Genomic DNA, 144,179 nt, shown 5'->3' with positions numbered 1-144,179 from the left:
AAAGGTACGACAATTTCTGCTGGGTCTATTCCTGCTAATTGACGAAGTCTCAATTTTCCTTTCCAAATCAAGTCAGAGATTTTTTCCACATAAGTTTTTAATTTTTTGTTTGGTTTATTTGGTAAAAATATCCACTCTAATATAATATCTTCCCTCTGCATTAATATTCCTGTAGGAGAATGCCTAGAAGGTAAAATAACCAAAATGCAATCCAGCTTTGGATCAATACGATCGATGTGCCCTTCATGTACTTTCTTTTCTACCAAGGCCAATTCTTTCTCAGCTTCAGGTGATAACTCTCTTGGACTATTTAGGTCCTTGTCACCTTCTAAGGTTTTGAACAAATTATGCAGTTCATCATTTTTTACCCCAACAATAGTTCGTAGATGAGAAATATTTCCAAATAATCTTTGAAAGTCATTAAGAGTCTGTAGTCTATCTCTCCTAATTTGCACCTTTTGGGGTCTAATTTTTTGTAGCTCTATTTTATATCCTAAATAATTAATAGAATCTCCTCTTTGTATCTTTTCAGGAGCAATTTGTAATCCCCAGCAAGGCAAAATTTTCTTTACGTCTTCAAACATTCTTTCTAAAGTATCTACATTTGAGTCAGCTAGTAAAATATCATCCATATAATGATAAATTATAGATTTAGGAAATTTTTTACGTATCACTTCCAATGGCTGTTGTACAAAATATTGGCACAGAGTTGGGCTATTCAACATTCCCTGTGGGAGGACCCTCCATTGAAATCTTTTAACCGGTTGAGAATTATTATAAGTAGGCACTGTGAAAGCAAATCTTTCTCTGTCTTTTTCTTGTAACGGTATTGCAAAGAAACAGTCTTTTAAATCAATAACTATGAGAGGCCATCCTTTTGGTAACAGAGTAGGCAGAGGAATTCCAGATTGTAGAGAGCCCATTGGCTGAATTACTTTGTTAATTGCTCTAAGGTCTGTTACCATTCTCCATTTACCAGATTTCTTTTTAATAACAAATACAGAATTCCAAGGGCTGGTTGATTCCTCAATATGCTGAGCATTTAACTGTTCTTCTACCAGCTCTTCTAAAGCCTGGAGTTTCTCTGTTGTTAAAGGCCATTGCTGGACCCATACAGGCTTGTCTGTTAACCATTTTAAAGGTAGAGCTGTTGGTGTCTTTTGAAGATCATCAGTTGTTGTGCCCTGTTCTTGTATAATATGGATGGCTGGTGACCACTCAGAATAATGCCTTCTAATATTTCTCTCAGAAACATGTGCTAATTTATGATTTGTTTCTGAGATTGGAGGGATGTTAATCTGAGTATTCCATTGTTGTAACGTCTCGACCCCACAGGTTCATAGCTATGTTAGCTACATATGGTTTCAATTTTCCTCTCTGTCCTTCTGGACCTATACATTCAAGCCATCTTGCACTCTGTTTCACCTGAGATAATGTCCCAATTCCTAACAGTTGAACGTTTACCTCCTGAAGAGGCCAAGTTGGATGCCAAAATTCTGGTGCAATTATGGTAATGTCCGCACCTGTGTCTACCAGACCAGACAACAAAACACCATTTATTTTTATCGATAATTTTGGTCTTTGTTCATTAATAAAAGTTTGTCAAAAAATTTTCTTTATATTTGCTCCTGAATTTTCTATTCTCTCTGTTTCATCATCCTGACCAGCATGACTTATTCCAATAGGCATTTGGTTATTTAATTGCTCTGGGTAGGGGTTTCCTCTACGACTGCAGGAAAGGTTTGAACTGGATTTGCTATTGGGGCCTGCATGAGGCCCCTCTGGGAGTTTCCCGAAGACTGAGGCAAAGGATTACCCTGTCTGTCCCTTGTTGATCTACATTCGTTGGTCCAGTGTTTTCCCTTACCACACCTTCTGCATACTCCAGAAGGAAGGGGCTTTCTGTTGCCATTGTTCCTTGAAGAAACATTGTTTCTAGGAATGACCTGTTTACAGTCCCTTTTCAAATGTCCTTGCTTTCCACATCCAAAACATCTAACATTCCTCAAACCTTTTGAAATTGCTTCTCCTACCCACGTATCATCATGCTCATGAGCTTCAACATTAACCGTGTCTGTAATCTAATCTTCCAAAGGTGCAGATCTTGCCTTTAACGGCCTGATTATTGTTTTGCATGCTGCATTCGCATTCTCAAAGGCCAAAGATTCAATTATTATCTTACTAGCTTCTGAATCCGGGACCATTCTCTTTACTGTTGAAGCCAGTCTTTGTAAAAAATCTGTGAAAGATTCTCTTGGGCCTTGTACAACCTTTGTAAATGACTCAGTTTTTTTCCTGGTTCCTCAACTCTGTCCCATGCATTCAAGGCTGCTGTTCGACATAAAATTAGGGTTTGGACATCATATAAACATTGTGTTTGTGCTGAAGCATATTGACCTTCTCCAATAAGCTGATCCTGGCAGACTTGTATTCCTTTATCCCTCCACTGCTTTTCTATGTTTTTAGCTTCGTCCTTGAACCAAGTTAGCCACTGAAGCCTTTGACTGGGTTCAAGAACAGCTTGTGCCAGCTCCCGCCAGTCCTGTGGTACAATCCTATTATATGTTGACCAAGAGTTTAACATTTGCTTTACATATGGGGAATGCATACCATAAGATACTATTGCCTCCTTAAACCTTCGTAAATCTATCATTTCAATTGGAGCCCAAATATTTTGTGTAGTCATTTGATCAGGCGACTGCTGTACAGTTACTGGACAAACTAAGGGTGACTGTGTGAAAACAGGCTTTCTTTCTGTAACCCTGTGATCCAATCTTGAAGCAGCTTCACTGTTAGTTTCTTCTGTCTGAGTTTTTACAGGTTTAATAGGTTTTTCTAAAGCTGTCATCCTGGCACTTAAATTGACTATCTTTTTAAATAGTAAAATGAGGATAAACATAGTAATAAAATGCATAATTCGATCAACAGTAATTTTCTCATATAGCTGTTCCATTGTCAGACTGTCTAAAATTGCAAACAAATTTTCTTCCAATGTACACAGAAAACCCATTTTTTTTTAATGTGGAAAAAAAATTTTTTTTAAATAGTTTCCTTTAAAATATCTGATATGTTAAGTGACTTACCAAGTCCTTGTAGAACAGTACCAATCCGAGGGAATTTCAAACAGCCACCTAGTGTCCGAGGTGTGAGTCCAGAGAGAGAGAGAGAGAGAGAGAGAGAGAGAGAGAGAGAGAGAAAGCATAGCCACAAGTTCTGCCTAAGAGCTTGAATCCAGCCACGTGTTCCCGCTTGAGCCTAGTCAAGCCTTGGCTCTGGCTACCTTAAGCTCCAACCACGTGCGTTGGTTTTACAGGCAGGGGCCCTGTTCGGCAGGGCAGGCCTGAGTTGTTTGTAGCACTGGCTTTAAGCAAGTAGCTCAAGGTTAGTCCGGCCTGAGGCCAAGCCGACCTGGGCCCGGGCTAGGGAGCCGGCCGCCCTGGCGGGAACCCGGACCTGCCGCCAAGCCAAGTTAAGCGGTTTTAATGGATTCTTGTCACGTTGGGCGCCAAACGTAGATGTAACCAACCGTCTTATTAAATAAGAAACACAGAGCCGATTCAGAGAAGAAAGCCAAGAGGTCAGAACTAAGAGCCTTACCCTTCCTGCTTCAGCTATCCTGCTTCAGCCAAGAGAGCTCTCCGAGTTTGGAGAGTTTGGAAAATTAAAATATGTTCACAACATCATAGATACATATTCAGGATTTCAATGGGCAACTGCTTTGAGTTCTGGAAAAGCTGATTCTATAATCACACAGTTGTTAGAAGTTATGGCCATCATGGGGATACCTTTACAAATTAAGACTGGTAATGCTTCATCATTTGTGTCTAGCAAAATGAAACAGTTTTTTTTTAAATATTACAACATAAAGCATATTACAGTTATACCATACAATCCTATAGGGCAAGCAGTTATAGAAAGATCTAATCAAACTCTAAAGGATATGATTAATAAACAGAAAGGATTAATAAAGACACCCAAAGATAAATTGCATAATGCTTTATAAACTTTAAATTTTCTAAATGGTAATGAGAAAGGAATGACAGGTGTAGAGGGACATTGGCTAATAGAAAAAAGAACTACAGAATTAAATCATCCTATATATTTTAAAGATGTGTTGACCTCAGAATGGAATCCAGGATATGTGTTACATTGGGGAAGAGGTTTTGCTTTTATTTCCACAGGAGAAAAAAATGCTATGGATCCTATCAAAATTGATAAAGATTAGGTTTGAACAAGAATGACCTCTTGATTAGAAAAGATGATAGTTCATTAACCAGCATAACTATTCAATCTAAACTAATTTATAATACTAACAAATGCTTTTCATTTGATCAGATATAACTTGCCAAAAGGGAAACTCCCCAAAGTTACGGTTGGGGCAGGGTTTAGCTTTTGTCTTTCCAGGAGAATGAAGTTAATCAACTAAGGAATCTGAAGACCACTGGACAAATGAGACATCTGAAGAAAAAGGACAAATCATCCAGAAAAATGTCCCAAGAAAGAGAGTAAATTGGCCTATCGATATATCACATTTCCAATAGGATAAAACTTTATAAATCTTCCCAAATATTAGTTTCTGCTGTTCTTTACAGACACATAATGCAAATAGTCTTTTTATAGTCCCAGTTCAAATAAAAATTAAAGCTGGATTTGGAATTGGAGCATGGTTCTCTCTTCTAAACTCAAGCATGCTTGTTAAAAGGAAAATCTAAAATCTCTGTCTTATGTTAGAAGAACCACCTGATATGAGACAGAAGAGAAACCAAAATTGAGGGACTATTCTGTTGCCACTAGTCTCATAATCCTTTGGTTTTATTTTGACTCTTTAAAATTTTTCTCAAGATATAAATATAGTATATCAAAATTTATGAGATTTATATATATTAAACTCTTTGAAATGATATTAATGGTCATATAGAGTACTAATTCTAGAAAAGGTATTCATCTAGCTTCCTGTACATGAATTTGGGTTTGAGTCTCTATCAATTAACTAGGAATTAAGTTTTTGTACTCTGGATGTATATAACATGGTCCTTTAACCTCTTAGAAATCTGCTTCATATAACATTTTAAATGTTTAAGTTTTCTGTAATGCCTAATAGTGACCTTTGAACTCTCCAAAAGGAGGATGGGGCCCCACAATGACAATTCCACCTGGACTATGGTAATGCCACTAAGCTGACAAACACCATCTAAAGATCCACTTTGGACTACAAACTGCTCAGAAGAATTTCAAGTTGGATGGCTGAGATGGTCCAACCTCACAGACTACTCTAGCCAGGACTTGAGACAAGCTCTTCACTTTACCATTACACAGAGACTGGACAACAAATGATACAGCTAGCTCTCCCAGGACTTGAAAATTTTCCCTATTTTTTTCAGGGTCCCCTAAAGATGCCCTCACCCCCAGACATCAGGAAGTAATTTTAAGAAAATGACACCTACATCCCAAGAGGTGGGGTTGGTGGTTTTTGGACACTCAGTGGGTTATAGATATTTGTTATTGGTTAGGGGGGTTGGTTACAAGTTGTTACTGGTAATGGTCAGGAAAAAAGCTGAACAAGGAGATTAGATTCAAGAATGCTTTTCTAAAAAGAAAAAGGGGGAATATAGAAATAGTCTAAAAGGGTAGATTATTTAATGTACTTTTAAACAAAAAAAGTAACTACTAGTTTTCAATATTTTACATTGGCTTAGATTTTTGTATATTGACATAAATTTGAGGTTATTTTTGTTATGATGTATATAGATTATAGAAATGATAGCATGTAAAGGTAGATTATTGAATCTACTTTTAAAACAAAAAAGCAGCTACTAGTTTAAAGTATGTTACACTGATATGGATTTTTGTATATTGATACAAATTTAAGATTATTTTGGTTAGAACATAATTTACATACGTTTCTACTCTTATTCAGTGTATCTATACAGCTCATCTAACAATGGAATGTAAATTTCTAGTTCTTGAAAGATATAATAGCAAATTTTTCATGATAATAAAGAAATGCAGGTTAGTAGTTAGTCATCTTTTATAATCAAACTTGTAGTCATGTTAGGTATGTTAGATAGGTCAAACAGAAATATATTTTAGATAGGCAAGTGATCTTCAAACACTTCAGACATCTATAGAATATGACATTTAAGTTGTTTTAATAACATTCTTTTTTATGGCAATGAGACGTCTGCTGCTGGCAGCACTGATCTACTTCAGAGAAGATAATGGGCATTAAAGAAACTCCATATGGAGCTTACTTCCTTTGTGGCAAAAGTTAGCCACTGGGCAAGAAACTTCCATTGTCTTGAATGCTGACAGTATGCTGTCCAATTTGGATGAGCAGGACAGAAAAGAAAATGATTGCTGAACTTGGCCAAGACAAGGCAGGACAGTCCTTCAAAACTCCTGCTTCACAGATAAATCTGTCAGATATTCTAGGCCTGTAGGCTGAAGGATGAATGCTCTAACATTGCAGAGGAACCTTGGGTTCCAAATCCTCAGAGAGATTTACCCACCGTGCCTACAGAGGACCTGTATTGTAGTTGGGCATATCACAATGAACTAATTTAGCTCTTTTAATTCATTTATTGAGGATGAGTGGCTGAGCCAGGCTGGTTAAGGGTAGCTAGGACTTGGGCTCAGGTCCTAACTCCTGTAACAGGAGAAGAGTCCCATCAGCCTTCTGCCTTCAAGTCTACTGCCTTTCAACTATGAGCAATAGTGTTTTTCTTTATTATTAAGTCTGTTACAACTCATCAAAGGACCTAAGCAGATTTCTGTCCCTATTCTACAGATGGTTAATCCCAGGGTCACAGATATGTGGTTTTTTTTTAATATAGTTAAGTGTACTCACACCCCCATTCTAATGATTTACTAAATTAAGTTGAAAAGAAGCCACTTAAACCAAGCATGGTGGCACAAGACTATAATCATGGTACTTAGAAAGTGGAAGCAGGAGTTTCAGGATTTTAAAGTCATCCAAGTTGAGAGTGATCAATGGGGTATGGTGGGAGACCCACAAAACCAAGGGGGATGAGGATTGTCCCAGGACAATGTTCATGGTCTTCCCTGAAGCTCCAGAACTTGAGGAGGTATGGCACCAGCAAGTGTTAGCTCTGGGGGTGTGGGATGGGTTCTGTCCCCTCAGCAGTGGCATCCTCTTTCCTGCAGCCTGAGAGGCCAGTTTAGGACCTCTGGGAAGTGGGAGTCCCATTCCTCTTGTATTCCAAGCTCACAGCATTTGTGTCAACTAAAGGGTATCTCTTTATATGTGCATTGGCCTGGGCAAGGACAGAAATACCTAGAACAGCCCATTGGCTTGGGTGGTTCATCTGCCTCATCCCCACCCACATCCTAGAGGCTGAATCACAGAGCCAAGGGAGGATGTTACAGGTGTAAGTGAACTGAGGAGCCCAAGCTCACATGGTGATGAGCAGACCCTGCTTACCTAGGACAGAGACTGAGGCTTCATGCAAAGTTTCCTTTGTGTGGCTGAAGGGCTGGCAGAGTAAAGGCATCATTGGCTCAGGATTCTATGGTCCAGACATCTGATACCTGCTTCCTGCATGCTAGGCCCACATAAGTCTTCCTTCCATCCCTTCTAGTCTCCTTCAGCTGTATTTATTTCCCCTTGATTTCATCCTGTCCAGTGAATTCCTCAAATTCAGTAAGCTGTCAGGTTAAAATAGAACCAGCACTCAGTGTAACTACTATGGAGGAGTAGAGCCTACCTGGTTTGCATCTGTGTCTAGAACCCAGACTGGTGAGTAAGTTGCTGGGATTGTCTCATCTCAGCCTCTTTACTACCAGGATTTAATCATCATGGGCCACCATGCCTGGCCAGAGGATCATTGTCATTGACAAAATTAAGTCTTCCTTCAGCTGGTAAGTGAGCAAATAACAGTGAGAGATTATGATATTTGCCAATTATAACTCAGAACTCACAGCAGCTCATTTCACCTGGCCAGAAATAGATGATAAAATAGGTATTTATAAAATTCCATTCTAGATGCATAATAATGGAAAAACATGATAAATTGGAGGTTTATATTTCCTGAGAATCTGAACTCCATTTGTTTCATAATTTAGCCCCTTAATTTCCTTGAAGATGTATTTTTCATTGACTAGCATTGGGTAGGAGAGTCACCTTACAAAGATGCAAGCTTCTTTGTTTGCAATACACAGTCTAGAACTCACACCTGTGCTACAGGTGATGTAGTAGGCTTAGCTTCCTAAGTGGCTGCAGTTACAGGCATGAGCCACTGTTTCTGATTGCAAATTTATTTTTCCATTGGCAATACCTTTTTGTAGTTACCATTTAGAATGGTGCAGATGTTTGCATATGCTAAATTTTAATTTTATATTCTGTTATAGGTTCAATTTAGTCATGACAAGTACATGATTATAAAAACCCCTGAGGTATATATAGTTATTGTACTTACTGTATATAGTTTTTCTTATATTAGTTATAACTTTTTTCCTTTTTTCTTTTTATTAGAATAGAAGGGGTAAATATGGTGATATTTTATTTGTGCTGAAATGTGATTTTATTTGTATGTTAATAAATAAAGTTGCCTGGGGATCAGAGCTAAAAGCAAGTCATTTAGCAGAAGTCTGGCAGTGGTGGCACACACCCTTAATCCAATCACATGGCAGGCAGAGTCTCTGTGTGGTCAAGGACACAGCCAAGCAGTGACCTGAACCTTTAATCCCAGTACCAACCATAAAGACCTGGAGGTCTGTATAGACAGGCAGTGACGAGGAAATCATGTGGTTGGGTTTAGAGCCAATGAGAAGGTAAAACATAAAGGTAATAAAAAGGTCACACAGGAGGTCTCTCTCTCAGGGGAAGGATGGCAGCAAGTGATAAGCTAAAGGCTATTCACTAGTGCTCTGATATCTTGGGCTTTTAACACTGTATTTGGCTCTGTGTTTCTTATTTAATAACAGCATTTAGAATTTTGTCTACAGTGCAGATGTTTTCATAGGCTAAGTTTTAATTTTATGTTTTGGTACAGGTTCAATTTAGTCATGACAAGTACATGATTATAAAAGTTCCTGAGGCATTTTTAAATTTTAAAACAATATCTCCTTTTTGTGAGTAGTACATGAATAACAGAATTGTTACCAATGAGATTTTAGAAATGTTTCTTGAGCAGTAAACATTTCATGCATATTTGCTAGCTAGCTATTGTCCAACTAGCTATTGACCAAAAAATGGCTAGTAATAAAATTATTGTTAATTTATCAAGAAAGAAAATACCCTCTGGTGGGTAGAATTTGGTTAGTGGGAAAGGAAGCACAAAAACTCTTGACCTCCTAAGTTCTCATTGAGGTCCTCTTCCTTTTTGTTCATTTGTCTGTAATGTACATACATGTTTTTATGTATGTCTACATGTGTGAGGGGCATATCATTTTTTACCCATATGTGTGGAGGCAAGAGAATGAGTTTTGATCTTTGTCTTAGATGCTTTCCTGTTGACAGGAGGAAACTAGAAAGTGAAAACAAAAGCATTGTTCAGTGCATGATATTCTAGTGCATGATGGGGCAAACGTGGACAACAAATATGGAGCAAGGGAGTCCTTAGAGAAAAAGTCTTGGAGATTTCAGGTGGGGACCGGGGGTGAGGCATTAAGACTGTCATAGCTACCTGCTGACAACAACTTTTATAGCACCTGGTGTTCTGTTCTTTTGGTTCTGGTAGGGCTTGTGCTTTCCCAAGACAGGTTCTAGGCTGATACAAATTAACATGAGTCTTCCAAGCCTAACCATGTAAAAGTGCCAGATTCCTTTAATGCCTTGCTAGTGTTTGAGGCATATAGCTAAGAAATTTCTTAAATCCCCTCTGGAAGCCAATAAATATGTACACTACGTGTCAATAACACATCAAAACTAACACACACCATGGAAGTCTGAAGTCACCTCTTTAGTATAAATGGGGTAATCCCCAAAGGGCTCAGTGACAGCAAGAAATTTATGGATACTTCCATTTTGTTTTATGCCATAATAACAATGAATTCACATGGGATTTATATTTTATGAAACTATTAGCAAAGAAGATGACCAAGGAACATAGCTGCTTTCATTGGGATGTCACCAGCCAAGGTGGGAGCAAACCACATTGTTCCTTAATGTTCAAGGTTAGCTCAATCCCATGTGAAGGTGAGCCCATTTCCCATCAGGCACAAGTCCCTGTAGGATACACACATCACAGAGATTAAATGTGCACTGTGTGACTATTTTCTTTGAAAAGGCACTTTAGTTAATATAGTGTGGCTATAGGAGGAGATGATGCCTATGGCCTAGACAAGTAGGCCCTAAATAGAAAAGGAATATAGGAAAGAATTCCATGGGCTCAATCAGAGACAGTTCAATCCATATATCTTACATAGGAATTATAACTGTGGAAGCCAAGCATTGTCATCCAAGGTAGTCCCCCAAACACCAGTTTCTGTTATTGGGAAATGATTGATATAGTTAATACATTGATTTTTAATTGTTAAATATTCTTATATCTTATTTTCTATGTGTCCTAATTAGTTTCAGCTATCAATGTTACATAGCCTAGTATGATCTGAGAAGTACCAGTTTAGGGCTGGCCAAGATCAGAATCATCTGTGGCTATACCTGAATGATTACCTTGATTGTGGATTGAGTGGGAAGGCCTAATCACCAAGGTGGGCAGTATCCCTAAGCAAGTGGCCTAGACTGGATAAGAGAGCTAGCTGAGCATGAGACAGTGACCAGTTAAGAGAAGGTACCAGCAAACAATGTTCCACCATGGTTTTTTACACTCATCTGCTAGCCCGAGTTTTTTTTTTCTTGAGTTCCCTCAGTGATTGAATGTGCCCTAGCAGTGTCAGCCAAATAAGCCTATACATAACCTCATTTGCTTTTGGTAAAAGAATTTAATCACAGCAACAGAAAAGAAATTCAGAACAAAACTTTGTAGCCTTAAAATGAGATTGTTGCTATAAGACTCTGCAAATGTATTTTTGGAGGAATGCAAAAGATAGCAGGACTCTGGATATCAAAAGCTATTGCAAGATCTACGCAGTTCTTAAAGGGCCATTCCAGGAAAAACTGGAAGATGAGACTGCTGTGGGATGGTCTGTATGTCAAGTGTGTTGCTGATTGGTCAGTAAATAAATCACTGATTGGCCATTGGCTAGGCAGGAAGTATAGGCGGGACAAAGAGAAGAATTCTGGGAAGTGGAAGGCTGAGAGAGAGAGAGACACTGCCAGCCGCCATGATGACAAACAGCATAAGAAGATGCCAGTAAGCCACGAGCCATGTGGCAAGGTATAGATGAATGGAAATGGATTAATTTAAGCTGTAAGAACAGTTAACAAGAAGCCTGCCATGGCCATACAGTTTGTAACCAATATAAGTCTCTGTGTTTACTTGGTTGGGTCTGAATGGCTGTGGGACTGGCGGGTGACAGAGATTTGTCCTGAGGTGGGCCAGGCAGGAAAACTCTAGCTACAAATGGCGTCCAACGTGGTGGCAAGAGTTTCCACCTAAAAATTGAGAAAAAAGATTCTAAAACGGAGCTAAAAACAGCTTCCTAATTGTCTCTCTCAAATGAGCAGCAGCTGCCGGTTTGAGCTACTGGTGGGTTCCTGCAGTATGGCGGGAATGAGGCCTCTGCAAGTGGCACATTAAGCTGCTTGGTGGATTTAGCCTTTGCTAGTACAAAACAAAAAAAGAGGTTTCTGGGCTATATGCTGCTTGGATAAAAGCATAGACCCAGGATAGCTCCCAGAGCTGGTGGTAAACGTAGCCATGTGGGAAGCTGAGGTGGGCGGAGCCAGCAGCCACAGCTGCTGCAGTTTAAGGCAATAGATTCACAATAAGACAGATTCAGATGTAATAGTTTACAATGTGTGTAAAATATACGTAGGCTTGAAAGAGACAAAAAAGGAATATATACAGTTATATAAAGAAATAAATAGTTTTTAAAAATAAAGTCTTTAAAGAGACAGTAAAGGTAGTATAAAAAATAAGCCACGTAAAAATGGATATTACACAGAGAATCTGGATTGTGTTGTCTTTGGGATTTTTAACTGCAGAAAAACATTTGATTGTAAAAGCTGTTGAGTTATGCCAAAATGTATATTTTAAAGGTATCTTGACTTCAAAATTTGGATGTAAGGATATGTTGCTTTGGAAAAGAGTCTCTGCTTTTGTTTCCACAGAAAGCCAGAGGCTATGGATTTGTTCCAGATTAAGATACATCAGGTTTGACCAGCCAAGACCACCTGAAAGGTCTCCGATGACACCACGGCCCAGATGATCCAACATCCAGAACCGTTTCAAGGCAACTGGCTCAGATGATACACCCTCATGGACTACTCCATAATCCTAAAATATTCTTTGTGTCCCCATAAGATATAGCGCCCCCCTCCAGCAGGAAGTAGTAAGAGAAACTACGCCCAAATTCCCAAATATACCAAGCTGACTTTGGAGATATATAAAGGTTAAAACCTTCCTTTTTAAGAAAAGAAAAGGGTAAGTGCTGTGGGATGGTCTGTATGTCAAGTGTGTTGCTGATTGGTCAGTAAATAAATCACTGATTGGCCATTGGCTAGGCAGGAAGTATAGGCGGGACAAAGAGAAGAATTCTGGGAAGTGGAAGGCTGAGAGAGAGAGACACTGCCAGTCGCCATGATGACAAACAGCATAAGAAGATGCCGGTAAGCCACGAGCCATGTGGCAAGGTATAGATGAATGGAAATGGATTAATTTAAGCTGTAAGAACAGTTAACAAGAAGCCTGCCATGGCCATACAGTTTGTAACCAATATAAGTCTCTGTGTTTACTTGGTTGGGTCTGAATGGCTGTGGGACTGGCGGGTGACAGAGATTTGTCCTGAGGTGGGCCAGGCAGGAAAACTCTAGCTACATGAGACTAATTTGAGTAATTTAGATATTGGAGGCCAAGGTCATGAGGATTTAGTAGGAAATAAACTCTATACAAAAAAACAAAAAACAAAACCAAAACCAACCAACCAACCAACCAAACAAACAAACAAACAAAACCTAGGCTATGGGTCATGTGGTAGTTTGAATGAGAATGGTCCCCTTTTGGTTATATATCTGAATGTTTATTCCCCAATTAATGGAACTAATTGGGAAACATTACGGGATATGCTTTGTTGGAGATGTGTCATTGGAAAAGGGCTCTCCCTTTCTTTCTGCTAAATGTGTAAACTCAGCTCCATGCTTGCCTACTGCCATCTTTCCTGCCATGATGATAGTGGACTAATCCTCTGAGAAGTGTAAGCAGCCCCCAATTAAAAGCCTTCTATAATAGAAGTTGATTTGGCAGTTTTCCCTTCACAGCAGTAAAACAGTAATTTAGACAGGTCATCTGCGTAATATTTTGACAAAGAAATCTGTCTTTATTCTGCCTCTGTCTTGAGATACTTAGGCAGAATTAAAAAGTAATGACTTCTTTGACAAAACATTGAGTCAGTGATACAGTTAGTACTTATGATTGATGCAGGTCTATAGTGAAAAAGAGCAACAAGCAGGGAAAAAAGTAATGAAACATGTTTGGAGAGAAAAAAACAAGTCATTTTGAAACGAAAGAGAAAGGTAGGGTTACCCCTCTTGTTTCTGAGCCCATTGAGTAGTATATGGCATTGCAAGAGAAATGCCTCCTCACAGATATTCAGAGACACAAACAGAACAACAGTATTGAGTGCACATCAAAGAAACAGTATCAACACTTACTAACTTCAAAACAAGGAGAGACAGGCTGGGCCTGATGGCTCATGCCTCTAATCCAGAACTTAGGTAGCTTTAATTGGCAGCCACATACTAAAACAGAGGCCATAATTGTGAAGGAATTTTAATTTTTGAAGTAATTTTAATTAAAGAAAAGACATCTGACCTTAATTGTAAGCATCGGAAAGGTGCCCCAGGACTAAGACCACACTCAGCTAAGACTTCAAGTTAGGGAAATAAAAGGCAAGCTGAATCCCAACCACAGAAAGCAACTTCATACAGAACCTGCTGCTACTCTGTTCCAAGTGGGGCAGAGTCCATTTTTAGCCAGATCCCCATATGGTGATATCATCTGAATGCTACTTTTTCTGGAAATAAGAGGCAAAATTTAATGGTCATAGTTTCCTCCTCTGTGGTTTCAATTGACCACTGTTGCTGGCATCTAGATTTGGGAGAGTTAAACCCATTGAGTAAACACAGAGGTTTTTTATTGCATGAAGCAGTGAGGATGAAACTTTGTTTACATTCTTAGAGCGAAACATATTAAGAGACTCAAGTTATAATACATCTGCTGTGTGATGTTCTGTATGGCAAATGTGTTGCTGATTAGTCAATAAATAAAACACTGATTGGCCATTGGCTAGGCAGGAAGTATAGGTGGGACAAGGAGGAGAATAAAGCTGGGAAGTGGAAGGCTGAGTGAGAGAGAGACACTGCCAGCCGCCATGATGAGAAACAGCATGTGAAGATGCCGGTAAGTCACGAGCCATGTGGCAAGGTATAGATTAATGGAAATGGATTAATTTAAGCTGTAAGAACAGTTAGCAAGAAGCTTGCCATGGCCATACAGTTTGTAACCAATATAAGTCTCTGTGTTTACTTGGTCGGGTCTGAGAGGCTGTGGGACTGGCAGGTGAGAGAGATTTGCCCTGACTGTGGGCCAGCCAGGAAAACTCCAGCTACATACATCTGCCACAGAGAGCTGCTTTTAAGGAATAGAAGTTGTCTAAGGGTGAGGTATATGGTAAGTTTCAAGGATAGAACAATCTAAACCTTTTCTAACTGAAACTCCAGGTGTCTGAAACAGAGCTGCAGGATTTGATGTTGACCCTGCTGGATTTCAGTTTTGCTCTGATCCAGTCTGTACTCACTGTGTCTCCCGTCATCTCCTTTGGAAAGAGAATGTATATTCTGTGCCATTGTATGTTGAAAAGACATACTGCGTTTGTTCATCATAGGAGACATCATAGTCAAGAGAGTGACATGCTAACCTAACTAGTGATAATATTCATACTAACCTTATCAAAAGTGTCTTTTCAAAGAAAAGGGTGTAAGAGTGCACATTTAACCTCTGAGAGATCTGGATCCCATGGGGACAATGCCTGATAATGGATGGGATGACCTTACCAGGGAGCTGGGTTAACCTTGAGCAGAAGGCCACCATGTCATTTGCTGCCATCTTGACTTATGACCTTATCATGAAGGAAGCAGCATGGAGGAAGATCTTGGCTACCATCTGTTATTAGTTGTTTTTGCTCTTTTGGCTCTTGTGGGGGCCTGCCACCCAGATCCAAAAAAAATCACACACAGAGGCTTATTATTTCTTCTGAATGTCCAGCTTTAGTTTGGCTTGTTTCTAGCCAGCTTTTCTTAACTTTAAATTGCCCCATCTATCTTTTCCCTCTGGGCTTTGACATTTCTCTATTTCTGTATACCTTTCTTTCCTTCTTATTCCATGTCTGGTTGTGTGTCTGGGTGGCTGGCCCCTAGCATTCCCAGATTTCTCCTTCTACTTACTCTCTCTGCCTGCCAGCCCCACCTATCCTTTCTCCTGCCTTGCTGTTGGCCATTCAGCTCTTTATTAGACCATCAGGTGTTTTAGACAGACAAAGTGACACAGCTTCACAGAGTTAAACAAATGTTACATAAAATAATGCAACACATCTTTGTATCATTAAACAAATGTTCCACAGCATAAACAAAAGTAACATATAAAATAATACTGCATATTTCTCCCTTTTGTCTAAATAAAAATAGAAAATTCTAACTTTAGCATAGTAAAACTATACACAACAAAACAGCTATCAAGTAAGAACTACATTTACAAAAATTCTATCCATTTGTAGTTAGCATATTCAGAGAAAATAATTCATTACCTATCCTATCTTAGTTAATCCAAAGTTTTATACCTAATTTACTTTCTATCATAACTAAGAAAAACTGCGACTATAACTTTAAAGTTTTCAACTCCATCAAAGACCCAGAAGTGTATGGTATTATTTAACAACAGAGACATTTGGCTGCCTGTATAGTCACCCAAAGTTCCTCTGCAATGTTGGGGCATCCACCTTCAGCTTACAGGTCTAGATTATCTGGCAGACTCTTCTGTAAAGCAGGAATTTTGAAGGACTATCCTGCCTTGTTTTGGCAAAGTTCAACAGTCTTTTTCCTGTGTGTCCTGTATGTCCAGTCTGCACAGCACATTGTCAGCAGTCAAAGGCAAGAGCAGTTTCTTTGTCCAGTAGCTAATGTTGCCACAATAAAAGCAAACTCCATAAGGAGTTTCTTTCATGCCCATCATCTCTGAAGTAAATTGGTGCTGCCAGGAGATGTGTCTCATTGTCATGAAAAATCTTAGTTTAACAAAAAAATTTAAATGCCATATTCTGTAGGTCTTTGAAGTGTTTGAAAACCATTTATCTAGCTGAAATATATCTTTATATGATCTTGAAAACATACCTAACATATCTGCAAATCTGATTGTTATACATGACTAAATACTGACCTGTGTTTCTTGATTATCCTAAATAGTTCAAAATAATAGGTTTCAAAAACTAAAATTTTACCTTACATTTTAAATGAACTGCATAGGTAAAATATCTTAAACAAGAGTAGAAACATATATACAATATGTTGTAACAAAAATAACCTTAAATTTGTATCAATATACAAAAATCAATTCCAGTGCAAAATATCTGAGATTAATAGTTGTCTTTTTATGCTACATTCCTATATTCCCCTAAATATGACAAATATCCATGACCCACCAATTAACCAAAAACACACCCCTCTTGGGAATGTGGGTATCCTGTTCTCCAAATTGCTTCCTGTTGTCTTTGGATGAAGGCATCCCGAAGGATCTCTGAGAAAATTTGAGATAATGGCCAAGTCCTGGGAAGGCCAGTGGTATCAGTTGCCTGATCAAATGACTACACAAAATATTTGGGCTCCAATTGAAATGATAGATTTACGAAGGTTTAAGGAGGCAATAGTATCTTATGGCATGCATTCCCCATATATAAAGCAAATGTTAAACTCTTGGTCAACATATAATAGGATTGTACCACAGGACTGGCGGGAGCTGGCACAAGCTGTTCTTGAACCCAGTCAAAGGCTTCAGTGGCTAACTTGGTTCAAGGATGAAGCTAAAAACATAGAAAAACAGTGGAGGGATAAAGGAATACAAGTCTGCCAGGATCAGCTTATTGGAGAAGGTCAATATGCTTCAGCACAAACACAATGTTTATATGATGTCCAAACCCTAATTTTATGTCGAACAGTAGCCTTGAATGCATGGGACAGAGTTGAGGAACCAGGAAAAAAAACTGAGTCATTTACAAAGGTTGTACAAGGCCCAAAAGAATCTTTCACAGATTTTTTACAAAGACTGGCTTCAGCAGTAAAGAGAATGGTCCCGGATTCAGAAGCTAGTAAGATAATAATTGAATCTTTGGCCTTTGAGAATGCGAATGCAGCATGCAAAACAATAATCAGTCCGTTAAAGGCAAGATCTGCACCTTTGGAAGATTGGATTACAGACACGGTTAATGTTGAAGCTCATGAGAATGATGATACATGGGTAGGAGAAGCAATTTCAAAAGGTTTGAGGAATGTTAGATGTTTTGGATGTGGAAAGCAAGGACATTTGAAAAGGGATTGTAAACAGGTCATTCCTAGAAACAATGTTTCTTCAAGGAACAATGGCAACAGAATGCCCCTTCCTTCTGGAGTATGCAGAAGGTGTGGTAAGGGAAAACACTGGACCAACGAATGTAGATCAACAAGGGACAGACAGGGTAATCCTTTGCCTCAGTCTTCGAGAAACTCCCAGAGGGGCCTCATGCAGGCCCCAATAGCAAATCCAGTTCAAACTTTTCCTGCAGTTGTAGAGGAAACCCCTACCCAGAGCAAGTAAATAACCAAATGCCTATTGGAATAAGTCATGCTGGTCAGGATGATGAAACAGAGAGAATAGAAAATTCAGGAGCAAATATAAAGAAAATTTTTGGGCAAACTTCTATTAATGAACAAAGACCAAAATTATCGATAAAAATAAATGGTGTTTTGTTGTCTGGTCTGGTAGACACAGGTGCGGACGTTACCATAATTGCACCAGAATTTTGGCATCCAACTTGGCCTCTTCAGGAGGTAAACGTTCAACTATTAGGAATTGGGACATTATCTCAGGTGAAACAGAGTGCAAGATGGCTTGAATGTATAGGTCCAGAAGGACAGAGAGGAAAATTGAAACCATATGTAGCTAACATAGCTATGAACCTCTGGGGTCGCGACTTGTTACAACAATGGAATACTCAGATTAACATCCCTCCAATCTCAGAAACAAATCATAAACTAGCATATGTTTCTGAGAGAAATAGTAGAAGGCGTTATTCTGAGTGGTCACCAGCCATCCATATTATACAAGAACAGAGCACAACAACTGATGATCTTCCGAAGACATCAACAGCTCTACCTTTAAAATGGTTAACAGACAAGCCTGTATGGGTCCAGCAATGGCCTTTAACAACAGAGAAACTCCAGGCTTTAGAAGAGCTGGTAGAAGAACAGTTAAATGCTCAGCATATTGAGGAATCAACCAGCCCTTGGAATTCTCCTGTATTTGTTATTAAAAAGAAATCTGGTAAATGGAGAATGGTAACAGACCTTAGAGCAATTAACAAAGTAATTCGAAGAATTAGGAGAGATAGACTACAGACTCTTAATGACTTTCAAAGATTATTTGGAGATATTTCTCCTAATTTGCACCTTTTGGGGTCTAATTTTTTGTAGCTCTATTTTATATCCTAAATACTTAATAGAATCTCCTCTTTGTATCTTTTCAGGAGCAATTTGTAATCCCCAGCAAGGCAAAATTTTCTTTACCTCTTTAAACATTCTTTCTAAAGTATCTGCATTTGAGTCAGCTAGTAAAATATCATCCGTATAATGATAAATTATAGATTTAGGAAATTTTTTACGTATCACTTCCAATGGCTGTTGTACAAAATATTGGCATAGAGTTGGGCTATTCAACATTCCCTGTGGGAGGACCCTCCACTGAAATCTTTTAACTGGTTGAGAATTATTATAAGTAGGCACTGTGAAAGCAAATCTTTCTCTGTCTTTTTCTTGTAACGGTATTGAAAAGAAACAGTCTTTTAAATCAATAACTATGAGAGGCCATCCTTTTGGTAACAGAGTAGGCAAAGGAATTCCAGATTGTAGAGAGCCCATTGGCTGAATTACTTTGTTAATTGCTCTAAGGTCTGTTACCATTCTTTTTTTTTTTTTCATACAGTTTGTAACCAATATAAGTCTCTGTGTTTACTTGGTTGGGTCTGAGTGGCTGTGGGACTGGCGGGTGAGAGAGATTTGCCCTGACCTTGGGCCAGGGAGGAAAACTCTAGCTACAAATGGCGTCCAACGTGGTGGCAAGAGTTTCCACCTAAAAACTGAGAAAAAAGATTCTAAAATGGAGCTAAAAACAGCTCCTAGTTGTCTCTCTCAAGTTAGTGGCAGCCTGCGTGTTTGAGCTACTATGGCGGGTTCCTGGCGTGCATGCTCGACCTGCAGTATGGTGGGAATGAGGCCTCTGCAAGTGGCACATTAAGCTGTGTGGTGGATTTAGCCTTTGCTAGTACAAAAAAAAAAAGAGGTTTCTGGGCTACACGCTGCTTTGATAGAAGCATAGACCCACTATTTCTGAGAGTTGATGGCTCCCAGAGCGGGCGGAAAACGTACCACCACCATGTTGGGAAGCTGAAGTGGGCGGAGCCAGCAGCCATAGCGCTAGTGCCGTTTCAGGCTTAGAAGGCTGCAGTTTAAAACAATAGGCTCAAGCTAATATAAAAAATAAGCCACGTAAAGATGGCTACCACACAGAGAATCTGGATTATATTCTCTTTGATATTCGTAACTGAAGAAAAACATTTGATTACAAAAGCTGTTGAGTTATGCCAAAATGTATATTTTAAAGGTACCTTGACTTCAAAGCTTGGATGTAAAGATATGTTGCTTTGGAAAGGAGGCTCTGCTTTTGTTTCCACAAAAAGCCAGAGGCTATGGATTTGTTCCAGATTAAGATACATCAGGTTTGACCAGCCAAGACCCCCTGAAAGGTCTCCGATGACACCATGGCCCAGATGATCCAACATCCAGAACCATTTCAAGGCAACTGGCTCAGACGATACACCCTCCAGGACTACTCCATAATCCTAAAATATTCTTTGTGTCCCTATAAGATACAGTGCCCCCCTCCAGCAGGAAGTAGTAAGAGAAGCTACGCCCAAATTCCCAAATATACCAAGCTGACTTTGGAGATATATAAAGGTTAAAACCTTCCTTTTTAAGAAAAGAAAAGGGGAAGTGCTGTGGGACGGTCTGTATGTCAAATGTGTTGCTGATTGGTCAATAAATAAATCACTGATTGGCCATTGGCTAGGCAGGAAGTATAGGCGGGACTAACAGAGAGGAGAATTGAGAGAACAGGAAGCTGGGTGAGGGAGACACTGCCAGCCGCCACCATGACAAGCCGCATGTGAAGATCCCGGTAAGCCACGAGCCATGTGGCAAGGTATAGATTAATAGAAATGGATTAATTTAAGGTATAAGAAGAGTAAGAAGCCTGCCATGGCCATACAGTTTGTAACCAATATAAGTCTCTGTGTTTACTTGGTTGGGTCTGAGTGGCTGTGGGACTGGCGGGTGAGAAAGATTTGCCCTAACCTTGGGCCAGGGAGGAAAACTCTAGCTACAGAAACACACCCAGTTGCCAATTTCATTTCTTTGAGTACCCTTTGGGACACTTCCTACAAGTACTGGAGTTTGGTTATACAAGGAACAAGTAGGATATTTTCTTATAATTTCCTTGGCTTGTTGCCAAGTGATAGAAAAATCTTTTTCAGACTTTTGCTGTTGACATGGTGTATTCCATGAAATTCTGAGGCCTCCGGCACATTTCCTACAAAGAACCAATCAAGTTCATCATCACCTTGTGCTAGAGGGACTGGCAGACCTGTATGGGATCTGATATGTATTATATATATGGGATGATTCCTATTCCTGACTAGTTCCTATAATCATATAAATAATTAAGTTAATTGTGATTCATCAGGAATAAGTTCAGCAGTTTCAATGTATAAAACAAGTCTTTCTGCATATTGAGAGTTAGTAACTATATTAAGAAGTTCTGTAAAATTCATTAATACCATCAGAATAGCATATAATTCTGACTTTTGGACAGAATCATAAGGGCTTTGAGTCACTTTACTAAAATTTACTGATTTATAACTGATTTACAACCTGCTTTTCCTGATTTGTTTGCATCAATATAGAATTCAGGGGCTCTAGAAATTGGTGTTCCCTGTATAATGTGAGGAAGAATCTAGTTAGTTCTGCCGACAAAGAGGAAATTTTAGCATTAATAAAAGATACTATAATTTCTGCTGGATCCATTCCTGTCAATTGATAATGTCTTAATTTTCCTCTTTGAATCAACTCAGAAACCTTTTCCATTTGTTTTTAATTACTTACTTTGTGTGGTAAAAATATCCATACTATGATATTATCTTCCCTCTGCTTTAAAATCCCTGTAGGGCAATGCATATAGGGTAAAATAACCAGGATGGAATCAAGCTCCAGATCCAAAGGATCCACATGTGCATCCTGTAATTTCTTTTCCACCAAAGCCAATTCTCTCTCAGCTTCAGCTGATAATTTTCTTGGACTGTTTAAGTACTTGTCATCTTGTAAGGTTTCAAACAAATTACTCAGTTCTTGAGTTGTTCTCCAATAGTGAGCTTTAGATAGGTGATGTCTCCCAACAATTTTTGAAAGTCATTAAGAGTTCTAAATTGATCTCTCCTGATTTGTATCTTTCGGGGTTGGATTTTTTGTAAACTTATTTTATATCTTAAATAATTAATAGAATCTCCTCTTTGTATTTTTTCAGGAGCAATTTATAATCCCCAACAAGGCAAAATTTTCTTTACTTCTTCAAACATTTTCTCTAAAGTATCTGCATTTGACTTAGCTAGTAAGATGTCATCCATATAATAGTAAACTATAGATTGAAGAAACTGTACATGAATCATTTCCAATGACTATTGTACAAAATATTGGCACAAGGTGAAGTTGTTTAACATCCCCTCTGGTAGAACCTTCCATTGATATCCATTAACAGACTGAGAATTATTTTAAGTAGGCACCATAAAGGCAAATTTTTCTCTATCCTTTTCTTGTAAATTAATAGTGAAGAAACAATGTTTTAAATCAATAACTTCAATAGACCATCCTTTAGGTAATAGAGAAGGCAGGGGAATTCCAGGCTGTAAGGAGCCAATGGGCTGAATCACCTTATTAACAGCTCTTAGATCTGTTACCATTCTCCATTTTTCAGATTTCTTTTTAATAATACTTGACAATTCCAAGGACTGTTTGATTCCTCAATATGTTGAGCATTTAGCTGCTCCTGTACCAGCTGTTCTAAGGCCTATAATTTCTCTGATGTCAAAGGCCATTGTTATACCTAGGCAGGTTTATCAATCAACTAAAGGTAGGGCTGTTGATACCTTTGAAAGACCAACAGCTGTTGTGGTCAGTGACTATTATTTATAATACCTTTTAATATTTTTCCCAGAAACATACATTAATTTATGGTTTATTTTTTAGATTGAAGAAATGCTAATCTAGGTATTCCATTGCTGTAACAAATCATGTCCCCATAAATTCATTGCTATATTAGCCATATATGGTTTTAATTTTTTTCTCTGTACTTCTGGACCTATACAATTGACCCACTCACACTTTGTTTTACCCAAGATAAAGTTATAATCTCTAAAAGCTGAACATTTACCTCCTGAAGAGGCCAATTTGGATGCCAAGATTCTGTGGCAATTATTGTTACATCTGCCCCTGTGTCTACATACCTTCATTTATTCATATATTTAGCTTTGGTCCTTGATCATTTATAGAAGTCTTCCAAAATATTTGCTTTATGGTTTCTCCTGAAATTTTTGTTTTATCTTCTAAAGCTGTTTTATCATCAAGAGCAGTATGGTTTTTTACATCTTTTAATTGCTCTGGGGAGGAGCTTCCTCCACTATGACCAGGAATGAGTGAACCAAATTTGACATGTGGGCCTGTAAGAGGTCCCCCAAGGCATTTCCTGACTGCAAAGGGTTATCCTGTCTGTCCTTTGTTGATCTGCATTCATTGGTTCAATGTCGGCCTTTGCTGCACCTTCTGCATACTCCAGAATGGAGGGGCCTTCTGTTTGGATTATTCTTAGAGAAAACATTGTTTCTAGGAATGCCCTGTCTGCAGTCTCTTTTTAGATGACCTTGTTTGCCACAATTAAAACACCTGATATTTTTATTTTTCTTCAAGCCTCTGGAAATCACCTCTCCCATCCAAGCATTATCATAGTTTATAAGATTCAACATTGACTATATCTCAAATCCACTCCTCTATGGGTACTGATTTTGCCTTTAAAGGCATAATTACCCCCTTTTCATTGTGAATTAGCATTTTCAAAAGCCAAAGATTCAATTAGTATTTGTCTAGTTTCCTGATTTGGTATCATTCTATTTGCAGCTGAAGTCAATCTTTGTAAAAAAAATCAGGTTTCTTTTGGGCCCTGCATAACTTTAGTACATGACTCAGTTCTTTTTCTGAATTCTTTAATTATGTCTCAAGCATTCAAAGCTGCTGCATGGCATGGAGCCAGGGCATGGTCATTATATAGACTGCCTTTTTACATTAGCATAATTGCCCTCTCCATGAAGTTGGTCTTGGAAGATTTCAATACCTCTAGCCCTACTTCATGTTCAATGGTCCTAGCCTCATCCACCAGGTCCTCCACTGCAATTGAGGATGAGGCTCCAATACTGCTGTAACCAAGTCTTTCCAGTCTTTTGGGATATTTCTGTTATTAGTGGACCATGAATTTAATGTCTGCTTCACAAAAAGAGAATTCATACCACATGAGACTATTGCTTCCTTAAATCTCCTCAAATGTAATCTAGTCAGCTCTTACACAGCCTTGCAGATATCTGTCATTTGGCAGTTGTTTTTGTAAGCTGACTGGATAAATTAAGGTTGGTTGTTAACCTTGGGCTGTTCCTCTCTAATTTAATAATGTAATGGTGAAGTTGGATCTCCTTCAAATTCCTCTCTCTGGGCCTGAATATCTCTATGGTTTATTTTAATAAGTTTTTCTAAGGCCTATATCTTGGTCCTCACTATTAACCAACTTTTAAAGAGATAAACCAAGAATTATCAAACCAGTAAGAATTATCAAACTAATTATCATTATGTCAATCTCAGTTGATTATCCCTTCATTTAATTGTTACATTTTAAAACTATCCATTGCGTAATCATACAGAGACCTAACTCCCTCCATTGTAATAGTGTTTCTCATTTTTTAATGTGGGGGAAAAAACCTTTTTTAAAACTAATTTCCACCTTTAAGAATTCCCAATTCTCTCACTAATTCTGCTGAAGACAATGAAGATGATGGTGAAGTGTGAGGCTGATTGCTGCTGCATAGAACAGTAGAAGCCTAACCAGGTGTCAAGGCAGATACCTAGTGTGGCAGCAGCCTGAGGAGGTGGTCCAGGGAAAGCCCACAACTCACCAGGAGAGGAAGCTGGCTATCTGAAAAATGCACCCAGAAAATGGCAGAGAAGAAGCACATGCAGTGGAAGCTGCCTGAAAGCAGAGCTGGTCAGTAGCAAAAGGCTAACTTCAGCAGATGTAGCTGTAAGTTTCTCCAGTTCTGCTCGGCCCTGCGGTCAGGATGAATCTCTCCCACCAGCATCCCACAGCCACTTGGTTCCAAGTAAAAACACAGAGGCTTATATTATTTACAAACTGTATGGCCTATGGCTCAAGCTTCTGGCTAGCTAGTGCTTTCATCTTAAATTAACCCATTTATATTAATCGATGTTTTGCCATGTGGCCTGTGGCCATGCTGTCACCAGTCTGCTGACATCTTGTTGCTCCTTGGGTAGTGGGCTCATGTCTCTGCCTCTACCTTTCTTCTTCCTGGATTTTCTGCCTGGCTATAATCACTTGCCATAGGCCAGAGAAGCTTCTTTATTAACAAATCATAGCAACACATAGTCACAGCATACAGAAAGACATCCCACAGCACTTCTCCTTTCTGTCTAATCAAAAAAGATTTTAATTTTAACATAGTAAAATTACATATAACAAAATAGTTATTAAGCAAGAATTACAGTTACAATATCTAGTGTATTTGCATTTGGCAAAATTAAAGAAAATATCATATATCCTATTTTTGTAAGTTTAAAGTTTCATATCGAATTTACCTTTTATCATGACTAAGGAAAACTATAACTATCTAGTCTTCAACTCCATCAAAGACCCCAGAAAGATATAATATTACTTAAGCAAACAGAGAGTGCATTATAAGCAACTTCCAATATTCTAGAAATGCAGAGACATCTGGCTGCCTGGACAGTCATCCAAAGTTCCTCTATAATGTTGGGGCATCCATCTTCAGCCCATAGGCCTAGAGTTTTTCAGTCACTTCTCTGTGTGCCCTGCAGAATGTCTGACAGTCTCCTCTGTGAAGCAGGAAACTGAAGGACCATCTCACCTTGTTTTGTCAAAATTTAGTGCTCACTTTCCCATGGGTCCAGCATGTTCAGTCTACATAACATATTGTCAAGGAGTCCAGGCAAGAGCAGTTTCTTTGCCCAGCAGGCCATTTTATGCCAAGAAGAAGATAAACTCCATATGGAAAATCTTTGATGTCCATCTTCCTCTTTGAAGTAAATTGGTGGAACAGACATGTCTCACTTTCTAGAACAGTCTGTTTTTAAAACATTTTAAATGCCATATTCTGTAAGTCTTTGAAGTATTTGAAGATTACCTAATTGAAATATATTTATGTATACCTAAAAAACTTAACATGACAATAAGTTTGATTGTTCTAGATGACTATTAATCTGTATTTCTTAATTATATATTACAATTTTAAAGGAGTTGCATAAACATAATACCTTAAGCAAAAGTAAAAATATACATACAGTATAACAAAATTAACTTTAAATTTGTATCAATAAACCAAAACCCATAGCAATGTAAAACATTTCAAACAAGTTGTTGCTCTTTAAAGGTAGATTCAATAATCTACCCTTTTATCCTATCATATCTATATTCCCTTTTCTTCTTTAGAAAGAGATTGCATTTATAATCAGTGTTAGGATCCTGCTCTCACTCATTTTGGTGCCATGACTCAGATAGGAAATTCTGCATACTCAGCTGAGTGCTGTTGGAAACCTAGCTGAGGACCTGTGACTGTCCAGCAACTGCCAGATCTGCTTTTTTCATTTTCCCAGCCGCTGGACCCTCACACCACACCCACCACCCCCTCATCCTCCACCGCACATGTGATTGGTGAGTCCTGCTTCCCACAACTGCAGTTTGAGCTATATTACTTGTGCCAGACTCCCGGGGGGGGGGGGGTCCTTGAGCTGTGCTGGCAACAACACATTCTCTCCCTTGATGAAGGGGTCAATGCTGTCAGACACTTGGTGGGTCCATGTGCTGCATATGCTCCCAGCCCTTACCTTACCTTGACGAATGGGACAGGGGTAACTTGTGCTGATTCATAGATCCTTCTCCTACCTCAGGGATGCCTGGGTTTGGAGTCTGATTCCAGTTTGTTATTTTAATTTTTTATTTTTCTCTCTTGGCTGCAGCCATGGGACATAGGGGTGAATATCAGTAACTTTGGCTGCATAACGGCTTCATGGGAACTTCCACCAGTAAACAGGCAAATAAAAAGTTACCTTATCCCCAAGCTTTTTATTGAAGCTCTGAATCCTTCTCCCTCCCCCTACAGCCCTCTGCCACGTACAACCACTTCTGTCTATCTGAATTCTGCCTTCCGCTCTCCAGCAGTGGGTGGGCCACTTCTGCTGACTCTCACCCTAACTCACCTTAACTCCTCTCACTCATTCTCAAGCTGCAGTGAGAAGCACAGGCAGGTGGGTCTAGAAGCAGGCTAAGATCCGTGCAGCCAAATAAGTTTATGATCAGGACCCACATGGGAATCACAGTAACAAGAATGGCTCTTTAGCCAGAGATAAGTTTATAGACTGCCTCCTGGCAGGTCTTCCAAAAATTGTCCTCAAGTCAGCAGCCCCCAGACCTCTCCAACATAGGACTAAAACTTAAGCATCTGGAGAGCAAGAGTCCTGACCCCACAGGTGGAAGTGTCATCTGTGCCTTTAAGGTGCACCGGGGAGAGACAAGAAAAGCCCAAGAACAAAATTACCAAGTGCTGGCACAAGCTGCCTCCCGAAAGCTGTTGGGTCCCTGTTTTAAGTGCAGGGGGAGGGGAGGCCACACAGGCTAATGAGCGCCCTGCCAGGCCATCAGTTGAGCTTTATTCAAAGTGCTGCCTAGAAAGATAACCAGTCAGCTGACTGCCCCCAGGCACCAAGATAGCATGGGAACATCAAGCCAAGACCTATAGCAGACCTAGGCTTGGCCACAGGCTCATAGGGAACCCAGGACACAGCATGGAAGTGATGTGTTTTTTTCCTTCTGGATACTAGAGCCACTGACCTAGTCCTGAGAGTTTTGGGGTCTCACCTCTCCTCATTTCCCTATTGTTGGGGTAGGGAGGACAGCCTTACTCACCTCAACAGACTTAATTGTACTTTCTGGGTTACTTAATGGGAAAAGATTTTCCAGCTAAGATAGAAACTTTCATTTCATTGCTCCTTCCATGTGCCTCACTTCAGACCTGTCAGAAGTGCTTCTCCTCCTCATACACACAGACAGGGCCCTGATCTCTGCCTTGTCCATAATTAAAAAAAAAAATAAGTTCTCATGTACCACAAGCTTTTCTCTTCCCAGTTCCCTCTTCTAATTAACTCAGCTAATGGTACAGGACCACCACAGAACTGGAGTCCAGAGACCATCAATTAAGAAACAGTAACAGCTAAAAGGTATTTACACCCCCAGACCCAAAAGTGGCTGGGCTCTGCAAAAACAGACTTTAATATAACCATCTATTACTGTTAAATGCTCTCAACAATTGATCACCTGTGTCTCCTGGATGCTAAACTAGTAAAAAAACAAAAAACAAAAAACACCAAACAGGTGCCTTAAATAATCTGTCTCTGATAAAGCTTAAAAACATGTTCCAATCTCTCTATCTCTCCCATTAACACTAACCAATATAAGCAGAGAACTAAACGCTACCATGGTCACTAATTTTCTCATGGCTGCTTCTTAACATGTTCAAAATTTCTCCCAAGCTCCAGAAACCAGCTTAAATCCATCTGGACAGGTCAGATCTACTTCAGCTGAATCCTGTCAGACACAAAAGTAGCCAGGGTGCCAAGCCAAGAGGGATGGACGGCTTCAGGGCAGCAGGACAGCCTTACCCACCATCCCAGGATGCCTGTCTACCTTGGAAGACCCCCTTCCCTACCTCCCCTAAGAGCCAACTGACACCCACCAAGTTAGCTGGAAATAGTTTCTCCGCAAAAAACAATGCACCTATTCCTATTCACTCGCTTTTTTATAATAAGCAAAAAGTCTGGAATGTTAGGACCCTGCTCTCACCCCTCCAGGTCTGGCACCTTATGTCATCAGCAGGCACTGGCAAGGCATGGTCATGCAATCTGTGCCTTGAAAAGCCAGACGAGGACCCCCCCACGCTCTCTCTCTCTCTGTGTTCTCTCTCTGTTCCCTGCTCTGCTCTGCTCCCTCCCCTGCCAGGCCTGGCTCCCCTCTTATCCCCTCTTTCTTTCTAATAAAGCTCTTTTTAACTCTGGGAGTCGTGGCCATGGCCCGTGACTTTTCCACTGGTAACCAGTGCCACCCACCAGCACCGTTTTCTATCAAATAATCCCCTTTAAATAAAAATAAACATATATGAACAATATCTTGAAAATTTGGGCATAGCTTCTCATACTACTTCCTGCTGATTGGGGGTGCTGGCAATCTTATGGGGATCCTGAGAAAATTAAGAATTATAGTTAAATCTTGGCTGTAGTAGTCGGTGAGGCTATATTGACCTTTCAGGGGGTCGTGGTTGATCAAAGCATATTAGCCTCGAAGCAATCCACAGGTTCTCATCTTCTGTGGAAACAAAAGCAGAAACTCTTTTCCAAGGCAACATATCCTTAGACACAAATTTTGAAGTCAAGATACCTTTAAAATATATATATTATATATATATAATATATATATATATATATTTATAGGTTTAACTTAGTAGCCTTTACAATTAAATGTCTCTCTCCAGTTAAAAATCCCAAAAGCAATATAACAATATGCAGTATTCAGATTCTTTCTGTAATATCTACCCTTACATGGCTTAACTTTTGTATTATTCGTATTGTCTCTTTAATATTTTTAAAAACTATTTCTTTATATAACTCTATATTCATTTTCTCTCTCTTCCAAGTCTACATATATTTTTATGCACACTGTAAACCATTTAAAGTTTTATTCCATCTGAATCTGCCTTTATTGTAAACCTATAATCCTTTTCTGGCCAGGAGAGATTTTCAACTGTTAAGCTGTGTGGTTAGGACAAAAGCCACAGCCTTGACAGCTGACTCCAGCCCTCTCAGCATCCCAACATGGCAGTGGTATGTTTACCACCAGCTCTGGGAGCCCTGCTCATTGCCAACTCTGGGAAGCAGTGGGTCTATGCCTCCATCAAGGAACATGTAGCCCAGAAACTTTTTTGTCTGAACTAACAAAAGCTAAATTCACCATGCAGTGCACTGTGTGGCTTGAAGACACCTCTGTGTACCACAGCAGAAATCCACCATGCTGTAGGTCAAGCCTACATACTATGAACCCACAATACTCTAGCTCAAGCCCATATACCTTGGTGTCTCTGTATCACAGCTTGCCTGAGGGACAAAACTAGGAAGGTGTTTTTAGCTGTTTTAGGATCCTTTTTTAAAAGCTTTCTTGGGTTTTGGATGGAAATTCTTGCTACATCTGGGTGCCAAATGTAGCTGTAAGTTTCTCTGGTCCTACCTGGCCCTACGACATCTGGGTGCCAAATGTAGCTGTAAGTTCCTCTGGTCCTGCCTGGCCCTGCAGTCAGGAGGAATCTCTCCCACCAGCATCCCACAGCTGCTTGGTGCCAAGTAAAAACACAGAGGCTTATATTACAAACTGTATGGTCTATGGCTCAAGCTTCTGGCTAGCTAACTCTTTCATCTTAAATTAACCCATTCCTATTAATCTATGTTTTGCCACATGGCCTGTGGCCATGCTGGCACCAGTCTGCTGACATTGCTCCTTGGACAGCAAGCTGCCTTCTCTGCCTTTGCCTTTCCTCTTCCTGTTTCTCTCTCTTGGATTTCCTGCTTGGCTATAACCTGACTCACCATAGGCCAGAGAAGCTTCTTTATTAACCAATCATAGCAACACATAGTCACAGCATACAGAATGACATCCCACAGCAGTGGGATTTGGAGCCCAAGTGCCTGTGGAGTTTGCTGCAGAGAGGCTGCAACAGAAAAATCCCAAACTTGCTTAGAGGGCTTGGGGGGGAACCTAGCCTGTGAGGCAGTGGCTGTGGTGGGAACCCCCATTTGTAGCTGTGGTGTGTGCCATTGGCTACAAAGCTATGGGCAAGTGGCTTTTTCATGACTTCATGCCCCAAAAGTTGTACACCAGATGAAGTGTGACCCTAATTCATTTTATCAATAACAACCAGGAGTCAAATATTGGGGTAATAACTTGAAAGATCAGAGAAGCAAAGGAGCAGCCACTAGTGATTTCTTATCTATTCATATCCTCAGACAAAATGAGGGCTGAGATCCTGTCTCCATCTACCTTATACTCCCATCTCCACCTTCTGATTGCTGGGATCAAAGGCATGGGCCTCCAATTACTGGGATTAAAAGTGTGACACACCACAGACTGGCCTCTAGGGTTAACTGTGGCTAGCTCTGCCCTCTGATCTCCAGGAAAGCTTTATTTGTCAAAACACAAAAAATATCATACAACAGTGCCCTGCTGGAGGAAATATGTAACTGGGGGTATGCTTTCATAATTCACATCTGTACACTTTTTCCAGTTCCCATTCTCTGGTTTATGCTGCAGGTTGAGGATGTGAGATCTTAGCCTCCTGATATATATGCCATGTCTGATACCTGTTGCCATGCCATTTTCATGGTGATCCTGTATTCCTCTGGAACCAAGAATCAAATTAAACTCTTTCATAAGCTGAAGTAGACATGTTTTTATCACACCAACAGAAAAGGCACAAATACACATCCGCAAAGTTTTATTCCTCAATTAGTTATTTCATGTATTGAAGAGATGTATGAAATCTAAAAGGGTTACTTTATTATTTAAATTGTAGGGATTTATCCACGAGTTTGCAGGTACAAACAAAATAAAGAGGCACTGTAGTGCTTAAACAGATTGTTAACATTGTCAGATGTTTTTTTCTCCAGAATACTCTTGTATAATGAAAATGTGTTGGCTAAAGATATTACCAAATCCTTTATAGCCAAATTCCCTTTGTTATGAGTTTTTTCACGTCCTCAAAGACTACTGTGACATGCACAGGCTTTAAAACAATAATTGCATTTAACAGAATGCTTTAGAGTAAAACTTTTCTACTCTTATATACAGACTACCATGAAGTGCAAAACCCTACCACACTGACTTCATTTATAGGGTTTCTCTGCAGTTTGTTTTTTTCTCATGATTTCAAAAATTGCAGTGATGTCCAAAGGCTTTAACACATTGATTACATTAACAGGGTTCCCTCCAGTATAATTTCTTTTATGTATTTGGAAATTACTGTTACATGCAAAGGCTTTCTGACATTGATTACATTCATAAGGTTTCTCTCCAGTATGTGTTTTTTTATGCCTTAGAAGATGACTATGATGTGCAAAGGCTTTACCACATTGATTACATTCATAGGGTTTCTCTCCAGTATGGGTTCTTTTATGAATTTGGAGATGACACTTTTGTGAAAAGGCTTTCCCACATTGAGTACATTCATAGGGTTTCTCTCCGGTATGTGTTCTTTTATGCATTAGGTGATGATTGTAACGTCCAAAGGCTTTACCACACTGATTACATTCATAGGGTTTCTCTCCAGTATGTGATCTTTTATGTACTCGGAGACTACTGTCACATGCAAAGGCTTTCCCGCACTGATTACACTCATAGGGTTTCTCTCCAGTATGTGTTCTTTTATGCGTTAGAAGATGATTGTGACATGCAAAGGCTTTCCCACACTGATTACATTCATAGGGTTTCTCTCCAGTATGGGTTCTTTTATGAGTTTGGAGATGACACTTTTGTGAAAAGGCTTTCCCACATTCATTACATTCATAGGGTTTCTCTCCAGTATGTGTGCTTTTATGTTTTTGGAGACTACCACTAAATGCAAAGGTTTTACCACATTGATTACATTCAAAGGGTTTTTCTCCAGTATGGGTTCTTTTATGGGTTAGAAGATTACTCTGTCGTGAAAAGGCTTTACCACATTGATTACATTCGTAGGGCTTCTCTCCAGTATGTATTCTTTTATGTATTTGGAGATACCAGTGTTGTGAAAAGGCTTTACCACATTGATTACATTCACAGGGTTTCTGTCCAGTATGTATTCTTTTATGGGTTAGAAGATTACTCTGTCGTGAAAAGGTTTTACCACATTGATTACATTCATATCCTTTCTCTCCAGTGCACGTTCTTTTATGCATTAGAAGATGACTATGATGTGCAAAGGTTTTACCACATAGATTACACTCATAGGGTTTCTCTCTAGTGTGTGTTCTTTTACATGTTTGGAGACTACTGTCCAGTGAGAAGGCTTTACCACATGCGTAGGGTTCCTCTCCAGTATGGATTCTTTCATGCCTTTGAAGATTATTAAGATATGCATAGGCTTTAACACTTTGAATATATTCAGAAGGTTTCTCTCCAGTATGACTTCTTTCATGCCTGCAATGATAATTGGCACATATAAAAGCCATACCACATTCATTACATTTTTTGAATATATCTTTATGAATTAATTTTACAATTTGGTCTAATTGTAAAGAGGAATCACATCTTAATGTTTTATCACTTTGTTTCCCTTCATTAAGGGTTGTTTTGCATCTTTGAATATAGATGTGATAGTAAGATCCTTTATTACATGGTTCACATTTATAGCATGTTTTTCCTATATGAGATTTTTCACATATATGAAGAGAACTGGAAAAACTCAGAACTTTACCACACATATTGCATTCACAAATTTTCCTATAGTGTGAGTCATACTACATTTGCAAACTGAACCAGGATAAACAGAAGTATTTACACATTCCTAGTATTCATAGGGCTTTTCTGTAATGTGAGTTTGTTGATGTGCTTCTAATGAAGCTGGAAAAGCAATTACTTGTAAACTTGAATCACATTTAACAAGTCTATTCAAAGTGGGGACTACTACATATCTTCTAATTATTCTGAGAGGGAGAGGTGTATGTGGCTTCTTTCAATACCCCTGTGTTCCTATGGCTTGTATTCAGAGTGACATATGATATACTTTTAAAGGGAGAATAACAAATAAAAGGTTTCCACCTTGCATTCACACAGTTTGACTTCCTGGTCCTCATAGACGTATGGTATAGGGATTAAGGTTTATCCACAACAACCCCCCATTGGCTCTTAACTCCATCCCTCCTCTCACTGAATTTAGCAAAATCACAAAAAGTATATGAGTAACACAAGCTTTACTATGGACTATTTGCTTATTAGAAGGTTTTGGACATATACTATCACCTATTCAATGTGCATACCTTTTGTATATGAGTGGTATGAAACTAAAAGGATTGGCAGGTAGTTCTACAGCACAGTTCTCATGAGGTTATGAATCAAATGGTAATATCTATTAAGGCATTGTTTCCTTGTCTTCTTTCTTAAAGTAAATCATTACAAACACAATTCACCTACTTCACATTGAGGTATATAGTTTTGTGAGAATTTAATAATCATCAATGCACTTTAAGCTGTGTATATTTACATGGTTGCTTTCTTTCAAACTTCCAGACACATTAAAAAAAATTTAGAGGCATATCTGTATTAGCTTGCACATGAAAATTACCTTCCATGTCTTCTAGAACTTTTACAATGTTCTTCAATATTATGATCTTCCCATTTGTACCCTAAAATATAGTAACAGAAAATGTATATTATTGAAAATTGTGCAAAATTTAAGTTATTATCTTTAGTAAACCTTAGAACCATGCCTGATTTACTCACATCATCCTTCCTCGGTTTCAATCGTAATTACAGAAGAGCATTAATTACCAAGAAACAGTCACTCCCTTATTTTAAAATGTGAAGGAAAATTTATTCTCACCTATAGCAGTAAGGTTCCTGTAGGTCTCCAGCATCACATCTTTGTAGAGACTCTTCTGGGAAGGATCCAGCAAAGCCCACTCTTCACGATTGAAGTCAACATGCACATCGTCATAAGTCACTGCATTCTATAACATCCCATACATGTGTATAAAAGAAAGTGATACTGATAACATTGTAAATGTATACTTCTTTGAAAATATAGTCAAATAATTCTCATGGTTCCCATGACACAGAAGTTCTAATGTAATCATTAAGTTACTTTAGAAGGAAACTGAATAGAAGGGTCACCTCTGTCATTTCTGCACCCTTTGAATGTGATATTGCCTTGTGAGAGAAATGTGTATTAACAGACAGAGAGACAAGCAAACAGATCAACAGTACTGAGTATACAACAAAGAAATTCTATGAACAATCACTGACCACAAAAAAAAAAATGATGGGCAAGCTGGGTGTATTGGTTAATGCCTTTAATCCTAGGACTCAGAAAGGAGAGGCAGGTATGTCTACCTCTGAGTTGAATGTAACCCTCATTTATGCAATCAATTCCACACAGCCAGAAGTACATATTAAGAATCTGTCTCCCCTGCAAAAATCAATCAAACAAACAAACAAAAAAAACAATAGAAAGAACTCAAAGGTTTTTTTTTTTGTTTTTTGGTTTTTTGTTTGCTTGTTTTTTTACTGAAGTTCCTCCAAAGAGTTATGCATTCACTCCAGTTCTATATTCATCTTCTAGAAACCTGAAATGCCTGTCTAAACTGTGACATTAATAAGATCTTCCTAAAAGGTACTGCATATTTAAATAGGTAAAAATGGACAGCTGAAAACATGAGCAATATAAATGCTGATCATAAATAATCAACATAGGGCAGGAAGAGATGGCTCAGCAGTAAAGAGCTCTTGCTGGTTTTGCATATTTGTGGTCTCAATTGCCAATACTTATATGGGGGATCACAACTATCCATTATTCCAAGCTCAGGAGTTCTGAGACCATCGTTTGACTGCTGTGAGGATCAGGCACCCATGGGGGTACATATCCATGTATACAGACAAAAGACTCATATTCATTTTAAAAAATTTCAAAACAAATACAATAGACAGGAAGAATGTCACACACCTGCAATCCAATGACTCAGAAGGCTCAGGCAGTATTAGTGTCATGAATATATGCCATCCTAGGAAAGATAATGATACCCTCTGCAAAATTTCAAAACTCACAATGTTGGTGAAGCTCAGTACAACAGCACATACTTCACATGTACAAAAAACTACATTTTAGGCCCATCACCCAATAATATAAAAACAAAACAAAACCCTGGAATGTTTGGCTCACCTTTAATTTCAGTACTTGGTAGCTAAAGTCAGGAGTCTGAGTTTGAGGGCACCCTGGTCTGCAGAGCTACTTTCAAGAGAGCTAAGACTACACAGACAAACCATGTTTTTCAAACACAACAACAACAAAAAAACCCAGCAGGCTAGCAAAATGGTTTAGCATTGAATAACAATTGCTTCTACTGTATCTTATGTGATTTAGGGATAGAGTCTATAATGGTGGTGAAGTCATGACAGCACAAGAAGAAAACTAGCCAATCAGTTTCAACCACAACACGGCAAACACAAAGAACGGGAAATGGGTTGAGGGTAAAGACACTCATCTCCCATCCCCAATGAGTAATTTCATCCAGAAAGGTTCCTCCTACTAAAGGTTGCACAATCACCCCAAAGAGACCCACCAAAGAGATACATGTTCAAATATATCATCTATTTGGGAGATTTTTCATTCAATAAAATAGATCCTGACCCAAATCACTACAGGCTTATGGTCATCTATGAAGAAAATGCATTCAGTCACTTTAATGATCCTCAGAGTCTACAACAGCCCCTATGTTGTTCAAGTGTCCAAAGTCTCATCTGACACTCAAGAAAAGCTCTTGACTGTGACATCTTGTAAAATTAGAAAGCAAGTCAAATCTTTCTAGTACACAATGGTACAAAATACCCATTCCTATTCCAAAAGAGAGGAATAGGTACATAATAAGGGATGATTGGGCTAAGGCAAAACTAAAATCTAGCAGGGCAACAATCAAGTCCTGTAGCTCTGTCTCAGACACATGGGGATTCAGTTTTAAAAGGCTTAGATGGCCCTATCTCTGCAACTTCTCACACATCTCTCTCTTTGGTTACTTCCACTCTATATAAGCAGCTCTTCCTGGCAGATGTCTCATAGCTTGGCTATTTCAACATTTTATGGTCTCAAAATACAGCCCAGGCTTTATCTTAATAGCACCATGCAACGAATTTTCACAATCTCCTCACTAGGGCTCTGACTCTGCCAAACACAGATGCCTACAACAGTGCTGAACTGAAACCACAGACTAAGAATCCATGACCTGAAATTTGGCATCTTTTTTTTGTTTCCAGAACTAGTGCAACATTGATGATTCCTCCAAATTTGGCTTCTAAGTTGTGATGGACCCTGCCATGCTTGGTCCCGAGTTGCAGCAGGTTTTGTATGAAGTTGCTTCCTGGGACTAGGAAACACTTTGCATAATCCTTCCATTAACTGGGGGCATAGAAGGATGGAATCTTACCCTTAAGGCACCTTGCTAGGCTTCCAACATAGAGCAAGGTCATATCTTTAATGGTGATAATCTCCCTGAAAATTCCTGCCTGTTTCAGCACTTGGCTGCCATCTGAAACTACCTAGTGCTGCTTTTCCCTACAACTCAAAGATTTTCATTTATTTCTGCCCCACTTGTTGCTTTTTTTCACTATAGGTCTCAATGAGTCATCGGTAATAGCCATCTAAGAGATTTCAATACTCCATATAAGAAATCACCCCATTATTTTTTTTCTTCTTGTTTTTCAAGACAGGCTTTTTCTGTGTAACAGTTCTGGCTGTCCTGGAACTCACTTTGTAGATCAGGCTGGCCTCAAACTCACAAAGATCCACCTGCCTCTGCCTCCTGAGTGCTGGGATTAAAGTCAGCATCACCACACCCAGCTCAGCCCATTATTTTTTAATTCTGCCTTACACAATTTTTCAGGCCATGGGCATAACAAAAGTTTTGGACCAAAATATCACACAAATGACCTCTAGCTTAACTTATCATGGAGTCTATTTCCCACTGAAATTCTATGACGTGGACCTCCACTCTCTGTCATTACTCTCAACACTCCCATCTTCCAGGTCCTACAAGAACAGCTGATTAAGCTCTATGTACAGCTTTCTATGGCTTTCACTATCCAATGTCCTGATATCCTCCACATTCCTCTGAAAGATAACATTCCCAGGTTCTGCCCAGGAACAAAACCATTTTTTATGTACTATTTTTGTTTCAACTTGCTTCTCTGATGCTAGGATTAAATTCTCTAACCAAAAGCATCTCAGGTAATGAATGGGTTTATTTGGCTGATTCTGTCAGATCACAATCTATCATTGTGGGAGCTTAGGATAGAAACTCAAGCTAGCAACTGAAGGCAAAAAGCATGGGGAAACTTTGTTTCCTAGATTTCTCTCTTACTTGGCCATTGTATCATGCTGTGGTAGCTCTCTTATCCAGCCCAGGCCTACTTTCTTAGGGATATTGCCACCCTCAGTGGAAGGGATTTCACACATCAATCATCAGTCAATGCAATCTCTCAAAGACATAGCAACCAGCCATTCTGATGGGGGTATATCCTCAATTGATGTTCCATCAGATGATGGCAGGCTATGACATGTTGACAGCTGGAGCTAACTAGAACACAGAGACATTAATAAACAAGAATGTTTTAAAAGACAAAAACCAATGTACTAGCCACAGAAATAACTTAAATAGCAAAAATGCAAATACTGATGATAGTAACAACTGGAAAACAAATATATGCCAAGAAATGAGGAGAGGTAAGCCTCTAAGATCAAGAAGAGAACATTAAATCTGTTTCTCCACAGAAAGTCCCCAAACCAACAAAAACTCAAGGAACTGATAACAGTAATTTTTCAGAATACAAAAATAGCTAAAGGCCCATCATTTCCCAGAGAAACATCAATATAGTTAGATTACAACTAATAAAATCACACAACATAGATGGCACCATTGACCAAAGGAGCCACAAAGACAGACCTACAAATTTAACATGATCCCTTAAACTAGAACTACAAGATTCTAGCCAAATTCAAAAAAAAAAAAAAAAAATCACTGACCACAACTCACCCTGTGCACTACAGTTCTCCCCTTTGCAATAACAGAAAATGGGTTGGGTGAGGAGGGATGTTCTACCAAAATTGGATAGATTTGCTTGAAGCTTTCTGATGTTTCTACATTGTAGAAAATATCCCATTCTTTTTTGATAAAGAAAAGGATGTCTGTTAGGATAACTTAGAAACCATTTTGTTTCCTATGATTGAAGATTGGATGTAACTCTGTATCAGAGTGAGGAAATAAAAATGTTTTCAAACCAAACACAAGGTAACAGATTTTTAAATGAACATTGTATGATTTGTATTATGCACCTAAAGCAACCTGTTTTACTCTAATTGCTTTGTAAGTCACAAGCACTTTTGAAAACAAGTTTATCCCCATTTTATGTGTATGTTTGTATGTGTGTGAGAAAATGTTTTCCATGTGTGACATACCCAAGAAGAGGGTGTCAGATCCCCTGGATCTGGAGTAGTAGGTGTTTACGAGCCTCCCCACTTGGGTGTTGGTATATGAACTCAGGTCAACCTGAATAATACTAGCTGAGTGACATGCCCAGCCCACATTGTACTTTTATCCAAAAAAAAAAACCTATTAAGTCTTTCACAGATTAACAACAACAAAAATCTAAATAAGTAAGTAAATAAATGATCCCTGGGAATCTGATGAATCAGTATTAAGATGTTGGGTAGGTGACCAGATAGGTTGCCCATGGACCTTCCCCATTCTCTGCTACCCGTGAGAGCCCACAAAGGTTTCCTAGTGAGATCTGGGCTTGCTTTACACAGCAGGGCTGCATTAGGGGATGGCTTGACCACATGCATGGTTACCAGGTGTTTGGGATGGTCTGTACTTGGCTATGCTGGGAGGAGGTCTTTTGCTCCACCCCTTGGCATTCCTTTAAAAGCCCTTTAGAAGGGACAGAAGGGGCTGGTGGATTTTGACCCAGGCCCTCCCGAGACTATCCTGTGTTTCTGTCTTTCCTCTCATTGTCTAGGTATCTCTTTCTATCTAAATATTTCTCACTTCTCCCTGCTCAAGAGTACCCTGGTCATAAAAATAGTGGCTGGACACCCACAGTTACTCAAGACCCAATACTCAGGGTTGCCCCTAGGGCTGTAACAGAACACCAGCTGCAGCTTCCTCTCCCTGTTCAAGTCTCCTGTGGATTCTACAGACCATCCCCACCTGTCCTTCCCTTCTTGCCTCATCTCTGTATCCCAGCCCTCAACTCAGGCAAACAACCCCTGCTCTTACCACAACTTACCACATCTGCAAGAAGACCAGGTAGGCTCTCCACAGATCTACTACATTATTTATTACCCCAAACCCAATTTGTACAGTTGCCTCTAGAACTGGAATAGAGTACCAGAGGCAGCTTACCCTCCCCTCCACACCTCCTGTGGATCCCTAGGATAATCTTGCCTGGCCTCCCATTCCCCTGGCCTCCCATTCCCCTAGCCTCCAATGCCCTTGAACAATCAGCTAAGAAGGCTAGCAAAAAAGGCAACATTCAGCAAACACACACTCTGAAACTCCAGATAGCAAACAGAAACCCAGGAACAAAACTCCCATCCAACAAAAATGAAGCCAGAAATCAGCACCTAGACCTATAATTGCCCAAACCCAGATGCCTAGACACCAGCATATGTCTGGATTATACAGGGAAAAGCCTCTTGGAGAAGGGCAGTTCAACCCCTGGGCTGGAAAGTTCAGGGTAGGGGGTCTTGGTATGCCAGCCATACCCTGTAACAGGTAGGGACTGAGGGATGCTGGGAGAACCTGGCAGCCAGAACTGCTTTGATATGTTAAATAGGCACCTCAACTGTTTGTCCCGGGTTTGAAACTTAACACTTACCTTTTAAATTATTTTGGTTCAGGGGCTTTGGATTTTGTTGTCCAAAGCAGCTGAACTAGTAGGTAGCTATTCTTTCCTGATAAACCTCTTTTAAAATTAGATGAATCTTCTTGCTAATATCAGAGCTCTCCAAGAGTTATTTTGAATTATTCTGCTTTTATAAATATTTTAAAATTTTATATAACTTCAAACATCACCAGTTAATGTAGTTTGTGTGCAGCCAGTGGGTTATAGGAGCAGTGGCAAGTAATCCCACAATGGCTATTTTTTTTTGTTAGGAAGCAGCATCTTTCATTTATTCAATATTGTGAAACTAATGGTTTAAAATATGTGCAAATTTGACATGAATATAAATTATCATTGATGGATATGCACTCTTACGGACTGCAGTCATTGACACTAACTCCCTTGTGTAATGCATGGCACATACTAAAACTCATGACATTTGAATTTTTCAGCTGAAATAAAACTGTTTTCCATTTAAATATACTATTCCAATGTAAAATAAAGAAGAATCAACAATCTAGATTATGATAGACATGGTAATTTTTGAAAATCAAAATAGAGTACCTGATCTACTATGGATCAGCCAATCCACACTTCACATTAAGTGAGAGAATGAGAGGTGAGAGTAGGTAGATTATTTACACAGAGTCCTGGGAAAGGCAGAGACTTATTAACTATGATTGACTGGCCTTAGCTTAGGCTCGTACTACTAGCTCTTTTAACATAATTTTACCTGTTTCTATTTATCTACATTTTGCCCTAGGGCTTTTTACCTTTCTTTTATACTGTATGTCCTACTTTCCTGCTTCCTCTATGTCCGTCTGTCTGGCCCATGGAGTATTCTTGGAATCTCTTTTCTTTCTTCCCTTGAGCCTAAAGTCCTCCTCCTACTTACTCTCCCTGTGCAGAAGTCTGCCTATACCTCCCTTGCTATTGGCCATTCAGCTGTTTATTAGACCAATTAGGTGCCTTAGGCAGGCAAGGTAAAACAGCAACACATCTCTACATAGTTAAACAAATATTCCACAACACCATTTTGCTATAGATGGTAGGATATTTCTTTTTATTTTTGAGTGATATTCATTGTGGGTGTGAATGTAACAATTCAACCATTGTTGGTTATCTAGTTCAATTCCTTATCTTAGCAAAAAAGCATAGGTGTTAAGATATCTCTTTGAAAAACAGAATTTCCTTTGGATATACATCTAGAAACAGTACAGCCAGATCCTAGCACAGATCTATTTATAGTATTCTGGGGATGCTCTCTATTATTTTCCATAATGGCTGTAATAATTTATGCTCTCATTTTTTGTTTCTTTGTAAACAAATGTTAAGTTATCCAGGGTGCTAATATTTTTCACTTCAAGCTATTAATATTTGTTCTGTGTTACAATTTAAATGTTAAATAGTATGCAGTGATGACTCTGAAAATTGTAAGATGAATGTATTAGATAATGTCACCCTGCCTCCTCTGATAATGAATAGTAACTTTTAATAACCTCAAGTGTTAGACCCTTAAAATAAAAAAGTGAATCTGTGTGGCAGAAAGAAAACATTAAAGATAGAAACATAATAAACTACAAGAGCAAAAACCTGTAATCATTTTCCCTCAAAAAGACTTTACAAAGTTAAATATAAAACAGTATTTGATAGAACAAAATGCAATATTAGCCCTATAAGGCTAGGCAAGATTCTGAAATATATTGGTTTTATTTACTGTTTGCCTGCAAAACAAAGTCCTAAGGCTAAATGGTCCTCAATGCCTTTGCTTGTATTCCTGAATAGTAGAGATTATATGCAAGAGATGTAAAGAGATAGCCCCCTTGTCAAGGAAATCTCTTGGTTCCCTCAAATTTATGAATGCAAATTGTGAAATACTTTACCACAAAGTCTTCAGAGCCAGAAAAAATTAAAACAAAACCCAAGATAATGTGATTCACACTTAAAAGGATGATAGACTGTAGCTTACAGGTGAGGTGAGGTGATTTAACAAGCTGTGGAGTTTTAAATATCACTGCTACTGAGTGCTCTGGCAACAAAAATAACACCAAAGGGACACAAAATGACCTAATAGGGAGGAGTTTCTTATTTAAGCAATACCAAGGAGAACCAGGCTCATTTCAACAAAATCCATGAATACAAGAGTTCCTATGGTTCACTTTCTATTTTTGGTTCTGAATTACTCTGAGATGGAAACCAGCCTAAGAGCTCAGCCTATCTTTCACACAGTGAAAAGACCAAAGCACTACTGAGATATGATGTGATGAACATTTTCTCTGTATTGACCACATACGAAACCATTGGAGACATTCACTATAAAGGCATTCACTGGAAAGGTTTCAGTATGGGCAGTAAATTAGAACTCTAAACATTATATTGTAGTTACTTAAAATATTTAGGAATTAGGAGACATAACCCTAAAATAGGCAAAAGGCTGCCCAAGGAATTTGCAATTTTTTTTTTTTGTTTTTCGAGACAGGGTTTCTCTGTGTAGTTTTGGTGCCTGTCCTGGATCTCGCTCTGTAGACCAGGCTGGTCTCGAACTCACAAAGATCCACCTGGCTCTGCCTCCCAAATGCTGGGATTAAAGGCATGCGCTGATAAACAATTAGCTTTTGACAGCTATGAGTGCTCTGAAAAAACCTGCAGGAGAAATCTTTGTAGAGTCTCCTGGGCTTGCTGCTATTTTAGGTGTGTGGCCAGAGGATTCTCAGCAGGGGTGACATTTGAGCTAAGAAAACGACAGGAAGAAGTAAACAAACAAAACACCAAGCTGCTGAACAGTTTTGCAAGGATCTTTCATAATGGAACGGTTAACAATGCTCAATGAAACTTGGCAACTTCTAGGAGCCTCATGAAGGCCTCAGGGTCCAGCAAAGGACAGGCATGTTGATGTCGCCCCAGAATTAGGTAAGGAGTTTAGGGGTTACTCCAAGTTCAGTTGGTATTCACAGGACGTTGTAAATCAGGAGTGGGGAGTAGGGAGTATTGACGTCTTAAAAATATTGTACTTCGGTTTTATTTCTTAGAACGTAAATCGAATTTCCTTATGGGTTGAACAACGTCACTGCCTCCTCTCTTTTGCCCAGGATATTTGTGCAAGCCCAGGTTTGTTTGCACCAGACGCCAGGGGTTGACAGCCTGGGAGGAGTGTGTGACAGTTGGCTAGCGCTGTGAGGCTCAGGCCAAGCCAAGTCGCCTCAGGGGCCCAGGCTATGCGCTGGGGGAGGGGCGGGGCGGCGGAGCAGAGGAGCTGTGACTGCTGCTGCTGGGAGGAATAGAGGCCTCACCTTGGGGTGCTGGGGTCCGGCAGTCGGAGAGGGAAGAGCAAACATCCTTGAGAGCCTTCTCGGGGGCTCTTAGGTCGCACAAGTCTCTAGGGGTCTCCTAGGCTGGTGGGGGCTGCCCCGATTTGTCACCGGAAACAATGGGGATTCGGGGCCCGAGGCAATGGCGCAAGTCCTGGGGGAAGGGGAAATTTAGCTTCCTCTAGTTTAGCCCTGCGGGGCCAAGCCGCGAGCCGTGGTGGTGTGAGCAAGGGACTAGCAAGTTAGGACCGGACTAGGCTGGCAGGCCTCTGCCAACAATCTCTTCGCGGACAGTCCGTTCTCCTGTATCCCGGCCGGGTTTTGTGATCTGCTCTCATCTCTAGGCCAGGCCCTAAGCGAAGAGCAAAGAACTGGCCGGGGGCCCTCCCTCCCTCGGATCGGGGGTTTTGTAGCAGCAGCAGCAGCAGCAGCAGCAAGGCGCTCAGCTTCTGGAAGGAAGTCTTGTCGACAAGCGCCGCAGGGATCGCTCCAGGGGTGAGGAAGAGCTCTGTCCTGGGGTCTAGCTCACCATAGAGACCGACGATCCCTGGCCCTGCCCTGCTTTCAGATCGCGAATTTAGCGACAGCCCCTTCGCTACCCACCGGCCGCGTTTCCGGGCTCAGTGCTGGGGTTGCGGCACCCGGAACACAGACGAACGCAGTAGGTGCACTAGTTGTTGGAACCGGGGTACAGCTCTGCGGCTTTGAGAGCTCAGCCGCCCCAAATGTGCCGCTGGGGGCGGGGCTTGCAGAGGCCCCGCCCCAGCCCTACACGGCCCTCCCCTGCCTCTTGGCAGAGTAGGCCAGGGGTTGAGCTGCGCTCTGAGTCCACGCCTCAGTGGGTCTCTTTGCAGCAGTTGCGAAAACCCGGAACGAAGGTGTTGTTGCCTCTCGGCAGAGCGGCGCCGCCCCTCGCCGCCCCTCCCCGCCAGTCCTCGGAGGCCTCGCTGGGCATGCTCAGTCGGCAGGGCCGCTTCAGCTCTCGTAGTAGGAAGCTTGGGGCGCTTGGCTGGTGAGGACCCACGGCGGGGCGAAGATGGAGCCCTTTACCAATGGTGAGTGGCTAGCCTGAGACTCGGATTCCTGGGCTTTCAGGGTCCAGAGGGTCAATTGTGGCACGGAGATCGGGCTGCCGGGTGTCCCCGCCCCAGGGGTTTCCCAGGAGAGCTGGGGGCGGCAGAGGGGCCAGGGCCGGCTTAGGGCGGGCGTGAAGGTCAGCCCGCTCCCGGGGGCTAGCACCGAGCCGCCAGGTGAGGCAGTGGCAAAGTTTGGGATGTTTGTGCGGAGGAGGGGGCGGCGGCAAAGTTGGCAACCGCGTTTGTCCCCAGAGAGGCGGCCACTGCCCGGAGAAGCGGCGCCCGGGAGGAAGCCAACTCGCGATGGGAGCCTGGAGCTGTCCGCCCGTCCTTCAGCTAGCTGCTCTCACTCCTTTCCGTAATAGGGCGGGGTAGGGCCGCGGGCCTGGCAGCGAGATTTAGTGCACCGCAGGGAAGGAAACTTACCGGAGGCTGGCTGGTACTGCTCCGTGCGGCCAAGGTGCCGCCCCGTATGGCCACCTTTCTCTCTGCTGCTGCTGAAGCACTCCGTCGGACGACCAAGCTTTTTACCAGCTGGGGATATTGGTCTCCTAGTCGGAGATCCATTGAATATTAGTGTTTATATCATTAGGTGACAGAGGGTGAAAGTCAAAGCAGCCTGTGTCCAGAAAACAGCCACAGACTTTCACTCCACAGCTTTGTCTGGTCCAGAAGTGCTGGAGTCACAATATAGGGGTGAGATGCCCCACCATTTTATAATGTTAAATATGTGAATTCACTATTAGGATGTAAAGTAGGAAAACTTAATAAACAATAGGACATACTGAAATTAGAGGATCCACTTTGCAGTTGTCATGTATTTCCAATGTGGTTGGTTACTTCGGGTAGGTGGAAAATCAAATTAATAGGAGAGAAGTGTATGACTATTTGGGTGGGTTTCTTACCACTTAAGGGACTGGGGGAACGTTGCCCACTCTGTCCACTCTCCTGCCCGACTTTGTTGTGTACTTCGTTCCTGGGGCTGTGACCTACACATGTTCTCCGTTTCCCTAATTCAGAATGTTTTATTTTACTGCCATCTGTCTGTCTGCAATGTTTACTTAGGTTTAGTAATGGCAGCTTTAACTCTGAATTTTCTTTCTCATTTGTGTTCTATTTGTAATTACCAAGGCTCCAAGAATAGTATGGTAAACTTACCGAGAGAATTAAGCAAGATTTGAACTGAAAGACACCATAAAGACCATCTAGTACTTGAATGCTTAAAACAGGTTTTAGGTCCTTGCAAATTGATATTCTAAGGCTTTTTCTTTCTTCTAGGCAGGATTCTCAGATCCCCCTTGTTTGTAGGATTTTAAATATGAAATTTCACCCAAATGAAAACAATGTCTACACAAGAATGAGTCAGGTTTAAAGCTGGTTGATTTACTGAACCTTCCCCTACAGAATTAAAGTACATTCTCACACCTTAAAGTTAAAATCTTTTCTCCTCCCATAGGATATCAGCCTTTAGAAGTATTTGCAAATTGTCTCATTTGGGACAGTGGAAAAATCCTAGAGAACAAAATAAAGAGGCAAAGGTTCAACTTTCATATAGGAAGTTGGATTCTAATTCTTTTCTGTCTACCAGATTTTCACAGTTGATGCTGGAGACTAGTTGGCAATGTGCCATTTGAGTTCATATGGTCTTACTTGTTCTCCTTTCATGAGGAAGATAGGAACTACAACATATAAAGTCAATAACACCTTGGATACTGCTAATTTAAGGTGCTTTGAAGGTTTTAAGGTGAACTAGGTGTTTCAAAACTTTTGAAGGTTTTTGCTGTAGAATTTTCTAGTGTCTTCAAATATAATATTATATAATGGAAACTGTATTTTTGTATTTAGTTACATAGCGTGCACATGTAATTCTATAGGTAGTCTCTTACAGACTATTTTATCATCTTAGAACGTGTGATTGAAGGATTGATTTATCAAGCTTAATACTGGCTTTTGTTATACATTGATTCTCTTTTAGTTAATCTTTCTCATTTACATGTTCTTGTATGTCTCTGAATAAAGAGATATGTACTGGAATGCAATAAAGAACAATTTCAGTAACTCTGGATACAGGGTTTGTTTTTTTTTTAAATACTACCAATAGTTCAACGACCTATAAGTTTGCAAGATAAATGAATTTAGTCTTGTCATTTCAGCCTTTAGTACTCATTGATTTCTGTGGTGTTTTCTGTAGTTTCCCTATTTTCTGTGAAATGTGCTGTTGGTGTGGCTCATCTTCTTGAGCCTGGCTCTCTGCCCACAGTAATGTAATGGGTTCATGTGTTAAATATCTTATGTTCATCTGTCCAGTTAATAACTCCTAGAACCCATTTAAAATTCATGTTTCTAGAAAAGGCATATAAGGATGTACTTCAGTGCCAGGAATTCCTATTTGACTCAGGAAATATTTTTGGCCTTGACCTTGAGAGGAACTGTTACCACATTTAAGACCAGTCTGGCTTTGGTTCTCTGGAGACTTATGGGTAGAGGAATGTGTTGACTAGTATTTAGGGTTGGTTTGACAGTAGCTGCCTTGTCCTGCCTTGTCCTATTCAGAATCCTTTAGGAGTGACCTGGCTCTTTACCAGCACCGCAGAAAGTTGATGGAAACGATCTAGGTTTTCTGAGATGGATACTAGATTAAGACAGCTAATTATTTGATGTCCATATGCCTCTGTCCTCATTTGTTTGGGATATTTCATAATAACAAATTTGTGTTAAGACATGCTAAAAGTCGGGGCTTAATTGCAAAATCTGGTTGAGAGGTCCAGGGTCAGGTCTGGAAATCTCTGACTGCATTTTGAAGCTACTAGAAGTATTCAGTTAAAGAGAGCTTGGGGAGGTTTATCAGGTAAACAAATACAGACTTTACAAACATAGGGATGGATTAATTTTCTGTTATTATTTAGTATATGTTTTGCTAACAGATTCTTGTTTGTGGTGTGATTACAAGTAAATCTAGTGGTTGGAAAATCATTGATATATTGAAGTGCCATAACAAAAAGCCTAGTAGAGGTTGTCATTTTTGTATGAATTATATCACCTCCACACGAATCATTTTATTACTGTACACTGGTGCGTAATCAAACAAGGGAGACCTCCTGTCTTTCAGAATTATGTCTTTTTATTTTTAGGTTGGTATCCAATTGAAAGTGTTTTTCAGTTTTTAAAATGTAAAGTCTTGACAACAGATTATCAATGTATGAGTTGTAAAGCAGTATAAAATTGTGATGCCATCTTTTTATCTTGTAAATAACAATTGTTTTATAGATATGTGCATCTTTCTAAAAACAAGTTTATAGTATCATCTTAAAAATGAGAGCTTACCATGTACCATTTATGTGTACATTTACATATATGCCCATACATTTCTTTTGTTCTGTGGTGAATTTAAAGAAATCTCTAATTAAAGTTTTTTGTAATGGGATATGAATTAAATTGTGTGTGTGTTTTCCCTTTCTGCCTTATCTCTTAAATTACAGTTGGGGAAATCTGATATAAAAATTGAGGGTTAGCCAGGAGTAATGTCCCATGCCTTTAATCCCAGCACTCAGGGAGACAAAGGCAGAGGGACCTCTATGAGTTCTGGGCCAGCCTGGTTGACGTAGTAAGCTCCAGGCAGCCAGGGCTATGAAGTGAGACCTTGCCTCAAAAAAAACAACACAACAACAACAAAAAATCAAGGGCTATCTAGCATCATAAATAGTAGGTAGAAAGGGTAGCTAGAAAGTAGTCCAGTTTAAACTAGGAAGCAGTGTTAGAAAAATGCTTTGCTATTATGTATTCATTTTCAAAAGTGTCTTAAGACAGAACCAAGTACAGCATATTTTAGAAATTGTTACAGCAATGACTGTCATTTGTCTGTATGTGATCTTTGAGAACTCAGTCTGAAAGAGATAGAACCAAAAAGAAAAGGGGTTATCATATGGAAAATCCAGTGGTGATTTCATGCTCAGTAATTTGGTCATACAGCCTCTTTTAAATTCTTACTTTAGAGGTAGATTTTCTGCTATGTTTCACAAACATATCATCAGATGATGCTAGCCCAAATAAGAAATGGATTGAAATAATTTAATTTTGTTTTCATGCTAGTATAAAAATGTATAAATATAGAAAAGGGAAAGCATGCAGCTTGGCCTAAGATAATATTCTGATTGTGACAGAGATGTTGTTTTCTAACCTGTTCATATAATGTTGGTTACTAACAAGATTACATTTCACTAATGTCACATATCATCTCTATTAGAAAACAGCATTTCTTATCTTCTCCAAAACTTAACCAAAATTACCCTGGACTTTGGGATAAAGCCAGATTAGGACTGTGGTTCCTGGCAGTTAAGCTGTGTGTGATGCAGCTGTGTTCAGTCAGTTACTTGGTGTCTGGAAAACTGTATGGGGTTGGAGTTGAGCTCCTGATGCTAAGCTTTTGGTAAGGACCTGATGACCCTCCTGCCCCCCACCCCATAGATATCCTTTTTGTTAATGGAAAACCAGGAAATTCTGGAGCCCTTCTAATGTCATAACGTTTTATATCTAGTGATCTTTACAGAGAATGTTACTTGTTGCTCTAGTGTGGAGCACTGAAAGTAATAACAGGAAGAACAGAGCTGTTGTGTCCATGGAAGGGTCATCCTCAAGGAATGAAAGTGCTGGCAGGAAACAGAAAACATTTGCTAGGAATTTAGCTGTACTACCTTCTTTTCTTCTAGTTAGAAAAATTCAGTCACTTTAAGGTAGGACTATTTACTGTCCAGAATATTCTGGATTTGAAGAAAATAAAATATAGACAAGACTGTAGTCATCCTTTTCTACCATGATAGCAATCTTTTTCTGTTCTTACTGCGTGGTTTGTTTCACTTTGCTGTTGGTGCTTATGATTGAACAAAAAGCTGATTGATTTTAATTCCAGCCTTAGCATCTAAACTAGGAACCAAGCTGTTTGCCAAATAAAATTGAGGCTTGCAAGGAAGTTTCCAAAAACAATGGAGTGTTAAGTTTAATTATAGGAGACCCTTTGAAGTTCTTTTCTTTCTCATATGTGCTGCTTAATGAAAGGCCTCCTGGGCATTCCACATATTTCCAGAATGTAGTCACTGAAACAAAATTTGACTCAGTTATCTGTACTTCTGCAGATTGAGAAGTCTAAACTTTTCTTTAACTAGAGGATTCTACTGGAGGAGGCCAACTGATGAGGAATGAGGGGAGTTAGAGAAGCTTTCCAGTATTTCTATGGGGAAAGCTGCTTCAATCGAGGGATTGGAAAATGCAGAAGTCACCAGGAGAATGGAGAATGCAATGAGAAGTCACCTCCTTGGGTTGATGTATTCCCTTTTCTTATAGCAAATGATGGCTCTGTGAAAGTGTTTTCCCAGGCAACTGCTTCAAGTGTCATAAAGGAAATTCCCAGTTGCAGAGGAGGCTCTGGTCATTGGTCTTGTGCTCGTGTGTGTGTGTGTGTGTGTGTGTGTGTGTGTGTGTGTGTGTGTGTGTTACTGTCCTCTATCAGTCTCTGCCTTAATTCCCTTGAGATGGTCTCTCCTTAAACCTGGAGTTCACTGTGTTTTATGACTAGGCTGGCAGCCAACAAATATTGGAGATCCTCTTATCTTCCTCCTGCAGAGTTAGAGGCACACGAGGCCATGTCCAGCTTTTTCAGAGGGAGGAATGATTCTGATGAGTCAAACTCAGGTCCTCATGCTTGTACAGCAAGTGTTTTTACTCATTTATTCATCTCTCCAGCTGGGGGCATGGCGTTTTTTACAGCAGAAACTTACTTTGGAAGATTTTAAAACAACTGTCAGAACATTCATCACCCAAAAAGCATTACATCATCCTAGGAATGAGAAAACTTGCATGGAGATTAGTAGTACACACTGGGGAGAGCTGAGTGCATGAAGGACTATTCTAAGTCAGTATTGATACAGTGATATGAACATAGTATAATGCTTATCCCGTTTTGGTTACCAAAAAAGGTTCTATGGTTTGGTTAGGGAAAGTTGCCGTGGCCCTTGAGACTTGATGAGAAGAACTGCTCTATCTAGATTTACCAAGATCTTGTATAGGAGCTTTGGCTGGCCTATCTATATACTTAGTAGCAGTAATTTTTCTGCTCTTTGAACTGGATGCTCTGTCAGTCTTTGGGGTCACTGATAGTGTCTCATCAGTATCTAGAGTGGGTAGCTAGATTAGGAAAACAGTTTAGGCTAAGCGTAGAGGATTGGGTGCTGCTCAGTGGGGATGAGAAGTGTATTATTCTCTTACACAGCACCTTTACTTATACAGTGATTACTGAGAGGTTTGGTAAATTTTTCAGTTGGTGGTAACATGCAAAAAATCATTGAATCTAAATAAGAGAGTCATGAAGTACAATAAGGACAGATTTACTATGATGCTATTAACTTTGAACCTGTCTAGTTGTTCATTGCAGATGAGCACACATTTATGTTTCAATTAATTGCTGGTTTTAGAAATACTAAAATACTAGATATTAAAAATACTAAAGTTGAAGAACTCATACATCTGTTTAGTTTACATAATCGAATGGCAGTGATTGATTAGTTTAAAAAATGTGGTTACAATCTTAGCTTTTTAATTACAGTTATTTTAATGGGTTAAATAAAAAAAACTAGCCTACAGATAGTTGTAAATTGGTGAGAAAAATTACTGCTTTAGTGATTTAAGATTATTATATACTTGTATTTTATTAGTCTGATGAATCAGATGGAAAGTATTTCAGAGACTTATCACAAAAAAGTATTTCAAAAGATTATCTGCAAAATAATTACTTGGTAAAATCTGAGATTGGGCCTGGCAAATTTATTCACCAACTGAAATATTTTCTGATATGAGCTTTTTGTTTATATTGAAATGTTATTCATTTCCCTTATAGATCCCATTATTGGTATTTGTAAGTGCATTCTCCTGTTCCTCATCCTGAAATCTACTTCCCTGGGCTTTGATCTCAGAAAACAGAGTGCTGTTATGTAGGATGGCATGTTTCAGAATACATGAAATCCATTATGAAATGACATTATATCCAGTCCTTTATTCCTTCTTCAGAGGTTAAAATTTCTAATTTTATAATTATAAAATTATATAAACTTAACTATATAAACTTAAAGTATAATTATAAATATCTTTAAAAGTTTATAGTATAAGTTAAGAAAACTTGGTGATGAGCTACAAAATCTTGGAAAATTACTATCATGAAATCAATCTCCCCCCACCCTTCCATAAGAGCAACTCTTAAGGCCATTTGGTTCATGAGCATGGTCACAGCTTCAAAAGGAGACAGTACAAGATAATGAGAAAAACAAAAATTAAAAACATTAAAATTTTGATTAATATTAGATAAAATCAACTTAAGCCTAGTAAATTAGTTTTCAAGAAAACCAGACCATTTTTATCATTTAACTTTGTATCCAATAATTGCATCAAACTTAAGGTTGATCCTTTGTTTTAAAACTACCAGGAACTGCCCAGGAAATATCCTTTCTAATATAAATTTTTAAAACAATACTTTTTATTTTTTCTTTGAGAATTTTATACATGTCTACAATGTATTTTGATCACATCCACTCCTTCACTCCAAATTCTTCCAACCCGCCTCCTCTTTCTTCATCTTCCACCCCACTCCCCACCCCATAACTCACTGACTCTAGTTAGTACTGCCTATCTAAGTATGGGCATGACCCCTCACTGGAATATAGACAACCTTCCCACTCCTCCAAAGAAAAATGGCCCCATCTCTCCCAGTAGCTATCAGCTAGCAATAGTTCCTAAACGGGATGTGGGGCCTTGTGAGCTCCCAATCCCTCCTCCATGCTAGAGTTTTGACTGGCTTGATCTTGTACGTGTTACTGCAACTGTGAGAAGCTCTGCCATGTCCTGAAGATGTCACTTCACAGCATCATTCCCAGGCTCTTCCATTCTTTCTGCCTCTTCTTCTGTGGATGAGAGGTGGAAGGTTGATAAAGATGTCCCATTTAGGACTGATCATAGAACTAAATTTTGATACAAATTCTTGGATGCTGTTTAAATTTCCTGAATTAACAAATATTCTTAGCACTGTATGTTAATTATGCAAAATAATGGGATTCATTAAGACAGTTCATACATGTATATAAGATACCTTGATGTGTTTACCCTTTTTATTACACACAATTACCCTTTTCTCCATTTCTGCTGGTCTTACTTAATAGAAAAATATTTTACAATTTTTTTTGTTTTTTTGCTTGTATCTATTTTCTACATATTATAAAAAGATACCTTCACAAATTAAAACATAAACTTCTATCTTTACCATATCTTAACTTACTCCAAGCTTTGTTTTTTAATACGGAGTCTAGGTAGAATTGTGACCTGGCTCTTGTCCTTGGAGAGCTTACATTCTTGCAAGAGTAACTTTTTAAAAGGTTATGAGCTCAAGCTAACGATTCTCCTTGAGCACTGTCAGGTTGAGAATTATGGGTCCCTTCTCACAACTCTTCTCTCAAGCTCATTTAGTTTTATATTTTTCTTTATTCTTCTTGAAACTCTATGAATCCATCGTAATTTGTAAGACTATATTGCACAAGATAGTGTTATGGTGAGCAATTCAGATGGCTTCATTCAAATTCTGGCTTCTCTCTGTCTGTGCCAGTAACTTTTAACTTAAAGATGTTACAGGATGTTGTTTAGCGCCAGGCAGATCTCTGTGAGTTCGAGGCCAGCCTGGGCTACCAAGTGAGTCCCAGGAAAGGCGCAAAGCTACACAGAGAAACCCTGTCTCGAAAAAACCAAAAAAAAAAAAAACAAAAAAACAAAAAAAAAAACCAAAAAACAAAAAACAAAAACCTTAAGTTTTATACAGATTTTTACAACTTTTTCTGTTATGAGCAGTGGTTGAAGAAACATAGTGGTTTGATTGTGTTCTAGTTGTCTTAGTTACTGTTCTTTTGCTGCAAAGAGACACCATGACCAAGCAACTCTTATAAAAGAAAGTATTTAATTGGAGGCCTGTTTACAGTTTTAGAGGATCAGTCCCTGATCATCATGATAAGAAGCAGACAGGCATAGTGCTAGAACAGTGTCTGCCAGCTTTATATCCTCATCCATAGACAGCAGACAGAAAGAAAGGGACTGGGCATGCCTTGGGCTCTTGAAACCTTAAACCCACCCCCAGTGACATACCTGCTCCAAGGACACACCTCCTAATCGTTTCCCAGTAGTTCCACTTCCAGGTGACTTAAGCACTCAAGTATCTGAGCTTATTGGGAGTCATTCTCATTCAAATCACTGCACCAGCCATAGTGAGATTTTTGAAAAATTTGGAATGAATTTTATTTTTCTTGTTTAATGCTTTACTGATTTGTAATACTTTTTGGGAATTGTGGCCTAAAAGTAGAGCAACCCTTCATCCCCACTTCAAGTTCTGGTGTAGGTAGGTTTTTTGGTTCCCTCAAGTGAATGTAATGTGAAATACCTCATTATTCAGTAGAAGTGGAACCTACTTTAATCTTAGATTAGATTTTAAATATAGTTTATATTATAGGTAGAGTTGAAATAGACCAAAAGAGTGGTCTTTATAAGATGATACAAAGTCAGTGTACTTTATTAGCTATCGTTAAGGCCTGTGTTTTTCAGGCATCAGTGTAGCTAGAGTTTTCCTGCCTGGCCCACAGTCAGGACAAATCTCTCTCACCTGCCAGTCCCACAGCCTCAGACCCGACCAAGTAAACACAGATACTTATATTGGTTACAAACTATGGCCATGGCAGGCTTCTTGCTAACTGTTCTTACAGCTTAAATTAATCCATTTCCATTAATCTATACCTTGCCACATGGCTCATGGCTTACCGGCATCTTCACATGCTGTTTCTCATCGTGGAGGCTGGCAGTGTCTCTCTGACTCAGCCTTCCACTTCTCAGCTTTATTCTCCTCCTTGTCCAGCCTATACTTCCTGCCTAGCCAATGGCCAATAAGTATTTTATTTATTGACTAATTAGCAACACATTTGCCATACAGAACATCCCACAGCACATCAGAGATACAAGTGTTTGTAATATCAGGCTCAGAGCAGCTCTCTTGCTGTGTTTCCTCACAAGAGACTCAGTAAACTAGTTTTACTGATTAATTTGTGTTTATGTTTGTGACTGACATCTTAGTATTTTTGCTGAATGACTGTAACTTTCAGCAGTTTTGGCTGAGAGTAAAATTATGAATTTTGCAGTTTACCTCCCTACCTCTACCCTACCATGGATTTGGATCTGTTTTTCTGTTTTCTTTTTGTTTTTCTTACTAGAGATAATATTTTGAACTTAAGAAACTCAAATGCTAGTGATTTTGACTAAGGAACTAAGAAGGGTGTTATTCTCCTGTAAGTATTGGGTGGCTGTGCAGGTAAATTACAGGGGAATAGAGTATAGAAACTAAGGGAAAGAGATTAGACTTTCTCACAGGAAAAAGCATAAGTGGTATGTTATAAAAGCAGAGATGCTACATGATTAGGATTTTGTTTGTTAAATGCTTATAAATATTTGTTTGACTCAGTATAAAAAGTGTATATGTTTATTCATATAGGAACTGTTAATTACATACAGCATATAAATAAAAACATAATTTTTAGTTAAGCATGAAACATATATCTGTAATCCTAGCACTTCAGTGGCTGAGGCAGAAGAATCTCCAGTTTGAAGGCAACATGCTGAGACCTTGTCTCAAACAGACAGACCCACAATTCTATGTATATTGTTACTCTGATTGTCATCTAACAGTGTTCCTTAGTCATGATAAAAGATAAGTTAGATATGAAACCTTAGACTCACAAATATAGGATAGATAGGATATCTCATTTAATTTTGCCAAATACAAACAGACTAGATATTACAAATAGACTAGATATTGTAACTGTAATTCTTGCTTGATAATTGTTCTATTATATGTAATTTTACTATATTAAAGTTAAAACTTTCCCTTTTGAAAAAAAAGAAAAGGGGAAGTGCTGGGGATGCTGTGAATGTGTTGTTCTGATTGATTGATAAATCAAATGCTGATTGGCCAGTAGCCAGGCAGGAAATATAGTGTAGGCAGGATAAGGAGAGAGAAGAATTTTGGGAGGTGGAAGGCTGAGTCAGGAGAAGCTGCCAGCCGCCGCCGCCATGAGAAGCAAGATGTAAGGTACCAGTAAGCCACAAGCCATGTGGCAACTTATAGATTAATAGGAATGGGTTAATGTAAGATATAAGAACTAGATAGCAAGAAGCCTGAGCCATTAGGCCAAACAGTTTAAATAATATAAGCATCTGTGTGTTTATTTGGGTCTGAGCGGCTGTAGGCCCAGATGGGACTGGAGGTAACTCCAGCTACATGGCCTTGCTATCAACGGCTACAATATAGCTTCACCTTTTTTAATCAAAGATTGTGTGAGACCTGCTTATGCCTTCTTATCAGCTCTCTGGGTTATTAGAAAATTCAGTTTTAAAAGCTAAATATAATTGGTTGGGTGTAACAAATCTTTCTCTGTCCTGCCAGCCATCTCCTAAGTAATGATGCAGAGACTTCTTGGAGGGCATTTTTATCTTGGTGTTAATCTAATGATAAAAATCAGGTGATACTTTGAGAACACAGCCAAAACAATACCTTAGTCACTACATAGCACCACAAAAATAATTCCTATAAATTGTTGAAATGTACATTGTGATATATGATAGTGTGAAGACTGATTTCACCACTGAATTCTCCCTGAAGTTTCCATACATTTTTGCCTCTATTATTCTGTGTTTATGGAGTGCTTATATTAGAATGGAGTAGAGGCAGTATATTCTTTTTCTCCTATGATGAAATGACACACAGTGAATGACTTAAACAACAGATTAATTTCCTTGTAGTTCTGAGGTTTATCCAAGATCAAGGTACCAGCATAGTTAGATTTTAATGAGAGTTTTCTGTTTTGCTTGCAGACATCCATTTTCTTTCTGTGTCCTCAAGTGGCCTTTCTTTTGCAGATGTGGAGCAAGCAAGCAAGCTTTGGTGTTTTTTCTTCTTAAGTACACCATTTCTGTCAGATTCAGAACCTGCTCTCATAGCCTTATTAAACCTAATTAGTAGAACGCACTGGTGCACACCTGTGATACCAGCATTTGGCATGAGGATCACTGTGCAAGCATGAGGTCAGCCTGGTCTAAGCACAAGTCTCAAGCTAGCCAGGGTTAAATAAGACCCTGTTTAAAAAAAAGAATTTAGGGGGATATAATTCAACATACACAGAGTAAGAATACGATTTTGATTCATTGTTATTCTTGTTTCTGTTTATGTCTACGGAGTTTCAACATGCTGCTCCTTCCCCAGCACTCTCAGACTCCCAACTCTTTAGAACATAGATTATCATTTTACTTCTTAGCCCTTTTCTATTTTTTTGCTTATCTTAGTGAGGTTTCAGTAAATTAAAGATCTCCATACCTAAATTTGTTTTTCTTTTCTACATGTCCTAACATGGAATCAGGAATGGAGAGTGATCTAAAGTTCTTTGTCTCATACCTCTCTTAACACAGAATGTTCTAGGCCTTTAAGAGAACCAAAATCCGTATCATATTCTCCCTCTCTCCCTCTCTCCCTCCCTCCTACTCCATTCCTCACTCTCCCTCTATTTTTCCCCCCCTGGGTTCCCTGCACCATAAATAACTAGGATTGATCTGTGTTTCCAAGTTTTGCCCTGAGCTTACCCAGGTCAGCTGGGACTAGCCTGTGGGGTTAGATATTCCCTAGTACAGATAGCTAATTTGTCAATACCTTGTCAAAATTATAATTCCCATTTGGCTGGCTATGGCAAGAGGAGGATATTCCTGTGAGTTTTGTGGTAATTTCATCTAATACCTGACTGGTGTTTTGTTATTGTAAAATGTATAAACAGAAAAAAGTTTCAATCACAGAAAGGCAGAAATCTTTTATAATATCCTTCTCTTAGAGCAAATTTAATAAAATTTTACAACATAAAACTTGCATAAGTCGAAACTACTAATTTCTTTCTTTATATCAGCAATACTTAACTGTGCCACTACCACATAACTGTCACTCAAAAACTTATGAGGCAGTTAAGGTTCATTTAATCTCGTTAAATAAGACAATATGCAAAGAATATTTACTTCCTATGGTGGCTTCCTGTTTATGGAGCATAAAATGTGGGCAAATAATATGTGGCCACACATGGTGTTCAGTTCTTCCACTTCTATGATTTTCATGAGTCTTTGCTGTGAGTCTGAAAGTTTTCTGTCACCCAGTTGTATTTTGGTATTTTCTTTTTATAACTAAAAATATAAATTTGTAAGAAACAAACTAGACCTTAGTTTGTATAGACTATAGTTTATATTCTTGACTTTTTTTTTTAAGAAGTGTGAGCATTCCTTATCCTTGACCATAAAGGCAAGTATAAACTGATAAATCCTGGTTAGAAACAGCCACAGGCTCAGAATTAAAAATAACTTTTAGATTATGCCATAGAATTATTGTTAGCATTCAGGCATTCCCACTGGCCTGCCCTCGGGGACCAAGCAACAGCAGGACAGTCATCATCAACCACTAAGATTCCACACTGGTGCACTCTCCCTATATGCATGTGCTCTGTCCCCATAGAAGAAGCAAGAGTCTTCTCTCCTCACTCTCTTTTTTCCTTCCACTTTTGCTCAGAGGCAGCCTCTACCCCCACCCCATAAACCCTCACTTTGTGGCTCCCCTTGGCTCCAACCCTCTAAAGTACCTTCAGCCCTCAATCATTTTTAGATGTTTGGCCATTTTTAGCTTCTTTTGGAAATGGCTGTTTAATGTTTTGACATTTCTTTAAATTAGATTACTTTGTTGTCTTTCTGAGTGATAAGAATTTTTTCAGATATTCTGCATATATGAGATAATAATAAATATGTGTATATGTAATTATATGGACTTATACAAATATATGCAATAATAGTTTTCTGTGAGTGTGGTATATATGTGTATGTGTTCATGTGGGTGTATGTGTTTATGTGCACATAGAAATAACAGCATTAGATGCTGGGACTCTTAGTCACCCTTCACACATTTTTTTGTTTCATTGAGATTCTTGAACTTGTAAATGTATGCTTTTGGTTATAATTGTGGTCTTGGGCTGTTGTTTCTTCAGATAATTTTTACTGTAATACTTTTCTCTTGTTATTCTGGAACTCCAAACTACATGTATTTTAGTCCATTTGGTATTATCCTGAGGTGTTAATATTTGTTTATTTCCTAGCTTTTTACTTCATGATGAGCTGTCTCTCTGGACCATGGCAAGCTAAAGCAAACTGTCTAATTGTTTCTGCCAGGTATTTGCCACACTTGTATGAAGAGTGAGTAATAGAGGCAGCAATGGTAACTTTAATTTTTATCTGTTCTGAACATAGATAACTCACAGATTTCCCTTCAGTTTTTGTTGCTTCATAAAAAATAAATAAATAAAAGCTGGGGCTCTGATTCTCTTCCCTTTGACATCACTTCATTTTTTTTTTAGACTGTTACTTAACATTCTGTTGTTGTGATAAATACCATGAGCAAGACACTTCACAGAAGGAAGGGTTTTAGGCTTGCAGTTCTAGAGGAAGAAGGGTCTCTTATGGCTGGGAGGTGGCAGGCAGCAAGCAGCAGACATTGAGGTTGGAACAGAAGCTGAGGGATCACATTTGAACTGCATGCAGCAGAGAGAGAGAGAGAGGTGGGGTGGGGAGGAGAGAGAGAGAGAGAGAGAGAGAGAGAGAGAGAGAGAGAGAGAGAGAGAGAGAGAGAGAGAGAGAGAGAGAGAAAGGAGAATATGCAACCTCACACTTAGAATGCTTGGAATGTGAGGCTTTTAAACATCAAAGCCAGACCCCAGAGATCTTCCAGTGAGGCTGCAGCTCTCAAGCCTACTCAAGCCTACCCAAACAGTGCCACCAACTGGGAACCAAGTATTCAAACATCTGAGCCTAGGGCAAGGGGGCATTCTCATTTAAACCACACTGTTCAGGGATTTTGTTTTTTTCTCTTAATTTTAGAATTTTCTTTCAATTTAAAATTTTAACTTAAATTTTTTTCTCCTTAAACTTTTATTCTCACTTATCGCATCATGTTCTATTTCAGATCAAAATTATAGCAACAGCTTAAAGCTGAAAGTTCCATCAGGTCTTGATTGTCTTTTACAAAAAAAATTAACATTTTCTCAATACTTTGTATGTAAAGTAGTTTTGGATTGTGACTTGTAGGTTGCTAATATTATGCAGTGTAGATTCAGTATCTGGTTTAGTCCTCTGGAGAGCTTCACTATTTTTATTTCAGCAGGCAGTCAACCTGCTCTGATTCAGCTCTTGAGACCTGTTTAATTTTTCATGGACAGCAGTTCCAATCAATTCGGTTCTCCTAGCTTTTGCATGGCAGGAATAATAATGGTCCCTAAACACTTCCATGTTCTGATCCTGGAGCCTGGTGGTAAATTAGGGTAATAATTAAAGGGAGTTAAAGTTGTTAAAATTATGTCAAGTATGGTGATATACACCTACAATTCCAGCATTCAGGAGGTAAGCCAGAACTATATAGTGAAACACTGTTTCCAAAAAACCCCACAAAACATAAAAATTTTTGTCAGCTCTTAAAAGAGATTACCCAGGACCTCCACTTGAGCCCATTGAAGCCATAAAGATTAGCTAAAGTGTTAATATCAGTATGATACAGTATAAGAAAGATTCAATTGGCCTTTGCTGGATACAGTTTCTAGAATATGGAAAAGATAAGGAAATGAGTTCTTTCCAAGACCCTTTAAAAGAATCTTAGCACCGTTAACAACTTGATTTTGCCTCAATGAGTCCCATTTTGGACTTCTAGAACTTTGTGATAATTTGTGTTGTTCCAATAAGCTTTTCAGGTTTGTGGCAATTGCTGTAGTAGTGTATGGTTTGAATGTAATATTCTCCATAGGCTCATATATTTGAACACTTGGTCCCCAGTTGGTGGTGATGTTTTGGGGAATTATTGAACCTTCTGGACATGGTGGTAGATGGTGGGTGTTGGCTACTAGTGGTGAGACTTTGAGGTTATAGCCTGGCCCTTGTTCCAGTTCTGCTTTCCGTATCCTTTCTGCCATGATGTGAACATTGTGCCCCAACTCCTATTGTCACTAGCGGAGCACTCTTGAGTCACAATGCCTTTCTGCTCATGATTATCCCTCTGGACAATGTGCCAAAGTAAATGCTCTTTTGTTTCTGTCAAGTATTCTGTCAGAGTGGTAAGAAAAACAACTACTGCAAACTGTAATAGACACTAATGCACACTGCTACATTGCAGTTTTGATCCTTTCTATACATACATAGTTCTCTGGTTATTCTGTATTTTTTGTAGATTCATAGACAAATGTCTCGCTGATTCTTTCCCCTGGCATTCTGTCAACACTGTAGCCTGCAGGGACTACTTTTCCTGGTTTCTCTATACAGAAATATCACACTCAATGAAATTTTAACTAATTGGCACCAGCATACTACTTTGTGACTGTTCCTGTCCTAAGGGCAGAATGGTCAAAGGAAAGAGAACAGTATTAAAATAGACACTAATCCTCATGCTGATTGCTTTGCCAAGTTTTGTCTTTATTAACTACTGTAAGGTGAAGTGAACTGTGAACAGCAATGATGTAATCTGAGGGCAAAGCTTGTCTAGTTTAGTAGTTTTCCCAGTCTCTTAGAGTTGTCTCACACCTAATTTGAGAATAGTTTTAGGATCTTCCCTTTATTGAACTTTTCCAAAGATTTCAGCCAACTTGTCAGAATGGATTTCTTCATGTTTCGTAAGCTAGTTGAATTACCTAATAACTATACCAAGCACATATGACTGGAAATGTCACTTCTGACTTTGGGTATGCTCCCACCTACTGCCCTGGATACAAGCGGGGAGCTGACCAGCTGCAAATGTGGATATGCTGTGTATAGCAGTTTACTAATTTTCTATTGCCACCATAACAAATGATCACAGATTAGAGAATAAAATACAAACTTACTCTCCTAGAATTCTGTATGTAAGATCCACCACATGTCTTACCCAGGTATTGCCAGTGCAGTAATGTTCTCTGGGGCTTTGGGGAGGAGCCATGGACCTTCAGTCTCCCAGCTTCTGAAGGCCACTTACATTTCTTTGCTCCTGCTCCCCTTTTCATCTTCAAAGCTGCAAAAGGCAAGCCATGCCCTTTTTATATTACTTGACTATAATCTCTTCCTCGCACCTCTACTTTTAAGGACTGATTTGATTCTTTTGAGCACAGAATTGTTTCTGCAGGATTGAGTCTGTTTTTCTTCATGATTATTATATAGTTAATTTTACTGTCTCTATGTTTTGTTGAAGTATTCTATGTATAGAATTGAGGAAGAGATACGATTATTGAGATTATTGTGACTTGGTTTATGTGATACCAGTATTTGATCCTTGGTCACTTCACCCAAATTAGCCACATAGTAATGATACTTACCTAATTTAATAGTTTGTTGAAATCTTCATTTTAACTTTTGTAATGTATAGAGTTTGGTTTTTTGTTTTTGTTTTGTTGTTGTTACTGTATTGTTTTGTTTTATTTTTGGTTTTGGTATCATAGTAGAAACAAACCCAGGAATTGTGCCTGAACCTGGAAAGATTAAAAAATTCCTGGTGACAGGAATTTCCTCTGTATTTAAAATCATAAGTCTTATAGATGACTCTAACGTAATAAGTAGTAATAAATGTGTATTTCAATGTATTTTAATACAACATACTTATTTTAAATAGTATTATAACTGTGAGATTGCATAGACTATCACTTACATAGTTTAAGTATAAGAAATGCTTGTTACCTGATACCTTAAATCATAACCAAATTATAAATCCCCTGAAAAATACAACTACACTAATTTAGTGCTATGAAAAAAAAAAAATCTGAACTAAAACTTAAAAAAAAAAAAACCAAAAAACTATGCTAGGCATGTGGCTCATACCAGTGTTTTTAGTACTAGTAATCTTTGCCAAGGTCAAAGCCAAGAGCATTACTGATAGGTTGGGGCTAGCCATGAGTACATAGTGAATTCAAGGCCAGCCTGAGCCAAGAGTGAAATCCTGCCTAAAGAATACTTAAACAGCAAAATCAGTGCAGAATGATTTGCTATAAGCTTTAAGTTGTTAATTGGAATGAGGCATATGAAAAAAAGAAAAAGAAATGGAAAATAGTAATATATATTTAAAAGATTTTATAAAGACATTTAAGAATTTTGCCGAGTTTTATCATTTAGAAAACATTAGCTTATAGTATCTCACCCAGATACTTATTTTACTGTTTCAGAAATCAACAAGTAGTACAGGAGAAAACGAAATAACGGGTAGTTTTTTCTCAAAAACATCAACTATGATAGGATGAGTGTTCTCTAGAGATATGACCCCCCCCCCCCCATCATGTCTAGTTTGTTTGTCTGAGATTGGTATTGAACTTTGTTGCTTAGTTTTTACTTGTAAGTTTGAAGTCGAAAGATTTCCTGTGTCCTGCCCAGCCTCTGGTCGGGACAGATCTCTCTCACCCATAGTCCTACAGCCACTTATAGAATAATCACTCAGGGGCTTAATATTAATTACAAACTGTATGGTCTATGGCTAAGAATTCTTGCTAGCTAGCTCTTTCATCTTAAATTAATCCATAGCTATTAATCTATATATCTCTATGTGTTCTGTGGCTTTACCTGTATCCCATTACATGTTGCTCCTTGGGCGGTGGACTGGTGCCTCTTCTGTTTCTGACCCTCTTCTCTCTGTATCTCTCCTTGGATTTCCCACCTGGCTGTAAGCTTTCTTACCATAGGCCAAAACAGCTTTATATATTATCCAATGGGAGCCATACATAGTCACAGCATAAAGATATCCCACAACACTCTTACTTTGATTATCTTTGATTAGATTTTAAGAATTTATTTTAGTATAAAAGTATGAAAATTCATTAAAATATGAGTTCCCATTACTTTTTAAAAAAGGAATAAGAATATCTCAAGCAGAAGTAACTTATAATATCAGAATGGACTTGCTTCCGTTTAGTCTAAGATACCTTATTATTTGAAAATAATTATTTAGAAAAAAAATATTTGTGAAACAAAAACAAATGACTGCTCTGAGGTTGCTTAACCATTTCCTGTGACTCTGAGAAAGTGGTTGCTTTCAAAATCACTATGCTTAGCCTGCATGGACTGAATTGTTTCATTTCCATCTTCCTGTAGGGAATTTAAATTTTACAGACTGAGCAGGTTGTATTTATATATTTAGGAGTATGTGTATTTGTTTATCTATATAAACATAAAGAAAAAGAGGCTGTGAATTTGAAAGAGAGTAGGGGATGGTACATGTGAAAGTTTTGAGGGAAGAATAGAAAGGAGAGAATAAAGTAATTATAATCTCAAAAATAAAGATGATTATTTATAAAAATATATTTTATTCCTGTCATTTTTAGTAAATAGCCTTCAACAAATATAATTGTTTTATGCATGAGATTTCTTAGGATTCTCTTTATAGGCTTATTTAAGAGCCCAGCGTTTGTTTTCATACAACAGCACTTAGTTTTCTAACAGCAAACTTGAAGTTTCAGTACAGGAGACAGTAGATTTTTGTTTGTTTATTTGTTTGTTGTTGTTGTGACAGAATCTGAACTCTGTATGTAGACCAGGCTAGCCTCAAGCTCAGACATCCACCTGCCTCTGCCTTCCAAGTGCTGGGGTTAGAGGTATATACCAACATGCCCAGTTCTAACTTCTTTTTTTGTTTGTTTTTTTGTTTGTTTTTTTGTTTGTTTTTTTTTGTTTTTGTTTTTGTTTTTTGTTTTTTTTTTTGGTTTTTTTAGACAGGGTTTCTCTGTGTAGCTTTGTGCCTTTCCTGGAACTCACTTGGTAGCCCAGGCTGGCCTTGAACTCACAGAGATCCGCCTGGCTCTTCCTCCCGAGTGCTGGGATTAAAGGCGTGCGCCACCACCGCCCCCAGTTCTAACTTCTTAATTTTATTGAGAGATGCAGAAAATCTATCTTATTGCCTCAGCTTGGTAAGACAGTGAATTTAGGAAGTGGCAGAATGTCTGGTTCCAGAGAAGTTCTTAGCTATCCTCTGTTATTTCTGTTGCTCAGTCCAGTGTTATTATATGAGATAGCCTTTGGTAAGTGTTGTTGCTCATCATCATTGTTTGTAGGGTGGTAAGGCAGTCTTGTTGATAATGAAGTCATATACATCAAACCCCTTAGGCTTAGGATGATAAGCCTACATCTATATACAGGAGTTTTTGTATGAAGAATGCAAATTGTTCTAACAACAAATGCTCTGTTCTTTCCTGTTTCTGAGTTGAATCTGAAGTAACAGTGAGGCCCTGCATGCTTTTCCATCTCAGATGTGCCATGGAACTGTAAACTGATATGTACAGTGTGCTTTAAATTTTGTCTTTGGGGATAAATTGTTCTGTAAGAATAATTCAGGGGCATGTAGCTCAGTGGTAGAGCTTGAGTCCTCAGAAAATAAGATCACTGAATTATTGATGGTTATACTATATAATGAATAAGGAGATCATATGTTATTACATACAATTTCTAAAATTTATGACTTAAAACAACAACCGTTTTATTTGCTAATGATTCTTTAGCTCAGTAGTTTGGATTGGGTTTAGGTGAGTGTTTCTTCCGCTCTTCCTGTCTGAAGTCACTCTTAAGCAGTCATTGGCTTTGACTTGAGACTAGATGCTTCTAAGATAGCTTCACTTGTGTGTCTGGCTGTGGATGCTGGCTATTGGCTGGATGTCTTTTAATGTGTTCCCCCACCCACAAGGAAGCTAGCTTGGATTCCCTCTCATAGAGCTGTAAAAGTAGTAATGAATAGCAAAGTTTACACAGCCTCCCAAGGCCTAGCATTAAAAATTCTGCCAAAATCTTTCTGCTTCATTTCATTTATTAAACCAAGTTACAAGGACTGTAAAAATTTAAGTAGTAAAGATAAAATCCCACTTCCTAAAAAGAGATCAACAAAAGAGAAATAGCAAATACTATCTTGGTATCCAGGTTTCCTGATTTCTCTCTAAGCCAACAATACTGTTTTTTTTTTTTTTTTATTAACTCACTAACTTTCTGTCTTAGCATATTTAAAACATTGTTTTTACATGTATGAAAGTTTATTCCATTTACATATAAAAGAAAAATTGGGTAATAAAAATGTCCAACATACCCAAGCTCTATCTCTCAGGAATAACCACAGTTAATAATAATAACAATAATATTTTATTTACATTGTATCCCATTGGATTCATACTTATTTAAAATTCTGTAACCTGCTTTTTTTTCTTTAAGCTGTATTTTGAATACCTTTCCTTATTTAAGGTAAACATATATTATCTGTCTGTATAATACTGTATTAAATATGAGCATACTCACCTGCTGCTGTTCAACAGTTAGCCGTGTTCTATGATTTGCCCACCAAAGGTTCACAGATTCTTGGGAATTGTTTCTCAGTGTGTTGTTGGGAGGTGATGGAACTTTTAAGAGGTGGAACTTGGAAGGCTTTTAGGTGATTGAGGGCACTGTCCTTAGAAGGGAATAATGTACTTTTCCTGGAATCCTGGGTTAGCACTGCAGAGAGGGTTGTTACAGAACAGTGAGCCTGACACCCCCTTGCTCTGGCCGTCTTCCGGTCTTCCTCTGTGTTCCTGCCATTGTAGTGCCATCCAGCATGAGGTGATATATTCAAGGGAGCCTAATCAGAGCTACATGCTCTCTGGATTCACCAAGATCCAAAACTGTGAGCCAAGTAATCTTTTTTCTTTCTTTATAAGTACCCAGCTCCAGATATTTATAGTAAGAATAAATAGGATGAGTACAGTCTTTTGCCCTCCCCTCTCCTCCTTCCCTTTCCCTTTTCCTCCCTTTCTCCCTCTTTTCCCTCCCTCCCTCCCTCCCTCCCTCCCTCCCTCGCTCCCTTCCTTTTTTGCTTTGTGAGTATACTGCTATAAACATTCACTTAAAACTTTTATTACATTTATTTATTGTATGTGTATTGGGTAGGGGTTACATATGGAGGTCAGAGAACAACTTGTACGCATTGATTTGATTCCATCCTTCCACCCTGTGGGACACAAGGTTTAAACTTTGGTCATCAGGCTTGGTTGCAAGTACCTTTACTACTGAGTTATCTCACTGGCCCTAAACATTTCTTTCTTTTTTTAAGTTTACTTACTACCATTTTGTTTATGTGAAATTATGAGCATTATGTATGATATGTATGTGTGAATGCAGCCATACATGTATCACAGCATAAGTGTGAGTTCAGAGGACAGCTTTGAGGAGTCACTTATCTCTTTTCACCTTGTTGAAGCACTGAGGCAGGGACTCTTGCTATTTCCGTTGGACTGTGCAATCCAGACTATCTTACCCACCAGCCTGTGGTAGATTCTCCTGTCTCTGCCTTCCATTTGCCATGGATGTGCCATTGTACCCATTGAATCCCATGGGTTCTGGGAATCAAATAGGTCCTCAGGTTTTTTCAGCAAACATTGTTACACAGTAACCATCTTGCAGGCTTCTCTCTCTCTCTCTCTCTCTCTCTCTCTCTCTCTCTCTCTCTCTCTCTCTGTGTGTGTGTGTGTGTGTGTGTGTGTGTGTGTGTGTGTGTAAAAACATTCTCCAACATGTCCCTGTGTAATTGATATTATTCTCTTGTGGACTTACTTGGTGAAAAAACATTTTAGAACTTGATATGTATTGATGAGACATGAATTTAAGAATCCTGGTATAAGCTTATCACTAGCTATAACTTTGCCAAGCTGGGTTTGTTGTGTTGAGATCATGTTAAAGAGAAATTTCTAAAAGCTAGTGAAAAATATAAGCCATAAATAAAATCTTCTTTTAACATTTTATTTACAGATTAAAATATACAGACATAGTTGCTATGTTGGCTAATTGACTAAAATTTTATCTAGTGTGTGGATCTGCTGATGGAAGTTCTTCATCTTGTTTATTCAGGTGGAAACTTTCTTCCTTTTTCTACAGGAAATTACTTTTTCATTTTTTTTTTCTCTTTTGTGTGTTTCTCTTAAGGATTGCAGTATGCTGCTAAGGACTGTTGTATGCTGCAGATATTTCTTGCCTTTACCTTTGATCCCTTATGTTCTCTTTGCAGAGCTTCCAGGCACTACTAATACTTTGTGTCCTGCAGTTCTCTAGCAGATTTCTTTTAATCTCAAATGCTTTCCTACATAGATGCTTAAAACATGTTTCATAGGGGCTGGAGAGATGGCTCAGAGGTTAAGAGCACTGACTGCTCTTCCAGAGGTCCTTAGTTCCAGCAACCACATGGTGGCTCACGACCATCCGTAATGATATCTGGTGCCCTCTTCTGGCCTGCAGACATAACACTGTATACATAATAAATAAATAAATCTTTAAAAAACAAAACAAAACAAAACATGTTTCATAGCTGCAAAATTAAACCAGCTAGGAATTCATCTTTGTGCTTCTCTCTAGTACAGAAGTATTAATTTCTGCTCAAAGTATACAAAACTACAGAAAATAGAAGTTGTGAATAGGCTCTTCATGTAATACAGTAAATAATTTGCAAATGGTAGAAATTTGACTCGGTATATCAATTTGGTAAATTATACTTGGTGTCTGTAATGCTGCCCTTTAGGTTATTTTAAACAGAAAAGTTTGAGAATTAAGTAAAGTTAAATTGCCTTCTTACAAATTGTAGTTGTAAGACTAGCTGCAAGTTACCTTTTTTTGTTATATAAAGGCAAATGAGCATAGCTTTAGGTACACTCAATCCCTAGGGGTGTTAGGAACAATTATAGCATCTTTCATGTCAAGGCAGCTGTTTGGCCTAGGTCAGATGAGTTAAAGCGTGAAATATGGATATTGAAATCCCCAGAAACAAATATATAAATCCATAGTCACTGAGGTCTTACATGAACACTGTTGTAGATCTTAAAAGAAATCAGTGTTTTGGTGTTTGTGGGTCCCAAGGAAAAAGTGAGATTTCTGGACTCTTTCTTGTTTTAATGAATTTATCTACTAATGGGATGCAAATGACATCTTAGCAATGATCTCAAGAGTTGGTGTCCAGTAGAGATGAAATGTGGCTACTGCTCATAATCCCTGAAGTATTCGTAGGCCTTCTTTAAGACTTGGCCCCATTGTAGGTGTTAGAAGGAGCTTATTAACTTCATAACTCATATGTGAACTCTATCATTCCCTGAATATCAGTAAACCTAAATTCAGTTTTTGAAGAGTTAATGCATAGACCAGGGTAATCTTCATTAATTTTGACTTAATTTTAATGTGTTGGATGCTACTTTTATTTCAGATGTTTATTGCAGGCTTCTCCCCTTTTAGGCACATTTACCAAGGTGAAATGACATGAATCTCTCCCTCAAAGATTTATATGTGAGTGAAGCAAAATGTTTTAAGTACAGTTTACTTAATTGAACAATTCCCTGTTCTACAGAGTAAACTAGCCCTTGGAATTTTATTAATCTTGCTTCTTTCAATTTTTAATAATAAGAAAGTAGTCATAAGTATTAAAGTGCACTCATTATTCTAAAAGTAATTACAGTGCAGATTTTGGAATCAGTATTCCATCCTAAACTCTAAAGGCCATATAGTCCAGTTCCCTGTACAATTTCCAGTCTCCAGGCTTGACAGGTGGTTAGTGGTGTGCAATGTGGAGAGGGAGGTGATTCATGATTCTGGAATAACTCTTTTTTTTTCTTTTTTTTTTTTTCTTTTTTTTTTTTTTTTTCCTAGAATAACTCTTGACTCTCCTTGTATCCTCCGAAGAACATTGGCAGGGCTACTGATATAATTAGCATCACACAGTCTAATTATAAACAAAACTCTATGTACAGTGGTTACCAGGAAGTAAGCCTGTGCTGGATAATCTTTCAAGTTGGCAGGATTAGTTTAGAATAACAATGTGAAGTTTACTAAAATTCAAGTTGCTTTTTCTTGATTGACCAGAAGGTTTACTGTAGAGAGAAAGTGGATTATGTGACAGTAATATCTGTGGAAATCATGGTTATTAATTTTCAGGGCCTGTAACAGTTCTTTGCCATAGTATTTCTATCCTTTTCTTCCTAAGAATTATGTATAGTCATTTAAGGAGTATTCTTAAAATAGTTGTATTAATTTTGAAAAACATTGAGTATTCTAAAAATAGTTTATTAATTTTGAAAAAAAACTATAGAGATATGAAAATTGCATTGGACTGATACAATTTTGAAGAAAGGGAATGGTGTATGTCATAGGGAGACTAAGAGGTAGAATAGGGAGCAGAGAAGTGCTGTGATAGTCATGCACCCTTCCCGTGTTTGTAGCACCTATGGTCTCACATTCTGTCAAACAGACCAGCCCTGTGCATGGTGTGTGCTTTGTGGAGTTCTAAAAGCTCAACTGAGACAAGGACTGATTTAGTCAGCTTATATATAAGCTTGGTCAATGGGTCTCTAAGATTCAGAGCAACGGTGCTATTACACATAGCCGTAACCTAAATTTCTGTGTAGGATGGTCATATTTTTGCAGAAAGGAGCCTCAGAGTTGTGGTTATCTGAAATGAAGTAAAACTCTTAAAGCAGATGCTTACACAAATGAGCCTCTTTGCCCTTTTCATATTCAGAACTACACAGTTAAAATTTTTAATGAATATATAAAAGACATTTCTTTTAAAGAAATAAAAGGTACAAAAATTAAAATATAGAGATGGATGAGGGCTTTTTCCTGGGCAGTGGGGAGTAGGAGGTGTTTTTTTGTTTTTTTGTTTTTTTGTTTTTTAGCTTGGGCATAGTAACAGTATCACTAGCTGGTTCTGTTTGCCAGAATGCTTTGAAAGGACAGATGTTGTCTCTAGCCCAGGACTTACTTCTGATTTGCCTTTAGTCAACTGGATGAGACTTTGGAGGAGTGAACACTTGGTCTTGGAGCTGCACCAGTGTTTGAGATGTGTGGACTTTAGGCCAGTTCTGAGGAGTGTTAGCAGCAGAGTGCTGTGGGATGTATGGCAAATGTGTTGCTAATTAATCAATAAAACACTGATTGGCCGTTGGCTAGGCAGGAAGTATAGGCGGGGCAAGGAGGAGAGTAAAGCTGGGAAGTGGAAGGCTGAGTCAGAGAGACACTGCCAGCCTCCACGATGAGAAACAGCTTGTGAAGATGCCGGTAAGCCACGAGCCATGTGGCAAGGCATAGATTAATGGAAATGGATTATTTTAGGCTGTAAGAACAGTTAGCAAGAAGCCTGCCACGGCCATACAGTTTGAAAGCAACATAAGTCTCTGTGTTTACTTGGTCGGGTCTGAGAGGCTGGGGGACTGGCAGGTGAAAGAGATATATCCTGACTGTGGGCCAGGCAGGAAAACTTAAGCTACAAATGGCGTCCAACGTGGTGGCAAGAGTTTCCACCTAAAACCTGAAAAAAGATTCTAAAACGGAGCTAAAAACAGCTTCCTAATTGTTTCTCTCAAATGAGCGGCAGCTGCTGGTTTGAGCTATTGGCGGGTTCCTAGTGTGTGTGCTTGATCTGCAGTATGGTGGGAATGAGGCCTCTGCAAGTGGCACATTAAGCTGCATGGTGGATTTAGCCTTTGCTGGTACAAAGCAAAGAGGTTTCTGGGCTACACGCTGCTTGGATAAAAGCATAGACCCACGATAGCTCCCAGAGCCGGTGGTAAAGTACCACGGCCAGGTTGGGAAGCTGAGGTGGGCGGAGCCAGCAGCCACAGCTGCTGCAGTTTAAGGCAATAGATTCACAATAAGACAGATTCAGATGTAATAGTTTACAATGTGTGTAAAAGATACATAGGCTTGAAAGAGATAAAAAAGGTGATATATAGAATTATAGAAACAAATACATAGTTTTAAAAAATAAAGTCTTTAAAGAGACAATAAAGGTAGTATAAAAAATAAGCCACGTAAAAATGGATATTACACAGAGAATCTGGATTGTGTTGTCTTTGGGATTTTTAACTGCAGAAAAACATTTGATTGTAAAAGCTGTTGAGTTATGCCAAAATGTATATTTTAAAGATACCTTGACTTCAAAATTTGGATATAAGGATATGTTGCTTTGGAAAAGAGTCTCTTTTGTTCCCACAGAAAGCCAGAGGCTATGGATTTGTTCAAGATTAAGATACATCAGGTTTGACCAGCCAAGACCCTCTGAAGGTCTCCAATGACACCATGGCCCAGATGATCCAACATCCAGAATGGTTTGAAGGCATCTGGCTCAGACGATACAGCCTCATGGACTATTCCATAATTCTAAAATTTTCTTTGTTTCCCCATAAGATACAGCGCCCCCTTCCAGCAGGAAGTAGTAAGAGAAGCTACGCCCAAATTCCCAAATTATATGTAATTTTACTTTGTTAAGGTTAAAACCTTCCTTTTTGAAAAAAAAAAAAAAGGGGGTAAGCGCTGTGGGATGTATGGCTGCTAGCCTTCCCTGCAGCGGCTTGCTTTGCTTTGACCTGTTGTTTTTGTTTTGTATTGCGCTGGTTTCTGCTCTTTATTTCTTCTTCTACTTTCGGGATACTTGATTTTTTAGTCTTTCTAACTCCTTAGAATGAAAAGTTCTGTTATTAGTTTTGAACATTTTTCTAACACAGGCATTTAAAGCAAAATAAAACAAAAAACCCTAGAAATTGTATGTTATTATTTGCTTTAAATGCTTTCTAAATTCCTTGTGGTTTCTTTAACCAGTGGATTGTATGAGGATTTTATTTCCCCAAATACTTAGAAATTGTCTAATAATTTACTGTTTGAATTTTTGATTGTTTCCATTGTGTCCTCATCCCACTTCCTTTACTCACTGCCCATCCTGTAGCTTTTATTTACATGGTTTACAAATAACAAATATCTACAATGTTATTTCTTACTCTAAGCATATTCTTTTAAGAAGATTCTAGATAAAGAGCATATTTTTATTTTAACACTCATATTATTTCTGATGTTATTTCCCTCTTTCTATATATCTAATATGTCTGATGTCTATATGTCTTCCTATATATCTAATATTTTTGTTCATTCTAAGAAGTCTGCTCTATAATTTTTTGTAGTATGTAATTGCTTGAGATGAATTCTGTCATCTAATATTTTTGTTCATTCTAAGAAGTCTGCTCTATAATTTTTTGTAGTATGTAATTGCTTGAGATGAATTCTGTCATCTATGTTGAAAGTACTATCCTTGTTTCTGAATGATACTGTTTTTGGGGGTAGGATGCAAAGTTGATGTCATAGTTTTACTCTTGGCCTCTTAAAAATGCTGTATTATTTGCTGGCCCAACTATTGCAAGACATTAGTGTTGTTTTTTCTTAAAGATAATATGTTATTTTGAGGCTTCTTTAAAGAGTTTTTGCTTCTTTTTGTTTAGGCAGTTTGGTCAGGGTGTATCTAGTACATTTTTTAAAATTTATTCTTCTTGTGGATACTCTAACATTTTTTTTTTTTAAATTAAACTTAGGAAATTTTAACTATTATTCAAATAATTCTTTCTGTCTCATTTTCACATGAGTCTTCTGGGGCTCTTGTTAACTTATGTTACAATATTTGATATTAACCCATAAAATACCTGATGGAGTATTCATTTTTCTTTAATATTTTATCCCTTTGTTCCTTAAATTGGTAATTTTTAATGGCCTGTCAAGTTCATATGGTATTCTTACCCATTGAGCCATCTCCTCAGCCTCTGGTCCCTTATATTTAGTTTCAGTTTTTTTGGTGAAATTCCTATCTGTTCTCATAGTCCTCTGCTTTACTTTTTAAAGCCAGTTTCCTTTATTCTTTGGAACATATTTACTGCAGCTGTTCTAAAGTTAAGTGCAGCAGCTAACTTTTATTTTCTTATGGGTCACATTTTCTTGTGTCATTAAATGACTAGTGATTTTCTATTACATTTTGGACAGTACTGAAGACATGTTGTAGAGGTTTTGTGTTTGTTTTGTTCATATTTTTCCATGGGGTGTTATTTTAAAGGCAACTTAGTTACTGGCTGATCACTTGCTTATAGGCTTATAGGCTTTTATCTCAGGGCGATTCTCGGGTCTTGCTAACTTAGCAAGACTCAAATTCTTTTTCTCCTGTGGGTTTCCTTAGGGCTTGGTCTTAGACTTTTTTAGTATAGGTATACAGTAGACCTTACTTGAGGGTGTGATTTCTACACCTTAGTGTTTCAAGTTGATGCCAAATGAGTTCTCTTTGCTGTGACTGGGTTGTACGCTGGCATTTCTCTATATTGCTTGACCTCTGGTGCTTCTGTTTCCTTTCGGGGATATTGTCCCCCTCTTTTATGAGGGTATGTGCTGTATTTGACAAAGGGCTCTCAGGAAGTCCCGTACAAGACTATGTGGTCCCTGGTACTTAGCTCTCTTTCTCCCTTGCCTCACTCTCTGTCTGCCAGTCCTGTTCCACTTGGACTCCAGCTTGTCATTCTACTATTGGAAAATTGTCCCAAGGCAGAGAACCAGAGTTATTCAGGGCTCATTACTGTGTGGAACAAAGGTCACAATCTTGTGATTTAGATAGATAAAGCATTCACTAAGAAAGGAAAATGAAGAAGTAGAGTTGATTAGATATACTGCAGTACAACTACAGTGGAAAATAGCAAAGAGAAGCTGTCTAGAGGCATTTTTAGGGGGCTGCTTTTTATAAAAGTGGGGTTTTTGGTGGGCAGCCAAGCAGTGTTTCAATGTCACCATGCTCTGAAACACTTTTAGTAGGGGATTGTTGTGGTTATCAACAGTCTGGCCTGGAGGCAATAATGGTCTTGCTCTGAGTCAGAAATGGATCAACATAATTGCCCATTCTCAATTTACATCACTACACATCTCTTTTTTTCCTTAGAGGTCACATACTTGATTTGTCTGTTGTCCAGTATGTGAAAAACACTTGTATCATTTGTGTAGATGAATAATAGATTACAAGAGGAAGAACAGTTTAGTGTCAACAACAGTTTTGTCTGATTGGGACAGCAATTTTAATGTGTTGAAATGAACTTTAACTATAGTGGTAGCTTATAAGAAAAAAGCATGTCTTCTTTCCCTTCCTCCCTCCTCCCTTCTTTTTTTCTCCCTTCCTTCCATAGGGTCTTGCTGTGTTTACTATGCTGACTTTCTACTCCTGGGGTGATCTTCCTTTCTCAGCCTTAGAAGTAGCAGGACCAAGAGGTGTATGCCAGTACACTCAGCTGGGAAAAGTAAATCTTAATTCCTTCAGGGCTGAATCATTTCTCCACGATTGTCTTGCTCCATATCTCCAGCCATATACCCACTTGTTCACAAAAGAAACACACTGAGTTAAAGGAACTTTAATGAAGTTTACAGCTGGAGATAGTCTAGAATATATTTTATAAATGCTTTTCCATGTTTACAGCATTTGGCTGTATATCAGTAGGTCATGGTGGGGGTTTCTCAGAAGCAGAGCAATGCTTATTAAGTATTACAGCCTCATTTGAATATAGCAAGCCTTGTTTCTGCCCAAGAAAATTTGTTTAGATTAGGCTTGAGGGGGGGATTTTGGCTTGTTAGTTTAAAAATACATACTATTTCATTTTCTCAGAAAATGTGATGACTGTGTAAAGGGATTGTATCTGTGTAAAGTTTGCTTCTCTTAATCCAAGTCTCTTGCTATGTTGTCATGGTTTGCATTTTGTCCTGTTCTCCAAATTGCACCTCAGTTAATCACTCTCTTGCTAGCAGCCCCTGTATACTTCCCCTGGCCTCTTACCACATCCTCCCTGCTTATGAAGCTCTGGAGTCATGATTTGTTTCTTTTATGATTTAATTTTTGTTTACTTTTCTGTTTTAATTGTGATAAAATACACATTCTTTCTCTCTAAGCCGGGACTGGTAAGCACTGGGCTGTGTAAATGTCTCCACAGTGCCCTGCTCAGAGGTAGCGCTCCTTGATCCTCTTTTATCACTCTCCCCAAGTGTCTTTGCCTTCTCCGTTCTCGCCTGTTGTGCTGGGCATATGGACTTATTTATCCTGTCACAGAGTTCACAGAGGCTGTCTGTGGATCTCTGTTTGGGGATGTGACTCTTCTCAGTCTTTACCTTCAGTTCTCAGGCCCAGAGGAAAAGTGGCTTAGTCATGATCATCCTCCTTGGAGTTCTTGTGACCTCTCGCAGTCACTCTGAGATAATGTCCTTGTGTTTTCCCTCAGCTCTACCTGCACACCCACATTTTATCTTTCTTTATTTTTCTTTTCCCATAGCAATGCATGCTTAAGTTGCTTCCACCTTAAACGTAGACTAACAAAAACAAAAGGATTTAACTTTCTACTGAAACTATATGTGTGTGTGTGTACACATATACACACATATACATACATACATACACATATACACACACATACATATAACACTGATCCTGCGTTTTTCCTTACAAACAGCCATGTACCTTGAAAGAACAGCGTGCAGACCTTTCCTTCAGTTGCACCTTGCTTCCTTGGGAGACTGGAATAGCACTTGCATTCCCATCTTTCCACTGAAAGCACAGCTTAAAAGTCCCTGGTTTTTTAGTTGCCAGATATAGGGAGTGGGAGGAGATTTCCAGTCCTGTTTTTACTTGACCTTTCTAATACGTTAACTGTCAGTCCCTTTCCTTATGAAACCTTATAGTTGGTTCCAGGCATGCTACTCTCCTGATTTCTTGCTTGCTCATCTCTTCTTTCCTAATCTCCTGTGCTGCCTTTTTTCCTCTGTCCACTTTTAGAAACTGATACTGTGTGACTCATCTCCCTTTGAATGGTTTCAGCCACTGTGTGATTTAAATTACAATTTAGTAATCTTAATCATCTATCTCCATTCTTCCTTTGAGCACAAGACTCACTACCATAGTACTTATGACAGTCTTATAAAATCAGGGTGTCTACATTGTAGGTAAGGAGGCTGAGACTGGGAAAAGGAACCTGTTTCTGCTCTAATAGTCAATAAAAGAGCTAAAATTTAAGCATTCATCTGAACATGAAACTATAATCTCTATATAATGCTGTTAACTAAATAGTTCTAACCAGCTGACAAGCATATTAAATATATCATAGTTCATATGCTGTGCTTACCTTATTGCCATTGCTTTCTCTCATGAGTGGGGGGTGGTGACACAAAGGGTTAGGGAGAGAGGTGAAGAAACTACAGAGACAGACTGAAAACCTATATTCTCAATCTCAGGGTCTGATTTTCCTTCTTTCAGTTTTCCCAGCTGAAGTATATCCGAAGGACTTGATAGATGCAGATTTCCCTCTGTGTTGCTACCCCACTGGTTCATCCAACCCAAAGGAGCATCATTATGTGCTTCCTACCTGTCACGTTTTTGCCCTCCCCCACCCCATCATAGTCTAGGACTTCTTCCTCTGAACTACCATGGCCCAGACCCATTGCTTTCAGATTATCTGACCCAAACAACCAGGGTGTCTTGTTTTTTTATTTAGATTTTTGTTGAAACATTTAATCCACTGCTGATTATATAAAAAAGAATTATTAGAAAATTTTTAAAAGATATGCAAAAATAAGTCTCATTTTAAATAGCATTGAATTCAACAGACATGAAATTACTCTGTCAGATTGTAATAAAAGGTTTTAGAAGCTAATTTTCTATGATTATCCTGTCACAGATGGATAATAAACAGTTTGCAGTTTAGATCTGGTCCATAAACGTTGAGTCTAGGCACAGCATCAGAGGGATAGAAATATCTTCAGTTTTCTTAGATTACAGCCACATGGATCCATGTTATTTAGAAGTTAAATTTCAACTAGGGATTTGTTGGGTTACAGACAGCGTCTATGTGTAGCTTTAGAAAGCTTCAGAAAACACTGCTTCTGGCCTGGAGAGATGGTTCAGCCTTTAAAAGCCAGGCTCACAGCCAATACATCAAGAAAATATGCTACTAGTTGTTTGCTTGTTTTATTTTTCAAATGTGAAGGCTTTATAATATGAATTGATATATATCAAGCTACTTATGCATGCTAAGCAAGAAAACACATTTGTACTCCAGTTAAATTACACCTTTACTGTTTTATATATGTACATGTGAAACTTAACTTTACTTTTTGTTTTTGTTTTTTGGAAAGGGAAGGGGAAAATGCTATAATACTGTATATATAATGTATATTATATATTATATTATAATATACTGTTTCTTAGAAGGAATAAGTCTAATTACAGTATAGAGTAACCTTATAATTATGCTAAAATTAAAGTATATTGACTTAAGAATCAGGACAACATTAAAAAAAAAAAACAGATTGAAAGTGCTATCTTTGATTGGCCTGTAATAATAATGGGTTTTCCCAGGTTGGTATTTAAATGGAAAGAATTGTATACATCAGAACTGTGTGCTTGTAATACTCAGTAAAATATGGCAGATTGTTTGGTTTGCTTTACTACTAGAAGAGTAAAGTTCTATGTAAATATTAATCTGACGAGGTGTTTAATAATAAAAAATAAGTTATCTGCATTTTGACAGATTACTGACTGGCCAATTCTCAGATTTGATGAGGATAGGACATATTAAATGCCCAACTGTTAAATATTCCTTGACTTTAAACAAGTCATTGCTAAGCAGTTGTGTTGGATAATTTTTATGTCAACTTGACACAAGGTATAGTCATCTGGGAAGAAGGATTTTTTTAAAAATAAATAAATAGTTAAATAAACAAACAAACAAATAAATAAATAAAGGAAAGAAACTGTGTTTCTCTGTGTAGCCCTGGCTGTCCTGGAACTCCCTCTGTAGACCAGGCTGGCCTCAAACTTAGAGAACCACCTGCCTCTGCCTTCACTACCCCTTGGCTGGGAAGAAGGGCTCTTAATCAAGAAAGCGCCTCCATAGGATTGGTTTACAGAAACTCTAACTAAAAACAGTCAGACTCAAAAAGTTCTGATGGATCCTAGTTGATGAATGGGAATGCTCTAATATTAAGCTGATTCTCTACCCAGTGATAGTTAAGTTAAACATTTACTGAATAAACAATGCTCATGGTTGTCTGCTTCTGGCTTAGGGTAAGATGCTTAAGGAGCATAATTTCATCTCACAGGAGCTTAAACATATCAGAAAGGTTAAAAACTGGCCGGGCGGTGGTGGCGCACGCCTTTAATCCCAGCACTCAGGAGGCAGAGCCAGGCGGATCTCTGTGAGTTCGAGGCCAGCCTGGGCTACCAAGTGAGTTCCAGGAAAAGGCGCAAAGCTACACAGAGAAACCCTGTCTCGAAAAACCAAAAAAAAAAAAAAAAAAAAAAAAAAAAAAAAAAAAAAAAAAAGAAAGGTTAAGAACTTATTGAGGGCTTACAAACAAATTTTAACAGTATTTCAATGTGAAACTGCATGAATAGACTTGTGGTGTTCTAGATGAGAAATGACCCCCATGGGCTCATGTATTTGAACACTCAGTGCCCACTGGGTGGTGCTCTCTGGGTGGTTATGGAACCTTGAGGAGGTTGAGCCTTGCCGGAGGAAATATATCACTGGGGCATGCTTTGAGAGTTTATAGCCTCACCCCACTTTCTGCTCCTCTCTCCCTTCTCTCTCTCTGTCTCTTCTCTCTCTCCTCTCCTTCCTATGTTTGGATGGAAATGTGGTCAGCCAGCTTCCTGTTCCTGCAGGCATGTCATACATTACCTGCTAAAGTAGACTCTTAACTCTCTGGATCCTAAGCTACAAAAACAAAAACAAAAACAAAAATCTTTTCTTCCTTAAGTAGATTTTGTTCTTGATGTTTATCACAACAGAAAAGTAACTAATACAACCCCCAAACCAATATCCATTGACACCAGTCACCACAAGGCAATATGGGGCACTATTGGAAGCTTAGAACACCAAATTCTAAGAGACAGAATACTGTAACCCCTGTTCTCTACACACACCATTCACAGGAGGTGGGTAGGTGGCTACTTTGCTAAATCTACACCTATAAATAAGTAGAAGTTTTATTCAAAGAAATCTTTTTAAGGTAGCATAATTTTTTACCAAATTCAGAGTGGAGAAGTAGAAAATGGTTGACTGTCTTACTCGAGTTTCTATGTTTCCAAAATCAGAAGTGCACAAAAGTATGAATGACAGCTTACTCTTAAAAAGAAAAAAGAGTGAGTTTTCTTGATTAATGTTCTAGTGAGTTTAGTTATACAATAACAGGTGTGTACCAAAGTGAATGAAGGTAGAAAGAGGAAATCATGACATCCAGGTAGAAGGAACTAAGGAAAAAAGACTTGTGAGGAAGAGAATGCAGTATAATAATCTGGCTTGTTCTCAGATGTGTAAAACAGACTGCTATGTCCTGAGCACACCCAGGACTAGTGTGACTGGTATTTGTATGATCTGATAAATGCTTCTGAAATTTACATGCATGAAAGTCACTGGGTAATTTCCTGAAATTCATACCTAGGAGGAAAGGAGTCTGCCTTTGTAAGAAGCTGCAATTTAATTTGGGTACTGTGGTCTTCATTCTGCACTTTGAGTAGCGCAATTGTAAACTTGACCCTAATATTAGCAGTTCTTTTATTTTGTGAGTTATGAGTTACTATTGTTTCCTTTTTATTGAGCACTGTCTTTTTCTGGGTATTAAGTAGTTAAAATGTCAGTTTTGGTCTACTGATGATGAATAATATTTTTAATAATTTCATTGTCAGATACCAAATTGTTAAAAGCTCTTCCATTTCACTAAATTAACATGGGTCAGAAGATGCAGTATATTAAGATTAAAATTTGAAATAATTTTTTTTAGAATGTGGGTTCAAATATAAATTATACAAGTAAATATCTATATGACTCTGAAATTAAATTAATCCACTTGTGTTTGGTTTTTTTCATGTCTTAATTTTTGCTACTTTATAGAAGTGTTGTGAAGATTAGAAATGTTAATTGTAAAGTGCCTTGTGAGAACAAGTTAAAGATGATTTCAGTTTGTTAAAAATCTTGAAATCCGGCCGGGCGGTGGTGGCGCACGCCTTTAATCCCAGCACTTGGGAGGCAGAGCCAGGCGGATCTCTGTGAGTTCAAGGCCAGCCTGAGCTACCAAGTGAGTTCCAGGAAAGGTGCAAAGCTACACAGAGAAACCCTGTCTCAAAAAACCAAAAAAAAAAAAAAAAAAAAAAAAAAAATCTTGAAATCCCTTACAAGATGTGATTTTTTAAAAATACAAAATATTGAATGTCCCAAATCTAAGTTATTGATAGATAATCTTTGCTTCTTGAGACCTTTCTCCTCAGTGATTCTTGGCAAATGGGGTAAATGTAACTTAGAAAAGCTCCCACTGCTTCAAGATATGCTGGCACTCATGGTGTTTGTTCTGTTTTTAAGGATGGGAAATGTTGTACTTGTGAAAGTTACAGAAGGGTGAAAAAACAGGTGTTTGAACTGTAGTTTGATCTGTTTTCTAATTTTTTGTCCATGTTACTATTTCTTGCTTACCAAAATTTCATAACTAATCTTCTTTCAATTTACTATGGTGCAGAAACATCCTTTACCTGAGGGAAACAATAACCCATTCTCTTGATGAGCCACCTTTTAAGCCTAGAAGCAGGTAAACCCATTTGTAATTTGCCCAAGGGAGAATGGGACGTAGAAAGGAGACCCACATAGGCCTTATGTTTGCAGTATTTGGCCAAAAAAATCTGAGCTTCAAGTGTCCAGACCCCAGAAGAAAGGCATTGACAGCAGTCCTTTTGACCCCACTTAGGGACAGACACAGGCAAAGATGACCAGAGTGACATCCTCTAAAGTCAAGCCTGGAACCCAGGGTGTTGGGTAGGACCGTATAAAGAAAGTACTATAAAACCACAGCTGTTTTTAAAAACATTATAATTATACTTTCATTATTAAAAGAAAACAAATTCAAATAAAATAAATATCACACACCAAAATTAGCCAGGCCTCAAATCTGCATATATCTCAGTAAGCTTGTATACAGGCACAGTAGCCATTTTTTTTCACTATCAGAATATTTTTGTGCACTTAGTGACCACTAACAATGAAAAAAATCTGTGACAGAAAAACAATTAGCTTTATACCATCTTTTTTTAATATTAGCCTATTTACTAGGTTTTTTTTTTTTTTGGTTGATGACTATAGTATGCTTTTTTTATACATTCTTGAGTTTTTAATGAACAACTCAAGAATGCCATAAAGCCTCTATTTAATTCAAATAGTGTTAAGGTGGAAATAAATCTTAGTGATTAAAAAACCCACTAAATTTGGTGTTTCCAAGAAACATTGTATTATGAGCTCTCCCCCACCTCTCTCTTATCATTATGTCTTAATTTTGTAGATCGACTTCAGCTTCCAAGGAATATGATTGAAAACAGCATGTTTGAAGAAGAACCAGACGTGGTAGATTTAGCCAAAGAACCTTGTTTACATCCTCTGGAACCTGATGAAGTGGAATATGAGCCCCGGGGTTCGAGGCTCCTGGTACGAGGTCTTGGTGAGCATGAGATGGACGAGGACGAAGAGGATTATGAGTCATCTGCAAAGCTGCTGGGCATGTCCTTCATGAACAGAAGCTCAGGCCTTCGAAACAGTGCAACAGGCTACAGGCAGAGTCCAGATGGGACTTGTTCAGTACCCTCTGCCAGGACCTTAGTGGTCTGTGTTTTTGTCATCGTGGTTGCTATCTCTGTGATTATGGTGATTTATCTACTGCCTAGATGTACCTTTACCAAAGAAGGCTGCCACAAAAAAAACCAGTCAACAGGACTAATTCAGCCAATTGCCACAAATGGGAAATTGTTTCCATGGGCACAAATTAGGCTTCCCACTGCCATTATGCCTCAGCGCTATGAACTTAGCCTACACCCAAACCTAACCTCAATGACATTCAGGGGCTCTGTGACAATTTCACTTCAGGCTCTTCAAGCCACGTGGAATATCATTCTCCATAGCACAGGACATAATATTTCAAGAGTGACATTTATGTCAGCAGTTTCAAGTCAAGAAAAACAAGTTGAAATCCTGGAATATCCATATCATGAACAAATCGCCATTGTTGCCCCTGAAGCCCTTCTAACAGGACACAATTATACTTTGAAGATAGAGTATTCAGCAAATATATCTAACTCTTATTATGGGTTTTATGGCATCTCCTACACAGATAAAAGTAATGAGAAAAAGTATGTAAACCTCCTAAATGGTTCTTGTTCTATGCTCTTCTGCATGTAACTTCCTCGGTGCAGATCCTTTTGCTCACACCATAGATGTTTTTACATGTTTTTAAATTTGGGAAGCTATGTGCAAAATAGAATGGTTCTATGGAAGAATATACTATTGTCTTAGGCACAACTTGGAGTGAGTATTGTGGTGGAAGAAAATAGGAGTGTATAGCGGAAGGGGATGAAAGAAGATTTATTCTCTATCACAAACTAACAAATTTTCCTTGAGCTTTTCATGTTTTATGGGATGAATAGTGTCATCCTTTCCTGAAGTTGTAAGCGGGCAGAGTGAGTGGTATGGGCTATCCTGCTGGCAGACAGAAGTTTTAGGAGGTACTTAATGAGTCGGAGAAAGACGGTGTGAAATGTGGCGTACTTACATATATCATTCTTAGTGCCCTTAATCTTCACTGGTTTCCTTTTTAAAATGCCAGTTTGACTATGGAATCTTTAAAAGTGTAGGAAAGAATCACATCTAAAAAAAAAAAAAAAAAAAAGTAATACAGAATATAAGGGTGTTCCACAGCCTATTTGGATCATACTTTGCTGTTTAATCTTCATAGTCATATGATACATGGGTTTTATGAAAAATGTAGGGTACATTACTATGGAATATTCATAAATAATGGTAATGTCATTTCTGCGCACAAAGACTACTTATATGTGCTTTATGTTAGTAGAGCATTCTTACATAGTGCACTCATAATACTCTGTAGACCAGCTTAAGAATTATTGACACTGGCCAGTTGGCTATTATATATCAATATATTGTTGTTTTGTTCAATGTTTCAGAGTTTTTTATTTTTGATTCATTGAAAGAAAAAATATTTTTAAAAGAGTAATTTCACTAACTGAAAATAAAAAGAACATATTAGCTCTCTTTTTCTACCCAAGAGACATATTTAATTAGCAATAGAATGGATATTTCTTTCTTAGCTTTTGTCAAATGATAGAAAAAATTTTTTCTTTCTCAGTCATCAAAAAACACTCAAGTACTAAATGGATTTTTTTGTTACAAGACTGCAGCTCTCTATTGGAAATTAAGAATCATCAAGAGCTGCTACAATTTTCTTTTTACATCAAATTGTGCATCTGGTTTTCACATATATTTTAAGGTTTTATACTGGTAGTTTGAATTTGAAACATATGGTTATATTTTAGTAACCTCTACTTATTATGAATGTCATATATATTCATAATATATATACTTTTTAAACAAATAGCATGCTGTCTGTATATTTCAGTTGTTGAATGATTATCTAAAATTGAACACAAATTTGTGATTGTAATGGCATCCTTGGAGTTTTTAGCTTTAGTTATTGGTTTGTAATCTCTGTTATCCATAGGAAATACAGTATTCTCACCCTTTTTGCATTGTACATTTTGTATGTAGAATGATCCACATATATGGATAGTGAAATAGATAGTTAGACATATAGACAGATAGACACACCATGCTCATTATAAAATAGTGACTTAGTATTGCAAAGAGAACTCTAAGACAAGCCCCAGAGCTATCTCATCTAATTTGATTATTTCCCTGGAATCTTTGGACCTGTTGGTACATAATGGGAAGGATGAATGCTGTGCAGTGGAATCCAGTGATGTTTTAGTATAAGCATGTGTCAGTTCTTGACATGGGCTGGATTGAGTCATGGTACATGCTAGAAAAAAAATGTGGGTCCTTGAAACTAAGAACTAGAGAATTTAAAATAGTATTTTAAACTGAAATTTTGGAACAAACAGAATGTTAGTTTATTTACCTGCTTGTTAATAACAGCGAAGGCCCCACATGATTGTCTATCTCGATAGAGGATAAAAGTTTAAATCATTCTTACCTTCGGGTGTCTGAAAACTATTAATCCTAAGAAATTTTGTGTGGGTATGTATCTTACAATTTTGCTTTATTTTGCTAGAGACTACCCCTGCTATAATTAGAATAAATATTTAAACTGATAAGATGATTAGGGGGATGTATTTCTTGTTGCTTGAAAGGTAGCTTTTCTTACCACTATACCACCAGTGCTCTTGTTGCCTGGAAAATCATAATGTCTGATGCTTTGAATAGACACTGCTTGTGGTCAGGAAACTTTACCTACTTTCCACACTGTTACATATGCCTATTCTTATCTCTGCACTTGTTTCCATTAGTAGAGGTGGTCATGGCCTTTGGTACAATCCTTTTGCAGTTAGTTCTTATTTCTAACAGTTTGAAGATTTTCATTATCTGGCCTTTGTTTTTTCTCACAGCCCTTACTCTCCTATCATGTTGAACTCTGTATTTCCTAAAACTAAGGATAACAGTAGCCAATACTTATTGGGAACTAAAACACTAGAAACTGCTCAAAGCATTTTATGTTTCTTTAGTCTTCTACCTTGTCAAACTCACTAAGAAATGCTAATATATTCATAATAGCCAAGGGCAAAGGTACATACAGTAATAGTCTGGCAGGGAGGAAACTCAAACCTGTGTTTCTTAAGCACTGTATTGAACTATTTCTCCAATTCACACTTCTTTTTTTTTTTTTTGCAAGTTGTTTTTTGCCATTGCTTAGGATTCTCTTATTCAACTCCCAGCTAATTCTTGTCTTCAAATAGGCTTGAGGAAATGCTGTAACAAAACAAAGTCACAAAGAAAGAATAGGCATCAAGTATTCAGAATAGAGAAGACATTGTACCTTCAGAAAGCAGTAGTCTCAGAGACATTTGTGTGAGATAGTTATTATATTGCTTTAACAATAATTTAAGTTTTGTTTTGTTTTGGTTTGGATTTTCTTAGAATGTTAGGATTTATAGTCAGGCATGATGGAACACATGTGCAGCCCTAGCACTTGGGAGGTCGAGGTAGGAGGATCAGAAGTTCAAGATATGTGTGTGTGTGTGTGTGTGTGTGTGTGTGTGTACATGTACATGTGTATGTACACATAGTGAATATGAGGCCAATTTGGGCTATTTAAGATCCTGTCTCAACTGGGGGGTAGTGGCTCACACTTTTAATTCCAGCATGAGCGGCAGAGGCAGGTGATCTCTGTGAGTTTGAGACCAGCCTGGTCTACAGAATGAGTTCTAGGACAGCCAGGACTACTCAGAGAAACCCTGTCTCAAAAAAATAAATAAATAAAAAAGACTCTGTCTCAAACAAAGGGAAGAACATTATGATGTAATTTTTATCCATAAATAGGTCCTCTAATGTGAGTAATAGGGATATAATAAGACTTTATCCTGTTCCTTTTACTATGTAAGAATGTTGGCAGTTAGGAATGGCATGGTTATCATGAAGTTCATTCTGCCTTTTCTGGGCCCATCCTTATCAAGAAAGACAAAATGATTTTAAGTGTGAGAAGGAGTTGTAGTTTCCTAGTATTAGTAGTATGCATCTATATACAATCACTTATGTAGTATACAAATGTTTTGTTTCATTGTAAAGTTTTACTGGATTCTGACAAAACTCTGGGCTTGATGCAGGGAATCCTGTCTCAATCATAATATATAAGATAAAAACACTGAGATATAGGTTACAAACATGACAGAGTTATATGGCTAATAAGTGTAGACCCCAAATCCAGTTTTCTCTTTTCTGCTTATCTTGTAAAAGTGGAGTCTAAGGACCTAGGAACAGAGGGTGCCATGACTAGAGTGTCTATGAATGGTATTTAAGCTGGTACAAGAGAGGTGCACTTGCCCTGATACTCTGTGTGGTCTTCCACGTGAAGATCAGCTTTCTTCCTTGATTAAAAATCTACCATTAGCCCTTGTTTCTTTTTGTGCTTTTCACATGACCTGTAATTCAGTTTCTTTGTATGTATTATAGTCTTAATTGCTGCTGTTGTGGTATAAAAAGGAGAACATCCTTTCTGTTTATCTCTGAAAATAAAAAGGAAAGCAGAATACTGTTAAAGAACAACTGCTTTTCTATTTTCATGAAAGTTAATGTTATAAATTTGAGATTCAGTATTGTAAACCCAGATGTTTAGTAGCAATTAATGACCATCATCCCTATGAACTTCATGTCGAAAACTCTTTTAAGAAGCTACCTTTGTGAATCCCACCACACTTAGCAGCTGCCCCAGCTTATAGATACATACTGCCTTCTTCCTTTATGCTGTTTTCTTTCTCAAGTGGTTTTTTGTTTATTTATTTTTGTTTTTGTTTGTTTGTTTGTTTTCCCCTTCTGTACTTTATCAAGTATTCTTGGTGTTCAAGGACCAATTCAGATTGTGTACTAGTTTCTCCAGTGTCTTCAACTTCAGCAGAATTTGTTTTATGCCATTTGATCCTACTAATGTGCTTCCACTGTTAGGATATGATCTGAAGCCTGTTAGAAGATTCTCTCCACTCTAGACTTCTGTCTCTCTTACTTAATTGCTTAAAGTCTGGAACTATATTTGTCTTCATATCTCTAGTACTTGACAGGGTGCCTTGTCTAGTAGACACTCAGTAACTATTCAATTTGTATTTGTTTTTAGGTACTTTGCAGCAACTCAGTTTGAACCTCTGGCAGCAAGATCTGCTTTTCCCTGTTTTGATGAACCAGGATTTAAAGCCACATTTATCATCAAGATTACAAGGAATGAGCATCACACTGCGTTATCCAATATGCCTAAGGTACTGTGACATGAAGGTAAAATCTTTGGATGGATCTCTGAGAACAGTTGGATTCCTTTTTACTGTACTGTTGGTAGGAATATTTAGACTCATATATGTATATATTACTGAAATAGTTAAATAAAAATGGAAAAATTTGTCAGCTCAAGGAACATGTGAGGAAGGAAAAGACCTTGCAGGATTTAGAATGCACGGGGAGGAGGTGTGAAGTGTTTTCTTGCTCTACAGTTGTACAAATACTAACACTATGAACTAGTACAAACCCAGTAAACTACTCAAGATATAATGAATTTGCTTTTCTAAGCAGTGTTGAGAGTGTGGAATTGTGATTATTCTTGGTGTTTTGGCAAATGAAACTTTGGATTGTTGTCATGTAGAAATGGACAACAAATACAGGAGCCTCTTTCTTGAGTGTTAGTTGCATGGGAGGTAGTAGGGATAACACCAAACAGAGGGGTTTTATGCTAAACAGAACTTGGGGTTCCTTTTGTGTCTACCTGAATGGCTTTGTGCGGTCTATGTGATGCTCCCTAAAACCTGTGTAGCTAGGGGTGAGAAATAGCCACAGCCAGCGGGTAATACAGTCTACCCCCATAGACAGTAGACAGCATGATCATTTATTGTCAGAACCCTACTCATAGCTACACTCTTCACCTTAATCAGTCTCTTAAAGAGGTGGGCACCTACTTATCTAATAACCCGAAGTGTAGCGTGATTCATGGTTGGGAAATCCTGAGAGGTGCTGGCATTTCTCCACCTTTTGTCTGTTGCAGACTTCTCTAGTGGCCTAACACATTTGATTCCACTAAGTTTTCCTGGGGGTCCTCCAAGGAGCACTAGACCATGTTAGAAGATATCTTATCTACAGTTCCTTCTTGAAGTCAGCTATCCTAAGGTTCTGGGGTGGGGGAAGGATTTGCATTTTGCCACAGTTTTTAAATGGAGAGACAAAAGCCACTGCTCCCTGTAATTTAAATATATTGAGAGCCATGTTGGGATTCTCATTGTACTCAGTGTGTCCTCTTGATCAAGGGTAGTAGAAGAAACTGAAACAAGGGGCTTTGCTCTCTAGAAATTTGTGCTGAAAGATTAAAATATGCAATTATTATCTAAATGCATTTTTAGTTTCTTAGTATATTTGTCATTGATTGCTTTAATTACAGAACTGTCATCTTTTTTCCTCCTTTGGCTATAGAAGTCATCAGTCCGTACAGAAGAAGGACTTATTCAGGATGAGTTTTCTGAAAGTGTGAAAATGAGCACATACCTGGTTGCTTTCATTGTAGGGGAGATGAGGAACCTGAGTCAGGATGTAAATGGAACCCTGGTATGTTGGTGTACTAATTGTCTGAAAGCCTATTTATAGTAAGCTAAGTAGAATTCTTTAATGATTCTTGGTAGTTGCCTTATGAAGACAAGCTTTTAGATCAGATTCTGATATTTTATAACAGAAATACTATTCTTACTTAACTGTTGTGTTTATCTAAGTTGTTCTATTACTAATAAAGACTTGATATGGTGATATTTTATTTTGTACTAAAATGTTATTTGTATGTTAATAAATAAAGTTGCCTGGGGGTCAGAGCTATTAGCAAGCCATAGGAAAGCAGGGCAGTGGTGGCGTACGCTTGTAATCCTAGCACTTGGTAGGCAGAGCTAGATAAGTCTCTGTGTGTTCAGGGATATAGCCAGTATTGGATACACATGCCTTTAATCTCAATACCAATCATAGAAAACCTGGAGGTCTATACAGACAGGCCATAACGAGGCGGTCATGTGGTTGGGTTTACAACCAATGAGAAGGCAGAACAGAAACTCTATATAAAGACTTTAACACATTAAGTAGCTCTGGTTCGGAGAGGTAGGACCACTGCAGGAGGAAGGGTAAGGTTTTAGCTCTTAGCTCTGACCTCTTGGCTTTCTTCTTTGCGGTCATTCTGTGTTTCTTATTTAATAAGACGGTTGGTTACATCTACAACTTGGGAGTCAGATATTGGGGTGAAAACCTGATAGACCAAAGAAGTGGCAGAGGAGTGACTAGCTGACCTTCTATCCACACTTCCTAGAACAAAAAGGAAGTATAAAAAGCCGTGGAATCTCCAAGTTCCTCCTTATTCCTTCCTGTGCCTCTATTGCATCCTGGGTCCTCCATATACTCTTGACTAGTTCTTGTCAACTAGTCGCTGACTCCACCCCCTCATTCAAGGTTACTTTATTAACTCAGTCTCAGGATGTCACAGAGTGACCAAATATCCCACAACACTTAACTCTTATTTACTGCTATTCATTTAATACCTGAAAGTCAATAGTTTTCAAGTGTTCTATTTTATAATAGAATTATAGTAAGATAACACAATATACCAATATTTCTAGAACTATGCTGTAGAATATGATGGTCAGTAGCCTTGTATTGCTCTTTAGGTTTAAACTAAAATAAAATGTACGAGTCTCTGCTTGCCATATTTTAAGAGTTAGAGTAGTTTGTGTGACTATTGATTGTCATATTAAATTAGCTGTAAAAGTGAGATGAATACTCTTTAAAAAAATTTTAGGTGCTGGGCTAAGATCAGCAGTGTTTCTAAGCATGTGAAAGACTAGTTTCAATCTCCAAAACCAGAAGAAAAAAGCAAGTCCTGGCTGAGTTTATATGTAAGATTGTTTAATTTAAGGGCCTGGTTTATTTCCATTTTCTCATAATTTTTGTTTTAACAAGGCTTTTTTTTGTGATTAGTATCCATGTATAAATAGTTGTTTGATTTGAACTTTTATTTTATAGTAGAGATATAAACACTGATAATAGAGAAGAGTTATTTTTAAATACTTACTTTCTCCTTTACTTACCTTTCCAAACCTGCTCCCCATCTGCCATGCTAGCTTGTTATTGTCTGTAGGATTACATTAAAATTCATCATGATATTTAAGACCTTTCTTTACAAGCTCAGCTATATTTTCAGTTGTTCTAGAGTGAATTCTTCCATCACTCCTAGTGTCATAATTCATTATCACATATATAACCCATCCTCATGTATGCTTGGTGTTGGGAAGAAACTTCAAGAAAAGTGTTTCACATAGCTTTTTTTGAGTGGTGGGCAGAGGCTTTTATACTCATTTGTATTAGGTGGCAGCACAGTTTAACAAGAATATGTCTTTGGTATGGAATCGCTCCTTCATAATTACTAGCTCTGATCTCTTGAAGAGACTGAATTCTAATCCCCTCTACACTTCATTTTTTCAGGACTGTAATATATACAGACACACACAAAAAAGAAATTCCATTTACATGTATATGTGTATTATATCTATACATTATATCTATACATATGCATAGATATAATACACATTCTCTTTTTCCATATGTAACTGTATCATTTAATCTTTTGCATACCAAGAGATGTAATCTCAGTTTTTGTACTGCCTAGTAGTAAATATGGTTTTTTTTAGCAGCATGAATAAACAATAGTTTTACTATTTTTCTCCTTTTTTATTAGGAAATGGATAGGACATACTTTGTGTTAGCAACTGTGCTAGGAACTCATTTATAAACATTTTATTTTATGAAATAAAGATGGTTACAGCATTAGCCTCATATGAGAGAGTGTCTCAGAAAGGTTAAGTGATTGACCTAGGTGCCAGTCAGTGGGAGAGAGTTTTACTCTCCACCACTATATAGTGCTGACATCAGTAACTTGTGTAGGTGTTGCAACCAGAAGTCCAAAACTTGGAAGATAGGTGAAGAATTTTTGTTATTCTAAGATGTTGAAATCCAGCTTCTATTTTATAATATAGGTCTGTTTAACAAGATTCAGGAATAAAGAGGTAGAATTATACTACTAAACTGATTTTTATCAATAACTGTAGATTACTATACGTGCCCTGTTTATTACTAAAGTCTGCTTTAATGTCCAAGCCTCAAAGGAAAAACAGGATTTAGGGATATAATCCAGTTCACTGGACATTAGCCATGCCCTAGGTTCAATACCAGTAACACTCCTCCCACCAATTTTTTTTTACCTTTTATATTTCAGTTTTTATTCCTTAAACTTATCTTTTTTTAGTAGAAAGTGGAAGATCCATTTGGTGTGAAAAAAATGATTTTTTTCTTCATAGGAATGTTAGAATTACCTGGAAAATTGTAGGCCAGGTGTGAAAAATACTGCTTCCTGCTTCTCTAGAGGCTTTTGTTTTGTTCTGTTTTGTTTCCTTTCTTCTTGCTTTTGTTTTTGTTATAGATGGGCTAGTTGATAGAATTAGTTTAATCAGTCAGATATGAGTACTGCATCTGACATGTAGCATTTAACTAGAGCCCTCAACAGTATTATCAATATAGCTATAATTTTAATTTATTCACAAACATGTTTTTGTTCAAAATTTCTAAAATAATTTATATCTTGTCTTAGTTAGGGTTACTGTTGCTGTGATGAAACACCATGACCAAAGAAACCTGGAGATGAAAGGGTTTATTTGGCTTACACTTCCACAGCACTGTTTATCACTGAAGGAAGTCAGGACAGAAACTCAAACAGGGCAGGATCCTGGAAATAGAAGCTGATGCAGAAGCCATGGAGGGATGCTGCTTACTAGTTTGTGTCTATGGGCTTTGCTCAGCCTGCTTTTTTTATAGAACCTGGGGATAGCACCAGTCACTGTGGCTGGGCCCTCCTCCATCCATCACTAATTAAGAAAATACCTTACAGCTGGATCTTTTTTTCCCCCCCTGGTTTTTTCGAGACAGGGTTTCTCTGTGTAGCTTTGCACCTTTCCTGGATCTCACTCTGTAGACCAGGGTGGCCTCGAACTCACAAAGATCCGCCTGGCTCTGCCTCCCGAGTGCTGGGATTAAAGGCGTGCGCCACCACCGCCCGGCTACAGCTGGATCTTATGGCAGCATTTTCTCAATCGAGTTTCCCTCCTTTCAGATGACTCTAGCTTGTGTCAAGTTGACATTAAACTAGCCAGGACATATCCCAAATGTCTTTCAATCATGCTGGTACACTTTTCACATTTGGTATCATTCCCTTCTAGTTCATCTAATCAGTCATTAGGATGGGACTCAGTATATTCTTTATGTTAGGAATTCATGCTTTCTGTAATGTGTTCAGTTAACCTGTTTTGGAAGGCCCGTGTGTCCTTTAGATCCTACAGGCCATGTTATTACTTCTCATGTGCGTGGTAAGGTTTGGTCCTGCTTTTGTTAGCTAGTTTTTGTTTTTATTCCTCTAAGGCACAGACAGGTTAAACCTACCAAATACTCTATTTTTCAGTCGTAAAGAACCTTTTGCTCTGAGGAAGCAGGGATCTTCATAGCTGTAGTTACAGAAATCTCTTAAATGGTCCTAGCAGTGGATGGCAAGAAAGCATTTAGGCTATAGCTATTAAGGCCTAGTTGCCAGTAGACTTTCATTTGACCGTGACTAAGATATTTGTTTGTTTGTTTTCTTTCCTTTTGTTTCCTTTAATCTTTTTTTATTAAGTTTCAACCCAGAGCCTTAGGCTTGCTAACTTCCTCCTGTACTACAGAGCTGTACCCCACACCACCAAACAGTAGTAATCAGTGTTCTCTTACCCAACCCAAAATGTTGTTTAAGGCATTTTTTCCCTTTATATGCATGGTAGTGAAGACCTGTAATCCCACCTACTCAGGATGCTGAGGCAGGAGGATCACAGGTTCAAGACTGAGCCTGGAGAACTTAATGAGACCCTGTGTCCAAATAAAAAGTAGAAAGCGGCCTTGGGAAATAGCTCAGTGGTGCTAGCCTAATATGCATGGGACCATATTTTAAATCCTTCAGATCACAAAATGGCAAAAAATACTTCTACTGAGACATATTTTTCACTTTGCTTATTTTCTACTGTTTTATTATTTATTAGAATGAGATTGATATAAATATAATGAACACATGATGTATGTGTATTAAGAAGTTAAAAGCCCGTGGTTTTATTTTTGTTGTTGTTTTTGTGTTTTGTTTTGTTTTGTTTTGTTTGAGACAGGGTTTCTCTGTGTAGCTTTAGCGGTCCTGGAATTCACTCCCTAGACCAGGCTGAGGCTGCACATATTCTTTTAAGGAGAAGAAAAAGTAGAAAGAAAGAAAAATATCCAAATTACCCTTTCTCCTAATTGTATTCTAGGATTGAGAATAATTGCATCCCTTGGTCAAATTTCAGTTTCTTTTATAATCCTATCATATGTACTTAAACTATGAATTTATCTACCAAGTGATAGGTAGAAAGCATAGGTATTTAAGCAACCTGTGTGCTTTTTTATATATGCTTTTTTCCTGAGTGTGTAGCCTGAAGTGAATGGGCAAGGTGAGACCTGAATCATAGTGAGGGTATATAATGATATGATTTTTTTTTATATTACATGATCCATAAAGGCAAGCCAACAACTGATGATTTGTTTACTAATATGTATTTAGTGCCTACTGAAGAACAGGCATAGTAATAGGTGCCGAAAGGATTAACACCTTAGTTTTGTGCTGCAGATAACGCATTGTCTTCATGTTCATAAGTAAGAGCATTTCTATGTCATAGGAGTACAAGAATGTAAAATTAGATAGGATAGTGCTTATTATTTTCTCTGAGATATACCACAGTAGTTTATTTGAGATATTGGTAAAACTTTAAAAAAATTAAAACATGAGGTAATTCTTTTGTGCAAGTATGGATACAGCTGACTTGTTCTGTGTGGCTGGAAGAATTATAAGCAAGAGTTTTTATCTGAAAAGATCTCATATAGTATGCACTTCTTGAATTTGCTGGTCCTAATAGTGTGCAGCTGAGTGGCATAGCATTTTAATTTTACCTGTCTTTACATCATGGATTATGTTTCTCTTTAGGTTTCAATATATGCTGTACCAGAAAAGATTGGTCAAGTTCACCATGCCTTGGACACAACTGTAAAGCTCCTTGAGTTTTATCAAAATTACTTTGAAATTCAATACCCACTTAAGAAATTGGGTAAGAATTTAATAGAGGCTTTGATTTTTATTGCAATTTATAATGAAGATTTGCTTTACAAATGATTTTTTAGAAGAAGCTTTTGCCAAAATTGTTTAAAAAAAAAAACCAAGAAACATTGTTAATGCTGTAAAAATTATATTTGTTATGATTATTTACAATCTCTAAGTTTTCTGAACTTGAACTTTAAATAACTTATATAACTTAAAAGTTTATGGAGTTATAGGAATATGCTTAGGGCTCCATCTGGAGTTGGACTAACTTCCAAGAAATTTCTGATTCAAATAATAAAAAGTACATACCAGGAGCCCGTGAAAGTAAGAAGATTGAAGTTCTGTTCAGTGTGATGCTGTTCTGAAGGACGTAATGGGATTTGACCTGGCCTTTGTCTTGCTTACTCTAATCTGATTCATTGTCAAGGAAATGGCTATTTTTTTCTTTGTTAGGGGACAGTAGAATTGTTGATCATAAAAGGGTTTGACCAGGTCTTCCTCAGCTAGCTGACAGCCAGGTGCAGAGCATGTAGATCTAGGAAAATAAAGATTCTGTGTGTTAAAGGTCATGGAAGATCTCGCTGTCTTTACTTGGTAAAGTATCTTGACTTAGGGAGTTCTGTAGATGAGAAGTTGATCTCTTCTTTCATGTTATGTCCAGATTTGGTGGCCATTCCGGACTTTGAAGCGGGAGCAATGGAAAATTGGGGCCTGATTACATTCCGAGAAGAGACTCTTCTGTATGACAATGCCACTTCTTCAGTAGCAGATAGAAAATTGGTTACTAAAATCATTGCTCATGAGCTGGCACATCAGGTATTACCAACCAGTGCATTACATCTAAAGCCCTAGAGTTTTAGTAAACACCTGTATAATATTAAGTATATTACTATTCTGTGGTTTTAGTGTTGCTATTATATAAAAAATAAGCTTTTAAAACACAAACTTAATGATCAAGGGAAAATAATATGTTAGAGCTTCATATTTAAGTCATTTTCACATCCATTGTCTCATCTTACAAATGTCCTAAGGTGGGTGGTAATCCCATTTTACAGGTATAGAAACTGAGACTCAGCTCTAAGAAATGACTTGTTTAAACATACACAGCTAGTAAATGGTAGCCTTGAAGAATAACTGTATCCTCAGATTATCTTTTTTATTACCCCAGTGCTAGGACCAAGCCCAGAACTTTGTGTTTGTTAGACAGTACTTTACCACTGATCTCAGTTCTCCAACCCTGGAATATCATTTTTCCCTTAATAATACATATCTGCATCACATCTGGCAACTACCAGCTGCTCAGTGTAACCTTGTAGGATAGAACTTTTTCCCTCAGTTACACCATCTTCTTTATTAAGACAAAACCTTCTTAATGTGTAGCTCACATTTCTCCTGCCTCAACTCTTAAGTATCAGATCATAGCTGTGGGGCTCATACCCAACTCCTTACTAACAATTCTTGAATCACAGTTGTCAGGACCAAATTTCTTTTTCTATTTCTTGCTAGAACTAGGTTCTTTATTACTGTGGGAGAAGGAGCTCTCCCCATATAGAGTGAAGGAATTCTTTGTATAAGATTAAAAAAGAAAATAATTGTCCATATATATCCCCATTCCCAAAATATTATCTCTGTTGTGCCCTAGATATGAGATGCTTTTCAGTGTAGGGTGTGTTTTGGGAAACTGTGAAGTGGCGATACATGAAGGAAGACTAGAAAGTGCTGTGGCCAGTTAACTTGGTCTCAAACATCATCTGTAGATGACTCTGTGACCCTTGTAAAAACTTCTTGGCAAGCTGATAAATGAAGCATATATTTACTGCTGTAAATAGGCTGGAAGATAAGTTGTCTTTGTGAGTTTTTTTTAATCCTGTTATTTCTGAGACCACTCATTACCACTTAGACTGTTTCTCTTATTTTTTTCTTTTGTTTAGGGCTTATCACTCATCTTCCTGTTAAACAGATTTTTAAGATAGTATCTTAGAAAAAGAAATGATTGAACTCTCAAAAGTAATTTTGTTTTATTGTAGTAATAACCTTATTTTTTGCTACTGATGTGAAATAAACCCCAGACCACAGACCACATTGACAAATTTGTATCCCCTATGACCACTTTTTATTGCAAGTATTTTAAAAAGAAGTTTGTGCGTGTGTGCCTGCACATGTGTGTGTGTGTGTGTGTGTGTGTGTGTGTGTGTGTGTGCCTGAGTGTGTGTGTGTCTATGTGTGTATGTCTGTATGTGTTCTGTCTATGTGAGTGTATGAGCATGTGAAAGCACATGTGGAGGACAGAAGAGTGCATCAGGTGCCCTCTTCCATCAATCTCTACCTGTCCTGAGGCAGGGTCTCTTTCTAAACCTAGAACTCACATTTAGTGAGGTTGGGAGCCCACAAACCCCAGTGATTTACCTGTTTGTACCTCCCTAGAGCTGGAATTGCCGACGTTTGTGGAGAATTACATGGTGGCTTGTTAGACGGGTACTGAGATCCAAACTGAGATCCTCAGGATTGCAGGGCAAGTGCTAACTGCTGAGCCACCTTTCCATGCCCACAAGAGACCTAGGAGGGCCTCTTACCTTTTGCCTTCTTTTACTACCATGTATAGAAAGCATTTAAAGATTTCTCTGTGTGTGTGTGTGTGTGTGTGTGTGTGTGTGTGTGTGTGTGTATACACATGCGTGCACGCATGCACGGGCGACAGCTTTCTATAGGAATGTTACTTGAATCTTGTGTGAATCATGTGTCTTGAACTCAGATAATGGAGGAGAAACATGAAATCTAGACCCTCTGACAATCTTTAGTTGTTATGAATAATTGTGTGTGTGTGTGTATATATATATATATATATATATATATATATATATATATAAAATGGAAAATAACCTTACCAACTTGGTATTAGATCAGATAATTTCATTATCTAAGAAATCTCACTTTAATGAAACAGCTTAAAATTTTCATTGTCTATATAATCTGATGTATATTTTATGTAAAAAAATCATATACATTTTAATAAATAAATATATTCACAGTCTTTCCTGCTTCTTTTCCCATTCAGCTAAGGTAAAATGTTGAAGTTTTTATTTTACTACTAAAATAAGTTTATACAACTTTTAAAATCCTTTATTTTTTGGTACAGTTTGTATAATTTTAATAAGTCTTTAATTGTTCTGAATATAGTTTATTTTAAGACATTTTAATTTGATTATCTGTAATTAGCCTGATAGTTAATCCAATTAAGAAATTCCTGGGAATATACATGTCATGCTGGTTACTAGCTTGTCTTTCCTACAGTGGTTTGGTAATCTGGTTACAATGCAGTGGTGGAATGACCTGTGGCTAAATGAAGGCTTTGCGACTTTCATGGAGTATTTCTCTGTGGAAAAAATATTCAAAGAGCTCAACAGTGTAAGTACTGTTTTTCTTTATCCTATGAGGCAGGAATATCGAGGTTATGAGTTATATTTAACATATATTTTCTATGCATTTGAGGTAATGAAAATTTTTTAGAAAGCTATAGCAAAATCTATAATTCTGGAGATTTTACAATTAAAATCACACTCTTGCGTATTGATGTAGTTCATTGAACATTGAAATAGTTATGTATGATCATATTTTTTACTTTAGGATGAATATTTTAACTGCTACATTTTTTAAAATAAATATAGTTCTGCTGTTTGAAGGAATTTAGATAAAGTTGGAAAATTTGTTTTGTTAAAAAAACTTAAAAATCTTTGTATTAAGAGAAATGAAATGAAGACTGCTGTCAATACTGCTTTTTATGTTGTCACTGAGTGCATTCTTTCAACAGTTTTTAAACAACATATAAGTTGCTATTAATTAATTAGTTAATTAGTTTTCCTTGCTGTATACAAACCACATGTCATACTGTTTCAAAGTCTTGAATACTACCATCCTGTTATAGAGAGGCATTATGTTGTGAGTTGTGTCATTAGAGTTTGGAGATATTTCCTGTACTCACAGCTGTCATAGTAAGCCATAATTTGGCAGATATTGCTAAAATAATTCAAGCATTATTGGGCAGCAGAGGGGAAACACGAAACTTGGGCCCCTCAAACTGTAGGAAAACCTCCCACATAGAAATGTTTTCAACCCTAAAATTCTGTGATTTGGTGTTAGACTCCTTACAGATATTATTCAGGTACTTGCAGTAATACTCTTGAGAATTTCAAGTTTAACATTTCTGTATATAGGGCTTGATTAAAATTGCAAGTAATTTTTAGTTGGAATACTAAGTAGGTAGTTTAAATCATGTGTGCTACTTAATTAAGCAATGAAATACACAGTTTCACCACTTGGGGGTGCCCAGAATGCTTAAAATTCTAATATACATTCTAGGGGAACTCTTGGCTGAGCTCTCTCTCTATGCTTTCAGACTGATTTGTACTTTATTTAAAATAACCTTAACTAAGAATTGTATATTATTTTAACAGAAACTCAAGGTAAGGACCAAGTTTCTGTCCTAAGTTTCAACTTTTAAAAATATACTTTAATCTTCATTGAATATTTATCTTGGATATTCAGATTTGGAAATTTGCTTTCGTTAGTTGTATATTCTTAATTCTACAGTTATACTCTTCTTTTGGAAATGCTAATTCTCATGTCCCTCAATTCTAAGTGCAGTTTTAATTTTTTTTTTTTTTTTTTTTTTTGGTTTTTCGAGACAGAGTTTCTCTGTGTAGCTTTGCGCCTTTCCTGGGACTCACTTGGTAGCCCAGGCTGGCCTCGAACTCACAGAGATCCTTCTGGCTCTGCCTCCCGAGTGCTGGGATTAAAGGCGTGTGCCACCACCGCCTGGCGGCAGTTTTAATTTTAAGGAATATTCATACACTGTATTTTCAGTAGTTTATATGCTAAAATTTAGTGAACCCAGGTTTTTTCATTTTGTAGCAATTTGCATAATTTATATAAATGCTATAATTGCCTTTATACTGGTCATGACTTCCTACTACTTTTTTTTTTTTTTTTTTTTTTTTTTTTTTGCTAGTACGAAGACTTCTTAGATGCTCGATTTAAAACCATGCGGAAAGATTCCTTGAATTCATCCCATCCAATATCATCATCTGTTCAGTCTTCAGAACAAATAGAAGAAATGTTTGATTCTCTTTCCTATTTTAAGGTATTACTGTGCACAAAGAAATGTGATTTGTTTGTTTGTTTTGAGACAGGGTTTCTCTGTGTATCCCTGACTATCCTAGAACTCTTTCAGTAGACAAGGCTGGCTGTGATCTCAGCAATCCACCTGCATCTGCCTCCTAAGTGCTGGGATTAAAAGCATGCACCACCACCATCTAGCTAAGAAATATACCTTAAATAGACTTTAAACTCACTTTATAAGTCAGCAAACAGCCTAATCCGTATTAAAGATTGAATAAATAATGCTTTTGAGTATCCTATTAAAGTTTAAATTGTTTAAATTTTAAAGATCTAAGTCTGTTTAAATTTTCATTTTAACTTTTGTGAATATTTCTTTCTCTACCTCCCTCTTAGTCACTGTGACTAGTGAAGCAGATCCTGTAAGAATTCATCTTTCAAAGTTAGTTTCCTCTGTTGATCTACAAGTAGAATGTGTCCTGAGAAAAGAAGGTCCTGAGCAAAGCCCTTCATTGTATTACTCAGAATTGAGATATTTTCTAGAATCAAGATCACCAAAATAATTAAGCAAAAAATTTATTTTAATAATTGACAATTACTATTACCCTTCAGGTTGTGAAACATAAACACCAGGTTTGTGGATGGAAGTAGAAGCTCTCTGTTGGGATCTGAGCAGATTGGAGAACAGAGAAAGTGTGGTGTCAGTGTTACTCAGAGGGCAGTGTTAAAACTGATTAGCCACTTATTTATTTATTTACTTATTTATTTTCCCTGATTAGCCCTTTATGTTTGGTTGAGAGATTACTTGGCTAGTAAATCCCTGAGCTAGATAGAGAAGAAAGCACATTGAATATGTGAGAATAGAACCCATATTATCAAAAGGCTCAAAATTGGGTGGTAAATACATGTGGAAGAGTAAAAGAAGTTGCATATGCTGAACTAGTACAGAGAATTTATGCATGCTGAAGAGATACTCTGAAGAAATATAAGATTTGAAATACCTCTAAGAGCACAAGGTAGGACATAGATGGAATAGTACTCTCTGCAGAGAAGAACCAGGAGTGCTGATGGGAGCTGGGGCAGGGACATTTATGCAGAGATGGGAAGATGTAAGATGTAAGAAAGGAAGCATGAGCCTCAGCTGCAGGAGGTCCTGAATGTCATAAGAAATCTAGGTGTTTTTAAATATAATATTGATTTGATTAAACTTAATATTTAGAAAACTGAAATTGATTCAGTTTATAAGTGGATTCCAGTAGGGAGAGAACAAAATAGACATGGCACTGAACATCAGACATGCAGTGGTGGGTGTTTGAAGTGAGTGGTCATAACAATGAGAAGAAAGTAGATCTAAAAATAAGGTGAGTTTTTGAACTTGAAGAACTTGGTAACAGGGTAAGTCAGATAAAGGCAGTGTTTTCCAGATTCAAGCCTTCATCAAGAAGGAAGGAAATTATAGTACTTTAACAAGAAATCAGGAGTTTAATTTGGTCTAAAAATATGTACACTAATTTCCCTTTATCTGTAGTTTTACTTTCTGTGGCATCAGTTACCTATTATTAACCATCTTATGAAAAATATTAAAAGGAAAGGTCCAATAATAAGCAATTCATAAATTTTAACCTACATGTCATTCTGAGTTATGGGAAAAGCTCATGTTGTGTATGCCTCCCACCTGTTCACTACTAAGTACCATCTCAATTATCAGATTAACTGACTCAATTAGGGCTATGGTCAAGTATCTCTTATTTTATTCATTTAATGATCCCTAATGCACAAGACTTGTCTTATTACCAAAGCAAAGGTATGAAGTAATTCCTTTAAGTGACTAGGTCAAAGTTCTTAACCTTATAAGAAAAGAAAAATTATAGGTCTGTCTAGCTAATATCTTTACTAATATCTTTACTTATTATTTCAAAATAATAAGATATTTTGAAAGAGACTGCATTCACATGACTTATTACAGTTATTGTTTACAATTATTTATCTTATTATTAGGAATTATTAATATTGTATTACCTAATTTATAGATTAAATTGTATTGTAGGGGAAAGCATAGCATATGTAAAGTTTTGTGCTTTGTGGTATCTGGCATCCACTAGGAGTCTTGGAAATTATCCCCAGTGGATAATGAAACTACTGTATTCCAGTTTTTTACTATAGTGATTTTTAAAGTCCATACTTGAATGGTCAGTAAAGAAAAGTTTAAAACATGTGTTTCTGTTGTTATACAGAAGTTAAATAAAGTTGTTATTCCAAGACATGTTATAACTGCTCTGACACCAATCTTCTAAAACCAGAATTCATACATACCTTCTGATCATGAGATCAGTAGCATACTTAATCCACGACAATATGGTAACTACATATTTTACAGTTGGAAATTCGGCCAATATCACACATCACTGAGAAAAATAGAACATAGAATAATTTTAGTATTTTGTGCAAGAAGAAACAAATGTCTGGGGAAGTGTGTTTGACAAATATATTCTATTTGTTCTTCATAGTCACCAAGCCACTGACACAGGTTGCCTTGTGAGGTTTCATTCATTAGCCAGTTTTGAAAGTACCATGTGCTGCTGGAGATTCTTCAGGAGACCAAGTAGACAATGTTTCTTTGGATTATCCATTTCATGGTTCAAATGTAGAGGCAGATATTAGATAAATAAAATAATTAATAGGCACTATATGAGATGAAAGAAAGAAGAGAAATGAGAATAACAAAAAAAAAAATGCCATTTGACATAGCATAGTTGGGAAAGGCCACAAGTAGGGAGGGAATATTTGTAACCCACTTGAGAATGAAGCTTATGGGCTCCCGGGGACAAATATTTTAGGGAGAACTAATTAAAGTATAGACCTTGTTTGCACAAAAGAGTTAATGTCACAGTGTTAGAACAACTGGCCTTTGGTAGCCTACCTAAAAGGCTATTCCTTCCTTGTCACGTTCGCCTCGACCAGCAAGGAAGACGCAACACCAGGCTCTTCTCCAAGCAGTTTATTCAGGAACCTTGAGACAATCTTCTGACCCTGGGGAAAGCCATCTTCTCACTCTGGGGAAAGCCAGCCCACGCCCTTTATAGCCACTGGGCAACCAACCCCGTAGTGCCACGTGGACAATGACGATAGGGTCAGACATACGCAAGCAAGCCAGATTCCACGCCCAAGCCAAATAAGGAGTTGTTTATCTCAGAGAACACCTACCATCGGGAAGGCGGAAGCCGGACGCCGGCGCCATCTTTGCGGCACGGCCGTGCACGGCTCTCTACACTTCCTTAGCTGGTATTTGGCAGTCCAGGTTTGGGGGCAGTTTGTAATGTTGATGAAAATTATTTACTCTGCCTAAGCTATACCAAAAATGTAGTTATGCTAAATGTCTTCTATTCCTTGGGAGCTCAGGAATTTGGATATATGTAAATCAGAAAGTACTTCTATGCCAACCCTTTAATCCTAGACCAAAAAAAAAAAAAAAATTGAAGTTTGGATGTTAAATTTCTTTAAACAGTGACCCTAGTTAACAGTGTTCCATACATTATCACAGCTTGCTAAAGGAAGTACATCCTGTCTACTAGGAGAGGGCTCATGAAGATGGATGTGTAGCTTCTGTTCGAATTTCTAAGTCGTCTTATAGTAAAAAACCCTGAGCCAGATATCGGGGTGAAAGCTTAAAGATTAGAGAAGCAGAGCAAGCCACAGCCGCCACCTATTACCTCACCAACTCCACGAATCCTCTGACTGAAATCCTCTGAGTCCTCACCCAAAAGGGTCTCAGCTGAACTGCCTTAGTTCCTGTCTCCTCATGCCTTATATACCTTTCTCTACCCAGCCATGTCACTTCCTGGGGTTAAAGGCATGAGTGCTTCCCAGTACTGGCATTAAAGGTGTATGCCACCACTGCCTGGCTCTGTGTCCAGTGTGGCCTTGACCTTACAGAGATTCAGATGGATCTCTGCCTCCCCAGTGATAGGATTAAGGGTGTGTGCTACCACTGCCTGACCTCTATGTCTAATATAGTGGCTGGCTCTGTCCTCTGATCCTCAGACAAGTTTATTAGTGTATACAATATAGCACCACAGGCTTCCTTTAGACTTCACCTGTGTAACTACTCCTCAGATGATTTTGCCTTGTTTTCGTTGTAATAGATTATAATTTTGAGCGTGCCTATCAGCTGAGTTTTGTGAGTCCTTTTAGTGCTGCATCTAACCTGGAACTGGTGTTAGGAAGTTCCACACAGCTTAAGATGACAGATTGCTTTTCATGCTCAAGCATAATGTAGGAGCAGCATATTTGAAATAGAATAAGCAATGGAAAACTAGTAGATGAAGTCAACAGAATTATTAAGCGAAATCATTGTGAAGTGTAATATATAATAAAGGCCTTTTATTCTAGGTGAAAAAGGACATTTGATCAGGGAAGTATTATGATACTTCTTACTGTTTTAAGGTAGTTGTCATGGATGGACTATGATTGTAATGAGAAATGATATATGGTTGGACCTGGAATGTGTTACAAAAAAAAAAAATCTAGTAGCATTTGCTGATAGATTATATGTAGAATGTATGAGTGGAGTCAAATATAAACTCCTGAATGCTGTCCTCTGGCCTTCACATTTACACACACACACACAATAAAAAGTTTTCTCTCACCAACTAGAAATTAGAATTGTCATTTACTGAAATGGAGAAGACTGCTGTATAAGTAGAATTGGACAAAGGAAAAACTGAACTGTTTAGTATGAGATGTATATTAAGCATACAAGTGGAGATACCAAGTAGGTAATTGAATGTTGTTGGTTGTTTTTGCTCTTTGACTCTTTTGGCTCTTTGGGGGGCCCACGACCCAGTTCCCAAATAAGTCACACATGGAGGCTTGTTCCTAATTATAAATGCCTGGCCTTAGCTTGGCTTGTTTCTTGCCAGCTTTTCTTAACTTTAAATTAGCTAAATTAGCCCATCTGCCTTTTGCGTCTGGGCTTTTTCCTTTTCTTCTGTAATCTTACAATAATTCTTACTCCATGGATGGCTGGATGGCTGGCCTCTGTGCCCTCCTCTCCTTGTTCTCTTGCTCTTTCTTCTTTCCTCTCAGATTTCTCCTTTTATTCTCTCTGCCTGCCAGCCCCACCTGTCTTTTCTTTTGCCTTGTTGTTAACTGTTCAGCTCTTATTAGACCATCAGGTGTTTTACACAGGCACAGTAACACAGCTTCACAGTTAAACAAATGGAACATAAAAGAATGCAACACATCTTTGCATCATTAAACAAATGTTTTACAGCATAAACAAATGTAACACATCTTAAAATAAAATTCTACAACAGTTGAGTATAAGTCTAGATGGAATTCAGAAGTAAAATCTAATTAGATATATAAATCAGGGGGTTAAAGCCCCTAGATTTGAGAACAACTAGAAAGCAAATTTAGGTGGCAAAAATTAGAGGCTCGCTGCGCAGTGGTGGTGCACGCCTTTAATCCCAGCACTCGGGAGGCAGAGGCAGTTGGATCTCTGAGTTCGAGACCAGGCTGGGCTACAGAGTGAGTTCCAGGAAAGGCACAAAGCTACACAGAGAAACCCTGTCTCGAAAAAAACAAAACAAAACAAAACAAAACAAAACAAAAAAGAGTGTCAAGGGTCTAAAGAGCAAATGGCAAGGCACACCAAACTTTAGTCATTGGGAAGATAAGATTCAGTAAGAAAGACATGACTATAGCATTGAATTAGAGGTAAAATTAGGAACACTATCCCAAGGCTGGGTGCATAAAGACTTTCAAGCAGGAGTGGGAAATCAGTCATATTAACTGCTATCAGTGCATTATTGATAAGGTGAGTAAGAGAAGTGAGATTGATCTGACACCAGAAAATTCACCAGTGTCCTTGGTTATGATATTGCTAGTAGAGTTATGGTTAGTCTGTGGTATAAAAGAACATGAAAAGAGAGCAAATGTAGATGACTGTAGAATTTTAGTACAAATGAGAAGAACTAGTGTGATAACTAGAAGAGGCATGAAGTTAAGGAAAGGCAGAGAGTCAATTATATGAATGTTTAACTGTGTGTGTTTTTTAATGGGAATAATTTAGTATAGAGGAGAAAGTTCATGTAGGAAAAAAGAAGGGACTAGTGAGAATAAAAATGCTTAAATTTATAGAATAAATATAGCTATAGAGTGAAAACTGAGTGGAATAGCTATTAAATTTATCTGTACTTATAATCTTGATGACTTGATAGTGCTACATTTTTATCACAAGTGAAATTCATTCAAACAGTGTGTTTAGGGTCTGCTGCTAGGCATTGTAGTAGGCACTATTTTCTGTAGTTGCATCTTTGAATTGTTCACTCAACTAGCCTTCAGTATAGAAGAAGAAATAAACATATACCAGATATAGAAAATAATATCAATTGCAAATAGGGCAATGTGACTTCTCTCTCAATTCAGAAAAGACACCAAACAGGTAGTTGCTTCCTGGTTGGAAAGGTAACTTGTGTGAGGGAGTATAGTATTGCCTGAATACTTACAAGTCCAGTTATGGAATCAGTGTTTGTTTCTCTGTACATTCATTAGTATAGGCATTGTTCAGAAAAAGAAAGATCCTGATTATTTCTGCAGCATGAGAGACTAAAATTAGAATGTAATTACTACCAGCAGAGAGATTTTGAAAGCTCTGCTAACTGTGTCTTTCTCAGTGTATGTACTTTAAGCTTGCACTTTAAGCGTTGGAGGTGGGAGAAGAAATGCCATGGATTTGTCATGTGTTTCTATTAAAAATATACAAATGTTGACCATTTTAATACTGACATGATAACAGCAAAATACACTGATAGGCCACAAAGAATGGCTCGTGGTAGATTTAGTGTGCATAGGAATCTGACTCTCTTTGTTAATGTTTATATCTTTAAATAATTGTATTTGAACATGGTCTACATCTATGCAAACAAGACTAATAATGTATTATTACTATGTTGTATATATGAAATCACATGTTTTAGAAATAATTCACTTTCAATCTTAGATTCTTGATTCTATGGCCTTCAATAATCTGTTATTTTCTCCTCTTTTTCTCAATTTTTGGACAGGGAGCTTCTCTCTTGTTGATGCTGAAAACTTACCTTAGTGAAGATGTGTTTCAGCATGCTATCATTCTTTACCTGCACAATCACAGTTATGCATCCATTCAAAACGATGATCTCTGGGACAGCTTTAATGAGGTAAGTAGCCTGGATAATTCAATCCTGTCTACAAACTATAAGGTCCTCTGCTTATATCTATCACACATATAAATGGTACCGATGATAGTTATTTAAGAAAGAGAAGATAGAGCTTAGCATATAAATATTTGTTATTAAAGTCAAGAAATGAAAATACTGTTTATTGTTGCAAAAAAAAAAAAGTGATCTGGCCATGGGTAGCCGTAATTATTCTGTACCATAATCTCCATTCCTTTTGTTGGTTGAATAAGGAAAATTTTTCTTCTCAATATTAATGAATATTACATATTTTTGATACTTGATTTTTTTTTTTTTGCAAAAACTTATTTTCCTATATCTTTTCTAGTTTTTCTACCTTCAGTTAATGGTACTATATGGAGCCTTATGAATCTCTTGTTTTGGGGGCCCAGATCCCTCTCAGTAGATGATATATCACAAAATGACTACCCTGAGTTACATACTGCCCTTGAGTTGTTTGTCTCTTTGGATTTTGTTACACTTCCATTGTCTAACAAGCACTGTAATTAGATAAAAGTTATTCTTCAGAGCAATGTGTGAACCCACCTTGCCTATACACCTATGTTGGCTGCACAATCCTCATAGGTTTCTGGGTTTATTACTTTGATTGAAATTGGTGGTTCTTTGTGTTCTTCAAGATCACAGATGTATCTGAGAATCTGATAAAAGTTCTTGTCATTTGCCTCAGAAAACCACATACATGCAGGAAGACATCACACGTAGTTTCGGAGTCTTCCGGATGTTGAGCCAGGAGCCCTTGCTTTGGATGTGTCTCCTTTACTCTTGCTTTGCCCACTCTGAGTGGTGGTATTTCCAGTATTAACTTTTTGCCCAGAAGATAGAACTTCCCTACTAAGTTCTGTTTGAGAGAAGGAATTAATTCTTATTACCTAACACTTGCTTCTGTATTATTATTTCCCCAATCATATGTTGGCATTTGAGTTGAGAGTGATCAATACTTGGTTCCCATTCATACATATTGTCACATTTGGAACATATCACTCACTACAAATAATGATGTCCCATCCCAACCTAGTTCCTAAGATTATTCTCATTTTTCTCAACCTCCATATTAAACTTGTACATTAGTCTCTTCTTTAAAGTTATCAAAATACCTTGCTTTTCTTCCTAGCCTCTGGTCCTGAAATAAATAGGTCAGAGCCATGAGAAAGATAAGACTAATACCTCTATGAAATTGGGGAACATAGTTCCGTACTTTTGTATTTTAAGCAGCCATATAGTAGAGCCTTCCTTAATGATGGAATAATGCAGGTTTTATGATGTTGTGGTGGCTTGAATTTACATCTATGTGTAATCCAGAAAAGTAAGCTGAATCATAAATTTAATCTTCTTGCTTTAAAGAGACCATTTTTTGTAAACCACTTCTTGATCATTGATACCTGATGTCTTGGATGTAGTGAGCCTTAGAGGATCTAATAACCTGAGACATCAGATTTTAGATTTTGCAGAAAAGGTAATGTATTTTTGGAAAATGAGATCTATGATCATCAAAGAGTTTACAGTCATTCGCTAAAAGACTTGGTTAAGGGACTAGAGTTTTCTGTAGCTTCCACTGACTTAACTTTTTAACTCTCCCCCAAGTCTGGGTCTTTTAAAGATGGACACTGAAAAAGCAGAGTAGGAGAATATAGAGGAATATGGACTTGCTGCTTCTCAGGATTGAGTTGCAGTGCTTCCATCCTATAATACTTCTCACTAGTTGTGTCTTTGAAGTGGTAATGCTGTGGCTTGAAAGTGCACTTACATCTTCTATGAATCCATAGAATTAATGTTAAACTCTACTGGTTGGTAGTATACCTGCAGCTTTTCAGAATGGTACTGCTCATGCCTTACATAACACTCACTTATATTCCAAGCTAGTTTGTTTTACTTTGCTTGATAAAAAATGTAAACTCAACTCAGCATCAATTCTTTGTGATCTTCATAAAGTACATTAGGGAAAGAGGAAAAGGCACAGGCAAATTAAACTAAAACTTTTAAACTAATTTTATCATTAAGCAAATTAATTCTTCTTAATTGACTAGGTCACAAACAAAACATTAGATGTAAAGAAAATGATGAAAACCTGGACCCTACAGAAAGGATTCCCATTGGTGACTGTCCAGAGGAAGGGGACCCAGCTCCTTCTACAACAAGAAAGATTTTTTCTAAGCATGCAAGCAGAAATTCAGGCTCCAGATGCCAGGTATCATCCTTCTTTCTTCCCAGCCCGTGTCATTTCCACCTTCAGGTATAAGGATTTTAGATGTTTTATAACCATCATTCTTGTGAAACCTGACGAGGTCTTTCCTCTCTAGAAGGAGTTTGGAAACTTTCGGTTACTGTCACAAACCACCAAGTCCTGAATAACTAACTGAAATATTAGGAAGAGAACTAACTCTCCAATGTTTTACTTCTGCAGCTACCTTTGGCATATTCCAATATCCTATGTCACTGATGGAAGAAACTATTCAGAATATCGATCAGTTTCACTACTGGACAAGAAATCAGGTGTGACAATAGTTAATACCTTTCTGATAAAAAAAATTACTAATAATGTAACTTTAAAAATTTGACCATAGGGCAAATAATAGATTGCATTTTCCAGTGTGTACATTCTCTAATCTAGTGTCATAAATAATTAACATTTGATTACAATAAGACTGACTCTTTATATGTATAGAATTGGCTTTTAGTTGTAAGAAATAAGACTAAGAAATTGTAGAGAATATCTTGGCAGTGTTTTATTTTTAGGTCCTGGATAAATATTTTATGTTTTAAAATAAGTAAAAGAACCAGAGCACTTGCTTAAAGTGTTGTTATCTACTTTCAAGGGCTAGCCTGGGGCCAGTGCATTTTAACAAGCATTTTATAGATTATTTATATGCATAATAAAGGTTGATTTATGACCTAGATTTATGGTAAATGCTTATTGCAACATATCCTGTAGACATGTATGTAGCTGGACTTTCTTTTGACCACCAGCTCCCAAATAATGACACTGAGACTTCTTATTAATTATGAAAGCTTAGCCTTAGCTTAGGCTTGTTCTCAACTAGCTCTTAAAACTTAAATTAACCTGTTTATATTAATCTATGCCCTGCCACATGGCTCGTTACCTCTCCTCAGTAAAGTATGTCCAACTTCCTCTGTGTCTCCTGACAAATTTTCTGGCTCTCAGATTCTTCCCTTCCCCGCAGTTTCTCTCTCTCCCTGGAAGTCCTACGTATCCTCTCCTGCCTAGCTATTGGACATTTAGCTCTTTATTAAAACAATCAGAAAATGCCTTAGCAGAGACACATCTTCACAGTGTACAAAAAGATTATCCCACAAAACATGTGCATGTTTTTAATGAGAAAGAACAAGGAACTATCATAACAAGAAGATAATAAATCAATGATACAGGCTGAGTATCCCTAATTGAGTTTCATTACAACATTCAAAATATTTCCTATTTTTAGATCAAAAATGGTTTCAGATTTCCAGGTTAAGAATGTTCTACTAGTAAAATCTGTGCAAATGGTAGAAAATATACAATGCTCCCAGATTTGAAATACTTCTGGTCCCAGGCTTTTCAGACAAGGGACAATTAGTCTGTATATGTTTACCCATAAGCTGTCCATAAAAAACTATTGAAGTATAATTTCTGACCATTTGTGAAATATATCTGTGATACCTACACATATATTATTTATATTTACATCCCAAAAGAACATAAGACTGTTGGGTTCTGTGAGAATCAGCCATGAATACTTTAGACTTATGAAAAAGGGAAAGTTCTTGATTAGATTTGGGTCTGTTTTCAAATCTACATTTTTGATAGGTCAGTGAAGCCCAATTGCCTGGTTCACACCATGGCTCTCCCATTTACCACAACTGGATTTTAGATGAGGTATTTGGCTGTGAGCCTACTCTAAAATAGGGTTGTGATAAGGATTTTTAGAGTTTATTTATATAGAGCACCTTAAATAATATCTGGCATGTGCTAAGTCCATGTTAGACAACATTACTAATGCCCTTACTAAAGAACCTTTAAGGCAAGTGTATCCACATTACATAGACTATGAAAACAGTCTTCTAATGCTATCATAAGTTCTCTTGTGCTTTCTTTATCATTTTTAAAATTTTTACTTGAAATCATGTACACATGATTTCCATATCTTGCCTTTAAAAGCATATATATGGTAATTGACAGTCTTTCATTTTTTATACTCATGATTCATCATTGTCTTTATTAAAAATATTCTCTAATAAAAATATCAGATTCCCCCCCCCCATTTTGTCTTTTTTTTTCCCCTTTTTATCAGTGCATCTCAAAATTGAAGATTATTACCTTTTGTGATTGGGTACTGAAAACTAAGTCACTCTTCTGTATTGTATGATATCAGTGGAAGCTGTCAGCTTCAGTATATAAATGTGCCATTTCATTGCAGCTTTACCACACACTGCAGAAGAGTCACAGTAGCTACATAACAGTCTCACTATTTAAAGCCCTGGGAGCAAGAAAGTAATTCCACCATCTCTTTGATTAATGTGTGAAAAAGTGCTGCCTTCCCTGGTGAAACAGAACTCTAAACATTAGAGTTCCTAAAGGGATACTCTGACTCAAGGAAGAAGATTACCCTTCCCTTCTGTGCATCCAGCAGTATAGTGTAGGCAGAGTTTTCTCAATTAACCACAGCCACTTCCCAAATTACCACACAGGGGCTTAATATTATTTATAAATGTTCAGCTAATAGCTCAGGCTTGTTACTGGCTAACTCTTACACTTAAATTAACCCATGTTTTTTATCTATGCTTTGCCATGTGGTTCATGGCTTGTTACCTCATTTTCTATATGTCCTGCTTGCTCGGCAGCTGGCTGATGTCCCTCCTGACTCTGCTCTTCCTCCTTCCAGAGTCCTATGTGTCTGGCTGTCCTGCCTATACTGGCTACCAACTGGCCTATCAGCTTTTTATTAACCAATGAGAGTAATACATATTCACAGTGTACAGAAGGGTTATTCCACAGCAGTGTAGTCTAAATACAACAGATCATTTAAAAAGAGCCAGTAAGGAAATTTGCAGACTTCCTAATAGTATTTAATTTTTTACTGGTATTAGAAATAGACAATAAGAAATTTGCTTCTGTCTGTTCTTTAAAAAGCTCTGTTTATATGTGTGTGTGGTACACTATATTTGAGATTCATGCTGAATAAAACAGCTCCAATTTCCCTACTTATTCCTTACACTAGTCAACTCTTTGTTACTGTAACAGAATAACATAATTTAAAGTGGGGAGAGATTTAGATCAGCTCACAGTTTCACAGGTTTTAGTTCCTGGCTCTGGGAGATGGGAAGGAGAAGAAAAGACTCATAGTAAAAGGGAATATACAAAAAGGAATATAATTGTTGAATCTGAGGCTGGAACTGGCCCAATTTGATGTAAGCAGCATGTGCTGTTAGTAACTATGTAGTTCTCTGGTGGCTGTTGCTGCTTTCATTTCTGCCAGCTTAGATTTAAGACTGCATGTTGAAAACACTCTGCTCTTATACGAAAACGTTTGACCCTAAGGACAGTTGGATCTCCTTGGCTCCTGATACCCCAATAGTAATTTCTCTCAACTTAGTTGCATTTTATTTTTTTTTCTATCCTCAAAATGTAGCAGAGAAAATGACTTTAGGCTTATTTTATTTCATACATTGCTGCACTATAGGATCCTTTTTGGTTGCTTAAGTCTACAGTAGGGCTTTGGGCTTAGCTTGCTGGTTCAATCATGTGTAATAGTTATATTCAATTAGTATCTTCGTCACCCTTTCCCATACACATTATTTTTGAATAATTGTTGTGCATAATAACAGGGCAAAGGGGATGATTCTTCAGGTTACACTAAAATTTTCTACCTTGCCCTTCCTACCTTTCTGTTATCTATTTTTTCAAACCTAATGTCTTTAACTGTAGGAGATACTTAATTTTAACTAGAACTGTTATATTTCTGAAAAAGTGTATCGCCATACCAGAAATATTGCTATGAAACTAAAAGATGTATCATTGGAAGGAAAAGCAATTAGAAAGAAAAAGAAGGGGAGGTGATTTACTACCATATCTTCATGTGTTGTTATCTGGTCTATTTTCCTACATAATATGATAAAGAGTAAAGGAAGTGATACAAGAAAGGGAGGGCTTTTTGCATGGAGTGCAGTTAAATTGGGTACTGTGGTAACCCCTGGAACAGACTCGATGTCATATTTTCCAATTTTCTAATGTATTTTTTTGTTTCAGGACTTCAATATTTCTTTATAAAACAGTAGTTGATTTTCATAGCTTATTGACAAATGGTTTTTTAAAATCACAATTCAATTACTTTGTCTGGGTTTTTGCCATTTAATATTAAATTGCTCACTCTTTATTATACAATAGACTGTGAAAACTGAACTGCTAATCTGTTAATGATTATAATAAATTAAAAATATATAAGAGTTGTCTCATCTCATCTACATTTGAGCTGGCAACCAGTTAGGTCCCTTATGTATAAAGTGATTATTTTTTGATAACTATGCTATTGAGGTCCTGCATCCTAGTTCACTCAGAAGACATGAAAGGTACTACTATGCTGTTCTTTAAATGATAATTCTTCTCTGTTCTTCTGCTGTTGGCTGTGTTGCTTATGTTCTGGCAACTTAATGACAGTAATAATTTGAAATATACTCCCAGCTTCATTCCTTCACTCTACCATCTGGAGTTGGCCACGTTTGTAGTGTATCACGTGCTCATCAGTGAAAGTAATCATTATTTTGCCATTTCCTGAACCTATCCAATGAAACAGTTGCCATGCTTGTCATTTATTTTTAGGTCAGTGGAGATGGGACTGTGTAGTCCTCCTTTCAGAGAGTTTGTCTTTGAAAGCTCCATAGGACATTATGGAGCTTGCTAATCCAAATGGAAAATATTGGTACTTTTGGGGTTAGATAATTATACAATTATTCTCACCAGTTATAAGCTTGTTTTCCCTAACCTGGAACCGTGACTTTTTCCATCACAAATGCTTCCCAGAACTCCATACTTCTCTGGAAAAAGAAATGAATTTATTTCATCTAACATATCTTTCAAATCTGTTATTATGTTAAGAATAAAACAGAAATTAATATTGAATCTTTTAATGAAAAAGACTGACAATTCTATTAAGACATAATTAGAAACATTTCCATCTTCATAACATCCAAAATGTCAGCGAAATTAGAGTAATAAAAGGAATCAGATAAATTTTAATAATTCATGCTTTTGAGCTTGACAAACTATAAATAAAACTTCAAGTACTAATATATCTTTCATTTTAGAATATGTTTCTAAAGCACTTTGTATAAAAATAATTCACTATACAAGTATCATGATAGGGAAAAATTTTAAATGATGTTTTAAAATAGGAGATTGACTAGAGTAGAACAAGTCCTGAAATGGAAAGTTGGATATTTGAACATTGCATATGAAGACAATGGAAGTGAAGGGGTGGGAGAAGTCTTCAAGATAAAAATACAGGATGAACATCAATACATGTAGGACAACTGTAGGAAATACTACATTAATTAAAACAAGTATAGGAAAATAAATATGCTCCATTATGGTATCATTTGTTTTAGATTAGTTTACTTCTTTTTTACTGATAACTGGGGAGCCAGCCTCCAATCAGCACCAAGATATGTAAAAAAAAAAATCCACAAATGCAATGAGGGCTTAGGAAAAATTCTTATCTATCTGAGGGTTAGACTTTTTCTGAGGGGTAAATAAGGAAACACATTTTTTGATGGTAACTTTCTCTTTTACTTCATCTTGAAAAAACCTTCTATTTGAAAATTTCTCTTGCTCTCTCTTCTAACTAGCTACTCATCTTTTCTCCTCTGCTCCCTCAGTACACCCTGCTCTTTATACAGCAGCCCTCCACATAGCTGTACCCAGCCCTCCACATAGCTCTACCCAGCCCTCCACGTAGCTCTACCCAGCCTTCCACATAGGTCTACCCAGCCCTCTACATAGCCCTACCCAGCCCTCCACATAGCTCTACTCAGCCCTCTACATAGCCCTACCCAGCCCTCCACATAGCTCTACCCAGCTCTCTACATAGCTCTACCCAGCCCTCTACATAGCCCTACCCAGCCCTCCACATAGCTCTACCCAGCCCCCTCTCACAGCCAAACTCTGGACAATTATATGTTACATTTTCAGGGCCTGACCCATTCTCATAACACAAGATAAGTCACATAGTCTCTCTTAGGCTGGGGATGTCACACTGACTGGCCATTGAGTAATGCTTGGCCATGCATGCAGCTCTTTCTGCAGGCAGAAAGTGAAAGTCATTGAAATTGAAGACTTAAAAGTAACAGCTGAACCTTGAGTGGCAGGGAATATGTGAAGAAAGTCCATTACTTCAGGGGGTTATGTCTACCAAAGTTGCTTCAAGTCTGACCTTGAATCAGCAATAAACACCTGGGATTTTGTCATTGTATATTCGTCTCCAGGGGCAATCAGTTTGCTTTGAATTTGTTCTGAAGTCTAAAATTAGCTGTCTTTGTGACTGAGAATACTATTACTTTCCTATATCAGTCTGAATAATGAAAAATATCCTAGTATTATTTCTATTCATCAAAATTATATAGCTTAAACAGAAATCATCTTCCTGATCATCCACAGCTATATGTGTCCCCAATAGATGGAATATATGCATGAGATAAAGATAGAAGCAGTGGGAAAACACCCATAGTAGTTCTTAGGAAAGAAATGAAGTGGCACATGAGAAGAATTACAGACACAGGCAACCGGTTTTCAGAGTCTGTGGTCCTGTAGGCTTTGCTTGACAGGATTATCTACATCATCTGGTGGGTTGACACCTGAATTATCAATTGCCATATGCTGTATACTCCCACGGCCTCCAGCACTATATTTATAATTAAAAAAGGATATACTTTTAAGATCAGAAGATAATATATCATTCAGATTTTAATGTAGTTTAAAACTGTTTGTAATGACTTTAGTCATTATTTATTTTTTCATTTGGTAAGGATTTGTACCTCGCTGTATCAGCTGAGAAGTTAGAGGTGAAGGTTCAGTGAGCACATAGGGCTTTTGTTCTAACAAATCATCATCTCAAGGTCTTTCCAAGCATGACTCTCCTGCTGCACCTACATCCTATTGTCAACTTTTTAAAACATTTTTATTAGTAATTTTAAGCATATTGAAAATTCTCCAGTATATTTTGTAGTCAGTTCCTTGTTTGCACATTCTCTTCCCCAAAAAAAATCCATAGGCGTTTTTAACAGTTCTCTCAAAAAAACCACACACACATGTATGTATATATGTGTTTAAAAAAAGTACTTGGCACTATAATGTTATTTTAACTCAACTATTTCTTAACTTGTGCCTAGCAAAACCTTAAGCTTTTCCTAATGTTTATTTTCATAGCCTTGAAGTATTTTCTAAATGACTTTGTTTTTTTTCTTTACTAGTGGTAAAAGACAAAAGTTGAGATGGGACTTATTTTGTATAGTGCACACACTATTTTAGCTGCTGCTCCACTCTGCACATCATCCCACCCCCCCATCTCTCTCCCATGCTTATTTTCTTAAGGCTTGTGTATTCTGAAGTCACTTAAAAGAATGACATCTTAGACATCTTTTATTTCATGAAGCCTCTCCAGACCCTTCAGAGTGAAATATTTCTGTGTGCTTCCATGGAATGGTGTGTTTTCTTTTTCCACCAGTGACACATATGTGATATTGTATCTAGGTGTTTTTATTAGACCATAAAAACAGGTCTCTCTGCTCTCTTCATCATTTGATCTCCAGTGCCTATCCTAGAGCTAATAATGTATGATGAATTAATAATGTTTAAATGAGTGAGCAGCAAACTTCATTAACGTGAAACATACTGTACCAGCACACAGGTATTTAGTTTCTTAAAATAATTATGAATGTGAAAACATACCTTGTTAACTTTGAAAAAAAATGAAGCCCCCTACTATCTTCTCTCTTGTTTTAATTTTTCCTCTCTTTTAGATATCATCAATCTTACAGAACAAGTACAGTGGGTCAAAGTCAATACAAACATGACTGGCTATTACATTGTTCACTATGCTGATGATGACTGGGCAGCTCTAATCAATCAGTTAAAGAGAGATCCTTATGTTTTGAGTGACAAAGACCGAGCCAACCTCATAAATAACATCTTTGAACTTGCAGGGTAAAGTATGCTTGATTTACATCATTATTGTCATTTTTAAAGATGTTATTGCAGTAAAGAACAATTCAGAAAATAGTTTGAAATAACAAGTATATATTGACTATTAGGTACATTTTTAGAGGATTTAGAAAATGTAAGGCATGTTCATGGCTTTCAGAGATTTTATAATGCATTAGAAACATCAGCTATAAACACATTGAATAAATAGTATAAAACAGGATCAACTAGGAGTTCAAGAATAGATACCAACAAGCAGGATATATTTTATTCAGTAAAAATATTGTAGGAATTCAAGCTTCAAATTATTCCATGAGAGAATTATCTTCAAGAAGTAGTTGGATTCTGCCTAAAGCTAATTGCTAATCTATTGGTTGAATAGCATCTCTAGTGACTGGAGCATCCTTATATGTGTGGGGCTTGCCTCCCCAGCCACCTTGTACATTATAGAAGCCCAAAGCCAAGAATGGTAATAGTCTTTTGTAAAGGTATCTTTTGAATAGTTTACAAATTTAGATTGATTCTAGGTCTAGAAATGCAAAGAATACCCATCATTATTACTTTCTATTTTTGACATGTGTTTTAAATATGAAGTAGCCTTATGTCCTTTCAACCATTAGTGCTATAACTTCTACAAACTGCCCAGTGTGTTTGTTTGTTTGTTTGTTTGTTTGTGACAAAGATGTCATTGTGTAGCCTTGGCTGGCCTGGAACTGGCTATGTAGACCAGGTTGGCTTCAGTCTCACAGAGATCCACCTCTCTTCCTCTTGAGTGTTAGGATTAAAGGCATGCAACACCCCACGCAGCCTAATGGCTTAGTTTTTTAAAGGTACTCACTGTAAACTCACTTTGGACCTTGTCTCAACAAATGTGGCAGACTGATTATAGCAAGAAGTAAAATTTGTCTGTTTTCTGATTCAGAGTATCTGATTCTGATACTCTGATACTCTGAATCAGATACTGACTCTGAATCAGATACTGACTCTGAATCAGATACTGATTCAGATAGGGAGTATGCCACTCCCAATCATGTGGTAAATAGAAGTAATTAGTAAGTAAAATCAATAGTAGTCGTCTTTTCCAAGACAGCATGATGCTTTTACTGAGTCAATGGCAAATAATAGATGACTTCTGGATCCAAAAGTGAGCTGTTGTATATCTTTATGTTAAAATACATCTTTACCTGTGAGCCACTTAAATATAATTACATGAGTCTAACTTTGCTTAATGTTACTGTAAACTTAAGTTTCTTGTCTGCAGAACTCACTGGCTCACTATAAAGTTTCCCTCCATGTACATAAAGTTATATGTGTCTCAGCAAATTTACATTCCCTATTCATTTATTCTTTAGCCTTGGCAAAGTGCCTCTTCGGATGGCATTTGATTTGATTGATTATCTTAGAAATGAGACCCACACTGCACCCATCACTGAAGCCCTGTTCCAGACGGGCCTCATCTATAACCTCTTGGAAAAACTAGGACACATGGACCTGGCCTCAAGATTGGTGGTAAGTCTTCCTTTTTTCATTTTTTCTTGTGGCCTATGTTTAATGCTATTATTCACAATTCTATTCACCTCTTAACATGCCTTAAACAAACAAAGAAACAAACAGTTATATTCCAATTTCTTTATTTTGCTAGTTGTAAAAATCTCCACTCTGGATCAAAATGTCAACACTTACCATGAAGAGTTGGCGAAGTTGTTTTTTGTTTGTTTTTTTTTTTTTTCTTTTTAAATGCCCTACAGGCTTGCCTGCAGCCCGATCTTTTTTTTTTTTTTTAATTAAAGATTTATTTATTTATTATGTATACAACATTCTGCCTTCATGTATCCCTGCATGCCAGAAGAGGGCACCAGATGGTTGTAAGCCACTATGTAATTGCTGGGAATTGAACTCAGGACCTCTGGAAGAGTAGCTAGTGCTCTTAACCCCTGAGCCATCTCTGAACCCGGGTACTCTGAAAGAACAGCCATTGTTCCTAACCTCTGAGCCATCTTTCCAGCTCTGACCCCTAGTTGGTAAAGCTTTTATGTGAAATAGTATTGTTTGAATATCAAAATTCAGACATTTGACGCTATCAAATGGAACCATCTAAAAGGAAAATGTCTCTGGGAATCCTCTTTTGTTTTTACACACACCGTTAAAATAAGGTCTTTTAGAAAATAGATGTCCTGGGGCTGGAGAGATGGTTCAGAGGTTAAGAGCACTGGCTGTTCTTCCAGAGGTCCTGAGTTCAATTCCCAGCAACCACATGGTACCTCACAACCATCTATAATGAGATCTGGTGCCCTCTTCTGGCCTGCAGGCTGAACACTCACTGTATATATAATAAAGAAATCTCTTGAAAAAAGAAAATAGATATCTTATTAATTTGCTAGTGGCCTTTATAAAATGCAGTACGTTTGTACAGAAAAATAACCTGCTTAAGAGTTGTTGCTGACTACTCTCCCATGAGTAATGATGCTAGTAGGTAGCAGTGACTGTACAAGCTCTTAAAGGAATCTTAGACTTAGTAATAGACTTCACCTTAAAACCAGTCTCCTAATCTTCAGCTGTTACTTTTGATACTTCAACAATAACTAAGGTAATATATTAGTTCCCTAGGATTGCCTTAATGTATTACTACAAACTTGATGTACAGAAATAGTGGGAATTTATTTATTATGCCTCTGGAGGTCAAAAGTAAGGTGTTGGCAGGTAGAATGTCTTGTAAGGATAATCTACTGACTACCTGCTCTTCCCTTAGCTTTAAGGGAGTGCTAGCAGTCCTTGGCATTCCTTGCTTAAATCCGTATCACTCCTCTCCTGTCTCTGTTGACAAGGCACTGTGCTGTGTTTCTGTGCCCCAGTTTGCCAGTTGTCATAGATATACCATCCCTTAGGTTAGAGCCCATAGTAACACTGTATAGCTTCATTTTCACTTGGTTATATCTACAGAGACACTGTTCCCAATAATGTTATGTGAATTAAGTGAAGGTACACTACTCAATGTGGTATCAGTAGTAGCAGACAAGACTAGTGCACATCACTCATTTTTACCACTCTTGAAGGACACTGATTTGAAGAGTTTGAAAAATACTCTAAAGGGAGGCAGAATGTCTGCCTATTTTAAAGCTATCTGACTAGTTAGTTTCATGGTAGCAGAAGCCCTTTTTCCATGCACCTTTTCCCATTCTATTTAAGATTAGTCTTGGGAAGCACTTGGTAATTATCTCAAGCTATCCTTTGTTGAAATTGCAAATTGAGTCTTTGGAATATTTTCTTGTTGGTGTTCAACTGACCTGTTTCATGTTGCATCCTCATCCTCTATCGTTTCAGGTGTTTGTTTGGAACATATTATAGAGTAGGATTCAGGGAACTGATGAGTAAAGGGCAAAGATGGGAGGCTTAGTGTCTGTTTCTAAGACTTGGACCCTGTTATTGCTATAACACCTTAAATTTGTAGTTAAATACCAAGTTGGCTTTAGTTCATAACAGAGGTAAACATTAAAATTCTTGTTTATTCTTAGGGGATTTAGATAGCTTCAAAACTTTCAAACTGTGAAACCACTTTGTAGTTAGGAAGTAGGATGGCAGGCATTCCAAGCCTTTGAGTTCAATATTCAAGTGTATTAATCAAATGTCTGATTAATACTTATGTCATTATAACCAGAACACTATATATATATTAATTTGTCATTTTGTTATGAAAGCTATACGTGATATATACAGTATTCTGTGGAATATACTGTGGTGTGGTGGGTAGGGTCTGGAGGTACATTTGAATTGTGTTAAATTGTTAACACCTGAAGTTGATGTCTGGTTTTAGCCATATTCCTGTTTTATAACTTACAAATCTGCCATTCTCTTACATATGAACCATCGGTGGGATAAACCTTGGCAATAAAACTGACAGTTCACTTTTAAAAACCTTGTTAACTTAGGAAAGAACCTCCCTGAGTGTATTAATGTAAAATTAAAGCAGTAAATCAAAATGTAATATATACCAAGTGTCAGCATCTTTTCCTGTTTTATTCTTAAAATAATTTTGTCATCTTTTCTTTTTTTTTTTTTTTTTTTTTTTCGAGACAGGGTTTCTCTGTGTAGCTTTGCGCCTTTCCTGGAACTCACTTGGTAGCCCAGGCTGGCCTCGAACTCACAGAGATCCACCTGGCTCTGCCTCCCGAGTGCTGGGATTAAAGGCGTGCGCCACCACCGCCCGGCAATTTTGTCATCTTATTGCATATACAGTATTGGTAGCTTATGTGACACATCTCTTTATTCCCTTCCTCTTCTTGCCATTTTTTATGAAATTAGTGTTAGATCATGTTGTTTGATTACCTTAACTTCAAAAGGTTAATTTAGAAACCATATGAAAAGTATATTTCATTTTATAAGAGAAAAAGGCAACTTGAGGCACCTGCTGTGCTCTTACTAATATAAACAATATTGAAAACATAACCTGAATCACTTATTTAAATAGTCACATTTAAAACAGCAGGATTTTTATGAAAATAGAATGATGTTAGTAAAATATTTATCATATTTTCAAATATACTTAAAATATTTTGGGAATCTCTCTTAATTATTTGGTATAAGGAGACTAACAGAATCATGCTCTCTGATCGTGCGGTGTGAGTGCGGAGAGCTTAGTCTAAGCATCTTCAAGTGTCCGCTTTCTCTGCTCCAGTGCTTCAAAGTGCCATTTCTACTTGTGTTGCTGTGTCTCTCCACTGAGGTTTTTGAAGATAGGATTCTAAGCTGTAACTTTCCCACACATTATTTCCTTATTACTGATTATAAGTACCTTTAAATGTTCTTTGATTCTCCATTCATTTGAGACAAAAGCAGGCTTAGGGGCTGTGTCTACAGTTAGGGATAGTGCTGTCTTTATGTTATTGAATGGGTCAGTCAGTTGAAGATAGCAGGTACCAATACAGTCTCATGAGCCAATAGGAATGTCCTACATTGACAGCTAGCATGTCGAGTATCTTCTGGTTCCATGCTCTCCAAGTAGCTCTCAAGCTCTACCACCTCAAACATGCCACAAGGTATCTAGTCTCTATTTCATTGTCTTCAAACAAACAAAGACAAGTTGATGTGTTATTACAAGCTTTGAGAATTTCTTGTACCAATTCTTCTTGGCTTTAGGATGGACAGTGTTCTTCAAGAAGTGCATAATTTTTTGAAAGAACTTAAGCTGAATTTTGGGGATTAAACTGTTTTTTCATAACTCATCTGTGATACTCTATTATTGGGATAAGGTAGTGTCTAACTAAGGGTTTCTTGTTGTTATGATGAAACACAACCAAAAGCAACTTGGGAGAAAGTGTTTTTGCTTACACTTCCAGGTAATAGGCCTTCATTGAGGAAAATCTGAAACTCAGATAGTTCAGGAACCTGGAGGCAGGAGCTAATGCAGAGGCCATGGAGTGCTGCTTACTGGCTTGCTTCTCATGGCTTGCTCAGCCTGTTTTCTTATAGCACCCAGAACCAACCAGCCACCCACAATGGGGTGAGCTCTCATCACTAATTAAGAAAATGCCCTACTAGCCTGCCTACAGCCAGATCTTATGGGGACAATTTCTCAGGTTCTATCCTCTCAGATAACTATAGTTTATGTCAAGTTGACATAAAAGTTGCCAACACAGGAAGGATGGTGGTCATGATAGTAAAGAACTCGCTGGTGCCAAGATACTGAGGAAAAGGGACATTTGTCTTTTTTTAAAAAAATTTGATCCTCCTTATTTATAGCTTAAAGATATTCTTTACAGAGAAAAAAAGCAACTCAGCATTTTTTATGAGAGTTTTAACTCTCCAGGATTTCCTGGGTACATATTTCTTACAGTATTGTTAAACCTTGTGTATCTTCTCCCTCCGTGGTGCACAATAACTTGTAATATGGAAGGACTTCCACATACTGAATAGCTTTTATGCTTCTGTAGAGGAAAGAGATGAAAAGGGGGTTGCTGATTCCATGATACACATATATTTCACAACAGCTTCTCATTCAGAAGTAACTGTAACAATGAGTTGGATAGAATAGCAGATGATATTGAATAATTGTCCATAGGGTATTTTGATCACATGTAAACTAAGTATATATAAATGAAATTTCATAGTATCTATAATTTACAAACAATTCAACTGAAATGAAAAAAAGTATATACATATTATGTATGCAAAAATGAAGAATTAGAAACTGATAAATCTAGATGAATAACATTTGGATGTGCATCTATTTTTGCATTTTTTCTGTAGCTTTGATGTTTTTACATTAAAAATGGGAATATAGATTATACTATTCCCTAGAGACCTCATTTTCTTTTAAATTTTGGTAGGTTAATTTTCTATGACCTCAAATTAAATGGTATGTTAAATACACCTCTTTTTTTTTTTTTTTTTTTTTTTTGGTTTTTTGAGACAGGGTTTCTCTGTGTAGCTTTGCGCCTTTCCTGGAACTCACTTGGTAAACCAGTCTGTCCTTGAACTCACAGAGATTCACCTGCCTCTGCCTCCCGAGTGCTGGGATTAAAGGCGTGTGCCACCACCGCCCAGCCTAAATACATTTTTAATAATGGATTTGAAACTATTTAAACATTAAATCATTGGTAAAGAAATGTATTTTAGCAGAACATGGTGACATATTCTTGTAATCTCAGCAAGAGAATTGTGTATTCAAGGCCACCTTGGGCTATATAGTGAGATTGGGGGTGGAGGGGAAGCCAGTAAGTAGTAATAGTGGTGTATTCTTTCTTTTCTTTATGGACTTGCCAATTCAAAAGTCATCAGGTAAAGAGATTCCAGCAGTTATGAATGATATTTTAGGCAGGAAGGTAGCTTTTAGCCAAGTACACACAGAAAAAAGGTTCTCTGTAGTGAAGACACCATCAACTCTTCCTGAGTTGAGTTGTAGCATTCTAAGTCCTACTTGTCTGTAGCTTTATTATTGGGTAGTTTTATATCAGCTAAATGTGGGCTTTATGTGTCAGTTAATAGTTAATAAGTAATATTTTGTAATTTTTCCTTATTGGGTAAATCTTGGAGAAAAGATATGTAGTTGTACTGTTTCCTGATTGATTGATTGAATTATTATTAATATTATTATAATTATATTTCATCTCTGTAGACCAGAGTATATAAATTGCTCCAGAACCAAATCCAGCAGCAGACTTGGACTGATGAGGGAATGCCATCCATGCGAGAGCTTCGGTCAGCCTTGCTGGAATTTGCCTGTGCCCACAGACTAGAGAACTGTACCACTATGGCCACAAAGCTTTTTGACAATTGGATGGCATCAAATGGAACTCAGAGGTGAAGTGCACATCTACTTGAATGGGTCTTCCCATTCATTATTTCCTAAAGAAGGGAGGAATGATAGTCCACTGTATGCACGTGCCATATTTAATACATTTTTCTCATGAAATTTGAATTGCTTCTACTTCTTGACATTGTAAATATTACTGCCATAAATTTGAGCATACAATTAATTATCTTTTGCAAATCTGATTTAAATTCTTTTGGTATATATCCAAAAGTAGTATTGCTGGATCATAGAGAATTTATCATTTGTTTTGTTTTACCATATGTATATATATATATGTGTGTTTGTGTGAGTACCCATGTGTAGGGAGGCCAGAAAACAATCTTCAGTGTTAAATCCTCAGAAATGCTGTTTTTTGAGATAGTGGCTTCCATTAGCCTGGAGCCCACTGAATAATCTAGATTGGCTGGCTAGAGAGCCCTTGGGATCTGCCTGTTTCTGTCTCCTGAATGTTGGGATTTCAAGTATATACCAACCCCTTGGCTTTATTATGTGGGTTCTAGAGATCAGACTCAGGTACTTATGTTTGTTTGGTAAGCACTGTATTGATTGAACTATTATCCCTAGCATTCCATTTTTAATATTTAAGGACTTTCATGATATCATGTTTCCCTTAGTAATTGTGAGATTTTATGTTTCCACCAACAGAGTATAAACATTCCAGTTTTTTTACAACCTTGCTAACACATGTTTTCTGGTTTTGTTTGGTGGGTTTGGTTTTCAGATGGGGTCTCACTGTGTAGCCCTGGTTGGCCTACCTCTGCCTCCTGAGTGCTGACATTAAAACGAGCACTTCCATATATGGCTTAGTTTTTTGCTTTGTTTTGTTTGTATTTAAAACTTTTTTTCCCCCTGTGGTGCTGGGGATCTAACTCATGGTCTCACACTTGCTGGACAAATGCTCTATCACTGATCTCTACCCACCTCTCTCCATCTCCCCAGCACTGGATCACAAGTACATGCCCCATACCCAGTTCTGTTATACACTTGGGTGCTAGTTAGTGAGCTCAGGTTCTCTTGCTTGTGTGGCAAGTACTTTAAATGATGGAACTATCTCCACAACCCCAATTTTCTGGGTTTTGATAACAGATATTTCTCAGAGTATAATAGATGTCTTCTTTAATTTAGAAGTGAAATGACTGGTGGGGTGATCAGTTAGGAGAAATGCTCTGGAATGTGATTAATTCTTTCTAGGTTCCTTATTGAAAATTTTGGAGCAGTGATTAAAATATCATTTGGAAAGTTGAGACAGGGAATTTGAATAAGGTTCTGAAATCTTTCCTATCTCTGAGATCTTAGTAAAGGCAGTTGGCTGTGTTTCATCCTCTTCTTAGACCTTGCCTCCAAACATGCATTTACTGTTCTATTTATACCACGAAACTTAGCACACTGTATTATAATGCATATAGTTATTGTGTATACTTTGGGATAGCCCATGAACTCCTACAGAGAAAGGGGTGTGTCTCATTCCTTCCTCTATCCCTTTCCAGTATGCAAGCATGTGTCTTCTCAGTAAATAATTATTATTTTAAATTCAACTTATGTTCTTTAAAGTCATAACTGTAGGAAAGTAGCAATCATTGAATTAACTTCTTAATTATTTCTCTAAACTGTATGAAGATTTACAATTATTATTTAACCTGAACCTAGAAACACAACCAGTCAACTCCTTGCCTTTGTAGTCAGATGTTTCTCCTTGTTATTCTCATGTTTCACTATCTCTTTTGTAGCCTGCCTACTGATGTCATGATCACTGTGTTCAAAGTTGGAGCAAGAACCGAGAAAGGCTGGTCATTCCTCTTAAGCATGTATTCATCCATGGGCTGTGAAGCAGAAAAGAATAAAATACTTGAAGCTCTTGCCAGCTCAGAGGATGTGCAGAAACTTTACTGGTATGGAACCATTCAAAGGACATGATACAAAGAAACCAAAAGATAAAAGCACATTGCTCTTTAGGACAGGAGCCCATTTTCTCTTGAGTTCTCACTTCTTCCTTGACCTGACTTGGACAGGGTTGTGAGGAGTTTGCATGAACTAGACTTCATCTTGGTGATTGAACCTTAACAGATGGTGCAGAATACACTTTGTTTGAGAGATTTGGAGATATTAATACTCATAACCCCATCTGTGTCCTGCTGGGAAATGTTGTCCTCCCCTGGCATGATGTGCTAAACCTGCTGGTACTATATATTAATCTGTTCATGCTGTCACTTTGAAAATGTAAACACTTCAGAAAAAGAGAACTATAGAAGTGTATATATTCTATCTTCCCATGAATTTATTGCTCATACTTCTTCTTAATATCCAACTACCTAGCCTAGAAATGGGAGCTTCATGTGGGTAAAAGAAAGGCAGTATGAACTGGCAGAGAGAACAGGAAGAGGCAGAGTTAAAGGCTCAGTGTCCAAGAGGAATTTAAAGGTACATGCACTTTAGGACATAGACACTGAAAGCCATACCAGGGATAGAGGGAGCATCTTAGCTTCATTGCTTCTCTTACATAAGTTCATTCAGCTAAATCCTACCAGTGTCCCAGAAACATCCCTGGCCCCTGCCCAGACCTACTTTTTAAATTATACTCTGTAAATAGCATTATCTTTAAAGGAAAGGCTAGCCTCTGACCTATAAACTCCCATTATAAATATACAGACAGCACCTGAGCATAGAGAGTAAAATGAAAATATTTCTTAGGCCTCTTCACTTTGTACTATTTTTCTTTGTCTTTTAGTAGTATCAGCTAAGTCTGTGTGTTTACATGCAGAAATATACAGGCTAAGTATTCCTGACCTGAAAAACCAAAAAATGTACTAGTTTCCAAAATTGTAGTAAGTTGCAGAAGTTTTTCTTGATATATCGTAAATTATTATGTAATAACATGAAGATGTGTATCATGATGAGTCAAATAATTGACAGGTTTTTGTTTTTGTTTTTGTTTTTTTGTTTTTTTTTTTTTTTTGGTTTTTCGAGACAAGGTCTCTCTGTGTAGCTTTGCGCCTGTCCTGGAACTCGCTTTGTAGACTAGGCTGGCCTTGAACTCACAGAGATGCGCCTGCCTCTGCCTCCCGAGTGCTGGGATTAAAGGCGTGCGCCACCACCGCCCGGCGCAATTGACAGGTTTTAACTTGTATACTAATCTTAGCCTAATCCAATCTGATTTATCTTGAATTAATAAAGAGTTTATATTGGAACCCAGTGCTAATACAAGTTTGGTCATCACTTCAAAAACAATTATTTTGAAGGCTAAATCTGTTTTCTTCTTCAGGTTAATGAAAAGTAGCCTTGATGGTGATATCATCCGAACACAGAAGTTGTCACTTATCATCAGAACAGTGGGCAGACACTTTCCTGGACACTTGCTGGCATGGGATTTTGTTAAAGAAAACTGGAATAAGCTTGTACATAAGTAAGTTTCCTGGAGAATGACTGAATTTCATATCTTGAGGCAGTGCATTTGCAAAAGGCTCCCTGGGTAATGATGTGTCCTAAGTGGGGAAGCACCTTTTTTTTTTCTCTTTAAAGAATCAAATCTTTTTTAAAATTTATTTATTTTTATTTTATGTGCATTGGTGTTTTGCCTGCATATATGTCTGTGTGAGGAGTGTCAGATCTTGGAGTTATAGACAGTTATGAGCTACCATGTGGTTGCTGGGAATTGAACCCAGGTCCTCTGGAAGAGTAGTCAATGCTCTTAACCACTGAGCCATCTCTCCAACCCCAGGGAAACACTTGTTTGTTTGTTTGTTTTTGTTTTTCAAGACAGGGTTTCTTTGTGTAGTTTTGGTGCCCATCCTAGATCTCATTCTGTAGACCAGGCTGGCCTCAAACTCACTCCCAGGTGCTGGGATTAAAGGAGTGCGCCACCACTGCCCGGGGAAACACTTCTTAAGCAGCAGCTTATATTTAAAAGCATTGCACTTGCACTTAGCTGTGGTGTCTATTTAAACACTGATCAAGACCAGGTACACCTGATAAGTTATGCATCCTAGCATAGCCATGGACTATTTCAGAATAGTTGTTTAGTTATATGTGTTAGAAGTATTTCTTGATTGCTAAAATATCAGTTAAGGAATCACAGTCAGCTAGGGAGCACGTGTAGGTGCTCTCTTCTTCTCTTAAAGCAATAATGATTTTTCTGGGTGTAGATGATTTTTGAGAAGCAGATTAAAATTCTTTCTAAATACCTCTAGCCCCCACCTCCTTTCCTGCCCAGTGACAATAAGTATGTAAAGATGCCCCAACTTCTAGGCTGCATTTCCAAGACGAAAACCCTGCTCTGTCTTTATGTTAAAGCATTTCCTTCATGCTCTAGAACGGTGCTTTGGTTGTCAGCAGCTGCTTCATTTTCTTCTCTTAATATTTGTGTTTCTTCAGGTTCCATCTGGGCTCCTATACGATACAAAGTATTGTTGCTGGATCAACTCACTTGTTTTCAACGAAGGCACATTTGTCTGAGGTTGGTTTATAAAACACTAGCAGGGAAAATGCATGCCTCTCCCCTGAGGCTGCTCTGTTTAAGTGCAATGGAGTCTCTTCATGCTAATTTCAGTCCTTTCTGTCTTTTTTCATCAATGTTAATGATTCTGCATGGAGATTATTGTTAAATGGTTGCCTGTATAGCAAGGAGCTGAAGTTCTGGTGCCATTCTCAGCTCTGTTTGCTGTCTCATCAATCCAAATAGCTTAAGTAGTAATGAAATTATTTTGAGGAATTCCATTCAAAATGTGAATTTATTTATCAAGCCTAATTTTAGATTGATTCATTTTTCTTCAGAGTTCTTTTTTCTAATTTAAGAAATAATAAGGAAAGAAGAAGTAAAGACTCAGCAGTGAAAAAAAGTTTGGTTTTGTTTTTAAAATCACTTCAGTTATTATCACACTTGATTGATGCAAATACTTTGGCTGTCAAAGTATAGGTCTGCTATTTCCAAGGTGTCAGACCTTGGAACCACCATCACAGGGTTAAAACTTATTTCAGAAGGCTGATCAGGGAGCCTCAACCTTTCCTTGTTTAAAATGCTTCTCTGTGGAACTTGCAGGTCCAGGCATTCTTTGAAAATCAGTCAGAGGCAACCTTGCAGCTTCGGTGTGTCCAGGAGGCTTTGGAAGTTATTCAGCTGAATATCCAGTGGATGTCAAGGAATCTGAAAACTCTGACCTTGTGGCTGTAGCACTCACAGCTGACCTTCCGGTGCCCACGGCTCTGCTGCTTTTGCAAAAGTTGAAGTGAAGGCAGGCCTGCTACTGAATTGTTTGCACTGTTAGGAATTCTAGTCAGCTCAGGGCCCAATTGTGTTTTTCATGTCTTTTCTGAAATGTCTTTAGGCAGTAAGTAGTTATTTATTACAAAATTATATTCACCTGTATACCAACCATCTACAAAAACAATGCATAATTTTTCTTTGGACACACAAATGAAGAAAAAAAAGTCATATTTGAAATTCTGTTCTGTTTATTAGTGTCCAGAGAGTTGCTGACATAGTGCAACCAAGGAAAGTCTGCTGTAAGAACCACCATATCTGAGGGTTGCTGATTGGCCAGTTGGTTGTTGCTCCTTGTTCATAGATGCATTTGGAGTATGATAGCCTGGAAGAGTCCAGTGACAAAGGCCTGGAAGATGCAACTATAGACAACTGACCTCAGGTGGGCAGGTCTGCCCTGATTGGGGTTCTTTAAAAGGTTTATATCTTCATTATAATTTTCCCTGCAGAATAATCAGGTTCTAAAGAGTTTTTCTTGTTTCTGTTGAACAGATGAACAAACAGGCCCCAAGTTTCAGTTTTCCAAATATTTAACACTTTCTGCTTCATCTTTATGGCACTACTGTAGGAAGGTATTCTGAATTGAGTTAATGTTAATTATTTTATCCATGAATTCCAGTACCCCCCAACTCTATACACTTGGTTAGTCCTGCTTAGGTAGATTTTCTGCTGTAGAGGAGTATTTCTTTGCTTTGGCAAGCTTTCTGTTAAGCACTGGTATTTTTGTCATTTACTTTCCCACCAAGAATGTAATTTGTTTAAGTTGCCTTTTGACCTAACAAATCAACCCTTTACTGTGTGAATCGTACCCGTGTGTGCTTCTACTTTATGTTACAATGTGTATTAGAAGCATTTCTCAAGAAATTAAAGCTTTTTATTTTGAAGTTCACCATAGTACCTTAAAGGGACAATGAGAATGTGGAAAAGGAATAAGTTGAAAATATGGTGGACTATGAATTCTTTTTTCACTGTTAAAAACAGTGCTTCTGTTTAGTTGAAAAAAAAAAACCTGTAGCTTTGTTTTCCTTTCTTATGGCCAAACTAACATTAAACAGAGCAGCCAAGGCTCAAGCAAAGGAAAAGGGAAGGAGGGTGTCCAGAGCAGAATGCGGGCGTTTTCACTCCTTCTGAAGGAGAAATACTGTACTTGAATTTTTTGAGCTATGCAGACTTATTCCTAGATTGTTGTGTTTCTTTGATTCTTAGGAGAGAAGTTTTCTTCTTAATAACTCATGAGAATTCTATATTTTGTTTGAAAACTGTCCGTGTACATAAAAAAGAATTACTCATTTGTGAACACTGAAAACACTCCACAGAGTCAGACCATAGAAAGGCCACTTTTTTTATTTGGCTGTTGTAAAGTTAGAATATGTGGAGCTGTATACAAAGTTATAGTTTATTTTATGAAAATATTTTTATATAACAAAATTTTAATGGCTGACAAGCTGAAAATAGCCTGCTTTAAATCTAGTGTTTGTTCCCAATTTAGTCTTTTCTAAACATTTTTGTGTTTTTGAGTAGAAAATGTTATTCCTGAGAATCACAGAATCATCTTGATATCTTTGTGAAATAGTTAATTGTAGATCTTTATTTCCTTTGTGCTTTTGGTAAATGAATGATAGTTTAGTTGATACTGAAGGTTGTGGGGGGTTGTATTTTTAGAGTGAAGGGAAAATACTCTGGTGGGTTTTAGTTGCCTCTTTTTTTTTTTTTTTTTTTTTTTTACCATGTTGTATTACTAAATTCTACTTTGATACAAAATTTAACTTTTGCTACTTCTCAAGATCAGTTCAATCTTGAGATTTATCTGCCCATCTTGGCATTGATCCTAAAGTCTATGTAACTCTGCATATGGCAAATCTTGTCTTAAATAACACTTTTTTCCATGTATGAGTGTGAATGTATGTGGTGTGTGATGTTGTAAATAAAGCCTTATGAGGATATGTGCTTAAAAAAAAAGTAATTCTTGATTCACTTCTATCAGAAGCTGTTTATTCCAAGGACACTGGAGCCATAATATTTTCAGTCTTACCTACAATCTTCATCTCAATTGTTTTTAACTTTGATAGGCCTCCTCTTAATTTCCCCACAAAATCCTGTGAGTTTTCATATTTTGTTAGCTCGTTATGTGCAGCCTCTTATAACTAACTCAAAGTCAAGAGTATAAGGCTGAGAGGTAGCATTTATAGTCTAATAAAGTATATTGGTAGCGTTCAGATTTTCCTCCTCCGAAATTTACATTGTGTTCTGTACTTCTAGGAAGGAAGATTGAGGCACAGGCCAGATTGTGCTCTAGGTATAAGCACACAGATTTCCGACATCGTTGAGTAGTGATTGAATGAGCATTCTGCTCACCACAGAGAAAGGGTGTACTTGAATATAATGTGAAAGGTACATCTTGATTATTAGGAAAAATTGAATTGGAAATCTAGATTTGTGGGGGAAAAATTGATTTGGAGATCTGAAAGTTAGGAATTGGAGGAGATAAATTTAGTCTGCTAATATAGAGTTAGCTATAATAAAAAGTAGTGGCAGTTTCTCCCCAGAAACTTGTGCCTTCTGTCTCATTTTGTCTTTAAAAATGAAATTGTGTTTGTCAGTGTTCAGTGTTTACAAACTTTCTTGCTATCACAGGTTCTACTTAACTGGTTTTCTTTGCCACATGTGTTTTCATTTTATGAGACTTTAGCCATCATTAGAACAAAAGCTTCCAGAAGAGTCCTGGGTATAAAAAAAAAAAAAAATCCAGCTGCATCAGGTTTACTGGGTACCAAACAATTCTTTCTGATTATTGGGAAGCAAGAAATTAACATTAAGTCTTGTGTTTGTTGCATGATTGATAGCCTGTTGTTGAACTGGATTTTAAAGGTGCTTACTTAATCTAAAGCACCTGGAATGGTAATCTTCAGCCAGACTGCTGAGCACTTATATAAGACCATGTGTTCGAGGGTTTCAGGGATGGCACAGTACCTCTCAGGTGCACTGTTGCTGAGGACTGCAGTCCCAGGTTGAGTTCACAGATAAGAGTGGGTTGGTTTATATCGGCCTCTTAAAAATTGGGATCATAGGTATAATGTAGTTCCCCCACCCTTGCCTTACTTTTATTTATACAGATGAATCCTCTGTTTTGGAAATGTTCTGTCTTTTTTCATTTATAGTTCTTTAAACTCAGATATATATATATATATATATACACACACACATATTTGCCTGGTTTTGTGTTCTTTTATTTTGTTCTTAAATCTCTGAAATATCAAAGAAGTACAAAGTGAAAAGTGGAGGTCTCAAAAGTATGACAAATCTACTCTTTTCCCCATCCCTTACTGCCTGGTTGAGCAATAATTAGCAGAATAAGTGTTTGATTTTTAGAGAGTTTGTGGGAGCTTTTGTGGGGGAGGTGATATATACTTTTGAAACATACACATTTTTTTTTAGGTTTTTATTTTACAAATTTTGTCCTGGTAAAGAGTGAAATACTGCTCTCTGATAATCTCTCCTCTTCCCATGTTGCTTACTCTAGGTAACAGCTATAGAGTAATTTGGTTTTAATTTTTGAAAGGATGTGGTAGGTTTCAAGAAGGAGCAAGGTAACTTCTTTTAAAAATGTGTAGAAATAATTTTGCTGCTATTTGGGACTTAATGCTGCCCTCTTGACATTCTTGTGGACATGTACATAACCATGCAAGTCCACATGGATGCATTGGCAATAACAGAATAGTGCCTACTGTTTTGTTCTAGTCTTAGGAACTTAGATTGCCTCTCATCCTTTCAAGCACATTTATAAATGCAATTCTACTTTTTATATATTTTGCTTAGACTTGTTTCTTTGCATAGATAACTTAATTACCATTATGATTGAGTATGACAGAGTGTTCCCTTTTCCTTGTTCCCTTTAAGGCAATAATTAATTGTTCTGTTAAGGAGAGTTTGGAAGAGAGTAGAGTAGTGCTTGCTATGATTTTTTATTACTAATTTTGTTTGGTCCTATGCCCTTGAAATGCATGTGAAAATACCTGATGAAATGTGGAAGACCAAATGTAAACAGTCACATTTTATCACCTCTTATTGCTTGTTGGCAGTAGCCAATAGAATGGCTGTATGAGTGGAGTGTGGGGGTGCAGAGACATGTACCTAATGCCTGTATGTATGTTCTTACTACTGTATTGTGTTAATTCACTGGATGCTCAGAGTGGAAGGTACCAGTGGAGTTCAGATGTATAATAGTGCCTCTTTTCCTTTCTTTTATTGTCTGGGGTGCAATACTTGTTAAAGTAGTTTGAGTTTTTTGAAAGTTGGATTTGAGTTTTGGGTGGTGGTTGTTTGGTTGGTTGGTTTTTGCTAGTCTAGAAAAGTAGTTTTGGGGTAAAAGTATATACTTTTTAAGTGTATAAACATGCTTTGCTGCATTTTACTTTGTTGCTTTCCCTGTCCTTTCCATGGATTTACGAGGGAAGTTGGGGATCTCTCTAAGAGGTTTCTTCCTTCTCTTACATTGGACATGCAGTTAGTGTCAAGTAGCACAGGCAGCTTTGGAGGTGGGGCTGACATATGCCTTCACTGTGCTTTTGCTATGTGCTTTTGTTCCTTGGTCACTGTGTTCCATTGGGTACCTGTCTTGAACTTGGACTTACCAGTTTCTGACAAACCATGGAGCTTTGAATTTAGTGTCCTAGTGTTCTTATCCATCGATATGGGAAAGATTTTCTTTTCATTTTTTTCTCTTAGCTTTAGGGGGGACTAAGGGCAGGCGATATACTCTTACAAATGTATATAATTTTGTTACTATACTGTGTTATTTCATTTGGTACTAAGTCCTTTACATGGGCGTATAAGTGCCTAATGAGACGTGGAGGTCCGGATGTATGAAAACTTCCTCTTTCCCCTTTCCTCATTGCCTCTGTGGGCAATTGTTGTAGAGTAGCATAGATTTTCTAACTCTGTTCCACCCTCAGGGGTGGGTATGTATATACTTTAAAATGTAAATATAAATTTTTTAATCTTTTTGTTGTTTCTTCATTTGTACCTAAACCTGTCTGTGGACACTTAGGTACATAAGGAATATTGAGGTTCATTCTATGAAAAATCTCCCCATCCCCTTCCCTCATTGCCTGTCTGGGCAATCGCTTATAGAGTAGTTGTGTAGCTTTGGCATGGGAGTATGGGGTGAAAGAGTTCTGGGTTTTTACTTTTTTAAATGTATTTAAAAGTTTGTCAGTTATTTCATTATTTCGCTCCCAATTTGCTTTTGTGTTTGAGCTTACTGTCAAAGGAAGTGAAAACCTATACCCAGAGCCATGGAACATCTTTGCTTCACTCTATCACCTGTGCCATACTGTAATAGTATATGAGTACTGTGGGGCTTGGGTTCTTGTTTTGTTTGTTCGTGCTTATAACACAGCTTGTTAGAGAAAAAGGTAACCATGTATGTATGTGTATGTGTGTGCATGTATGTATACACACACACACACACACACACACACACACACATTACGTTCTAATGCCTTGTGATGTTAACTTCATTTTGAACCTGGTCCTTGGCGTGACTGTTTTTTTAAATATGTATTTAATGAACATTGAGATTGATTCTATGAAAACTCTCCACACTCCCTTATCCCTCATTGCCTGGTGGGCAGTGGTAGACTAGATGTTTTGTTTACTTATTTTTTGTTGCTTTGTGGGGGGGTCTGGGTGTACATATATTTTTGATGTGTATAAATAATTGCTACATTCTATATGTTATTCCACATAGCACCAGTTCTTTGCTGGGATTTGTAGATATATAATGAAACATGGAGGTCCAGACGTATGATAACTCTCCCCTGCTCCCTTTCCTCATTGCCTATAGAGGCAATAATTTTATAACTTTTTTTTTTTTTTTTTTTTAGTGGAGGGGAGGGGGCACTGCTTAGATAGGTAGTGGTTAGATAGAGTGCATGCTTTTAAAATATATTTTTTCATGGTACTGATTAGGCTCCTAGTCCTTTGCATGGATAAATGGGTACCTAATCAAAATTGAGGATTGGTGTATGACATACCTCCTATTCTCCCCTTCTCCTTACGCTTGTATTGGCAACAGTGAGTAGAGCAGTTGTGTGTTTTTTACTTAATTGTTTTGGATTTATATTTTTGATAGAAGACTATCTTTAGTATAAATAGTTTTGGTTTTTTTCTTTCATTTTGTGTTTAGTTCTTTGCCTAACTGTAAAGGGCATAATGAAAATTAGTTTCATAATATGATAGAGCGCATCCTTTCTTGCATATGTCATCACTCAGCAGTAACTAGTGCAGTTGTTTTGTGTTTTTTTTTTATTCTGGTTATTCTCTAGGATATATCTTTAAGGATACAAATATATACACATACATATTCGATTTTTCCCTTGCTGTCATTGTTTCGCTTTAACATTTATTCCTTTGAAGATTTCTACATGCACCTAGGAAAAAAACAAAAGCTCATTACATCTTGGGCACCTGACTGGAAGTGCAGCCCTGTGACTCCATGTCAAACAGTGGCAATGAGCATGCAGCAAATAAGATGGGCGAAGACACTCAGATATGGCTGCGTTCTGGAAACGCAATTCTATGTGTCAGACCCAGCAATTCTAATGTGTCAAACCGAGGTGGTGGAAGAACTTCAGGGGCTAGCCTTTTCTATCTTAGAACATCCACAGATGGCAGGGCAAATTGGCCCCTTCTTACCCAGAACTCTTTTGTGTGGCTGCATCTCTTCCCCAGTTCTCTATTAACTGAACCATTCCTGTTCTGTTTTTCCTTTTGCCTCCAGCGCCTTCGTTGTTGTTAGGTGCTGTCTTAGGTTGTACTCACAAATGTAAGCTAATGCTGCATCCTAGTCGACTTTGTGATTCTGTATGCATCTCATGTACCCGAGCCTGTGTGTCTGCTCTCAGCATTCTTATATTCTACCACATGGTAAATGTTATGACTACACATTTGTCTGCATCAAAGAAAATGCACGTGCATACCTTCCCTGTCCTTCCTGCATCTTAGCTTTGTTTTGTTTGTACATTTTTTAATTGATATTCCATGAGGAAGATTTGCCATATCCTTTTAAGAAACACTGAGTGATAGATAGGACTCCTAGAAATTCTCAAAGAAGTGTTATTTACCATATCAAACTCAGGAATGTGTTGGAAAATTAGTCTAGTGACATTGCTGTTACTTATACCTGCTGCTGTAGGAAAAGTTATTCATGACACATTTACCTTTGATCATAAATAAAAGAGAAAGGGCCACCTTTTTGGAGTTAGTCATGGTAGTCATTAGTTATATTTTTGAACCGTTTTTAATTTGAAATACTTCAAAGGAAGTAAAGGTCATGGCTTAGCTCAAAGAAATGCTCCAGAAGTTCGGCTGTATAAATCATCAGTACAATAATACACTCTGTGTGTGTGTGTGTGTGTGTGTGTGTGTGTGTGTGTGTGTGTGTGAAATGAGAATTGCTACATAATTGGAGCATTTGCCTTCATCAGCAAATCACATTGAGACAAACTATAGTCGGCTGTCTTGATTAAAGCCAAGTGTTCCTTGTGGCTGTGAGGAAGAGTCTCTTGCAAATACTTTGGAAAGTAACTACTTGGAAACTTACAAAGGTATTACTTTTTTTTTTTTTTTAATTTAAACACCAGTAGAAACCTTCAGTTCCTTCAGTCTGACTTCGTGGGTAGAATTCTAAATTTGTATTCTAATCTGTCTTTTGTGGAAAATTTTGAAAATAGTATGTATGTGTAATATTGTATATGCAAATTGTGTTGTTTTACTTGTAAAGGGAAAATGCTTATTTTTCTTTGTACTTGTTTTGCATATGACCAGCACTGATTGAAAGGCATGTTTAACTGCAAACACTTGCTTTCTTTGTGAAATGAAAATAAAGTATTTAAATACAAACACTGTGGATTCATCTAATTAGACAGAATATATGTTGTATTTCATCCCAGATTCTGAGTTCCATCAGAGCTGTTGCCATATACATTAATTTATCTAATTTGCTTCCTACCTTACCTCAGGTCCTTAACACAAAACCCACACTGTCAACATTTTGGGCTAGGTAATTATTTACTGTGAGAGACTGTTGTGCACAGCATTGAGTTTTCAACATCCACCCTGACTACTAATGTCAGTAGCATCTACAGATAATCAGCTGCCCATAGCAACCCTCATGCCTCTGGCCCTTGTGAGAACCAAAAATATTTACTTCATATATAGACAAATGTTCCCTGCACTTGCAGTTAAAACTGTATGTGGATGCTTGGGACAATGGGCTCAGTAATGGTTAGGGGAGGGGGAGCTGGTTTAGCACAGTTATTTACTTTTCCACAGCAGCAATCCTTATGAACACTCAGATTCTATAAGTAGCAATGGGCTCCGTAATAATACACTACCTAGGTTAGTATAAATCCATTGAAAGCTAGCAGTTCCACCTGCTTTGATCATGCAATTCAGAATACAGGTACCAGCCCTTCAGGAAGGACACTGCTACAGTTAGGTACCTAGTTAGGTCCACAAAAGTAGTCTATTCCCTCTCCATGAATAGTCTTTGTAGCTGGAGTTTTCCTGGTTCTGTTCAGCTCCTGCGGCCCTGCAGCCAGCTGCTTGGACCCAAGTAAACACACAGAGACTTATATTACTTATAAACTGTATGTCTGTGGCAGGCTTCCTGCTATCTGTTCTTATATCTTAAATTAACCCATTTCTATTAATCTATAAGTTGCCATGTGGCTTGCGGCTTACTGGTACTTTTACATCTCAATTCCTCTGTGTCTGGCTTGTGACTCCTGACTCAGCCTTCCTATTCCCAGAATTCTCTTCTCTGCTTGTCCTGCCTATACTTCCTGCCTGGCTACTGGCCAGTCAGCATGAGTCTTTTAATTCTGACCCAGAGCCCTGTTCTGGGAATTTAAAAAGCTTTTATGCTGTGCCCTTTTAAAAAGAAAATTATGATCATTGTCAGTATTTACAGAATGCTCAGAAATTGCAAGGATTTTTATTTTTAAAAACTGGCTACATGTTTTATGTTCATAGATATCAACAATAATTGGACTAAAATTCAGAAGTGTAAAGAACACTTAATTCCACTAGATTTTGGGTGTGGGGTAATGAGATTGATAAACCTCTCCCTATTTTTTAAAATCACAGCCCAGAAGAATTTAATTTAATGTTGGCCTGCTTTTCTTTGATTCTTTCATAAAGTCTTCCCTCTTCCAGCACACACAAAGCCTCCAGTATTTACTTATATTGTGTGTGGATTGAACAAGTTGACATACACTATAGAGTGGTGTTTTATTATCAGAGGAAAAACATCCCTTTAAATTACTAATTTCATTCACCCCACCCAATTCGGTAATTGGTGGTAAGTTTCCAGTGCCTGTGCTTGTGTGCTTTTATTTTCCTTTGTGTATGACATTCAGTTAACTGGTCAAAGTCTAGTTGAGGTTAAATGCAATTTTGAGACCACATTATTTTTGGTTTGGGCTGAGCTGAATTATATTCAAGACCTTTACTTACAGTAATTTTCAATCTTTCCCACTCATTTTTATAAAAGAATATAATGCAAGTAAAATTAAACTGTTGACAAGCACCAGGTGGCTGTAGTTTGAAAAGGAAATCTGGGTATTTATAAAAGGCCAGAGAAGGGCAGGACAGACCTAGGGTGCGGGTATATTGCTTACTAAGGCAACAAGTTCTTAGTATACAAGCTGAATCTTGACAATGGGAAGCCTTTTTTGTTTCTAATGTTTCTTTTCCATGCATGTTGCTGCCATGTGCAGCTTTGCACAGTAACTGCCCTGTCTTGATATTCCATCTATCTCAAGGGTGTCTGATTTTTTTTATTTCAGCAGAAATTATAGAGATATTGCTGTTACCACATGGTTAAAAAATCTTCATGATTTGAAGAAATTATAATATTGAAAAACTTAGGACAGAGGAACACTAGTCAGAACCAGGACTTCTTTCACACCTGTTATTCCCTACTTAAAGAAAAAGATAATTTTAGTTCCGCTAGCTAGGATACTTCTCACCTACCTACCTTGCAGGAGTGTTAACATGAGATAAAAACATCTAGAACTGTAACATTCCATGAAAACATTCTACCCATCCCAGAAAGCATAAATTCAATTCTGATGATTAAAAGTACCAGCTGCTTCCTGAGATGTCTGTGTGTTAACATCCTGTAACAAATAGAAATAATTCCTATAAATTGAATAAGGTTATAAAACATACTGGCTAGGAAATTATAGGAATAAAGTCTAATATACTTTTTTTTTTTACCTATTTAGGCCTTGAATTTGCTTATATTTTATTTGAGAGAGTATTATATGTTAGAAAACAGGCCAGTGAGATGACTCAGTCAGTAAAGGCATTTACTGTCAGGCCTGGCAACCTGAGTTTGATCCACATCATGGAATAAGAGAACTGATTCCCACAAATTGTCCTCTGACTTCTACATGAGCATGGTATGTGCATCCTGTTCTCACACATACACATAAATAAGAAAAGATAAAATGTATGCAGTTATTTTGGTTTCACAACTGAAATAAAACCCTGACTGTAGGTGATTTTTGGTATAAGAAAATTGCAAACTAAACTCTTGATTGATTTATAATGGAGATAATATTTACTTGACCATCAAAGCATGAGGCACAAATTTGTGGGAAGATGATCCTGGTTCTTTAAAGGTATTCAAGAAATGTACTACTCAACTTATTTGCTTTTAATAGGTAAAAGAATCAGATTCTAGCTAGAAAACATTGCAAATTACGTCATACACCGAGAAATAGCCAAATGTCTTAAGATCTCTGATTGCTTGTACTGGAAGGAACCTTCTAAATGATCTAGTCTCCCCACACCATTTTATAGACTAAGGAAGGGTACCAGAGATTACACCTTAGCTAAAATCTCACATAACATACTTAATTTATATGTATCTAGCGTAGATGTAGATGATGTACAGTTGCATCTTGGAAGAGAATTACTTCAATAAAAAATTATCCTATTATGAATTCACTGTCAAAAGAAGTGGTACATTACTGTAAAGTTGAGCTTGAAGCTGAATTAAATGATTTAAACTGACTGATAATTTAAATGATCCAGATATGACCTTGCCAGGGTGGCCCTTTTTCGTATGTGGTTGGATGCAGTGCACTGCACTGAAGTAGCACTGTCTCTGTGGAAGGCAATAATGCCAGGAACTTCCGACTCTGTTACCACCAAATCATATTTAGGGAGGAGAGAAATCATCACTGGTCAAGTGGCAAGTGCTATAATGTGTGACAAGCCAAGCATAAAGGAATAAATACTAGCTTTACTAACTAGGTTTTTTAAAACTCCATTTTCCTAAAGTAGTTTGAATTTAGCTTGAAGTAAACCATTTACCCCCAGCTTCAAACCCTTGTGCCTTTTATTGCCAGGAACATAGGACCTTCACAAAGCTTTGTTCTAAGAAAGGTGTTTTTAAGTCAGTTTTCTTGTTTTGTTTTGTTTGTTGTTGCTTGTTTCTGAGAGGGCATAATCCAAGTGTCAGATGTCCCTCTTCTGCCTAGTGTGCATGCTTGTAGTCTCTTTTTCTGCCGTTAGCAAACTTGGATTCAGAATTTAACACTTAGTTCAAGATTCTTTTCTGCAAAATGTGATAAAGCCAACATGTTGCTGAACAATATAAGATTTCCCAGACATCCAAGTGAGAAAATCCAAAAGAAAATTTACCTTCCTGAGCCTCTTGATATTTATCTTCTCCAGAGCTTCTTGCTTACCTGGGCATTTCTCAGTGATCTTCTTACATAGACATGAAATGCACATGTGCACACACACACACACACACACACACACACACACACACACATTCTCACAGACATTGATGCTTGTGCACAAATGAGCACACAGAGACAGACAGACACAGACACGGACCCCCTTGCTGATTTCTTACTTCTGAACACCTTGAACTTGAAGGGTCTCTCTCCTTTAGAGCACTGTGGCTCAGTGTCAAAATCCAGATGCACAGGGCCAATATGTCAGGATTTCAACAAAATTGGCCCCACAATTTAAAAGGCTAGTTTTTTGGCCTTTTGTATTGTGGTCATACCTTGGAGTCACTTCTTATAAGCCACTAAGTATTTATTATGAGGAAATCTATTGTTATAAAAGGAAACTTCAAATCTTTATATTGGCAAGGATTTTTCTTATGGTTTTCTAGGATAACATGAAAATTGACTTATAATCCCTGAGCACACCCAGACTTTGGGTAAGAGAAACCAATCTCAGACTGAAGAGACATGCAGGATGTACTTGTAAATGTTTTTCATGGTTAATTTATTCAGTAACTGTTGGGATCTATTTGCTGTGCATAGGCTGGGTGCTAGGTGGATGCATGAGGCTTAGCTACAATATGAGCTGCAAGTGCCTCTTGGGTTTTATAAATGCAGACTGTGTAGTATAGTGGGTAGATAATCAAGGGTATTTGAGTTCATGAGAAGCAGATACAAGGAGTATCACAATGGGAGGTTGTAAGCTATGAGGCTGATGTTTCTGCACTCGACTTCAATAAATGCCAGAGGGTAGGGGGCACAGAATTATTCCCCAGCCAGTATTTCTCTCTACTCATTTGGGTGTACAGTGGGATGTCAGAGGCTGAGTTCTCCATACAGAGGCTACATACATTCCCTATTTAACATCTGTGTCATTGACTGGGACCTAGAGGCACCTTGTTTCCCATTGAGTAAACCACACAGTTGAGTATTGGTTCCTAACGATGTTCCAAGTGAGTGACAAGAGGCAAGGAGTTGACTGCATGTTGCATTTTCACCCCAGGGTCCCTTTAATTTCAGTTAGTGAGCTTGGCTCACTTCAGCCTGAGTTATGAGTGTGTCTTTCTCCTCTACTTTCCTCTGTGTCATGAAGCAAGAATGAGGACAGCATTTCAAGACAGATTCACAAAGCAGGTAGTCTTGACTTAAACATGAGTTTAAGGGAAGAGGGATCTGCAAGCACTTGAATATAATCAGCTAAATGAATCAAACAGGAAATGCACCTTTCCATCAGCTTGGTTTCTAAATGACAGGCACAACTGCCTGCCTTACTTCAATGACGTCTAGCCTCAGTAATAAGGGAAGGAATTGTGATATTCTATATCTCCAAGGCCCTTGCTTTAATAGCACTCTGCTTGGGATATAGCTAGACTGGTGTGGGGCTGTGGGGGGAGGAGTTGGTAGTTTTTTCCTTACCCAAATCTCACAGTAGATGGACAGAGAATACTTGGTTTTCTTGAGATAGCTTAGAGTCCACATAGTCCTCATGGAAGCAGGCCCAGACTCAGAGACCAGGAGAGACTCAGAAATCGAAGGAATCCCGACAAAAGTGCTCATGTATGTATGTTTTAAGTGAAGCTTTTAAAAACTTAAAAATAAAAGCAGTGCTCTTGAGAAGATGGTGAAGAAGGAATTTAAAGTGAAGTGATCTAAAATAGATACTGTTCCTTTTATATTTTAAAGGAGATCTAAAGGATAGCCTATACCTTCCTAGAACATAGCTGAACTCACCTATAGTCCAATTTACATAGCTTAGAAATTGTCACCAGCCAGAAGATGACCAGTAATGGAAGCAAACCATCTTGGGTAAAGTTCTGTTCAGCAGGAACTATACAAGGTGATACCTTCCCAGGGTGGGGCCTATCTGGAGAAGATAGGCTTGGGCAGGCTTGGTGTTACTACATCCCAGAACATGGCCTTGCAACGAGAGGGAAGTAACCTCCACATGGTAAAATCCCTTGGACTGCAGCTGTTTCTCACCAGAAACCATGGAGACCAAAAGGAGTATAATGACATATTGACAGTGTGACAGAAAAAATATTTTATGCTCCACAAACTATTTTTCAAAAACAATCAGAAGAAATTTCCAGATGATCAAAAATTGGGAGTTTGTTGTTAGCATATGTAGCTAGAGTTTTCCTGCCTTGCCCACAGTCAGGACAAATCTTTGTCACCTGCCAGTCCCACAGCCGTCAGACCCAACCAAGTAAACACAGAGACTTATATTGTTTAAACTGTTTGGCCTAATGGCTCAGGCTTCTAGCTATCCAGTTCTTACATCTTAAATTAATCCATTTCTATAAATCTATACCTTGCCACATGGCTCGTGGCTTACCGGTGTCTTCACATGCTGCTTGTCATGTCGGTGGCTGGCAGTGTCTCCCTTCTGCCTTCCTGTTCTCTCAATTCTCCTCTCTGTTAGTCCCGCCTATATTTCCTGCCTGGCCACTGGCCAATCAGTGATTTATTTATTGACCAATCAGCAACACATTTGACATACCGACCATCCCACAGCAAGCATAGCTATTGTATATGAATCACTAGAAGGACTTTTTGAGTTGAAATACAAAGACTCTAGATAGTAAAACCAAAGCAAAGAAAGATACAGCATAACTACATAGATAACTGTAAAACACACACACACACACACACACACACACACACACACACACACTGCGGATAAGTGCCCTTGGTAAAGGTAAATAAATATTCTTTATAGATACAGGTGCAAAAA

At 37.7% G+C, this 144,179-nt stretch overlaps 2 protein-coding genes and 2 long non-coding RNA genes across 4 annotated transcripts; 1 reads left to right on the top strand and 3 right to left on the bottom strand.

The window, feature by feature from the left end:
* Positions 1-31,294: 31,294 nt before the first annotated feature.
* LOC131918398 (zinc finger protein 431-like) lies at positions 31,295-43,774 on the bottom strand. Its single transcript, XM_059272484.1, has 4 exons — positions 43,730-43,774; positions 34,393-34,519; positions 34,135-34,195; positions 31,295-32,990 (listed from the first exon to the last, which is right to left on the bottom strand). The coding sequence occupies exons 1-4, from the start codon at positions 43,772-43,774 to the stop codon at positions 31,700-31,702; spliced, it is 1,524 nt and encodes a 507-aa protein (XP_059128467.1). The 3' UTR covers positions 31,295-31,699.
* Positions 43,775-44,261: 487 nt separating this feature from the next.
* Positions 44,262-129,809, top strand: Lnpep (leucyl and cystinyl aminopeptidase). Its single transcript, XM_059272934.1, has 18 exons — positions 44,262-44,802; positions 82,096-82,936; positions 87,442-87,580; positions 88,776-88,907; positions 94,417-94,537; positions 95,192-95,346; positions 97,822-97,935; positions 99,536-99,667; positions 106,710-106,841; positions 108,905-109,065; positions 109,282-109,370; positions 116,886-117,069; positions 118,419-118,575; positions 124,178-124,362; positions 126,103-126,264; positions 127,635-127,775; positions 128,744-128,825; positions 129,408-129,809. Exons 1-18 carry the CDS (start codon positions 44,784-44,786, stop codon positions 129,537-129,539), a joined length of 3,078 nt encoding a protein of 1,025 aa, XP_059128917.1. The 5' UTR covers positions 44,262-44,783; the 3' UTR covers positions 129,540-129,809.
* Positions 82,064-85,557, bottom strand: LOC131918711 (uncharacterized). The gene is made up of 3 exons (XR_009381069.1): positions 85,443-85,557; positions 83,356-83,450; positions 82,064-82,357 (listed from the first exon to the last, which is right to left on the bottom strand). It is a non-coding gene; the product is annotated as an uncharacterized LOC131918711 (long non-coding RNA).
* LOC131918710 (uncharacterized) lies at positions 90,423-102,688 on the bottom strand. The gene is made up of 4 exons (XR_009381068.1): positions 102,563-102,688; positions 94,840-95,065; positions 91,703-91,814; positions 90,423-90,465 (listed from the first exon to the last, which is right to left on the bottom strand). It is a non-coding gene; the product is annotated as an uncharacterized LOC131918710 (long non-coding RNA).
* Positions 129,810-144,179: the final 14,370 nt, after the last annotated feature.

This window comes from Peromyscus eremicus, chromosome 8b (assembly GCF_949786415.1).
Source record: "Peromyscus eremicus chromosome 8b, PerEre_H2_v1, whole genome shotgun sequence".
Lineage (NCBI taxonomy): Eukaryota > Metazoa > Chordata > Mammalia > Rodentia > Cricetidae > Peromyscus > Peromyscus eremicus.
This window is presented reverse-complemented; position numbering and strand designations above follow the sequence as displayed.

Excerpts from the sequence above, each read along its gene's own strand:
- LOC131918398 (XM_059272484.1), bottom strand. The coding sequence starts at position 43,774 with ATGTTTGCTCTTCCCTCTCCGACTGCCGGACCCCAGCACCCCAAG. Across the intron at positions 34,520-43,729 it reads CCGGACCCCAGCACCCCAAG|AATGCAGTGACTTATGACGA; the intron begins GTGAGGCCTCTA and ends GGGATGTTATAG. Across the intron at positions 34,196-34,392 it reads CAGGAACCTTACTGCTATAG|GGTACAAATGGGAAGATCAT; the intron begins GTGAGAATAAAT and ends ACTATATTTTAG.
- Lnpep (XM_059272934.1), top strand. Across the intron at positions 82,937-87,441 it reads GATAAAAGTAATGAGAAAAA|GTACTTTGCAGCAACTCAGT; the intron begins GTATGTAAACCT and ends ATTTGTTTTTAG. Across the intron at positions 109,371-116,885 it reads ACTACTGGACAAGAAATCAG|ATATCATCAATCTTACAGAA; the intron begins GTGTGACAATAG and ends CCTCTCTTTTAG.